Raw genomic sequence first — 144,179 nt, 5'->3', positions numbered from 1 at the left:
ATGCCTACCACATATATGTGAAAGTGTGAGTGTCCTAGAGGCATTTGGGGTCCAATTTTGAAGACACCGAAAAAGTCCGGTGTCGGTCGACCCTAAGGTCTTTTTATGGTTCTTTCTCATTCATGGTTTGGTTTGAGTTTACAAAATAAATCATGCATGTGATGTATGTGCTTATTACAAACCGAATACCCTAATTACTATCACAGACAAATTTCACTAAGATTATTACAATTAAGATCAAGAGTTTGTCTTCAAGCTTTTGAGTTTTCACGTGCCATTGATGATATACTAATATGAACCTGCACATGAACTAGATATTTATTAAATACAAGAGTATTTGTCATTATCAAAACTAGGGCGTGACCTATAAGGTCAACACCTACTATTTCAGCAATTTCTCAATTTAATAACATTAAATAACCCTTTAAAAACCCAAAACTGAGAATCCAAGCCCTTACCTCAACTTAGGAGCATTTCCCAAAAAATCAAGTTTAAGAAACTGATCCGCTAGATGTGTAGAGAATCTTTCCTAGAACATCGTAACGACTTCCGATCGCCGATTCGGGCTGAATCAGAGCTGGATTCTTAGAGAGAAGGGACCGAATTGAATTTATTTTCCAAGAAGCTTCCCCATTCCTTTATATACCCGTGTTTTCCACGTGGACTCGTCGACGAGAAGATAAGACTTGTCAACGAACCACTAAAGAACACTCATTGACAACGCCGTAAGCTCATCGACAAGTTTCAAAACATCACAAACCCTCTCAATTAATCCTCGTTGACGAGACATACATACTCTGCGACAAGGCTCACAAGATCTCTCATCGACGAGAAAATTTGGCTCGTCGATGAGCACCCGCTTATTTTCCCTTTTATAATTTCTTTTTCCATCCTTCCATTTCTCCTTTTTCCTTTCATTATCTTTCTTACTATTTTAAATAATTAAAATTCTCTGAGTCATTACAATATTAATATCATTTGCAAACCATTTACATAACTTCTTGAAACATTTCCTGATCCTATTCAAATACATGCAAAGTATTTAATCACAAGACTACCCAAGGATAGGCATGATTACCCGCCTATACAAGTAGCACCCCTCTGCTCTAATATATTAGGCAACCCAAAGGTCATAATTGAAGCATATCGGGGCACTCACCTTACTCAGTAAGCCCTCAAGTGATAGATTAATCTCATACTCACACAGTTCATAAAAAAGTTTACCAGTGAAGGCCCTTAAGAATAGGGAAATCTACCCACTCATACAAATAGTTTCCCTCTGCCCTAATGCATAATGCAGCCTATGGCTTTCATCTGATACCAATAGTGCACTCGCCTTTATCAGCAAGCCCTCGGGCGAAAAGTTTGTCCCGCCCAAACATAACATGTTCTACTAGCATAAATACTTGATAATACCATAATACATTATTCTGTCTGTCGTTATTCAACCATTCATATCTGTTCATGTTGATAACTTTAGCATTTCACTTTGCATAACCTTTCACATTTTACATCGTTCACATTTCACATTTAATATTCATTTCATTCATATTTTCATTTCATTTAATTTTCATTTCATTCATTCATACTACAACTCCTTTTAGTTGTACATCAGTTAGCCCACAAATATAAGCGTTAAATTTGCTAACACAGCTTCTTTTAGCTATCATTAATTAGTCTACAGCTCCTTTTAGCTGTCATTATATACATGGTTTCATTATCAAACACAAGCAACATAATCCTTATAACATTTCATTATCAAAGCATTTCTTACATAGCTTGCATCTCATACATATAACATATGTTTACACTGCATTACTATCCTCTCGTGCCACACAATTTTGCAGTAAAATTCATACATTACCTGTAAAATAAGTCAACCAACATTTAACGTATATATACTGAAAGTATACCCTCATTTCTTACACAATTATCCTGAAAATATTTTCCACTTTTAATAATTCATTTTCACATATATGTAGCTAAATAAGCAGCCTTAAGCTCAGAAAACATAATTTACATGATTGACATTTTATACCCACATGAAAACATATATACATATATCTATAACATAGTCCATTTTCATATAATTCATGAAAACCTGTTTTAATATATATATTTCCTCTTACCTAAATCCTTAAATTACACCAACAGGTATCCCAAACTGATGCCTGTGGTGCTCATTCGCACCCTGATAGTTTAATTAAATAAATCCCAAATAAGTTACTATTTCTTCATTTTCTCAACTTATAAACCATAAATAGACTTTTAAAAACCCAAAACTGAGAATCCTAACCCTTACCTCAATTGAGGAGCATTTCCCGAAGAGCCTAGTTTAGAAAAATGATTCGCTAGATGTGTAGAGAATCTTCTCAAGAACACTGTAGTGACTTCCGATCGTAGATTTGGGCTGAATCCGGACCAGATTCTTAGAGAGAAGGGAGAGAGACGAGTTTAGAGAGAGAAAGATGAAGGAAAAATGATTTAGTAGAAAAGCTACCTTAAATCCTTATATACTTGTTGTTGTTACGTAAGCTCATCAATGAGAAGACAGGACTCGTCGACGAACCATGAAGAACATTCGTCAACAAGGTCGTGAACTCGTCGACGAGTTTCAGAACATCTCAAACCCTCTCGGTTAATCCTCGTCGACGAGACATGCAAACTTGACGACAAGGCTCAGAAGATCTATCATAGACGAGAAAAATCCTACTCGTCAACGAGCACCTATTTGTTACCCTTTTAAAAAAAATTTTTCCCTTTCCTCTATTTCCCCTTTTTTCCTTTTATTATCTTTTTTATTATTTTAAATAGTTAATTAAAATTCTCTGGGTCGTTACAATGGGTGCGACAAGAAACAAACCTGATTGCACCTAAATAGCTTAAGCATCTTCAGTGACATGAAACTTTCCAGAATCAACCCCAATGCCTCACTCAACAAATTTGCGACACCAAAGATTGTAGCATTGAAAAAAGTTCAGAGTGAAAATCGAAGTGCTGCTCCCGTGGACATAAGCTATTGCCGAACCACGTGAATTTTGTGTGTTCTAGTTGTATTTTTTATTCTTCTTATTATTATTTGATTGCTTCTTGAGTATATTTCATCATTGAGTGATTGCGTTAGTGGTTGTTGATTCGTTCATGTATAATTGTGTGCTTCCGCTGCGTGTATTCGAGTTGAACAAACACCGACATAAAAATCAAAAATCAAAAATCAAAAATAAAAACAACGTGCGGGGCATGTCCCTGGAAGCCATCATCCCAAACCCGAGGAGCATTATTACAAACGCAGCAAAGGTTGATTGGCTTTGTTTTGGGGTCATTGCCACTTTATAATTAAGATGCACTGAGTTCGCGGTTTGTACAAGTGTGAATGCTCCTTGAGACAGAACGGATCAGCTGGTCTTACAGAAAGAAGGAGCTTTATTTAGGAGGGTATGCATTAATGCGTGCATGGTTTGCGTTGCCTATGCGTGTTTGCTCTTTACGCATGTTTCTGTCGTTTCTGTCCGGTTGAATAAGAATTTGGGGCTTAATTAAAGGTTTATTTAGTTATGAGAACAGTTTTCCGTTTACATTTTTCGTTTTTCAAAGAATTACAAAAAATTCAGCTTATTTTTAAGGTTTTTTTTTTTTTTTTCAATATTTGTATTAAAGTGTAAAGCTTATGATTTAATATGTTTATGTTTGAAAAAAAAAATTCTTTTTTTATTTCTAGGTTTCAATATAATTTCAAAAAAAAAGCATGATTTTTAATTCATGTATTTTGTCAAATATTCAAAACATACCTCTAGAGATTAAAAATGGTTTTCTCATTATTCGTAGTATTAGCAACGAAATTGAATTCATGGAATTGAACATTGACCTGGTTTTCAAAATTGTCACTAATAATTTTCTTTTTGTGAAGAAATTGACAGTGTCACTAATACTTTCGTCACTAATTAAAAACCAGTTTTCTCGCTTAAACTTTCGTGGGAAAGTATTAGCGACGTTTTTTTTTTTTTTTTTTTTTTGTGTATGAGTGACGATTCAGAAGCATCACTAATAATAATTTATTAGTGATGGTTCAGAATCGCCACTAATAGTAGACTATTAGTGATGGTTTATTATAACCATCACTAATAAGGGACCAGTAATGACGGTACTCATAAATTGTCACTAATAATAAACTATTAGTGACATTTCTGAACTATCACTAATAGTCTTAACTTTTATTTCCCACAAATTTATTTGACTATTAGTGATGTTTTACGAAAACCGTCACTAATAGTCTACTACTGGCGACGGTTCTTACACATGACGATATGGATCGAAGATGGGAGCAAAACAAAATTTTAGTTTGACAATTGGGCTACAAAATCTTCTCTCCAAGAGCTATTCCGGAATCTATTTCTTTCGGCCTTTCAGAATGAAGTTAGAATGGCTTAGGTTATGAAGATCACCAACAACCTCTATTGGGATCTATCCTTTTCAGACAAGCTGTTAGAGGCAAGTAAGTCAATCAAATGATTAAGTTCTCAAATTATTATATAAAATACATGTTTACATTGGGTTGTTAGACATGCATTTGGGACCTTTCCAGCTCTCAGATTTTCTCAATGGCTAGTCTATACAGCTACCTTTCTTAAATGAATTCACATGCTAAGTCTAGTGTGCCGCTTAAAATATTGTGCAACCCCTTAATTCCTTGGAAGATTGATGTATTCTGCTAGTTAGCTTTTAATAACAAGATTTTTATAGTTGGTAATTTGCAAAAAATAAAAAATAAAAAATGAAAAATAAAAAGATGGTGGATTCTTGGTTCCTTGCGCTATCTTTGTAAAAATGGAAACTAAAGGAGCGGATCATCTATTTTTGCACTGCACCTTCACTAGATTGATTTCAACTAGTGTTTTGAAAAGGATGAATCTTCATTGGGTCATGCCAAAAGAGTTGTCTTTATTATTTTGCACTTGAAATTGTTCCACGATAAAAGGTTTTCTCAAAAGTTTCAAACTCGCAATCTCAATAGCCATTTTGCAGGGAAATTTGGAAGGAAAAAAATAAAAGAATCCTCCGAGAAAAATACTCCAATGTTTTATCGATCTCACACAAATACTTGTCAAATTTGCGTCAATGGAGTCGGTCAAACATTAACCTCAAATCATTAGACTGGGAAGAGTTCACAACTATTGTTGTGGATTTGGGGGGTTGATTATTGTATGCTTTTTTCATTTTTGAAGGCAGCTCCTAGCAGATTTTGCTTTGAGGCTCAAACATACTTGCCCTATGTCCATAGTGCTGGGTTGCAGACTGGCCTTTCTCTGGTTTTTCTGATTTTTGAGTTGTTTATTCCCATAAGCTCAAGTTTCTTGTTTGTTCCTTCTTTTTCTAATGCATTCACTTTAAAAAAAAAAACACACAAAGCAATATTTAGGCCAATTGGAGTCAAATGTTACACTCAATGTACAAGGCTCCTACACTATCAAGGGTCTAGAAAATATAAGGTGTTCACAATTTTACCTCTATATTCGCGGAGACTGTTTTCATGAAGCTCTTACTTTTTAGTCTAATGTAAACCCCTTCCAAGTTCGAACTGTTAGGTCATGACTCGCAGACTCCAAAGTATATAGAAAATGCACTACACGCCTCAAAATTTCTACTCTTTTTGAAAGTCCTTCTGACATGATGGACGTGGAGATTCCAATTTTATAGCCCTAAGTTTTCGGCACCAATTGGTGCAATATGTAGGAAAAGGGTTTGGACGTGAGTCGGGGAGTGCGAGACTAAGCTACGAAGGAATAGGGACGTGAATGACCAGCCAAAACTTGTCGGAGCAGGCGAAGAAGGGAATACGATTGGTGCTCACTTTTCGGTTGCATCATTTTCAATTCTTGGTTAGGAGTCAATTTTTATGTGTTTTATATGAGCTAGTCTGGTTCTCTGGGTTTGAGCGTGTTAGTGAAGTTGTTGACTCTGTCTTCATCCAGAGCAGAAGTGGTATAGTCAATTATATGTCTATCATGTGAGCTTCTCTGGTTCCCTGGGTTGGAGCATGTTAGTGGAGCTGTTGACGCTGTCTTCATCCAGAGCAGGAGTGGTCTACTCGTTTGTTGCTTTTCTTATTTTGGCCTTTATACCGTTTTCTCATCTGTTCATTGTCAAAGAATTGAATTTAATAGATGCTTATCATTCTACACATAATATATGTGTTCATATTTATTTAGGGTTTGAGGTAAAGAAAAAAAGAACCCAATAATGACACTGGTAAATAGAAGTAAATCCCATAGCTTTTAAAAGTAATTCCAAATATTGGTTCAAAGATTTTCCAAGGATGGATTGCATGATAAATTAAAGGCTCTCTAAAGATTCAAAATATGTTATTCTCATAAAAAAATAAAAAATAAAATAAAATAAATAAAAAAACAATTTAATACCTCTTGTGAAATGCGGGTAATGTGGCAGAAGAGATTTGGACGGGAAATGCAGTAGACTACTCCAAATTGAAGGTATTCGAGTGTCCAATCTATGTTCACGTGTTTAGTGAAGAGAGGTCTAAGCTTGACCTGAAGTCTCATCGTTACATCTTCTTGGGATATCTAGAGGGTGTGAAGGGGTATAAGTTGTAGGACCCAGTGGCAAATAAGGTGATGACCAGTAGAGATGTAATCTTTGACGAGAAGGCTATGGTGAAACATACTCAAAAGTTTGATGACCAGAAACAAGAGCCAGAAAGTTAGGACAGTGATGAACATGTTATGCAGGTGGAGTTGGAAGCTCAGGGCAACGAAAATGATCATGGTCTCGTGGTTGCAGGTAGCTCTAACTCGGGAAACCAGCAAGTCGATGATATTCCTATACAGAGATCCGGACGCACTATCAGGCCTCCATCAAGGTATGGTTTTGATAAGTTAGTATCTTTTGCTTTCCTTACTTGTTGCAACTATCTAACTTCTTTTCAAGAGGCAGTGCACAGCAGGAGAAAGATAGACAGATGGGAGTAATGATTGAGGAAATGGAGTCACTACGTAAAAATTAAACTTGGGAGTTGGTGAAGCTTCTAGATGGAAAGAGACTGATTGGGTGTAAATGGGTGTACAGGAAGAAGGAAACAATATCAAAAAAGGAATGTGAGAAGTTCAAAGCATGGTTGGTGGCAAAAGGATACTCACAAAAGAATGGGATAGATTATGAAGAGATCTTTTCTCTAGTGGTCCAACATACTTCTATCAGAATTGTATTGCGATTGGTAGCTCATTACAATCTTCATTTGGAACAAATGGACATGAAAACAACATTTCTTCACAGCGACTTGGAGGAACAAATTTGCATGGTACAGTAGAAGGGATTTGTTGAACGAGGAAAAAAAAAATTTTTTTGCAGGTTGAAGAAACCTCTTTATGGGCTGAAATAGTCTCCAAGAAAATGGTATAAACGGTTTGATTTGTACATTATGAAGATTGGCTACAAACAATGCAACTATGATTGCTGTGTATATATGAATAAACTTGATGATGACTCACTTATTTTCTTGTTACTGTATGTCGATGATATGTTGATAACTGCAAGAGATTTAACTGAGAATCAGTTAAAGGACCTGCTGCATAAGGAATTTAACTTAAAGAATCTTGGTTCAGCTAAGAAAATACTTGGGATGGAGATTCGCTAAGACAGGACTGCAAGGAGATTATGGCTATCTTAGGGTGGTTATGTGCAGAAGGTGTTGGAGAGGTTTAGCATGGCTGATGCAAAACCTCTGTGTACACCTCTAGCGAATCATTTCAAGCTGTCTACTGCATATTGCACAAGTTCAAATGAGGAAATTTGAAACATGTCAAAGGTCCCCTATGCTAGTGTTGTGGGGAGTTTGATGTATGTCATGTATTGACTCTACGAGTCCAATCATATTTTGATAATGACAAATCACTTAGTATTTGATCTGTGCATTTAATTTGTGAAGAGGGCAAATATTAAGCATGCACGGAAAGATAATGAGTCATGGAAGCCATAAAGCAGAGAAGCAGAGCATACACATTTTGGCAAGCTCCATGGAAATCAAAGAGTACAAGAATCAAAATGCAAGCGGCAAAGTTCAAGAACATCTTGGGATGGGGTATTTAAAATTTATGTATTTACATTGTCGTATGATTCAATTTGAGGCTCAACATATACCTCGAATGACTTTAGGTTTCATGCATTTCATAAACATCATTAGGGGGCTTTCATGGATTTAGAAATATTCTTAAAACCTTAGAAAGTTCTTTTATAAAAAAGCCAAGAAAGAAAGTAAAACAAATTTTTAAATTAAAAAAAGAAAAATTGAGAAAAATGGGATTTCGGTAACCTGAACTCAACTTCAGTCGCCTGAAAAATTTCTTCAGTGAAGAATTTCTTCTGGAACCTAAAGATTAAATTCAGTAACCTGAAGAATTAATGGGAAACACAGCAAGTTAGCCGAGGAACTTCGGTCGCCTGAACTTGGGACTTTAGGCTCCTGATCTCGCCACTTCAGGAGCCTAAACCACTCTTCAATCGCCTGACCCTGTATTCGAAGTTAATTTTTCAAAAGTTTAAGGAACTTCGGTCGCCTAGTCTTCAACCTCAGTCACCTGAAGTCGTGGGAAAGTTTAAAATTCATATTTTTATTAATAGAACTCGCAAGCTTTTTCTTTGATCCAACGGTTGCGATCAATCCTAAGGGTAAGACACTATAAATATAAAATATCTAAACCCTAGAACAAGGCTAAGACACACAAGGAGATAAGAACACATCTTATTGAAAAAGAATAGAGAAACTTGAGTTGATTGATATATGATTTCCTGCACTTCATTCTACACATCGTATTTGAGCAAATCAATTCAGAAAATCAGAAGGGAACTCACGTATACATTTTGTATTTCATTCTAGTATTGAGGTTTGATCATTCAAGTTATTATTTTCAAGAACTTCTCATCTCATTACTTGTTATTGAATATCATTAGAGAAATTGATCTTGAATGTGCATATACATATAAATATTTTTTAATAAGATCATTACTTGAGAAAGGTTTTAGCTATTAGTTGAATAGTGTTTGATTCAAGAGTATATCTATTTTTCAAAGAACTTCTCATTCCAAATCTATTATTGAAATAAGCTGTGTGATTGATAGTGAGTATATTTTCACATAGATTATTTGGATAATCTCACTACTTGATTAAGGTTTTGTCATTGATTGAATAGTTTGATTCAAGTGTGTATTCAGTTAAAGGATTCATATTTTAGATATATTAAAACACTTGTATATATATCCTTGGTATTCATAAATATTTATTTTAAAACCGATTGACCTAGGCAATAATTTTTAAATACCCAATTCACCCCCTCCCCCCCCCCCCCCCCTTTCCTTGGGATTGCACCAAAACTAACAAGATGAGAATATTTTTAGGAACAGGATAGATTCTCAAGATTTTTCATATGATGTTTGTCACATAAGATTCTTAGTCAAACTTAAATATAAAATAGTTCTTAACTATTGTTATTAAGGGTAATAAATGACTAGGAATCTTTATATAGATAGTCAATAAGCCCTATGTGTTAGGTATATGAAATGGATTGAGCTAGGCACTGAAGGGAATGTATGGAAATATAGTTAAAATATAAAATTATAAATACAAATTTTGTTTCATTGCATTCTATTGATTCATACCAAATAAAATGTAAAAGAAGTTAGAGTTCTTCCCTCCCTCACCACACACCCAAAAGTAATGCAAGTTAAAACATGAAATTCATGCTCCAAAGGATTACACTAAATCTGCTCACTTAAACAGGTGGATCAGTAGCCGTTTACATCCTCTCCTTACGGGGTGAGGAAAACCTTAGTTCAATTTCCAGACTAAACCAAACTGATCTCACTTACAGGGCTAAGACTCCCCAATTCAATTTTCGAGCTAAACCAAACCGAACTCACTTATGAGGCTGAGACTCTTCAGTTCAATTCCGGGCTTGAACCCAACTGATACATTAAAAAAATATTTTTGTACATATAATATGCTTCTGAAAATACAAGCAAAGATATACATGTTGAAGCTCTAAATACATGCACTCTAATATGATATGAAATATGTTCGGTATAGTAAGTGTGCTATCAAATAATTTTATACAAATAAAATGTGTATGGAAAATGAATATTATTGTTCTCCTAAAAATATTTTTGCTAGTGAAAAATATTTGAAGAATCTGGAGTTTGAGCTTAAGAAACTATTTGTGCAATAAATAAATTTCTCCCAAAAATATTTATCAAAAGAGATAACCGGGAGAAACCAAAACTATAATCTCAAGAAAATGATTTTCAAAGATGAATAATATATGAGAGTGTAAGCATGTACATATAAAAAATAAATGCCCAAAATAAATATACTCTCTTCCAAAATGATTTTGAAATAAGTGAATGGAAAGAGAGTTTGAGAGTTTTGTTTAAAACATTTGCCCCAAAGAAATGATTTTTTACAATAAAAATGATTCGGGAGAACTTTGATTAACAAAGGATTTGAGAGAAAAGTTAAATTAATCAAAGTTGCTAATCAAAGCAAATGAGAGAGTATTTATAGAGTTGGGAAAAATTATAGTCGTTGGGGACACGTTGGGTATTTTGTAAAAAGATTAATTGAGTTTAATTAAAAATAACTCAATTTAACCTTAGTGAAATTCGAGCAATCCGAGAGGTTCAATCGACCATTTTTAAGGTTCGGTTGACCAAATTGCACAGTTCGATTGTCCAAGGTGTTTTTGAATTGAGGTGTTAGTCGACCAAACTTGAGGCGATTTTTAAACCGCCGAGGTTCGATTGACCAAGTCAAGTTCGGTTGACCAGATTTACTCATTCGGTCGACCAGGTCTTTTTATAACTAGGAGTTCGGTCGATCGGGGCATTGAAAAATCCCCATGTTCTAGTTATGTTGACCAGGGCATTGATATTCATTTTAAGATTGGTTGACCAGATGGTCAAACCTTTGACCATGGGGAGGTTCAGTCGACCAAAGGTCTATATGTGTTCAGGTTCGGTTGACTGAACACACTAAAGTTGTGTAATTAAGTCCTATTTTTGAAAATAAATTTCCCCTGATAGAATATGTGAAAATGGGTACTTGCCTAAGTGCAAGTGCAAGGACCTAGGGTCTCTCTAAGGTCTAGGCATTTTAATTTACCCTAAAAAACCTGGCGTCGGTCAACCACCCTAAGATATGTCTACTATTCTGTCTGAGCATAAAGACATATCATACAGGATGTATGCAGTTATTACAGATCAACATATAAAAACATAAATGCATTATACTAATAAAATCAAAATGTCTTCTTCTTAATCTTCTTTTCTTTTTAACCTTCATGGAAAATGTCAAGAGAATGTAAACTTTATGTTCTAGTTGGCATCCATTTTTTGGTATCTTATGTTTGTGCTGAAATGAAAACTTATTCACACACTAAATGCACACATAAGATACTGGTGGTTTATCAGTATCAAAATAGGGATTAGACTCAAAAAACCAACAAAAATATTTTTTTTTTAATTAAAGGAGGGCAGCACCTCCAATTATTTATTGATACCCTCACTTTTGGCGGAGGAATACCATGGTAACATGATAAGCATTGAGAGAAAACAAATAAAAAAGACATTAAAGGCCTCCCAAAAACAACACCAACAACCAACCAAAATAGGACTACAAATCCAAACAAAACTAAACAGATCTAGCAAAAACAAAAATAATAAAATAAACTAAAATCAGAAAATCTAAACCAACCAAACAAAAATCTAGAGGATGAACTACTGACGAAGGGAAGTGAGATCCAACCTATCCATCCAAAGGATATCTTTCAGAGAACATGGTAAAAGATGTTGTTCTTCGTAAATGACATTGTTTCCCATTTTTCCTTCTCTGACGAGAAAATCAGCCACACTATTGCCTTCCCTATATTGATGGATCACCATGAAGTTCACTCCTTCTAGCTCCGCCACAAGGTACTCCCAAAAATCCCAAAGATACCACAAGGTACATCTACCTTTCCAAAACTAATCAACAATAATTCTCGAGTCACTTTCAATAATCACATTAAAATAATGAAGTCGTTTGCATAAACGAATTCCTTCTAGGATTGCTTTTAATTCTGTACTATTGTTCATACCATTGCCAAAATAGCTTGAGAAAGCCACTTTCACCATGTCATGACAGTCCCGAATGATTCCTCCACCTTCTGAAGTACCCGGATTGCCCCTACAGCTCCCATCACAATTAATATTTATCCACCCTGCTGAGGGTTTAACCCACGAGATAATTTTTCCAGGCTTGGCGCAAACTCCCTAATGCTGAATTTGAAATTCTTTCAAAATCGTAATGTCTAATATCTTCAATTTTCAAAAAGAATTAGAGCTCTCAGCTAAAGAACTAACTCAGTATCGAACACTTCTCTACGTTTGATCCGCACTTTGATAAACTTCTTCCATTCTCGTTTTGCATCTTCGATTCCAAAGGCACCACGTAACCAAACACGAAATCAGACCGATTAAAATGCCTTTAATAGATGATTTTTGAGCATAGTGGAACCAATTTGCAATTCTATTTTTCTAGGGAAGGAACCGTTGGAAAGGAATCCCCAACACCACACTAGCCCGACGCCAAACTTCTTACGCCACCTCGCCTAAAGAAAGAATGTGATCAGTATTTTCCTGACTTCTCTGTTCGCAATAATCACAAGCCGAAACCAACGATATTCGTTTTGCCTGAATTCTATCATCTACTACCATACATCTAAACCAGGCTTTCCATAAACAAATTGAGATTCTTCTAGGCAATATAGAATGTCAAAACCACTCATTCCATTCAAAATTATCACTTCTGTTCCTCACTGCCTCCTATGCCATTTTTGTAGAGAAATTTCCGTCAGGGGCAGGCTTCCAAATGAATATATCTAGACCACTTTTACCAGCTAGCACATTATGCAAGATTTCCATTGTTCTGTTAGTCCCAACCAATTCCATTAATAAATCAGAGTTCTAGTTGTTATTCAACCAGAAATCCTTAATACACAGCTTCTTGTTTGAAATATTCTCAATGCGCACCGCTAACGGGCCTGATGTAAGCCACATATCAAACCAAAAAGAAGAATTCCCACCTCTCACCAAAATTTTAACATTATCCATAACTTTTGAAATGGTGGCCATCACTAATTTCCAGAATCAAGAATCATTTGGTTTCCCATTCCTTATTAATAAATGATCATTTCTATAATATTTAACTCTGAAAAAACTTGACCATGGATTGTTAGAAGTGATCATTATGAAGGAAAATTTCGTGAGAAACTATTTTTGGACTTCTTTAAGATCTCTCAAGCCCATACCCCCTTCCGAGGTGCGTTTACAAATTTTCACCCAAGAGAACCAATGAATCTTCCTTTTACCTTTCACCTCTCCCCATAAAAAATTAGCAAGCAGAGAGTTGATGAGAGAAAACGTGACCTGTGAAACATTAATAACCGACATCAAATGTATCGGTATGCTAGACAACACATATCTTAATAAGATCAATCTTCCACCTTGCGAGAGCAACTTAAATTTCCACCCTACAATTTTCTTCCTAATCTTCTCCACAAGAGGCTCCAAGATCCTAGAAGACAATTTTTCAGAAACCAAAAGCACACCCAAATACGTAACTGGGAATTTACCTTCCATGAAACTCATGATTTTCAATAACCCACGTTTCTGAGCAGGAGTAATGTATTTTGAAAGGAATAACGCAAACTTTGTCTTGCTGACTTTTTGACCAGACCACTTCTCATACATCTCTAAAGCGTAAACCAAATTTCTAACAGACATTTTCCTACCATTTGCAAAAATAAGAATATATATCATCCGCATAAAGCAAATGCGAAACCAAAGGGGCCCCAATCAGATGATTAAATTGTCTAATACGACCTGTCTCATAGTTTTTTCTAAGTAACCTTATCAAAACCTCCTCCATTATAATGAAACAAAAATATTTTTTCTTAAGATATATACTATATATGTAGGTAAAGATAACTATATTTAGCATATGTTATTTTATAAATGAGTATTATACTACCCATGCAATGCATATATAGTATATTTTTATTTTATATAATTATTTATTTAATTCCACAAAAAAAAAAAAAGTTCCTTTCAATTAATACCTCAAAACTTTTTTATCATTTGAGCACAAAATAGATTCTTGTTTTTTTTTCCCCTTACGTCATCTTTGTCACACTCATAGTATAGTGTATCAGTGGTAATATTTCTTAAACTAATATAAGGATAATTTTTTTAAAAACAAATTAACAACCATTCATATGGCATATAAATTATAAAATTTTGCAACTATGAATATAGTTTGAGAGGTGTAAATTTTGCATTTAGAAGTTCAGGGGTCATTCATAGTAGATGCGTAGTATAATTAAGGGGGTATAATTGTATTTTTATTCTAATTATTATTTACTTTAATATGAATCTAACAAGAATTCCAAGTACATATTTAGAAGACATGTAATGTACTCAATTCTAATATGTGATGTCTATATTCATAATCTCTATACTTAGTGAATGTAAAGCTCTTGAACCATTTCAACATGATACCATAAGCCTTATATTTCCCAACTCATCAAACATCCACACGGTAATATATGAGTCACATGACCCTTTGAATCTTGCCCCTCTTGTTTTGTACCTAAGAATGAAATGAAATCAAGGAAAATGAAATCAAATTTATTACTTAATTTTAAAATATTGTTTATTTAAATTTTCATTTTATATGTTTCCTATTTTCATTCAAAGTGGAGAAATAAAAAACTACAGTACCATGATATAATGGATAATGGAATCCTGGTATATCCTCTGATATAAAAAGCGTTTGAACTCAGGGAAAGGAAATCAAAGTCATGATGCCCAACACCATCATTTTCCGTATCAATCAATTGAAATGCAATTAAATAGAGAAATAAGTGTTAAAGTTTGATATATATTATTGGCTCACAACCTAAAAATTTAAGCTTCTAACATGGTATCAGAACTCTGGTTACCATGAGGTTCTGGATTCTAGTCTTGTCTCCTGTATTTACTTTGTAGTATTATTTATCATTTATTTGTCTCACCTAGTGTTAAAGCTTCAAATACATTGTTGTCCATAAAGTAAGAGCTTAAACTTTTAGGTAAAGTGGTAGTATAATAATAAGTGCCCAATGGCTTCACAAATTCTCATTCTCACCATCACTATGTCGTCTCTCAAGCAAGCTCTTATTCATCAATCAATTGAAATGTAACGACATAGACAAGTGAAAAATACGTGATGACACACCACCACGGACAGCATCGAATAAGCAATTGACAAACTCAAAACCATAAATCTGCATATGCCATTACTTAAATCAAGCAATGGGATAAGAGGCATCCATAGCAATGCCACAAAGGCCCTTTTTGGCATTAACATCTCTTTGCATTCTTATATAGCCATCCTCACCCCATCCGTAGCCCCAAGAATTCTTCACCAACCAATATTTTGTACCATCATCACTTTTTCCATATCCAACTACAGTCACTGCATGGTTCAATTTGGTTCCACAGCGACCTGTGAACACGCCGCTTGAGTAAAACTGGATGGCATGTCCGCCGGCATCAATGGCGACGGACACTGGTTGTTTGGCCACTGCCTTCACTAGTGCGTTCTCATCGTTGGTGGGCACGTCTTCATAGCCGCTGATCATCGCAGTGCGGGAGGCTGCCTTCTTCGCGTTGCATGTTCCTTCCACTCCCTCGTAGGGGTAATTTGATTCAGTGGTCAGGCCTTGGTTGTGCAATATAAATTCAAATGCATTGTCCATGTAACCACCATTGCAACCTTTGTCTTCGCCGCTGGTGTCACAGTCCAGGAGTTCTTGCTCGGACAGTGAGATTAATTTACCAGTTGTAAGTTGGTTTATCCCTTCCATTGCTGCCACTGCAGAAAATGCCCAGCAGCTTCCTACAATTACCAAAAAAAAAAAAAAAAACATGTTTAGGTATTTAGCATGAATTCGAAAGTTAATTAATTAGTAAAAAAAAAATACGAAAAATTCTGCAATACATAGCTACACTCTATTGGAGAAAATAAATTTTAAAATCAACTGTGATTAAGAAGATGTACATTATTTGTAAGTTCTGAATATACGCATGACTTATTGGTCCAAAAAATACAACCATAATCAGAAAAGCAATTTCAAAAAAGTGCAACTCACAATTCATAATGATTATATGAAGATAGAAAAATATATAAAATGTCAAGATATAGTAGTCGCTCCAAGGTTAAAATTTGAAATTTTCATAGTACAGTCTCAAGCTTGAATAAAAAGAGGGGTGGTATTGTTGAAAGAAATACGGAACTAATTGAAGATGATCAATTACCTAGCCTAATTGATATAACATATATTATATTATATAACATTATATATATAGTTCTAGTAAATGTTATTGAAGGGGTAAGGGTATGTGTTGAGCCTAACCACATTGGCCTTGATCCTTGACTGGGGTAACAACTCCTTTCTCCCTCCAGTCCACACCCAGTGGAACTGCACTAACATTTTCATGCCTAAATGACGTCGTTCCTAACCGAGACAACATCTTATACCCATTACGGGATGCCTGGAATTCCTCATTAGTTTGGTCTGCAAACTCATTCACCCCCAGCTTGTATCCCCAACTCCCATCCCTATTAAAAGCTTCTATGAACCCCACGTTATCTCTGAATATCTTAAAACGCATCTCTCCCTCTGCGCTGTCCGTGTACACTCTTCCATGTCTTCTCATCCACAGCTGATGCCTCTCCTGCATGAAAGCAGCAGCCTCAGGCAGAGGGCGAGACTGCGCTCTGCAAAAAGCCCAAAACCCCAAACTTAACAAGACAGCTTGGAGTAGTACTAGTCTACTATTCCTTTCAGGAGTCATTGCCATTTCTGTATCTTTGTCTATATTTCTGTGCACGATTGTGTTAGACCATGTACATATTTTCATAGTGTAATGCCTTTTTTGATCTCCTCTTTAAATTAAACTGCCTGTGGTGTATGTAAGCGTGTGGGTGGGTGGCAAGTGTGATGATCACTCGTGTCATGCACAAACAGAAGTTTGGTTCCATGGAAGCTTTTTGTGCATTAATTGCATCACACTTGTGTTTTTAACAAAACAAATGTTCCTGGCATTTTGGAAGATGGAGGTTAAGGATTTGTTGATTTTGCTAATTTGGGAGTGGGAGACGAAAGATCCGAGGGTGTCATGGGTATTGGGGTGTGTGCGGGTGCTGTCATTGGGCACCCACTTTCATGAAAAGAAGTCCTAGTGGATGGAACGTACTGCAAGGCTGTTAGCTTTCGGCATAAGTTCATTTGGGAGGTTCATCATATATGTATGCAGGTGCAAAAAGGACTAGTGGTGATGGGAGAGCCCGCAAGTGGCACTCTTGGGGTTCTAATCTTGAAAAAAGATGAGAAGGGTTTCAGGATTTGTGACGGGAATGGAGAGAGAGAGAGAGAGAGAGAGAGAGAGAGAGAGAGAGAGAGAGAGAGAGAGAGAGAGAGTGCGGCAACACTCCATAGCCAAAAACTACTCAAAAACTCTCTTGGATTTGATTTTACTCACAAATATACCTTTTCTATTAGTTCACAGCTAGTCTACCATTAAATGCATATAAGAAAAATGAATATTGTTCTTAATGAAATGAATGACTTTTTCACTCTTCATTCAATTGTGATAAAAAGAAATGACATCTATTTAATAAATTAAGGTTGAAAAAATGAGTTAATTAAGTATAATGTCATGAATGGAGACCTTGATTGTCGAATTGACTGGTCCTGTTGAAGATTAAACTTGAAGACCGGCAGCCCACCTCCATTGAAGACCGGCAGCCCACCGTTGTGGACATTGGAGATTTGCAGGCAACCTACTCCACCTACCAGCCCACCTCTATTGAAGATTTGCACCCACCATTGTTGATTATCTATTTTCTGTAATTGCTATAAATAGGTGAGTGTGTGTGCATTGTAAATGTGGTGTGTTGAGAGTTGAAAGCCAGTGAGTGAGTGAGCGAGAGATTTTGTTGTTTGAATTCCTCTGTATTATTTTTCAGATTGAAATATACTTGTTTGATATTTATCCTCACTGAGTTTCAGTCACATCTAGTGACTGAGTGTTCCTCTCCACCCATCAGTGGTATCAGAGCATCTAGGTACGCCGGAATTCACCAAACAGAGGCTAACAGAGAAGAAATTCAATTCTCTTCTCAGTTTTGAGGTTGCTCCAAATCCCAAATTGAGACTGCCATTGTGCAATTAGACTCGAGACGATTCCAACGGTGGAAACTACGTCTCAAAAGGCCACACAGAGAGTCTACACGCGCTTCCACGCGCCTCCCACGAAGACAGCGCTCTTCCCACGCGCTGCATGCGCCGACGAAGACTCCGGCAGCCGGTGACACGCGCCTCACGCTCCCGCACGCGTCTTCTTCGCCCGATTGGCGAGATCCGACCCGGACAGCGACCCGCAACCCGGCCCAACGACCAGCAACCCGGATCCGTACCCGAGACTTGACCCGCATCCGACCCGCTCCCAGCAACGACACGCGGCACGTCCAGAGAACGCCACGTGGAGTAACGGAAAAATTAACTCTGTTAAGCGGCCGTTAAGTTAAACCGGTTAGTTTAAAAAATTCACCAGAATTTTCCTATAGCCGGTTCGGTGATTTTTAGACCGGTTCTTTGCAAACCAAAACCGGTTCCTAAGGTTTTTCAATCTTCTGAATTTATTGGTGGCATTAGATTTACCAAAATCAGCCTCCATTTCTCTATTTTTTATATATTAAATTCGATGGCTAATGGTACTATCCAATCGGTCATTCCAAAATTGACCCGAGAGAATTATGACAACTGGTCGATTCAAATGAGAGCAGTTTTAGGTTCTCAGGATGTCATGGACATCGTTGAAGATGGGTATAGAGAAAGCCCATCAAAAGAAGTCGAAGCAGCTATGCCCGATGCTCAAAGAACGACTTTGCGAGCCGATCGAAAGAAAGATTGTAAGGCAAAATCCATAATCTACCAAGGCCTTGATGAGGCCACGTTCGAAATCATTGCCTCCGCAAAGACATCTAAAGAAGTCTGGGACTCTCTCCATCGAACACACAAAGGTGCAGATAAAGTAAAAAAGATTCGTCTTCAGACATTGCGAGGTGAGTTTGAATCTCTCAAAATGAAGTCTACTGAATCCATTGCAGACTACTATACACGAGTAATGGTAGTATCAAATCAATTAAGAAGAAATGGAGAAATTCTCAATGACGAGAGAATTTGTGAAAAAATTTTGCGATCTTTAGATCCAAAATATGATTATATAGCTGTGACCCTAGAGGAGACAAAAGACTTGGAAACAATGTCTGTAGAAGAACTTGTGGGCTCACTCCAAGCCCATGAGCAAAAAGTCAATAGAAGAAGTGATGATAAAGCACTGGATCAAGCTCTCCAAACGAAGTTGTCCCTCACTACAGATAGATACGACAAAGGGGGGACGTCACAACAAGGAAGAGGACGAGACCGAGGATCTCGTGGAAGAAATTCTGGAAATTTTAACTCCAGAGAAGGTGGCAGAGGCAGAAGAGGTCCCACTAGAGGAGGACGAAATCAACAGAGCTATGTCCCACAAGGCAGAGGACAAGGAAGAAGAGGAGGATATAATAATCGCTCAAATGTAGACAAAAGAAACATTCAATGCTACAATTGTCACAAGTATGGACACTATAGCAATGAATGTTGGGAGCGACAACAAGAAAAGGTTAGCGAGGAGGTCAACCTTACCGAAACTGATCATGCAGATGGAGAGTCGTTGATGCTGATGGCACACAATTCAACTCCCCAGGACCAAAGCGTTTGGTACCTTGATTCTGGAGCCAGCAATCATATGACTGCAGAAAGAACTTATTCTTTGAACTTAATGAGAAAGTTCAGGGGGAGATCTCTTTCGGCGATAATTCTAAAATCCCAGTCCAAGGGAGAGGAGATGTTTTGATCAAACAGAAGTCTGGAGATCATGCTTACATCTCCAACGTCTACTATGTGCCAGCCATGAAGACTAATATACTTAGTCTCGGACAGCTCGTGGAGAGAGGCTATCGAATTAGCCTTAGTGATAAGCAGATGGTGATAATAGATGCTCGAGGAAAGCTTGTTACTCGAGTTCAAATGGCAAAGAATCGAATGTTTCCGCTCGCCATCCAACATGATACGCCAAGGTGTTTAAGCGTCATCATCAAAGAAAAAGACTGGCTATGGCATCTAAGGTATGGGCATCTAAACTTTGAAAGTTTGAAGCAATTAGGAAGCAAGAAGATGGTGAAGGGCTTACCCAATATTCATCATCCAAATGTGATATGTGAAAGCTGTATTTTGAGCAAGCAACACAGAAACAGCTTTGGAAAGCAAACCGACTGGAGATCAACCATGCCGCTCCAGCTAATACACACTGATGTGTGTGGTCCACTAAGACCGTTTTCAAATGGTCAGAATCGATACTTCCTCAACTTCATCGACGACTACAGCAGGAAAACCTGGGTCTACTTCTTGAAAAGGAAGTCCGAGGTATTCGACAAGTTCAAAGAGTTTAAAACTCTTGTGGAGAAGCAGAGTGGCTTTCGCATCAAGTCACTCCGGTCAGATCAAGGAGGAGAGTACAAAGACGAAGCTTTCCTGGAATTCCTTAGACAACAAGGGATTCAGAAACAGTTCACACCATCATACACTCCCCAGTTGAATGGTGTAGCTGAAAGGAAGAACCGCACAATCCTTAACATGGCCAGAAGCATGTTAAAGGATAAATATGTGCCAAAGAGTTTTTGGGCAGAAGCAGTGTTATGTGCAGTCTATCTGCTCAATAGGTGTCCGACGAAGAGTCTTGATACAAAGACACCATATGAAGCCTGGAGTACTCACAAGCCCAGTGTGAGTCATCTTAGGGTGTTTGGCTCCATAGCCTACGCCAAGATCCCAGAAGCAAGAAGGACAAAGCTGGATGATAAAGGAGAGAAGTGTATCCTTGTAGGATACGGCGATAGCACCATGGGAGATCGACTTTACAATCCCATCAACAAGAAAGTCTTTCACAGTCGGGATGTCATCTTTGAAGAAAATGAATCCTGGAAATGGGACCAGGCTGAATGTTCCAAAGATGCAGAATTGACACTTGAAGGAGAAGAACCTACACAGACAAGAGAAGTGGCTATCGAGCCACAAATTCCTGAGCTGCAGACACCTCCACATGGTTCACCATAGAGGAATGAAGCTCCATCACCAATAGAGCGTGAAATCTCAGACATGAGACCTAGAGGAGCTCAAAATCTAGCCGACCTGTATGAAACTACAAAACCAATTGAAGAGTATGTTACTCTTTACTGTCTATTGTTAACCAGCGACCCGGTTAGCTTTGAGGAAGCTAACGAAGAAGACAAATGGAGAAAAGCGATGGATGAGGAGATTCAATCCATCGAAAAGAACAAAACTTGGGAGTTGACAAATCTCCCGAAGGGCCGCAAAACCATTGGTGTGAAATGGGTCTACAAGACCAAAAAGAACGCTCAAGGAGAAGTTCAGAGATACAAAGCAAGACTTGTCGCCAAAGGCTACAAGCAAAAAGAAGGGATTGATTATGGAGAAATCTTTGCCCCAGTTGCCAGACTTGAAACCATCAGATTACTTATTTCACTTTCAGCACAAAATGGTTGGAAAATTTACCAGCTGGACGTGAAATCAGCATTTCTGAACGGTTTTCTAGAAGAAGAGATTTATATCGATCAACCACCTGGATATGTAAAGAAGGGCAAAGAAGATAGAGTGTACAAGTTGAAGAAAGCACTCTATGGCTTGAAGCAGGCACCTCGTGCGTGGAACATGAGGATTGATGACTACTTCCAGAAGAATGGATTTGAGAAGTGTCCCTACGAGCATGCGCTATATATAAAGAAGGAGACAGATGGAAGCATGCTCATAGCCTGCCTATATGTTGATGATCTGATCTTCACCGGCAACAATCCAGAGATGTTTGCCGCTTTCAAAAGGAGCATGGTCAAAGAATTTGAAATGACAGATATTGGCCAGATGGCTCATTTTCTTGGCATAGAAGTCATGCAAAGCGAGAAAGGAATTTTTATCTCCCAGAGCCACTATGTAAAAGAAGTATTGAAGAAGTTTGGGATGGACAAATGCAATCCAGTGACAACTCCAGTTGAAACAGGATTGGAGTTGAGAAAGAATGAGCAAGGAGATGTTGACCCCACATATTTTAAGAGTCTGGTTGGAAGCTTGAGGTATTTGACGTGCACCAGACCAGATATACTCTACGGAGTTGGACTTGTCAGCAGGTACATGGAGACTCCTGACCAGTCCCACCTGAATGCAGCGAAAAGAATACTCCAATATGTCAAAGGTACCATCACCGATGGTATGTTTTATTCATCAAGAGGTAATTGCAGACTTATTGGCTATTTAGATAGCGATTGGGGAAGAGATCTTGATGAAAGAAAAAGCACAACTGGATTCACATTTTTCATGGGAGATACAGCGTTTACATGGTCTTCAAAGAAGCAACCCATCGTAACGTTGTCATCATGTGAAGCTGAGTATGTTGCTGCCAGCTCGGCTGTTTGTCATGGTATATGGATTAGGAATGTACTGAAGTATCTGGGATTTCTTGAAGGTAACCCCACAGAAGTTTTCATCGACAACCGATCAGCGATTGCACTTGCGAAAAATCCAGTTTACCATGAAAGAAGTAAACATATTGATACTCGGTATCATTTTATCAGGGAGCATGTCAAGAAGAAAGAAGTGGAATTGATATCTTGCAGAACGTATGATCAGATTGCTGACATTTTCACAAAACCACTCAGACATGATATTTTTGCAAGACTGAAGACAATGCTTGGAATGACAAAATTAGGAGAGTCAAGTTTAAGGGGGGATGTTGAAGATTAAACTTGAAGACCGGCAGCCCACCTCCATTGAAGACCGGCAGCCCACCGTTGTGGACATTGGAGATTTGCAGGCAACCTACTCCACCTACCAGCCCACCTCTATTGAAGATTTGCACCCACCATTGTTGATTATCTATTTTCTGTAATTGCTATAAATAGGTGAGTGTGTGTGCATTGTAAATGTGGTGTGTTGAGAGTTGAAAGCCAGTGAGTGAGTGAGCGAGAGATTTTGTTGTTTGAATTCCTCTGTATTATTTTTCAGATTGAAATATACTTGTTTGATATTTATCCTCACTGAGTTTCAGTCACATCTAGTGACTGAGTGTTCCTCTCCACCCATCAGGTCCAACTAGTTCATTTGATTTATCTAAACTCATTGACATTAACATGACAACATAAATATACTATTATTTCAAAAATTTTAAAATATATGAAAAATTTAAACTCTGCCTATGATTTTTCACACACAGTCGGTTCCAAACCCGATTAAAGGAGAAGGGTTACGTTAGGTAGCTGATAGTCAGCGTAAAATTTGTCATATCACTATGATATGAATCCTTACCGAATATATGTTGGGGCGTCCCCTACAAGCGATGCATAACGTTGCACTTGAACCACCCAGGTGTAGCGAAAAGTGGGCGAGGGTGGGCTAGGTCGTCACCCCAAAGCAACGCTCCATGTCAGCATCTGGTTACGGTCTCAAATATGCAAGGGTTCCTGCATCATTTTGGATGTGGGCATGTAAAGACATTAGTTCAGGAAACTAGGATTAGATTAGCAACTTGGAATATAGAGATACTTACAAGTAAAAGCATGAAAATTGGTGGATACAAGGATCAGAAGAAGTTTGGTACACTTGAAAAAGAAAAACATAAAATTGGAGTAGGCATTATTATAAACAAAAACTTAAAAGATAGCGTTGTGGATCTAACAAGAGTAGAGGATAGAATTATAAAAATCAAGATGGTATTAGGACGAGATAATAAATATCATTAGTGCTTATGCTCCTCACGTCGACTTAGTAGAAAATCTTAAGAGACAATTTTGGAAAGATATGGATAGTATTATATGAGACATACCAGGAACTCAGAAAATATTTATAGGAGAAGATCTGAATGGGTACTTTGGAAAAGATAATATAAATTATGAGAGGATACATAAAGGATATGGATATGGAGACAAAAATGAGTCTGGGGAGATGATTTCAGACTGCGCTATGTCATATGATTTTAGTATAATGAATTCTTATTTTAAGAAGAGAGAAGAACACTTAATAACCTTAAAAAGGTGGACAAAATAGAAATCAAATAGATTTTTTTTTAGCTAGGATGGTATATCGTTTATCATGCAAGGATTGTAAAGTTATTCCAAATGAAAGTCTAACCAGACAATATAGAGTCTTAGTGTTAGATATATATATATAAAGTTATTCCAAGTGAAAGTCTAACCAGACAATATAGAGTTTTAGTTTTAGATATATATATATATATATATATATATATATATATATATATATATATATTTAAAAAATGGAAGAAAAATGATAAAATAAGTGAGTGTAAGAGAACTAGATGGTGGAATCTAAAAGGAGAAAATATAATAAAATTTAAAGATAAAATGATCAAAGATAGGGATTGGACCGTAGAGGATGGGATAGATACAAATACTCTTTGAAATAGATTAACTAGCTCTATTAAAAAGATAGCAAAAGAGGTTTTAGGTGAATCAAGGGAAAGATGCTCGAATAGCAAAGAGAGTTGGTGGTGGGATAAAGTGTACAAAAAATTACAAAGACAAAAAGAATTTGATATAAAACGTGACAAAAATTGTAGAAACGGAGATAACTTTGAAAAATATAAGAAGGCAAGAAAAGATGCAAAAAATGTCGTTAGTGAAGTTAAATATAAATCATTTAATAGTTTTTATGATAGATTAGGTACAAAAGAAGGGGAAAGAGATATATTTAAACTTGTTAAAGTTAGAAAAAGGAAGACTAAGGACTAGTGAAATGTAAAGTGTATAAAAAGTGAGGATAATATTGTCTTGGTTAAGGACGAAGACATTAAAGAAAGAAAGTTACTTTAGTAAGTTTATTAATGAAAACCAACTAGAAGACTTAAACTTAGAAATGTCAAATGAGGAAAAGACTAAAAATATGAGATTTATTCGCAAAATTAGATTTAATGAAGTTAAGTTTGCTCTAAAAAAGATTAAAAAAAATGGGAAAACTATGGGACCAGAAAACATCTATTAATTGAGGTATAATCCCAAGAAGGGGGGTGAATTGGGTATTTTTAAAACCTTTAAAGTTAATTACCACTTGATTCTGATTTTTATATTTAACAAATCAATTGCAGGGAGTAAAGACTGATTTAAATTATTATATCAATGAATTCTTTTCGCCCAATTAATTGTTAAGTGTGTGTGAAGTTATTTAACATATACGTGCAAGATAGATACTGAAATGTGTTGCGAAAAATAAAAAGATAAGAGAGGAGAGAAGGCAAACACGATTTTACAAGGTTCAACCAACCCAACCTATGTCCTTGCCTTGAGCAACCCACTCAAGGATTCCATTAATTCCCTGCTCCTTTAACTAAGACGGAGCTTCCCTTACACATCCGCTGCTTATAAGAGGCACATCTTCCTCCTCAACTGGTTCACAACCTGAACAGTGATTACAATATAATATCAAATCTACAAAACAACTGAAGATTTACTTCTAACAAAGCTAGTGAGTACAATTGAAACCTATCACATATACATATGATGAAACTTGAAGTTCAGTATGTATGTAATGATACAATCGTTATATGAATGATATGCTTCAACACATAATTTCCCTTTTTTATCAAATCTCCCAAAATAATGATATAAGTAAAAGGTTTGGAGAAAATTAGGGTTCTAGTTCACTTTGTGAAAATGCACAAATAACAAATGTGAACTTATCAAAAGCTTTGTCTTGAATATTATATCGATTAAAATCAACAAGCTTTCTTTCAAATATTCAATCACAATACAATCTTTGTAATATGCAAATGTATATATATATATATATATATATATAATATGATTTCCAGAGATCAAAAACTGAATATAATGTTTTCTAGAAAATATCCCTCAATAAAATATACAGTTACGAACACTAAGGATATTTAATTAAGTGGTTTTAAGATATCAAACATATAGAGCCTTTAACGGAATACACACTTGATTCAAAAACGTTTAACCAATGACGAAAGTTTTTCTCAAGTATTGATCTTATCAAAATAATCTATAAGTAAGTACACTCAAGATCAATCACTCAGCTTATATTCAATAATAGATTTTGAGATGAAAATTTCTTTGAAAACTAAATATTAACAAGTAAATCAGTTTATATGAAAAACTCTATGAGAATAAATATTAACGTGCAGATCGATTTACCAAACCACAATACCAAAAAGATTACACAATGATTGCTAGATTGTCTTTTGAAAATCGAGATAGCCTTAGCTCAGATTCGATGTAAGAACTTTGAAATCCCAATCTAAAGTTTCAACAGTGTGTTCAAAGTTGGGCTAAACGTGCAATCTTCTCAATTGTATGCCAAAGGTTTGTTCTCTTCTCTTCTCCTTTGGGCACTAGGGTTTGGATGTTCATTATATAGGCACCTTACCCTTAGAATGAATCTTAACCGTTGGATCGAAAATTAACTCGCGTGTTCTCTCATAAAAATTAAATTGTTAGTCTTTCTTGCAGGTTCAGATGATTGATGGTTAGATCCTAGACGACTGAAGTTCCTTAGAGATTCAAAAAATTAACCTGGACAGAAGGTCAGACGACTGAAGTTGGGGTTCAGTCTTTTGAAGTGTCGAGTTCAGACGACTGAAGTCTGAGTTCAGTCTTCTGATGTGCTTCTATCAGGTTCTGTGTTTCACCATAAATTCTTCAGACGACTAAACTTAACCTTCAGTCTTCTAAAGAAATACTTCAAACGACTGAGCGTAACTTCGATCTTCTGAAGTTCAATCTTCAGACGATTGAACGTGCAGTTCAGTCTTCTGAACTGGCAAACTTCTGGATTTTCCCTTTTAATTTGAAAAATTTTCTTTTGCACTCTTTCTTTGCTCTTTTGTAAAATATTTTTCGGAGTTTCAAAAATATGTCTAAGTCCATAAATATCCCCTAATGATGTTCATGAGATGCATAAGTCCTAAGGTCAATCTAGGGTATATGTTGAGCCTCAAATTAAATCATACAAAATATGTAAATACATTTAGTTATAAGTACCCATTCTCATGACTTTCATGAACTTATCGCTTGCATCTTCATTCTTCAAATCTTTTAGTTCCATGGATTGTGCCAAGTTGTGTATGCTTTAATCTTCATGGCTTCCATGACTTGTTATCTTTCTGTGCATGCTAAATATTGTTCATGTTCACTATCTCAATGCACAGATCAAATACCAAATGATTTGTCATTATCAAAACAGGATTAGACTCATAGAGTCAACAATCTCCCCATATATGATGATGACAAATACACGAGCAAAAATATAAATTGGGTTTTCGCCTAATAAGGCTCCCCCTCAAATAATGTATTAAATATTCAACAAATGAAATATGCTCATGCCAAATGAAATATGCTCATGTTCATACACGACTAGTTTTGCCAAACCATATTTTCTATTCTTCTCCCCCTTTACACAATTAGTTTTGCCAACAATTTTTGCTCCTGATTTTTCTCCCCGTTTTGATATCAACAAAAATGCGTATAATAATACATGAGTGGACATAACCTTATGCTCTTCTCCTTGGTTTAGTCTTAAAGTTTTGAACTTAGTCAACCATTAGATTTAAAAAAAATTTACTTCCCCCCCTTGCTAATGCATAAAACTGTGTTGTTGAAAATAAATTGCATTGTGAACATACACAGTGTGGCAAATGGCAAAGATTAAGTGATGATTAACATGTGTAAGTCAATAACCTCTTATCATGATATGAGTTTAATGCCAAATGTTAATTAATGTGATACCGAATGAGAACAAATGAGCTGAATTTTAAATTGTTAACTAATTGTAAAAATTAAGTGACGTTGCTCCCCCTGAATTATTGTTGATTAAGGTGTAATCCCAAGAGGGGAGTGAATTGGGTATTTTAAAAATTCTTTAAAACCTATTACCAATCAATCCCTATATTTAAGTTTAACTAGTCACTTATCAAGTTGGTGTGAAATTATTCAACATACACAAGCAAGCTGGAAATTGAAATACGATACGAAAAATAAAAAAGATAAGGGAAGAGAGAATGCAACCACAATTTTACGAGGTTTGGCCTACTTGGCGTACGTCCTCGCCTTGAGCAACCACTCAAGGATTCACTAACCCTGCTCCTTAAAGTGGGACGGAGCTTCCCTTACAATCCGATGCTTACAAGAGGTACAACTTCCTCCTACTCTACTGCTTACAAGAGATACAGCTCTCTCTTCTCACACCGGTTCATACACCGAACTGTGTATACAATAGAATCTGGAAAATACACTCAAAAACAATGCTTCTAACAAAAGCTAGTGAGTACAATTCAAATTCCTAAAAAATTGACATATGATATAACTTGAAGCTCATGAATGAATGAAAATGATAAAATCATTTTATGTATGATATGCCTCAACACACAAATCCCTTTTTAACCAAAACTTTCAAGTAAAGATAAATTCAAAATGTTTTGGAATAATCTAGGGTTCTTGGTTCACTTTGCAAAAATGCGCACTTATATAATTGAAGTGAACTTGTTAGCAAAAACTTTGTCTTGAATATACACTCAATCAAAATCACAAAGTTTTATTTCAAGTACTTAACTTCAAACCTAAGTATATTAATTTGCAGAAAAATATCCCTTAATTAAAATTATAGTTATAAGTATCAAGGATATTAAATCAAGTTCTAATGTATCTAAAGATAGATCCTTTTAGAAACCACACACTTGAATCAAACCTTTCAATGAGTCACACACCATAAAACAAATAATGATCTTGTTTAAAATAGCTTGGTATATATAAAGATACTTTCAAGATCACTTTTTTAATCAAAACTAGGTTTTTCAATAAGAAGCCCTTTGACAAAATATATGTATATTTGTATGCTCTTGAACCAAAATTTAATCTACCAAGTTAGATAAACTTTCTCAAGTAACGATCTCTTAGAAAATTAATTTTTGTATGAAAGGCACACTCAAGATCAATACTTTTCAATACTAGTCAAGAACAATCAATGAGATGATATGTAAAAATCACAAGAATAATAACTTGAAAAATCAAACCTCAATACTAGATTGAAGTACAGTAGAGTAAACAAGTTCCCTTTAAAAATCTGAATTGATTTGCCCAAGCTTGAAGATATGAGATTGATGTATAGGCAAACGAATAGCACTAAGAGTAGATAATCAACAAACTTGCAACAAGGTGTGTTCTTCTCTTTCTTGTGTGTCTCCCTCCTGTTCTAAGGTTTCGATATTCATAATATATAGTATATTACCCTTAGCATTGATCTCAGCCATTAGATCAATAAGATACCTCGTGTGTCTTTTTAATAAAGAACTTATTTTTAGGCTTTCCCGCGAGTTCAGGCAACCGAACTCGACTTCAGGCTCCTGAAGTGTCAACTTCAGGCGCCTGAGGTTCCAATGTCAGGCGGCCGAGTTACCTCTATCAGGTTCTGTCTTTTCCATTTAATTTTTCTGGCTACCGAACTTAATCTTCAGGCTACCGAAGAAATTTTTCAGGCGCCTGAGGATAACTTCAGGCTACTGAAGTCCCCTCTTTCACACATATTCATTTCCAGTTTAAAATTCTACTTTAATTCTTTGCTTGGGTCTTTTATAAAACAAGTTTTCCATGATTTTAAACACATTTCTAAGCCCATGTAAGTACTCTAATGATGTACATGAAATGCATGAATCCTAAAATCATTCTAAGTTGTATTGAGCCTCAAGATAAATCATACGAAAATGTAGGTACATAAGTTCTAAATACCCATTCCCAAGACATTCTTGAACTTTTCCGCTTGCATCTTGATTCTCATACTCTTTGAGTTCCATGGTAATTTCTAATATGTATCAGCTTTACTTTATGGCGTCCATGACCCGTTATCTTTTTGTGCATGCTTAGTGTAAGTCCTGTTCACAAACTCAATGCACAGATCAAATATCAAGTGATTTGTCATTATCAAAAATTGGATTTGACTCATAGAGTCAACAATTATGTCATCTAATATAATTTTATGCAACCTCTCAACTATACATCAGACCTAATTCATGCCTAATTTGGATAAACCTATCTTCCGCAAGTGGTTTCATGAATATGTCTGTCCATTGTTCATCCGTGCATAAAAACTCAAGTGTCACATCTCCTTTTTGCACATGATCATGAAGAAAATGATGTCTTATTTCTATATGTTTAGTTCGTGAATGTAATATATATAGGATTCTTTGAGATATTTATTGCACTCGTATTATCATATCTTATAGGTATTGTTTCATAACTTAATCCAAAATCCGTCAATTGTTGCTTCATGTATAGTGTTTGAGCACAATAACTTCCTACCCGCTACATATTCAGCCTCAACTATGGAAAGAGCAACTGAATTCTGCTTCTTGGAAAACCAAGAGACTAAAGAATGTCTTAAGAAATGACATGTACCACTCGTGCTCTTCCTATCCATTTTACTACCAGCAAAATCAACATATGAATAGCTAATAATCTCAAAAGATGTATATTTAGGATACCAAAACCCAAGTTTAATGGTTCCTATCAGGTATCTAAGTATTCGTTTGACAGCTAACAAATGTGACTCTTTTGGTGCAGCCTGAAATCTTACTCACAAACATATGCTAAACATTATGTCAGGTCTACAGGCAGTCAAATAAAGTAAGCTACCGATCATTCTATGATAGAGCTTGACATCTACTAGAATACCTTGTTCATCTTTGTCTAATTTCAAGGAAGCGCTCATAAGTGTTTCTAGTATTTTTCCATCTTCCATATTGAACTTTTTGAGCAGATCTCTAATGTACTTTGATTGATTTATAAAGATTCCATGTTTTTTTTATTTGATCTAAAGTCCTAGAAAGAAATTTAGTTCACCCATCATGCTCATCTCAAATTCATTTTGCATAGTGTTTACAAACTCATTACACAAGTCTTTATTTTTAGCTCCAAATATGATATCATCTACGTATACTTGAACTAGGAGCATGTCATCTTTCTTAGACTTTATAAAGAGTGTTGTGTCTATCCTTCCTCCGATAAATCCATTGTCTAGTAGAAAGCTGCTTAATCTCTTATACCAAGCTCTAAGAGCTTGCTTTAATATAAACGTGATCTGGATTCTTATGGTTTTCAAAGCCTGGGGGTTGTTCTACATATACCTCTTCACTTATGTAGCCATTTAAAAATGCACTTTTGACATCCATTTGATATAACTTGAAATCCTTAAAAGCAACATAGGCTAAAAGCATTCAAATGGCTTTCATTCTAGCTACTGGTGCAAAGGTTTCTTCAAAATCTATTCCTTCTTCCTGATTATATCCCTGAGCTACTAGTCTTGCCTTATTTCTAACAACTATCCCATGTTCATCTTTCTTGTTCTTATATATCCATTTTGTTCCAATGATTGTCTTATCCTCAGGTCTAGGAACTAGTGTCCATACTTTGTTTCTCTAAAACTGGTTTAACTCTTCTTGCATGGACAACACTCACGAATCATTCTCAATTGTTTCACTCACATTCTTAGGTTCTTCTTGAGATATAAAGGCAAAATGACTAATCATATTCCTAAGTGAGGATCGTGTGGCTACTCCACATAAAGGTTCACCTATTATTTGATCAATGGGATGATTTTTTATGTACTTCCATTCTCTAGGTGGTTCATTTAATCTCATTTTCAATTTTATTAGTTTTAGCAGATGGTTCCTTAATTTCATTTTTCTTTCCTGAATCATTCAAAATGGATAGTTTTTCAAATTCCTTATTTATCTCAATTTCATCTTCATCTATTCTTTTTTAGAAGGGATTTGACTCATCAAACACTACATGTATGGATTCAATAAAAATTAATGTTCGTTTGTTGTATACTCTATAGGCTTTACTATCTAAGGCATACCCTAGGAGGATACCTTCATCTGATTTCATATCAAACTTTCCTAAATGTTCATTGTCTCTAAGTACAAAACATTTACAGCCAAAGATATGGAAATATGATATGTTTGGTCTATGGCTATTCCATAATTCATACGGAGTCTTATTTAGAGATGGTCTAATCAAAACTCTAGTTAGAACATATTAGGCAGTATTTATTGCCTCAGCCCAGAAGTACTTAGGTAGTTTATGTTCGTTAAATATAGTTCTAGTCATTTCTTGTATAGACCTATTCTTCCTTTCAACTACACCATTTTGCTGTGGTGTTCTAGGAGTCGAAAAATTATAAGCGATTCCTAATGAATTACAGTAGTCTTTCATGCTTTGATTTTTAAATTCTCTACCCCTATCACTTCGGATTTTAGTGATAGTATAACCCTTTTCATTTTGAATTTTCTTACACAGATTTATGAACTGTTCACACGCTTCATCTTTGTGATCTAAAAATAGGACCCATGTATATCTTGAATAATCATCAACTATGACAAATGCGTATGATTTTTCTCCTAAACTCTGAATTGGGTTTGGACTGAATAAATAATCTAAGTGTAGCATTTGAAGTGGCCTAGTAGTAGAGATTTCTTCTTCTTCTTAAAACTCGTTTTTGCTTGTTTTCCTAGTTGGCATGCATCACAAATTTTATCTTTCACAAATTTAGTCTTAGGCAATCCCTTAACTAATTCTTTCTTAACAAGTTTAGATATTAAGTCCATATTTGCGTGTCCTAGTCTCCGATGCCAAATCCAACTAATCTCATTTATAGCAGAAAAACAAGTAACATGTTGAGTGGTAAGGTTATCAAGGCTAGTGATGTATACATTTTCATGACGATCAGCAGTAAATAATATTTTGTTTTCAGATTTGTTCTCTATAGTGCATTTGTCATGTTCAAGTAAAACTTTATAACTTTATCACATAGTTGACTTATACTCAATAGGTTATGTTTTAGTCCATCAACTAACAATACATTATCAATGACCAATGAAGGTTCCTTACCAACTTTACCAACTCCAATGTTTTTACCTTTAGAGTTTTCCCCAAATGTAATGAATCCTTCATCTTTAGCCATGATCAATGCGAATTTAGTTTTATCTCCTGTCATGTGTCGCGAGCATCCGCTATCCATCTACCATTTGTCCTTCGAAGAGGACAATCTCAAGAACATCTACTGGACATAATCAGATAACTACTTTTGGTACTCAGATTTTCATGGGTCCATGGGGGTTAGTGCTAGATTCTCCTTCGACTTTCTAGACTTTCTTAATTTTGACATCTTTATTTTTTAAAGGACAGTCAAATTTTATGTGACCCAACCTTTTACATTTAAAACATGTAGTATTTCTATGATAGTCTTTAGTTGGAATATACGATTTTGACTCTCTTACAAAATATCCCATGTAGAGATGTTTCTGTTTGAAATTCTCCTTCCCATTAAAACTGAGACCTTCCTTCTCTAGGGAATTTATTTGAGCACCTAGGAGCTTTTCAAAATTATTTTGACCTTTAGTAAATTTACAAATAATCTTAATTTTATCTTTCAAATTCTTTTCTAACTTCTCAATTTTCAAATCCTTGTCTTTCATAAGAGATGCATGAGATTCATTTTGATGTTCAACTAACTTTGAAAATTATTTCAATTTTACTTTCAAACCATAATTTTTCTTATTCATTTTCTCAAGCATTTGAAGGGTTTACAAATATTCCTTATGCAATTCATCATACGAAAGCGTGTTATTTTCATTTTTTGAATCACTTGAATAGTAAGATGAAGCAGAGCAAAAGGATTGTACCTCGTGGTCATCATGTGCCATCAAACATAGGTTCGCCATCTCGTTATTACTGGATTCAAATTTCAAACTACTAATATTGTGTGTGTCCCAACCCACTTTTAGAGTCTTCTTCTTCTTCTTCTTAGACACTTTCTTCAGTTGGGGACAATGCAGCTTGATGTGTTCGAATTCTCTACAATTATAACACATGGGAGGATCATCTTTTTGTTTCCTTCTACTCGACTCTCCCTTTTCTACTTTTGAGCCATTGAATTTTCTGGTGTATTTCTTGTTCTTTCTCATGAACTCTTCAAATCTCTTGGTGATAAGTGCCATGTTGTCATCCAATTCCGAGTCGCTTACCTCACTTGAGCAGTGAGATAATGTCTTAAGTGTTGTGGCTTTCTTTGCTTTACTTTACTCATTCTTCCTCTCATTTATTGCAAGTTCATAGGTGATGAGCGGTCCAATTAATTCATCAACCGACATCTCCTTGAGATTTCTCCCTTCTGTTATTGCAGTAGCTTTAACTTCCCAAACTGGAGGTAGTCCCCTAAGTATTTTCTTGATCAACTTATAAGTAGGGTAAGATTTACAAAGAGCATTTAAAGAATTTTTGATGTGTGTGAATTTAGTGTACATGGATTAGATAGATACATCAGCAGTCATTCTAAAGGCTTCATACTCGCCGGTGAGCATATCTATCCTACTATCTTTTACTTTCTTAGTGCATTCATATGTAACTTCTAATTTTTTCAAAATATCTTTAGTAAAGTTACATGTCATTATCCTATTAAATTCATTTACATCTAGTGTACAGAAAAGCAAGTTCATCGCAGCAGCATTTATTTGTACCGTTTTCCGGTCTTCTTCTATATACTCATCTTCAGTTTTAAGTACATTTACCTTATCAATTACTTTCATAGGAACATGATTTCCCTTAGTAACTATTTTCCATACCTTCCAATCTACATTCAACAAGTATATGTTCATCCTACGTTTCCAATAGGTGTAATTTACACCACAGAAAATTGGTGGTCTAGTGGATGAGTGTCCCTCACCGAATGGAGTTACACTTATGTGAGCCATGTGATCTTTTTACAAATGAACAATTAAGTCTATGTAAACCCGCTCTGATACCAGATGTTAATTGAGGTGTAATTCCAAAAGGAGGGATGAATTGGGTATTTTTAAAACCTTTGAAGTTAATTACCACTTAATTCTGATTTTTATATTTAACAAATAAATTGCAGGGAGTAAAGACTGATTTAAATTATTATATCAATGAATACTTTTCTCCCAATTAATTGTTAAGTGCGTGTGAAGTTATTTAACATACACATGCAAGATAGATATTGAAATGCGTTGTGGAAAATAAAAGATAAAGGAAAAGAGAAGGCAAACACGATTTTATGAGATTCAGCCAACCCAACTTATGTCCTCGCCTTGAGCTACCCACTCAAGGATTCCACTAATTCCCTGCTAATTTAACCAGGAAAGAGCTTCCCTTACACATCCGCTGCTTATAAGAGACACAGTTTCCTCCTCAACCTGTTCACAACCTGAACTGTGATTACAATATAATATCAAATCTGCAAAACAACTCAAGATTCACTTCTAACAAAACTAGTGAGTACAATTGAAACCTATCACATATACTTATGATGAAGCTTGAAGTTCAGTATGTATGTAACGATACAATCGTTATATAAATGATATATTTCAACACACAATTTCCCTTTTTATCAAATCTCCCAAAATAATGATATAAGTAAAAGCTTTGGAGAAAATTAGGCTTCTAGTTCACTTTGTGAAAATGCATGAATAACAAATGTGAACTTATCAAAAGCTTTGTCTTGAATATTATATCGATTAAAATCAACAAGCTTTCTTTCATATATTCAATCACAATACGATCTTTGTAAAATGCAAATGTATATATATAATATGATTTCCAAAGAACAAAAACTAAATATAATGTTTTCTAGAAAATGTCCCTCAATAAAATATATAGTTATGAACACCGAGGATATTTAATTAAGTGGTTTTAAAATATCAAACATATAGAGCCTTTAACGGAATACACACTTGATTCAAAAACGTTTAACCAATGACGAAAGCTTTTCTCAAGTATTGATTATATCAAAATAATCTATAAGTAAGTACACTCAAGATCAATCACTCAGCTTATATTCAATAATAGATTTTGAGATGAAAAGTTCTTTGAAAACTAAATATTAACAAATAAATCAATTTACATGAAAAACTTTATGAGAATAAATATTAAAGTGCAAATCGATTTACCAAACCTTAATACCAAAAATATTGCACAATGATTGCTAGATTGTCTTTTGAAAATCGAGATAGCCTTAGCTCAGATTCGATGTAAGAACATTGAAATCCCAATCTAAAGTTTCAACAATGTGTTCAAAGTTGTGCTAAACGTGCAATCTTCTCAATCGTATGCCAAAGGTTTGTTCTCTTCTCTTCTCCTTTGGGCACTAGGGTTTGGATGTTCATTATATAGGTACCTTGCTCTTAGAATGAATCTTAACCGTTGGATCAAAAATTAACTCGCGTGTTCTCTCATAAAAATTAAATTGTTAGTCTTTCTCGCAGGTTCAGATGACTGAGGGTTAGAGCCCAGACGACTGAAGTACCTTAAAGATTCGAAAAATTAACCTGGACACAGGGTCAGACGGCTGAAGTTGGGGTTCAGTCTTTTTAAGTGTCGGGTTCAGACGACTGAAGTCTGAATTCAGTCTTCTGATGTGCTTCTATCAAGTTCTGTGTTTCACTATAAATTCTTCAACTGACTCACCTTAACCTTCAGTCTTCTAAAGAAATACTTCAAATGACTGAGCGTAACTTCGGTCTTCTGAAGTTCAATCTTGAGACGACTGAACGTGCAGTTTGGTCTTCTGAACTGGCAAACTTCTGGATTTTCCCTTTTAATTTGAAAAATTTTCTTTTGCACTCTTTCTTTGCTCTTTTGTAAAATATTTTCCGGGGTTTCAAAAATATGTCTAAGTCCATAAATATCCCCTAATGATGTTCATGAGATGCATGAGTCCTAAAGTTAGTCTAGGGTATATGTTGAGCCTCAAATTAAATCATATAAAATATGTAAATACATTCAGTTCTAAGTACTCATTCCCATGTGTTCTTGAACTTGCCGCTTGCATCTTGATTCTTCAACTCTTTTAATTCCATGGATCATGCCAAATTGTGTATGCTTTAGTCTTCATGGCTTCCATGACTTGTTATATTTCCGTGCATACTAAATATTGTTCATGTTCACAATCTCAATGCACAAATGAAATATCAAGTGATTTGTCATTATCAAAACGGGATTGGACTCATAGAGTCAACAACATCCCAATTGAAGTTTGGAAATGCTTAGGAGATAATAGAATTATATGGTTAACTAATTTATTAATACAATTGTAAAAACTAGGAAAATGTGAGATACAAAAATAAAGGAGATATTCAAAATTGTAATAACTATTGTGGAATTAAACTTATGAGTCATACGATGAAATTATGGGAAAGGGTAGTTAAACAAAGATTAAGGTTAGAAACGAAGGTTTCAGAAAATCAATTTGGTTTTATGTCTAGGAGATCTACCACAGAAGCTATTTATCTTTTAAGAAGATTAATGGAAAAGTTTAGGAAAAAGAAGAGGGATTTGCATATGATATTTATTGACCTTGAGAAAACATTTGATAGGATACCTAAGGAAGTCCTATGATGGGTTTAAAAAAAAAGGGGTGTATGTAGTAGGTATACCGATGTCATTAAGTATATGTACGATGGAGTAATGACTAGTGTAAGGACTATAGATGGAGAAATTAGAGAATTTCCAATCACCATAGTTGTACATCAAGGATCTGCTTTAAGTCCTTATCTTTTTTGCTTTAGTGATGGACCAATTGACTTAGAGTATTCAAAAGGAGGTTTCATGGTGTATGTTATTTGCAGATGATATTGTATTAATTGACAAAACTATGGACAGAGTAGAAGCTGAGTTAGAATAATGGTGAGAAGCTTTGGGCTTTAGGATAAGTAGAAATAAGACAGAATATATGAAATATAATTTTAGTAATGATAGGAGAAATATTGGAGACAAAGATAAACTTGATGATGAATAAATAAATAGCATTTGTAGATTTCGATACCTTGGATCTATTATGCAAGGTGAAGGAGAAATTAAAGACGATGTAATGCATAGTTAAAGTAGGTTGGGTAAAATGGAAAAATACTTCAAGTAAGCTTTGTGATCGTAGAATATTCTTAAAATTGAAAGGAAAGTTTTATAGGATAGCTATAAGACTAGCTATGCTATATATATGGATCAGAATGTTGGGTAACAAAGAAACATAATATCTAAAAAGTAAAAGTTGTCGAGATGAGAATGCTTAGATGGATGAGTGGTATAATATTAAAAGATAAATTAAGGAATGAACATATTTGTGGTAAGTTAACTGTAGCTCTTATAAAAGATAAAATAAAGGAGGGATGACTCAGATGGTATGGACACTTGCAACGCATGCCACATAGTGCACTTGTGAGGAAGAGTGACTTAATTACTGTAGAGGGTAGTAGAAGGGGTAGGGGTAGACTTAAAATAACTTGGGAGGAGATAGTGAGTAAGGATTTAATATCTTTGAATCTATCAAAAGAAATAATCCATGATCGCATAAATTGGCGAAAAATGATTCATATAACCGACCCCACCTATTGGGACTAAGGCATGGTTTTTTTGTTGTTGTTGAAAATTTTAAAATTACTAATAAATCATAAAAGTACCTAGTAATTGTAACACTAACAAACATTTATTGGTCAGATTGAAAATCAGCACACTTTCCAAGTCGGAGTAAATGTCATATATTATTATATAACAAGCCTAATAAAATTAAGAAAGAACGGTAAGTTAATCAACTAACCTAGATAATCGGCTCAATATGCAAGGTTAATCAATTAATATAAATTTGAATTGTGTTTTTATTAATTTATTATTTATATTTTATACATAGGACTAACATTCATTTTATAATTTTAATTTATAAAGTATGAACTTCACATTTTTAATTTATATATCTAGCACTATGTTTGACAAATTATTACAATTTAAAAATATTACACTATATTTTGTTTATTTTTAAGAAGTGTTTACTTATTTAGCTTTGCATAAAATTTTTAAAAGAAACATTTTGGAACATTATAATTTAATTTATTTTTACAATTTGTTAGTATAATTCATTTATTTTTTCCTAAATCTAAAAATAATGATATAATTACGTTGTCATACTTATATCAATTAGTTGACTTGAATCAAAATCCATAGAATTAATCAACTCAAAAATTGATTAGATGCACAATTTATTTACTAGTTCGATTTTTAAATAATTTTATTTAATTACCAAATTTCTCAACTTAATTTATTAAATTGATGTCATTTCCTAATTTATCTTATCACAATTGAATGAGAGGGTAAAAATTAAAAATTCTTTTACTAAGATAAAAAATTATTTTTTCTGCCTAAACTTAACAGTTGACCAATTGTTGACTAACGAAAGATTCATTTTATCCATATAATTAAATCTCAAGGGTCTTTTGTGATTTCTCAAAACATAAGGTCATGTTAATGAGTGTTCTCGTAGCTCTTTGTTCTCTCCAATATTCGAGGTTCACTAGTCCTACGCTAGCATATCTCCCATCCCTTCCAAATCTTCCTTTCTTAAGATTAGCATCAAAGACCATTAAGATAAAAATATCAAACTCTTAACTATTGAAATATTTGTTATAATGCTTGTTAGTTGTTTAATAATAAATCAAACACCTTTTGAAGTGATGGTGATTGTGGATAGATGATATAGCTTAGATGGACTCGTTATTTTAGCTCTCCTAAGAGGTATAAAGGTAATAACCCTATTTCACAAGGGATGTCACATGAAATAAGGAGAGAGAAAATTGTAGAAGCTGTAGATTTCATAGAATGAGAGTATAAGGGAGGGGAAAGAATTTAGATTAGAAGAGAAGAGAAAATAAAGATGGAACAAATTAAATGAGAGAGAGTGAGAGAGAGAGAGAAGGGGGGGGGGGGTAAAAGGCTTTGGAGGTTTATTCTAACGTTGAGTTATTGTATCGACATATTAAATTTGGTCAATTGTTTGTCCTTACAATAATCATTACACGTATTTCTACCATGTTCTAACAAATCTATATTAATTCTACAATTACAAGTATATATTCAAAATATTATATTCTAATAATAGAGTCAAGACATTTCTATACATTAAAGTCATAATCATAAACTATGAGTATTTCTAAGTATTAAAGGCCTAGTTATTGCAATTGAGTCTCATAACATGTTCATTTGTTGTTTACCTTGTTACTTGGTGATTGGACGACCTTTATCCTAACCTAGTAGCAACCTTCATCCTAAGTCATTGGGTAACCTTTGTTTGCTAAATGATTGCTTGTAGATACTTCAAATTTGACAAGAAGATGTTTGCCTCACCACCTAACCAGACGCCAAGCAACTACTATGTGCCTCGCCTATGTGGCCTCCCATTATTATTCTTAAGGTCACATCAGGGTATGTGATTCACATTACTTGCCACGTGCACAAGTGATCATCATAACAAAACAATTATTGTTATAACTGGAGTTTTTTCTCAATTTATCCTTTTTTTTAAGAAAATACATTAAATAATATTTTTCTCCAAAATATAATTTTCAAAATAACTCTAACGTAACCTTACTACTTGGAGTAGTGAGATTTAAGCAAATCTCGTTACTTCAAATAGTAAGATTTGCCACGTATCATTTCGGGAATTATTTTTCTAAAAAAAATATTATTTAATATATATTTTAAAAGAATGATAAATCAAGCAATAAATTCTTATACGTAATAAATAGGAAAATAAATTCTTTTAATATATATTTTTTAAAAATAATAAATCAGAAAATAAATCTTCTGCATAATAAATTCTTCTGCGTGATAAATCGGGAAATAAAACAAAATTTAATTCTTTCTCTTATTATATTTGGAACAATAATTTTTTGAAAAAAAGAAAAATCTTATTTAATTATGTCTATTTTTTTATATTTAATATATTTTTGAAATTTTTTTTTAGTTAAAAGTATTGTTTTGTTTACTAAATTTTTGTTTAGTTAATATAGGAGTGTCATATTTTTTTAAATTTTATATTCCTCAAAATATAAAAAATGTCATCATATAGGGCTTTCTAATCACCAGTAAAATGTAAAAATAAATATCATGAAGACTTTAAAGAAAAAATTAAGGATCTATTTAGCTATGGAAAATATTTTTAATTTTTATTTTTAGTTTAAAAAAATATTTGAAAAATAGCTAATTTTTTATTTTTAGAAATTTGTCTATATTTTGATTCTAACCTCTTACTCTGGAATCAAATCCTGATTCTTGAAAACACAATATTTATTATAATACGACAATTTATATATAATATATATTACAAAAATTTTAAAATTAATATTAATATTATGATATCATTATTAATATTTTATAATATATAATAACATTATAGCATATAAAAATTTATAGAAAGAATTTCTTTCCCAACTTATTACGTAGAAGATTTATTTCCCGATTTATCAATTTTTTAAAAAAATATATTAAAAAATTTATTTCCCTATTTATTACGCAGAAGAATTTATTTTCTGATTTATCATTTTTAAAAAAAATATATATATATATTAAATAATATCTTTTTTAGAAAAATAATTCCCAAATGATACGTGGCAATTCTCGCTATTTAAAATAGCGAGATTTGTTTAAATCTCACTACTCCAAGAAGCGAGATAACGTCAGGATTATTCTGGAAATAATTTTTCTTTTAATTTTTTTTTTTTAAGAATAAATTGGGAAAAAACTCATATCCTTTGTGCACAAAGACAATACAAATATTAGTTAAAAAAAATTTATTATACCATCATATTCAAGTCTGACAGATAAAAAAATGAATTAAAAAAGCCAAAACTATCGAAACATGCAATATAAGCCAAATAGTGCGAGAAGTGAGTTACTACTAGTGATAGTAAAAGGTTGGACTAAAAAATTTAGTTTGAAATGTGACGTGAATAAGGATTTAACTAGCTGTGCTTCAAAATTTTATGGTTAAGTCAGCAAACAGGACAAAAATACCAAATACACTTCACACATCTGTTGTTTGCCTTCATAAATATCTCAGAAACTGGGATGACGCCTCTCTTTGGTTTGGAATTCTGACTAGGACCAAGTATCCATGCTTTTATACAGCACTAGAACTGCCGAGGGAAATTACCCAATTGAGGTCATAATCTCCAGTGCAGCTCATCAAGTAACCCTGATGTAGCTTGAATCAAAGCTCTCATATCAGTATTAAGTTTTAACACAAAAAATGGACCAGTGAATCAAACAATGTTTCAGAATTTAAAATTAGTTGGACCTGAACTGCAGCACATTTAATGACACTGAATGCCTTGAGAAGTGTGCAGCTCTACACGAAAAGAAGAGTTTTTCTTTTTTTTTTCCAAAAATAAAGTGGAGCTGTAAAAAAACTGACTGGTACATCTTAGAGAATATATCATATCGCAATTTCTCCAGTAAGATGCAAAAATTCCGCTGCTCTTAAATTTCACTTCTCCCTTCAAATTCATCAAGTCCCTGCAGCAGTTATGCTGTTATATCTGCCTATCAAGTTGGCAAGAGCTTTTATCAAGGAGACCGGATTAAAAATGATGCCCACTTTGGGATCATGAATTGAATCAACAGTGATCTGCAAAAGTCAGATAAGGTTATTTATCTTTCAATGTGCATCAAATACATAGTTTTTCATCACCCCGTGATGTGAGTGTGGGACTTGGAAGATTGATAAAATTGCAGAAGTACCGGATTGAAAATTGCAAGACACAGTAATAATGCGCATAAGATATGTCGACCACAGCAATCATAAAACACAAAGTAGAGGTGTCCAACAAGGGACCAGATCAACAAAGTCAAATTTAACCACTTTCCCAGCACATCTATTCAGATGTTGAGGTTTATCCTTGTGTAAAGCATCAACGGACAATCTAATTTTCTGTTCTTCTCTGAGAACTGACACCCTGCAAACCCTTTGCTCAGAAGCTTCGGGAACCAATTCCCAATATATGGGCTTTCATCTAATTCTATGGTTGCTGAAGTTATGGAACCTCCTAATATCTGGAAATGTCCTCATTTCTAATCACAAATCTTTTGGGATTCTATTTCCGAGACCCCTCATCCCCAACATGGAAATTGATAACAAAATTTTCAGGGGGCAAGTAAACTGGAAAATTTGTTCTAGACCCTGCTTGGGAATATCTAATACCTAAAGGTCCTTAGATGACTAGAGCCAAAAAGACAGTTTAGTTTAAGCAGCACATTCCAAGGCAAGCTTTTATAGCTCAGTAAATATTCTCAATATGATTTCTACTTTAGAAAGGCTTACGAAATGGGGGATTAAAAACTCCTTTATCTATCTTCTCTGTCAAAAGGACCACATGTTCGGCCAATCATTTGTCCTTATTTTGGTTGGTAAATTTTCTTTCCAAAAGAAAAGGAAAAATATTCACTACTTCTAAAAATAGAGAGGCCTGCATATTGTCATTAGTTAATTGTTTTAAATTTATGTAATCTTTGTAGTCTTAAAAAACAAATGAACACACATTTATTATGTTTCACCATCAAAAGATAATGTCTCTTGCTTGCAATGAAGTTGGTAACTAACTTGCGATTAACAATGGTAAATTTACTTAGCTTATTAGTCATAAATCTATGTTGTTTAAAATTCATGTAAACTATGCCAATTATTTGCATACAAAGATATCCATTAATCCTAATCTTTTTCCTTTCTTTTATGGAGGGTTAGTAAAACCAAAATTTCTCACTTTAATTTAATTTTTTTCTTTGAAAATAAACAAATTACTTATGTATTTCTAGATTTCAAAGTCCTTTTTTTCCACAAATTATCAAATATCATGGACACTAGTGGGTCCATCTTATAAAGGCTAATATTTAGGGGACCCACTAAAAACTTCTATCAATTGCATCACCATATAATAGAAGAGTATGAAATGCAAAAGAAGTCAGGTTTACAGAAAATAGGTGCCCCAGTCTCAATAAGAAAACCACAATTATTGTTAAGACAAAGGAACATTGACATGGACGCCATGTTCTCCTTTTTCTAGGTGAGTGTTCTCTATGTAAACCAAAGACCAACCGCAACAATTATCATAAATGCAGTTATTCCTCTGAAAAAATCAGCAAACAGATGAATACCAAATCACATGCTCTGATCAAACAAGCAGTTAAATTCTTACCACGTGAAAGATTCCTTGGGCAGCCAAGCATTGCACATCTACAGGAATTTGAACATCCTTGGGCACCAAAATGGTATTAATATACTGACTTGGCTGCACAAACAAACTGAACCACAGTAAACAACATGATTCCTTCTTCCTTTTCCCTACTGGACAGTCAAGGAACACATTCCCTACACTTAGAATACACGTAAGACCACAAAAAAAACAAAAAACAAAAAAAAAATTCAAAAACCCCACTGATATTAGAAACAACAATTTCCTGTATGAGGCATAAGCATCAACCATTCTAAAGATATACAATCCTCAACTTATACACAGAGAAGGATCAATAGTGTAGGTCCTACAGAACCAAGCACTTGCAACTGCACCAAAAGATATAGTTGATAAGTACAACTCAAATCCCTCATTGCAAAAAGCAACCCTAGCCTTGCACTTTGACTATGACTTAACCACACCCGGGGCCTCTGCACACGGGCAGATTACTCGGCATACCTCAGTCAGCATTTCCCCACTCCCCCTTCTTCTAGCCTACCTTTGCACCAAAAATCATAGCTAATAGTGAGAGTGCTACTCAAATTCCATATGGTGTATGAAAGTTTTGATATTTATGTCAATCTCGATTTCAATTTTGGAAATTAGCAGTAATTCTTTCACAAAACATTAGAAATTATTAGAAGAAGTAATAATGCAAGATTTAGAACAAAAATATCAATATATATATATATATATATAGCTTGGTGTACAAAGCTCCTGCGTATGCAGGGTACATGGAAGGGGTGGACCCCAGAACTAAAATATTGTATAAATAAAATAAATCAAGGACAAGTATGTGGTGTATAAGGTGCAATTACTATAGTACAATAATCATAGTCAATTAATAAAACTTAAATCCATAAATCAATTAAACATCAAGGCAAAAGACACTGACTTTCCCTTAGTTTGCACAAAAGACACAGACTTGAGGTTTCAAATATCTCACACGCCCATTTCCTAAGATTTAACAAAAAGATGCAAACTCCCTAAGCTTAGACAGGGATCCAAGTATCCCAAAAATCAAATATCCAATGAAGTCCATTATATTTTAGAAATATTAGGGGAGGTCGGTGTCTTTTTGCCAAACCTCAAAAGTCCATGGATTTTTAAAGCTTCAAGGAAGGACCGTGTCTTTTTGCAAACTTTGGAAAAGTTCAATGTCTTTTGCCTAAAATATTATTTATTATACAAATATACATAATTTAGACATAAATGGTAAAATTAAATGTTGTAGGTGATATCTAAGTTTAATTTTTATATAATTTTAAAAATCCAAAAGCTATCCATATCCTTATTGTAATAATCTTTAGTTTCAACAAAAAGAAAATAAATTAAGGGAGAAATTTCAATTTTAGGTTTTAAATCTCAAATTTGAATTTCAAGGAAATATTCTAGTTAAAATTTTGAAAAATTTTGCTAAAATGCAAAATTTTGAGTATCCAATAAATTTTGAGTGATTATGAAATTCTGGTGAAAAAAATTTTGTAAGATGGATATTATCTGCCATTTCAATTTCAAGGATGGTAGCAAGTAGAAAGTTCGATGGAAATCATCGAAATTTAAGACCATGCCAGCCTCGGCCGCACGGGCAAATTTTTGGGCTACACCTTGATCAATGAATAGCTTTTGTGAAATAATTTCCAAAGGGTACATAATCTCCCATCCAAAAGGGGTATATAAGTTTTTTTAAAAAATAAATTCACAAATACGAATCCAAGGCAAAAGATCTAAAAAACACTCTAAAAGAACTAGAAGACATGATTGTGACCGTTCAAATTCTTTTCATTCGAACATATGAAACTATCTTCTGCTCTTTCCTAATATACAACCAATTTAAACCAACACTTTTTTTTTTTTTTTTTTTTTTTCCATAGTGAGATTAGGAAAATAAGTTGACATATGCCCAAAGTGTTTGACCGTGTCCAAGATGTGTCAGAAAATAAGAACTCTTTTTTTCTTATTCAGAAGATGTGTAGGTGCGTGCCCTGGTGTCACGGGCTAAGCTTGTTCAGGGCATTATGCTTGTCTATGACCGCTTATCTCGTGTGTTTGGGATGGGTTTCCATCATGTAAATACTAGTGTAGAGTTATTTTCCAGTATTTATTTCATTGTAAGCCAAATAAGGCAGTATGACTCCTCGGTCACTTTGATGTTTCCTAGTGCCAGAGTGAGAATGGCCCAGAAAGCTCTTTAGGGGAGGGTGAGTGTTCATCAGTCATTGTAAAACTCACTAGCAATTGTCAACGTGCTTAGCCTACTTGCCTCCCTCGCTAAGTACAACATGTCAACGGAGGATTTGTTAATGAATTACATTTGCTTCAATATTTACTGCTTGGTTGCCACGGCTTTCATGAATTGATTATTATTTCCGCTGCTATCTGATTGAATGTTAATGAAAGTGCTTCGTGAATGAATGTTGGTAAACAATAGGCTGGCTAGTTAAGCAAGAGTGCTTTAGCTAGCGCCGCACGGCCCTTCACAACGGTGTGAAAAAGGCGGACCGTGACATTTGGTATCAGAGCCAAGTCGGTGACACTTGATGAGAGCCCAAGGTTGAGTTGCTACGTGAATTCGATTGCCTTCGTTGTTGGATTTGGGAAGCTTTGGTAAGTGACCATGGCCCCAAACAATGCTGAGAGGATTAGCGTGCTGGAAGCACAAGTTGAGGAAACAACCAACACTATGGCCGCGAAGGTGGCCCAAATGAGAGAACTTGTTGATGAAGTGATGGGATCACAAAAACATCAACCAGGTTTACTGGGCGACTTGTCAGAGGACTTTCGCCACACTGTGGAAACTTTGCAAGCCCGGATGGCAGATCTGGATGCAAAGGTAAATGTGATGGTTCTTGCTATGGGGAACTCCAACACTCCGGGAGTTAGCAAGACCAAGGTGCCAGAACCCAGGACGTATGGGGGTGCCCGAGATGCCAAGGAGTTAAAGAACTTCTTGTTTGATGTGGAGCAGTACTTTCGCGTTGTGAGGATGGCCTCAGAACAGGCAAAGGTGGATACTGCAACCATGTACTTGGTTGGTGATGCCAAACTGTGGTGGCGTACCAAGTACAGAGAAATTGAAAATGGAAACTGTGTAATTAATAGTTGGGCAGACTTGAGGAGAGAGCTCAAGGCCCAATTCTTTCCTAAGAACGTTGAGTATAATGCAAGGAGAAAACTGAGAGATCTCAAGCATACGGGATCAATTAGTGAATATGTGAAACAATTTTCTACTTTAATGTTGGATATTCGGGATATGTCGGAGAAGGACAAGTTGTTCTATTTTCTTGAGGGGATGAAACCATGGGCAAGAACTGAACTTCATAAATAAAGGGTTCAAGACTTGTCAACTGCACAAGCAGCTGCAGAACGCTTGACAGACTACGCTGGGGATGAGACCGCTTCGTCCAAACGGTTTGGCGGAGAGGGAAACAGTGGAAAGTCTTTCAAGAATGGCAAACCCAAAAGTAGGGGACCCGATTCTAAATCATCAACCTCATAGGATGCTTCGTCGTCTCAAGGGTTCAACACACCTAATGGAAAGGGGAAGAGTAAAATTGAGTGTTTCTTGTGTCGAGGTCCTCATAGAGTTTTTGAGTGCCCTCACAAAGCATCACTTAATGCGTTACAGGCTTCTATTGCAGAACAGGTCGTGGAAGACGATGGGGAAGAGGATGATGCCCCAAGGGTGGGTTCAATGCGGTTGGTGAACGCATTGGAAAAACAGGCAAAAACACCGAAAGTTACACAAGCAAGAGGGTTAATGTTTGTGGACTTGAGGATAAATGGGAAGAGTACTCGCGCTATAGTGGATACGGGAGCTACTCATAATTTTGTTTCGCAGTTGGAAGCAGAAAGACTCAACTTATCCTTAGAGAAGGATACAGGACGCATGAAAGCAGTTAACTCTGTAGCCCAGCCTACTCTGGGAGTAGCCAAACAAGTGGCTATAAAGCTTGGACAGTGGGAAGGTCATGCGAATTTCACAACAGTGCCATTGGATGACTATCTAGTCATTCTAGGAATGGAGTTCCTAATGGGGACGAGGGCAGTGCTGATGCCTTCGGCTGGTTCCCTGTGTCTAATGGGAGATCATTCGTGCATGGTGCAAGTCGTTGCAATGAAAGGAGACAACGGGAAGTCCCTTTTAGCCATACAACTCAATGAAGGATTGGGTCAGGGTGAGCAAACACGTCTAGCCACGGTGGTGGTAGACAAAGAAGTAGGCCAAGAGCTGGAGCCTACGACCATCCAAGCGGTGTTGGATGAGGATAAGGAGGTGTTGCCGGATAAGCTGCCTCACAATTTGCCTTCACGACGGACTGTGGAGCAAGAGATCGAGTTGTTATCAGGAGTGAAACCACTTGCTAAAGGGCCATGTCGGATTGCGCCTCTTGAGATAGTAGAGTTGGGGAAGCAACTTGATGAAGTGGAAGCGGGATGTGTTCACCCTTCCAAAACACCGTTGGGAGTATCGGTGTTGTTTCAGAGGAAACATGAAGAGCATCTACGGAAGGTGTTCGACAAGCTGAATGAAAACAGTCTGAATGTGAAGAAGGAGAATTTCTCTTTCGCTCGGCGGAGCAACAAATTCCTTGGTCAAGTCGTTGAACAAGGTCGTATCCGGAAGGGTATGGAGAAGGTAAGGATGATTCAAGAACGGAAGATCCCCACGACAGTGAAGGAGTTGCGTTCCTTTCTTGGCCTTACTGGATACTACAGGAAGTTCGTTAAGGGGTATTCGCGGAGAATGACTCCAAGGACAGGACTACTGGGGAGGTATTATTAGCCGCACACGCGGGATGATGTGGTTGATTATACCAAAACTTGTCTCACTTGCCAACAAGACAAGGGGGAGCAGAAGAAGTATGGTACTTTCATGGCCGCACCAAAGTACTGTTCAGCAGAGGGGACGACACAATTGTTCCTTGTGACTATTGTGAGATATTGGGGAGTTCCCCAAGTTATTATTTGTGACCAAGATTTAATGTTCACTGACAACTTCTTAACAGAGTTTTTCAGGATATTCAGGTCACACCTTGACATCTCTTCGAGTTATCATCGACAGACAGACAAACAGATGAAGAGATTCAGAGAGCAACTAGATGAGTACTTGCGCCATTGTGTCAATGACAATCAGAAGAATGGCATGCAACTACTTGATGTGGCTCCGTTCTGTGGCAACGCCCAAAGGCGCTCAACAACCAACAAGAGCCCTTTTGAGCTTGTTACAGGCCAGCTGCGGCTGTTACCTCACACAGCGGGCGAGCCGCACAGTTGAAAGAGTCCCAGGGCGTACATCTTCACCAGCGAAGGGAGAAAGAATGCAGAGTTTGACCAAGCCTATCTGGAGAAAGCTTCTAAGCAGATGAAGAAGTGGGTAGATCAGGAGAGAAAACCGCAATTTCATGTCAATTGCCTCAAGCCATTCAACGCAAACACCAACGACCTGAGCAGAAGTCAGTCAAACAGCGCAGAGTTGAAGACAGTGCAACCTGACAAACATAATGTTGAAGAGATCCTTGCAAACAGAAAGTTCCTATCCTCAAGGAAGAAGCGACAGAAGTTCCTAGTGAAGTGAAAGTGCCTTGATGATAAAGAAATCAGCTGGATTTCTGCGGAAGATTTGAAGCCATTCGTGGACAAAGTTGAAGTGTACCTATCGCCAAAAGTCTACGAGGACGTCAACCGCATAAGTGGGGGAGAATGTCACGGGCTAAGCTTGTTCAAGGCATTATGCTTGCCTATAACCACTTATCTCGTGTGTTTGGGATGGGTTTCCATCATGTAAATACTAGTGTAGAGTTATTTTCCAGTATTTATTTCATTGTAAGCCAAATAAGGCAGTATAACTCCTCGGTCACTTTGATGTTTCCTAGTGTCAGAGTGAGAATGGCCCAGAAAGCTCTTTAGAGGAGGGTGAGTGTTCATCAGTCATTGTAAAACTCACTAGCAATTGTCAACGTGCTTAGCCTACTCGCCTCCCTCGCTAAGTACAACATGTCAACGGAGGATTTGTTAATGAATTACGTTTGCTTCAATATTTACTGCTTGGTTGCCACGGCTTTCATGAATTGATTATTATTTCCGCTGCTATCTAATTGAATGTTAATGAAAGTGCTTCGTGGATGAATGTTGGTAAACAATAGCCTGGCTAGTTAAGCAAGAGTGCTTTAGCTAGCGCCGCACGGCCCTTCACAACGGTGTGAAAAAGGCGGACCGTGACACCTGACATGTCAGAGAAGTTCTGGTGTTTGACACAAACACCCAAGGTCTTTTGAAGTATTTTTGCTTCATAGCCTCTGGGACAGATTGTGTTGGGCCATACTATGAAGTTTCTTATCAATAGTTTTAACTCACACAAGTTTTAGCCTCAGCTTTGCTTCCCTTCATTATTCCAGCCTACACTACATCAAATGGACTTACCAAAAATTAAATAAAACTTCAAGTGGACTACTTATTACAAGCTGCTGAGTTTCAATTTATATTTGAAGTACTAAAAATATGCCTATTGATCATTAATTGAATTGATTTGGTCAAGCCTCTTGAACATTAAATATTCTCCAATGCACCTATTTTATAAATAGAATTTGCCTACATTTTAAAAAAAGAGTTTCTTAAGAAAAAATCTCATATTCATTAGATTCAAGTTGCCTTTAAAATTCTAATAATTAAATTTACCAACAAATTACATTAAACACAGCATCGACATAATGAATTCACCTTGTAAATCTTTAACTAAAGCTGCATCAAATCACTTACAAGGTTCATAAGACACTTTTGACGTTCTCCATGTGTTCGATTTAGAGCATCAGTAATGGCAGTTACAAAGCAAGAAGCAGAGAAGCCACCAGTCTCTCGATCATGTGAACCATTCAACAAAAGCACCTATCAATGGAAAGAATCAAATCATGCTTAAACTATACACATTGATAACAGTACAATAATTTCATATATTGCATTTTAAATGATCCAAGGAGTAATGTATTAAAAGAAAAAAAAAATGATACAGGGATTGAAACAGCAAGCAAACTTCACCATCCAAACCAAGACATAAAAAATTCCACACATCTGACACAGCTAACCATAGTAAACATAATTGTTCCATGAGAATACCTTGGGACAGCATCTTGAAGAGATAATCTCCCCAATGCCAAGTAATACCTAAATTGAAGCATAATCAGTTAAAAAAACAAAAATTAAAAAAATTTTTCATGTTTCCAATAAACTTGCAACTTTGGGTCAATAGACTTGTCTTAAAATAAGAACAATATCTAAGAAATAATTACTAGCAAAAGTGATCAAAACAAGATAAGCAGACCTATCAAATAGACTTATTCAAATTTAGATTGCTGTAAGATATAAGATTTTATAATTTCCAATAGGAATAGCACATAATTATATGCAAGCTTGGAATCTAGCTTTATAAATGATGATGATTGCTCAGGAGTGCATTTAATTCCAGTCTGACTTCAGCCAGTTTTAAGTCCTCGTGAAACCACTTAGCTTAACAGATCAAAGAAATCCCAAGGTTCAATGAGCTATAACTTTACAGGTAACAGGTCTTGTCACCAGCCTTTTGTGCACGCAGGTCATAGTGTTTTAACTGTGCTTTTTTGTGCATTTTCCATCACTATCTTGTGTAAGTTGGCTTATTAAGATATTGCAAAAGCAGTGAAGGCCATCATCGGATAATATAACAAGACAATGTGCTAAAGAATGGTCAAGGATACTACCAGTGATGGGCAGATGGAAGTAAATAGGGATCCCATAGCATATACAATGCAGTCAACATTGCTCAACTGCTCCAAGACAGCAGGGTTTGCTGCAGGGAAGACCTATTCAAGAGAGAACTGAAATTACCAAGAATGGCATATATGAGGAATCACACACACAGATCAACATACATTAGCTCCAAATCCATGGAATCAAAGAATCTCACTTGTTTAAGAAATGGGGAGGCACATTGATTCATTCTTTTTTTTTTTTTTTAATACAATGTTTATAAAAAGTTAAGATCCAGTTGTTGAATTAGTTGAAAATAATAATAATTTGCAACGTCTCACAGCAAGGCTTCACAATAAGGGCCAAAACGAAAGCATCACAATCAAAGTACTGAACTTCAACAAAATGATGAAAATCTGGGAAGGCAAGGAATAACATTTTTCAAATTCTGTAAATTTCATCAAGATATATAATCTAATGGCAAGGACTACTGCTTACACCTACTATTTATGTAAACATTTGCCCACCAATTGATGTCAAGCCATTCCCTATCAATAATTTGCACCATTAGGAATGTCCAAGACAATCCCTTCTACAAGGTAACAGTATCCAAAATTGCTCCATATGAAATTGAATAGACCTTGGTTTTACTACTTCATACAGACACAATTGTGCTTCATACATATTCTATATCATTACAAGGAAAGAAACTGATAGACTTGAGAAACGCACCCATTTTCATAGAATGTATATATCCTGAAAGTGGAATGTGTTCCCTGGAAGTCAAAATTTAATCTGTATTGCATGCTCTTAAAGTCCTCAAAAATTTAAATCATAATTCAGGGATAGTTCTGTGCCCTTGACCTTCATGTGTTTGGCTGAAAATCCATGTAATTAACGATTAGAGCATTTAGAAAGTCTATGCACTCCCAAAGCTTTTCTATATTAGACTATCACGGAACAGAGAAGTATCCAACAATGTGCTATATCCAACAATGTGCTATATGAGGTGACTCACGTGAGTAGAGTTCAGATAGACTAGGTGGCAACTGTATGACACCAACTAAAACTGAAATATTTTCCAATAATAAACTTCACACAATAGCAGTACCAGAACTGCTACTTTAAAAAACATCATATTTTCATGCTGATTACAGACTCTCAAACACATACGAATGCACCTATAACAGAATATTGGGAATATTAGGATAAAATATCAAGATAATTGTACCCAGGAAGAATAAATGAGATAAGCTTCATAGTTTTTATCAATAAAGATTGCTTTAAGAATAAATTAGAAAATAACAAAAAGAAACATAAGATACAAATTTACCTCATGTAGCAAATTTCTCCCTTCACTTGACATGTAGAATACCCTCTTTATTCTTGAAGGAAGAGCACGAATAGAAGAGCTACCCTGCCCAAATAATATCAGCACTTCGATTAACGTACACTAAAAAACTGCCATATAACTTTAAAATATGAATTGAAGAATATTTGCTAAGAGTCGATAAAATCGTGTTCCCTAACAGTTTTATGCTCTCTCTCTCTCTCTCTCTCTCTCTCTCTCCTTCTCTTAAATAACAAGATTTAGAACATGGGTTCCAGTCCTTTGAGCATCATACAAGCGATTCATTGAACAATTTCAATCAAAATCCATTATGGTAGCACTAGGTTCACAAAGCACATAATTTTTCAGTGCTGCAAATGATATACATCCCAACCCTTGTTCGCTCTTTTGTACCTATCCTCGCATGTATAAAAATACATGTGCATATATTCGAACACTGAAATTCTTGTTACTCTCCTATTACACTGGAATTTGAGTGGGAAATTAAATGAATAAGTTCATTTAAAATGAATGGGGGAAAAAAATTAACCAAGAAAAAGTAAAGTTCTCAATAAGAAACACATGGAAACTCAGGCCTCACTATTACAGAAACCATGCCAACAAACCTTATTAACAGGTTCCATGGAATCGCTATTTGGGTGAGATATTTCATTCTGACCACGTATAATAGTTCCATCCTGAACACAACAAAGAACACATAAATACAATCCTGTAAATACTTCTTAACCTCATTGTTAACTTCAATTTGACATTATCTGAATGAGAGTCACAGCATTATCATCAGCTGGGTTAATCATAAGCAAAGACAACACAGTAAAAAATTAAATAAATTCTACTTTGCAACCAATGGACCATGGAGCATGCACCTTACTTCAAGCCATCCTTCTTTCTATCTCCATATACACCTCTGGAAGTCATAATAGTTAGGAACTTATCTCTCCAGTCAAAATCCAGAGGGTTATGGAATTCAAACCTTGTGTGAAGCTTTATGGTCCAGGGGACTCGTCTCTACTCACAGCATTTTCACTTGCAGTAACATATACATCAAGGGCTTGTAATAATAAGTGGATGGAGATGTCTTCAATGTCAACAGAGGTTTTGTTTTCTAATAGAACCAATTTAATCATCTCTGTCTATAGAATAAGTATTGCTTCAACATAGAAATATGTCCTTCCCTACAAGATCACGCCCAGTTTGAGACTGAGCCCAAGCCCAGGTTGCAAAAAGGATTGTCCCCACTCAGGTTACACATCATATAGGCCCAGGAAATTTAGGACTTTAAGTTTACTCAGGATGTTATTGCATTATTTATTTATTTTATTTTAAGGAATTATGGGGGTTTGTAGCCTATACTAACCTTTTGTAATTGAGAGGTTTTCATTGTAGAGTTGAGTTAAAATTGCGGTTTAGGATTTCATAACAATGTATGAGAACCTCAGTTCTAGATCAATTCATAACAAAGGTCTTACATTTCGATTTCGACTCAAATTTCAAAGCTCTGAAAGTACGGAAATTTCTATGCAAATTTCAATTTCAATTTGAAAAAATAATGAAAAGCAAAAGTAAAGCATGGAATTCTTTGTGAAACTTTAGAAATGGTTAACAGGCATAATAATATAAGTTTTAGGACTAATACATTGCAAATTAAATACATTTATGTTGTGTATAAGGTGGAAAAGTTGTAATATAGTATGTGTAACAAACATATTTGTAAAATAATATACATTAAACATATTCAATTATTACAAATGAAATTCATAAATCATTTAAATATTATTTATTATACATATAATTATAATTTAGACATGTTGCTGTAAGTTTATTTTTTCATATAATTTCAAAAGAACTCGTAACAATCATTTATTTCGATAAAAACAAATAAAATAAATTAAGAGATAACTTTCACCCACTCCTAAATCTCTCATTTGAATTCTAAGGAAATTTCATTGTATGGTTAAAGTTTCGACAAGTTTCACTAAAATATCAAGATTTCGATAAATTTTGGATGATTCACTGACATTTCGATGGAAATTATGCACGATGGAAATCGACTACCAATTCGATTTCGAGGGTGACAGAAACCGGAAATTTCGACAATTTCGTGAAAATTTAAGACCATATTCAAAACAAAGTATGTTTTCTTTTGATCGCCTTTAGCTCCCATCATTGGCACATCGTTATTATCATAACTTGACGATAATCCATGCAATTCATTGAGTAGTCATGGACCAAGCACAAAGATTCCCTCAAACAGAGTTTACTTCAATCATAGCGACATAGCCTCATCCCTCCTTGAATCAAGCCACAAGAGTTCAATTAAAGTCCCTCCATCAAGCCCCACAAACAAGTATCAGTAGCACCTAATGTTGTCTAGGGTCATCTCAGTTTTCAATTTCTCATATTCTTTTTTTTTTTTTTTTTTTTTTTATTCTGGTACTAAATTTCAATCTAGTTTTCTTTTTCTTTTATTTGATTCCATTCCAAGTGTTCTCCATACTCATCTAGAGTCCAAATTATCTAAATTAGTTGCTTTCTTAGTGTTCTCCGGACTCATTTAAAGTCTAAATTATCTAAATTAATTGGTTATCTTTTAGTTCAAAAGAGAAAGATATGAATGAGCCTAAACTTCGTAAATATTTGATTAACATAAAAAATAAAGTGTTATTTTGATAGATAAATCGCATCAAAGTTGGACGAATTTCTTTGTGGATGTGTAGAATTTGGATAGAAATTCAAGGGTTTCCATTTATGGAAATCTTGACTGGAATTTTAAGTAATTTCGATTCTGGTTTCGATTTAAAGAAATATCAAAATCTTATAATAAATTATGAAAATTATGACTGAAACTTTGGGAAATATTAAAATAGATGATTTTGAATAATTTAGAAACAACATAAAAATCCTCAAAATTTTTTGAATTTTCAAAATTTCAATCTCTGCACCCTAATTTTTGGCCAAAATTCCAACATTTCATGAATTTCCGCCAAAACTTTTAAGAATGCCCTAAATTTTGGTCAATATTTTGCAAAAATGGAAATTGAAACCCAATTTCCACCTCCAAAACCCAAAATTTCAACCAAAATTTTGGAAAACTTTGTGAAATTTGTGAAATTTGAGACTATGGTGGACATTCATATGACTTCAATCGTGTGTGGTATATGTGTCACACACACATCCATAAAAAGGTCATTACGTCTTCTTTTGAATAAGTTTGGTGTGGCAACAAAAGGTGGAGAGTAGTGTGGTATGCTTTGTCCAACATTGCTAGTGGAATAACTTAGCATGAAGACAAAATTGCTGCAAATTTCATATTTCACATAAAAGTCGAGGCCATATTGGATGATCTGTGTGAAAGCCTTCTAACAATGAACATCAAAGAGTCAATAGTCATGATTCACTGAGTTCAAGAAGGGTAATCATCTGCTAATCAGGTATCGTTCATGGAATAGGAGGGGGTCTAACACCTTCCATCGAATAACCAAACTCCTGAATCCTCCTTTAGTTACACATAGTCACATACCAAGACTACCGGTTCCTAACCTAGGGTTAGCTTTGAGACTAAAAAACCAGTAGATATTTAGGTGATCTAACCACCTAGGGAATATGAGGTTAGTTGCAACTCCATGGAACATTTTTTTGAAAACCTAAAATCTTTTTTTTTTTTTTAAATAATCAATCGCAATCGCTTAGTCGCCATTTAGGTTGATGCGGCCCCAATCCAGGACATGTTGGTAGGCATAATCAAATTAATATGGTGAAAACTGCATTCAAATTGCTACAATGATTATGTTTATCAAAGACCATCCTACGATATTGTATCTCACTTTTACCAAAACCTCTATGGCGCCTTTACCATAACAAGAAGTGGATAAGTAGGAACGCCCAATTTATTATTTAAGCAAATCGTTACATGGGAGTAAAGTTGATTACTCGGCAATAGAAATGCATTACTTGTCACTTGTGCTTAACACTTAGAAGCTTCAGCACTATCTTCTAGTTCAAAGGCTACCTTTTGGGGCAAAATATGATCCAATAAAGTATCTCCTTATTATGCTAATTCTTTCCAAAAAAAAAAAAACCAAATGGATTTTACTAATTGACTAGTATGATATCAACACTGCCCCCCTCCCCCCCCCCCCAAAGATCTATCAGATCTCAAACTCTTGCAAACCTCTTGGTTCAATTTCCATCTCAACATGGCAAGGTTATATTAGACAACATCCGCGAGTACTATCCCTAGTCATTGCAATCAAAAGTCAAGAGTGAAACATGTACTATGAAGGCTCTTTAACAACCATATGAGAAGGAACTAGGATAGAGTTTATACCACAAGGTTAATAGGGTGCCTCCTCAAAGTGGGGTTAAGAACCTCTCGCCCTAACTCTGGGTCAAGAAATCATCTCCTTAGAGTCGAACAGATATTCAACGTCCTTGGCTCTGGGTCAAGAGGTATCCTCCTTGGGAATGACACAAGGGTCCTCCTCCTGAACAAAACTTAATCGCATGATAGAGACTCCAAATGTAGCTCGAGAAAATTTCTCCTAGATCTAGGTTTGAGATCATATCTCCCTAGCATCTACACAAGGTGCTCTTTCTATCCAAAAAGTCACAAGATAACTTTGATGACATCGAGATATACATGTTCAAAACTAGGCCAAGACCTAACCCCAACATAATGGGTGGAGATTGTATCTCCCCAATGCTTGGTCAAAGCAAGATCTCCCTAGCCTACATATGCGTTTGTAAGAAGTTCAATCTCCTTGGAAATGATACAAGGATCGTCCTCCTCAAAAATCTTAATCACGCAACAATGACTCCAAATGTAGGTCGAGAGAATGTCTCCCTAGGGCTAGGATGAGATCTCATCTTCCTGACATCAGGTCAAGGGTTGTTTTCACTATTGCAAAGTCACAAAATTATTCTAATATTATTGAATAAATATATATTTCATAACTAGGTGAAGACCTAACATCTCATGCATTGGGTGGAGATTGTATCTCCCTAGATCAAAGTTCAATCTCCCTAGACAACACATGTTTGTAAGAAGTATAATTTATTTCTAGTTTTTTTGAGATTTCCATTACTTGTCAAACAAATACATGAAGAGCACATAAGAAAATGGAGGCATGTATAGAAAGAAAATATACATCAGCGTATATCACAAAGTGGTGGTCTCATAGACCCAAGATATTGCTCACTATTTGGAGTCATGTTAGCCATCTTTTAATTCAGCTTCTCTAGCTTGGCCTTCATCAACTTCGTCTTAATGATCAGTTTGCCCAACTCTGCGCAAGGCTCACAGGATGAGATAGCATTGCTAGCTTGCTTTAGGTAAAAATCAAACATCTCCATTTTAAACCCAAACATCTATGGAACTCTATTATCTAAACCACAATAGCCTACTGATGCATAAACATATAACTCCAAGGACTGCATGACATGTGGAAATGAGATGCTTACCTATAAAGTCATAAAGGTGTTCCAAATAATTGCATGCTGCCATGCACTATAAAGTTGTGAAGCTTCATAAAAGCCTCCTGACACGCCAAAAAATTCCTAAGACCATGAAGCTCATTACTCCTATAGACGTGTTTTTTTTTCTGCGAGGGGGGGGGGGGGGAGGAGAAGAGAAGGGGATGATGCTATTGGGAGAATCCATGGGGGACAAGTTAATAGGAGTCTTGTGTGTGGAAGAACAAGGAGCTTCAAATGGACCATTATAATATGGACATATCCTAGGGAATTGGTCAAGTGGTTAAGAATCTAGAAACTAAGTAACATAGCCAAATGGCAATAAGGTCAGATTAGTTGAGGTACATAATTCGGTTGTTGGAGAGGAATCATATAGAAAGATGATCCCATTATCATTCTCTCCCTCCTTATTCCTTCCATTATTATGGTCATCCTTGCTACCACGATTCTCGTTAACATTGAGAAAGACCCCACCAACTTCTCTCTGAAGATCCAGCATAAGCATCAGCTCCGTTATCTAGAAGATCCCACTCTAACACACTCCCATTTTCTCTAATAAAGTCTCTCTTTAACAAAAATATCAATTTGCCCCAAATATTTCTCTTCAAGACAATTTAGCCTCAAAAGGGCAAACATTTTCCTAGGTGAACCTAATTCCACCACGTGCTATTATCAATGTATAAGTTGAATTGCTCTAGCAAGTCATGATGTTTCGCCACATTTCCATGTCTCTATTCGATAGACTATTCAATTGAGCGCTTAAGCGAATGGCTTCAAGCACCTTTGCTCGTCTCAATCTCTCCTTGTGGATGTATTCTTAGCAATATGCTGCACCTGATTTTCTAACAAATATATGTAATTCCTGGCATATCAAACTTAGTGGTGAAGAGCGGAAGCACCCCTCTAGACCGTGCCATATTGGCATCCTGTATTCTTTTTCCCCTCCACTCAAAGAGAATCGCTCAAGATTCTATGATCTTGCCAAATTTCTTTACCTAGAGTTGTGGAAAACAGCCATAGTTACAGACCAATAATTGTCTCATGTTGCAGTGAACGTGAAACCTTCCCTGCACGGCCTCTCTAGGCTAAAATCTCCTTGCTGGGCCTCTCTCATATGCAGAATCATTTTCATTGATTCTGCCAACTTTTTTGTGCAGTAGCTTTCACATGTGCTATCTCCATGAATGTCGCAGATCCTGCAACTCGAAATGATGAAACTCAGGGAAGTCCAATATCTATCATGATTTATTCTCACACAAAAAAAGGGAGGTGTTTTTTGCATCCGAAACAAAAAAGAAAAATGCAAAAGAATATTTGAAAAAAGATGGAAGATCTATAGCAGGAATGACCTATTATGATTTTTCTAAAGCAAATAAAATAAAATTTCCTACAAACCAATCCTTCTATAATTTTCCAAAAATTAAAAAATAAATAAATTAAAAAAATAAACTATGTGATACATGCTCTCCATTTTTTATATAAAAGAAAATTTTGATTTTTCCCACAGTACAGAGCACTCATGATTTTTCAAAGAAAAAAAATGGTTAGCATCTTGTAATGTCAATCCTTTTGGAAGCGAGTCCCCACAAGCACCAGCCTTATGAGAGTAGAAACTTACGCAAGAGGAGTCCCCATGCAGACAAGCCCAGCAAAAATCAAGGGAGTCGACCCCCAATAAGAGCAAGTCCTCACAAAGACAAGCCTTGCAGGAATCAAGAGAATCAAACCCCTCCAAAAGTGGAGTCCTCATGCAATGAATCCCAGGGGGAATTGAGCAAGTCAACCCCCCGCAAAAACAAAGTCCTCACATAGAAAACCTCGCGGGAATCAAGGGGGTCAAACCCTAGAAATAGTGAAGTCTTCATGCGACAAGTCCCACGTGAATCAAGGGAGTAGACCCCAAAAAGTGGAGTCCCTGTAGACAAACCCCAGGAGAGTAGATCCCCCACAAGCAGCCAAATCTCCGCATGGACAAGCTCTACTAGGAGTAGACCCCCTAGAAAAGCAAAATCCCCATATGGACTGTAACTCCCCATTGAGGACAAGCCCATGGGAGTTCACCCTTGCAAGTGCAGAGTCAAAAACAAATATATTTCAAATATCCCACAAATATTCTTATTCTAAGCGACAGAACCAAAAATATTCAATCCTGCTTAACTTTCCTTAAGCAAAACAAAAATAATAATTTTTTTCCTTTTTAAAAATAAAAATTATAAAATCAACATCAGAAAATATTCTCTATAAATAAAGACTTCATAGAAGATAATGTGTTATATTCAAGAAAATAACATTAGATTCCATATTAGTGAATAAATCCAAAAAAAATTTAATTCCACAATAGAAAATTTACATTAGAAGGATTAGACTTCTGAGCCATCTTACCAATTGGTTAACAAACTATTTAAAAAAAACAAAAAACAAAAACAAAAAAAGTCAGCTCCTCCTGCAAGTCAACCCCTTGTGCAAACAAGCCTCACAGGAGTCAACCAACAGAAATATGCTTCACAACAGTGGAGTCCACACAAAACCCCTTGTGCAAACATGAGTTTACTTTGCACATTTAAAACATCCCATTTACTAAATTTCGATACATGTCCGTGCAAGGGGCTAAATGTAAATGCATAAACTTACTGCTATGCCTTAGATGAAATTGATTATCAGCATCAACTTTGCATGTTCACAATTTTAAATTAATAATTAATTGAATAATGTTAGCATTCTTGCAAAAGGTTAAAATTAGCAGTGCGCATCAGGATTGGCCCTAGAGACATAAGGCGGGATCCCTATGAATCATTCTAGGATGCTCTCGAGAGTCCTGGCTTGGCTCAAACCAAGGTTTGCTGAAGGGGGTCCATACCCTTTAGCCTTTTCCTAGGCTGCTCAAGCATCTGCCATGTATCATTTTCATGATGCATGTTTCCTTTTACTTTCTCTCACTTTAACTGTATGTGATGGTCAAATTTGCTCAATAATTTGTCATTTTTGCATCAATTGAGATGTGACATTGTAAGCAGAAGTTGTGAATCTTTTCTGCATTGATTTGTTCATATGTACATCCCAATATATAATACGATTACCTATTCTGAACAAGGAAATAGTTCCCATACTAAATAATATCAAATCCCCCATATTTACCCACTTTCCTAATTTGTGGATTATTTACAATGATACTTGGGATTGGGATTTTACCCCCTCAAGTTGGATCATAAATATTAATCATCTCCAACATACTAATGAGATCATCAAAGTTCTGTCGTCCCAACCCTTTAGTGAAGATATCTACAGTTTGTTCCTTGGTAGCTACATAAGTCATATAGATAATTCCTTCTTCAATTTTCTCTTTGATGAAGTGTCTTTCTACTTCCACATGTTTAGTCCTGTCATGTTGAACTAGATTGAGAGAGATGCTGACAGCTACCTTATTGTCACTATAGAGTTTGATAGGAAAGTTCACCGGGACTTGTAATTCTTCCAAGAGTTTTTGTAACCACAGTCCTTCACATATCCCTTGAGCGGCTGCCCTGAATTTAGCTTCAGCACTAGTACGAGCCACCACATTCTGTTTTTTGCTTCTCTAAGTTACCAGATTTCCCCAGATGAATGTACAATAACCTGTGGTGGACCTTCTATCTTCCACTGATCCTGCCCAATCTGCATCTGTAAAAATCTCTACTTCCTTACTTTCAAATTTCTTAAAGAAGAGTCCTCTTCCTAGGGATCCCTTGAGATATCTAAGGATCTTGTACACAACATCTAAGTGGGCTTCTTTTGGTGAATGCATGTGTTGACTTACTACACTAACTGCAAATGCAATATCTGGTCTAGTATGTGATAGGCAGATCAGCTTGCCAACCAATCTCTGATACCTTTCCATTTCCACTGGTTTTCCAGAGTCTTCAACCCTCTTTACTACTTCCATCGGGGTTTCGCTGGGTTTGCATCCCAACATGTCAGTTTCAATTAGGAAATCAATAACATACTTTCGCTGAAAAACACTAATTCCCTTTTTCGTTCTCCCCACTTCCATGCCCAAAAAATACCGCATTTGTCCCAAATCTTTAACTTCAAATTCAGCTGCCAGAACTTTCTTCAGTCTCTCCATCTCTACAGTATCATCACCAGTAAGGATTACATCATCAACATACACTATTAGAATTGTTCTCTTACCTCTTTCAGACTGTTGGAAGAACAATGTATGGTCTGATTGTCCTTGCCAATAACCTTGATTCTTTAGTACTTTTCGAAATCTGTCGAACCATGCTCTGGGAGATTGTTTGAGGCCATACAAGGACTTCTGGAGTTTACACACTCTGTTTTCTTCACCTTTCCCACTGAATCGTGGTGGTATAGTCATGTATACTTCCTCTTCTAATTCTCCATTTAAAAAAGCATTTTTAATATCAAGTTGTTGTAGTGGTCAATCTAAGTTGGCTGCCAAGGACAAGAGAACCCGAACCGTATTTAAGTTTGCCACTGGTGCAAATGTCTCCATATAGTCAATGTCGTAAGTCTGTGTAAAACCTTTTGCAACAAGTCTGGCTTTATATCTTTCAATTGTTCCATCAGATTTATATTTCACTGTGAAGACCCATTTACAACTCACTGGCTTCTTCCCTTTCGGTAGATTTGTCAACTCCCAAGTTCCATTTTTTTCTAGGGCTCGCATTTCTTCCATGACTGCCTCTCTCCATTTAGGTATTTCTAAAGCATTCTGAATGTTCTTTGGCATTTTCATCCTATCAAGGTTAGAGACAAACGCATGATATCCTATAGACAAGCTTTTATAAGACATGTATTTAGACCAAGGGTATTGAGTACATGACCTGGTTTGTTTTCTGATTGCAATAGGTAAATTGATATCATCAAATATAGGATTATCAGAAGAAGACTCAATTACTAGATCGTGATTGGGCATGGGCTCATGATTATTCGGAGCCATCACCAATTCCAACGCTCTTGGTGCCTTAGGTATGAGATTCTCCCTAGCCTTTGGTTTCGGCTTTCTTAAGTAAACAAGTATGTCTGCGCTGTTTTGCTCTCCTGTATCTCCCACTGAGGTTAAGTGTTTTGTTGTGTTTGGCAGGTCAGGAAGTAATGCAATGGAAGACTTGATAGATGGGTCAGGGAATGAAACAATAGGAGGGAATGAAGGGATAGGAGGCTCAATAGGTGGTACTGGTTCAGATGACGCAGATTCAGTAGTAAAGAGGTCAAAGAACCGATCTTCACTCCATTTCTCCCCCTAAGGAGAGTGCTTTGGGAAATAAGGAGTGGTTTTAAAGAAAGTTACATCAAGACTAACAAACATTCGTTTTGAGACTGGATCATAACATTTATAGCCTTTCTGGGTAAGAGAATAGCCAAGGAAGACACATTTAATGGCATGAGGATCCAATTTATCGTGATGGTGTGCATGAACGTGAACAAAAGCAATACAACCAAAGATTTTCAATGGGAGACTGGAGGGGAGTCGAGAGGTAGGAAAGTGTTCCTAGAATTTCTGAAGAGGGGTGACAAAGGAAAGTGCTCGACTCGGCATTCGATTAATGAGATGTGTGGCCGTTAAGATTGCATCGCCCCAAAAATAATGTTTCATATTGGTAGTAAACATTAATGCCCGAGCTACTTCAAGTATATGTCTATTTTTTCGTTCAACAACCCCATTTTGTTAAGGGGCATCCACATAAGAACTCTAATGAACAATCCCATGTTTTTGAAGAAAAGTTCCCAGAATAGTATTAAAATATTCCGTACTGTTATCAGCACGTAAAATTTGAATATGAGTCTGGAACTGTGCATGAATCATGGAATGAAAACTGATAAAAATGGAGCAGACTTCAGTTTTGTCTTTCAGTAAGTAGACCCAACAAAGACGAGTATGGTCATCAATAAAAGTAACGAACCATTTTGTATTGGTACGATTGAGGGAATGTGAGGGACCCCACACATCGCTGTGAAACATAGTAAATGGGCGAGATGGTTTGTATATGGATGATGGGAAAGAAGTACGACGATGTCTTGCAAGCTCACACACTTCACATTGAAACTCAGAAGACATTTTATTTGAACAAATAGAAGGAAACAAACGTTTCAAAGATTGGAAATTGGGATGACCCATTCTTGAATTCCATAACAAAAGTTCACTATTTTTAGAAATAGATGCAGAATCACAAATTGCAGTATTACATAGTTCACTCAAGCTTGCCTCCTCAAATTAGTTGAGACCCTCATACGCTTTAACAGTGCCAATCGTCTTCCCCGATGATAGGTCCTGAAAAACACAATGAGAGGAAACAAATTTAGCAGAACAATTTGAGTCTTTTGTTAACTGACTGATAGATAACAGGTTGCAAGATAACTTGGGAACATGAAGGACAGATTGTAAAGTTATAGAATCAGATATGCAAATACTTCCTTTCCCAGCAACTGGTGAGAGAGAGCCATCTGCAATTTTTACTCTCAAATTCCCAACATATGGTGAGTAGGATGACAAACATTGATAAGACCCAGTCATATGATCAGATGCACCCGAGTCAATTATCCATGGAGATTTGTAACAGGATGTAGTATTTAAAGCTGACAAATAATTACCTCGGTGAGCCAAGGAACCAAAGGAAGACCGACCCGATGTTTGAATTGACGAAATCATTTTATACAGCTGATCCAACTGTTCAAGACTGAATGCACTACTTGAAGAGGTATTGGTGTTTTCTCCTTGTAATCTTTCAGTTGACCCATCAGTGCTGGCCCACGATTTTTTTGGTTTTGTCTTGGCTTCCAATCTTCCGGTTTTCCATGAATCTCTTAGCAAGTATTTCTTAAATGATCTGTTTTTCAGCAACATTCGCACCATAATTTACCTCTTTGTGGTCGTTGACTAGGTCCCCTTGGGCCTTTTGATACAAGGACCGAAACATAAGGCCCATTAGTGTGCCCATCTATTTTTTGGGCGGACACGGGTACGGGGAGATCCAGCCCAACACGATCATTTTGGGGCCTCAACATCACACGCCTCCTGTTCTCCTCCCTCCTAACCTCTGCGAAGACCTCTCGGGTTGAAGGAAGAGGTCGCCGACCAGGGATCTGTCCTCTCACGTCGTCAAGCTCTCGGTTCAGTCCGACAAGGAACTCGAAGACCCTTTCGTTTTCAAGCCTCCTTCGGTATTGTGTACTGTCGCTGGAGCACTCCCACTCCTCGTCGATGCTCAAGTCGAGTTCCTGCCAAAGATGGGTCATCTCCATGAAATACTCAATAATGCCTCTCTCACCTTGCCTCATCTGCCACAATCGGGTCTTGATTTCGAAGATTTGCAAGTAACTCTCGACGTCAAAGTATGTCTCATGAACAGCTTCCCAGACATCCTTCGCCGTTGGCAAGAACAGGTAAACTTTTCCGATTGATGGCTGCATCGAGTTGACGAGCCAAGCTATAACCATGGAGTTTTCGGACCTCCATTTTTGCAAGGCTACAACGTCAGTAGGGTCTAGTTTCCTCCGTTCACCGGTAAGATAACCTAGCTTCCCTTTTCCCTTAATCACCAATTTTATGGATTGAGCCCACTCACGGAAATTTTTTCCGTTAAATTTTTCCAATGAGAGTGGAAAAGTTGTGTTATCTAGCCCATTCAAACCCCCAACAAATGTGGCCTCTGAGTCACCGTCGATATTTGCAGAAGAGGTCGACGCTCTGCTGTTGACGGTGCCGCTAGCCATAGTTAGCTAAGGTTGAGAAACCCTAACTCTGATACCATGTAAGCAGAAGTTGTGAATCTTTTCTGCATTGATTTGTTCATATGTACATCCCAATATATAATACGATTACCTATTCTGAACAAGGAAATAGTTCCCATACTAAATAATATCAAATCCCCCATATTTACCCACTTTCCTAATTTGTGGATTATTTACAATGATACTTGGGATTGGGATTTTAACAGACGTGTCATTATGTTATTGGAGGATCACATCTTACCCCAATCATTCTAATCATTCTTCAATAGGGACCTTTTTAATACTAACGCAATTAAGCCCTCTCTTTCTCTCTATCTATCTCTCTCTCTCTCTCTCTCTCTCTCTCTCTCTCTCTCTCTCACTCACTCTTAACCACACTCCCCCCCCCCCCCACTCCACGCTTTGGATTCTCACTATTCAAGGGTTACCTTCAGCAACCAGAATAAGCACAATACTACATGCTTTTTTGGAAATATTAGTTTCAAATTTACTAGAAGAATCCTCTTATTTTCAATAAACTTTCTAATATGTATATAAGAAATTCAATATATGAAATCCCCAAAGCCTACAAAATGACATCCTCACCCCACTCAACACTTGTGGCTTCAACTCTCACCTCAAACATGAAGCAGAACAGAGTATGCTACCAGGGCACAAACTAGTGATGGAGAAAATACAATACAGCATTTTTTCTTGAGCTCTATATCATTTTGTAGAATCAAGACTGTACTAATACAGCAGAGAAATGTTATTGAATCTTGTTCTAGCAACAATAACATTTTGCCCCACGTTAAGAGATAGTAGCTCGGGTCCTCGTAAGGGAAACCTCAATAAATTCCTGAACATATTCCTTTTCTCAAATGCTTCCATCGTTTTTACAATCTATAAGCCTAATACAGTTAAAAGTAGATCACAAGCAACCGAACACAAGGTTCTTTAGTCTTGTTATTCAAAGGGACCCACTTCTTTGTTTGAAAGAACTAAATTCTAATAATCATTTTTCAAATAAATTTATCAATTTTCTAGGATCTGGTCACAACCACCAAATAGCCCCCCACAAGGTTGGTTGTTTGGCCATATTGTCTTTAAATATGCTAACTGGAACACAAGTGCATCTGCACATGTACTAATGTGACTGTTCGCATGCATGCATGTTTGTGTGCATTAAAAAAACTCATGAATTAGACACAGGCTATTTTCCTTCATCTTCTTCTTCTTCTACAGATGTACAGGATATGAAGTTTTGACTAAACTGACATGCCTGGGGATACACTACATTGGTCACAACAGTAGGAATGAAAATTACAAGTTTAAGAAACAAGACAGCATGGGTAAACTTATACAGGAAACTTAGTCAACATGGTGTCGGCAGCCATCCACTAATCCCTTTGGGGTAAGATCATGTTATTCTGAGTAACGTACAGATAAGAAAAGGAAGAGTTATATAAATATAAGAATTACAGGATCGGTTACATATAATATGAACAGTACAAAAAGTGGGAAGGGTTTATAAATTTTAAAAGTATACGTTCTTAAATCATGTATACCGTTAATCAAAAGATGACAACCAAACTTAAGAGAAGCAAACACTAATAATTCAACAAGAAAAAAGAAAAGAAAAACATAAAAGACATGCACCATTTTAGAATATCAAACCATATTCATCATTTCATGGACCATCAACACAGGTTCTATGATAATTCATAAACAAAAAGGGATCCTCAATATCATTTATAAATGAATAATAAATCAAAATTAGTGAGATCAAACAAAATTAGTGAGATCAAAATAAAGAGTGGTAATCATACCAATAATTCACATCCCAATGTAAGCCTGTCATTGGTCGAAATAACCGGGAGGACCAAACTTTCCAGTGGAATATCTGAAACACGTGAAAACAAAAATATTGCAGCATCTAATGACTGAAAGAATATGCGAGCCCCTGCAAAGAAAAAATTCCCAATGCTGCAAACAGGAAGTAAATCAGCTTAGATAGCAGAAGCAATAAAAGGAGAACATAACCTAGGTAGAAAATAAAAATAGGAAGCACATAATGGGGTGAAATCAACAAAGAAAAGATTGACAGCACAACAATCAAAACCATGAATCTAAAACACAAGATTGCATTTAAACTGAAGATCATAACAAAACCAATGGACTGATTAAGTGGAGCAAGGAATGGTCACAAAAAATTAGGGAAACCAAGAATTCAAACTGTCTTATGCATAAACAAGAATGCAGCCCTCACACAACAATGAGTTCTCACACAGATAACGGCAACTCTGCTAAGTGTGTGTTTGTGTGTGTGTGTGTGTGTGTGTATGTGTGTTATAAACAAAGAAATTTATTACCAGAAAAAAAAAAGGAAAAAAGGATACAACAAGGAGGATTTGGCATTCTGCAATCAAATATAAAAGCAAAAAAGAACGAAGAAGTATACTCAACAACGTTTCAAGGCTAATGCATCAAAGCTTTCTGATCTGAAATATAATTAACTAACTTATATTAAGAGTGAACTTGGTGAATTGTAGGAGTGACACATGGCATCTTCTTATTGATTTTTTTCCTGTCCCGAGTGGGTTTGGGGCAAAACTGTGCGTTATTGTCTCCTTTACCAGTGGGCAATGCTTTTTTGGGTTCTTTATCGTGTAAGGCAAGCCTCTGTCCCTCTCTCAGTTGCTTGTTTTGCATCTTTCTTCCCTGCTGCATCTATTCTCTCTCTTTTCCTTTATTTATTTTTTTTTTTTTGTTCATGCCAGAGTAGATGGAGGCCAACTGGTGATTCAAGAATGTGTATTTTTTATTGCTAGATCTCTAAATATTTCCTGGAAAGCGGCTAAAAGTTCTTTTAGTTTCTTTTAACAAGGTTCCTATATTCTTTGGATGATGAATTAAGTACTTGCCAAAATTAACTATAAGAAAGATTACATACCAATCTACTTTCAGTATGAGGGACCAATTACGCCACTTAAGTTTTGTTTAAAAATAATAATATACAATGAATCTACTTTTAGTATAAGGGACCAATTACCACATTTAAGTTTTGTTAAAAAAAATAATATATAATGAAAATTTTGAAAGATTGTATTCAACCCCCTTACCCTTAACAAGTACACCCTCAACCTCTCTATTTGTCTTGACTCTTGAATTTAGAAGCAGGTGGTTCTCTATCCACAGACGCAAGAATGGCTGATAGTATGTTGCTTCTATTTCATCCATTTTGTATTCATTAAAAATTAACTAAATACTTATCATATTGTTATTGGAAAAAACTGTGATTCTGTTATTGTCACTCCATCTCTCCCCATCCCTGCAAATTTTTCATTATAAATCCTCATTTCACCTCTGTTTTGACTAGATAATCCATGAAAAATTCATAAATATTCCCAGAACAATTACAGGAAAAAAATACAGCAACCTCTAACTTGACGTAAAGAAAATAAAACAAAAAGTACATGCCTGCCATTACTAAAACAAAATGATTCATTAGACCGCCGGAGGATCTGCAGGGAAAAAGGGAGAAAAATAGCATATCAATGTTTTAGTCTAAGCATCATCAAATGAGCACTTAACAAAAACCAGTCACGAGGACTTCTTATCTCCTAAAAAAAAAAAAAAAATATGCATGCGAACAAAAATTTGTAATGGAAAAAAAGAAAAAGGTAGTATTAATAAGCTTACATATACACACTAAAGCCCAAACTGTAATAAGATACACATATTCAGAAATATATATATATATATATATATATATATATATATATATACACACTAAAGCCCAAATTGTAATAAGATACACATATTCAGAAATATATATATATATGACAAGCTTTGACAAAAATCACAAGAAGCAAATACCTACCCTGTTTGGAAGACAATACAATTAAGGTTTTGACAGGATGGTTAAGGACCAACAAAATAAGAGAGAGCCCTTTTGTTCATTTTGGTTTATAGGAATTGTGAAAGTGAATGAGTGGGAGTGTGTGCTTTCCAAAACCCGGAATATATTAAAAATGTAGAAAAAAGATTTTAGACAAACCCAGTATAATGACGTGCTTACTCTTTTGAATTCTAAGATCAAAGAAAAATTCAGTGGACCCTTCTTTGTCGAGATTAAACAGTGGGGGGGGGGGGGGAGGAAACATTCTGCAGAAAGAATGAAATGACTACACATATTCTTTAGGATCTATAAAAGAAACAAATACAAAAAACAAAACAAAGGGACTGTTCAAGCAAGGCACCGGAATTTTATTTTATTTTATTTAGAAAATGGCCTATGCAATAATACCAATAGTTGTCATGTATGGCTATTGCAGACATTATGCAATGGGTAATGGATATTGTTTCCATGTTTGAATTAGCAAACTTATAAAAGCAATATAAATTCACATGTTTGACCCCAAAACCAAATTATAAAATAACATTTTAAAAAGATATTCACCAAAGGTTAATCAGTCTATATATAATACATGGTACAAGTATCCTTGCAAAGTTGGATTGGTTTCTTAGTTGCTAACATGCTATTGACTAAAGAAACCTGGCATTTGTTACTTCTTTATGACTTCTTTTTTTTTCCTTTATGTTTTTTTTTTTTTTTCTTTTTCTTATTTTTAATCTAAAAAGAAGAGATTCTATTAAGGAGAACAACAAGTACAACCAGGAGCATAACAAATCCTCCTTGCATGTTAAAATACAATCAAAAATATCAAAAAATAAAAAACAAAATTAAAATGACAGTCAGTTAATCACACTGTAAATATGAAAAAGAAACTCCTTTGATGCATCCTGCTGCAAAAGTCGACAAGGAGAGTAGATATTGAATGTTACCCCAAAGCATAATCGAAGACATCTCCTTTCCCATAAAAGTCTGAGCATTCAGCTCCAATTAAATCCCCCAAAAAACTGCAAAAATGCCCACTTCCAACACGCCAAGCCATCTTTCCCCTCTGAAGGGCCAAAACATGAAAATGATATAGCCAAAAAATCCTCCATCAAACCACTCAACTCTTCAAAGAAGACAAAATGATTATCCCACACCCTACTGAAAAGAAACAATGAAGGAACAGGTGAGAAAAAGATTCTGAACTCTCAAAACAAAGAGAACAAACACCCGGAGATAAAACCTTAAAAGGCCTCATACTCTACAATAGATATGTTAACTTTATTAAGAACAACCAACCAAATAAAAACTTTATTCTTTGAAGGGGACTTTAGCCTTTCAGATAGAACTATGAAGTGGGAAAGACATGCTTTCATTAAATGCTCAAAAAAAGACTTACAAGAGTACTCCCCTAAAGAATCAAGAATCCAAGAATGATAGTCGCTCCTATCAGAAAGAAGACTATCCCCAAACAAACTCAATAAGGAAGCGAGCTGAGCTCCAACAACTCCGTATCATTAAGAGCCTTAAGAAAATGGGAATCCCAAGAGAGTCCTTCCCCATTTGAAATAAAGAATAAAAATATAGATTCATTGTGCAAAGAGGACAGTCCATACAAACGAGGAAAAGAGGAATACTATCAAGCCAAGCCTGAGTGTGGGTAATACACCCACATAGAGAAAATAAAGTACCCTTCCACCCATCCAATCTCTTAGACACCTTCTCCACCACAAGATCCCAAACCAAACATCCTAGGATTACCAACTAGAGGCACACCTAAATAAACCAGATGCAATTCCAGAATACCACTCCTAACTTAAAAAAACTCCAAAGATATAAAGATATTCAATTAATAAAACCGATCCCATTCTTCCCCAAATTTGTTTTTGAACCAAAGGCCCTCTCAAACAATTGCAAAAATGGTAACCACATTTAAAAGATGCTCAATCTTCCACAACACCCTCACTCCCCACCCCAATCCCTCTCACAAGTCTCTACAGCCTTGTAAACCAATCTACTCAAAACATCTACCAAAAAATGAACAAAAAAACGATAAAGAGGATCTCCTTGCCTAAACCCCTCAAAGCCCTAAACCAAGATGTTAGCTCTCCATTAGTAATGTATTTTTTTTACATATTTCTTGAGTATAAATGTATTTTTCAAATTCAAAAAATCATAAAAATTGAAAAAATAACCACAAAAAGAATAAGAGATTTTAAGGGATGATTAAGAATATATAGTAATAATCTCTTTTCTTTCACTTCCTTCGGACCTAGGGTTTTGATGGCGGCGCCCGCCAGCCCTCTAGTGGATCCTCCACCAATGGGGCCTCTTTCTAAAGGTGGTTCAGTACTTTTGTCGTATGCCCATGTAGTATCACGGTCTCATGCTATCAACCCGTCGTCTTCCTCTTTCAAACTAGCCATGAGATATCTTGTTGATGTAGATGAAGATATTGGATTCATTTTCTCTAAGGCTGAGATGAACAAAGCGGCAGAAGATTTCCGGTTTGCGTTAGTTTTGAAATTTTTGCGCTTTAGGCCATCCATTGACATTATCCGTTTGAATGTCATCAAGTCTTGAGGCCTTTCAGAGATCCCTTCTGTTAGTTTCATGGATGATTTTCACATACTGGTTCAAATGAATAATGAACGAGATTTTCTTCATGGATGGTCACGTGAAGGAAGAATTTTAGCTGGGTTCCCGTTTCGTCTTTTTCGATGGACAAAGGATTTCAATTTGAAGCAGGAACTATCCTTGGCCCCTCAATGGTTATTTCTCCCTGGTCTTCCGATGTACATGTACAAACCTGATTGTTTACACATTCTAACCACGCGGTTTGGTCGATATCTGGGAACTGACAATGCTACACTTAACCGAACTAAGGCTACTGGTGCGAGAATGTGCATGGAGGTGGATTTATTGGCAGATTAGGTGGATGCTTTCTTGATTGTTGTTTTCTCAAATCAGAAAATTTGGCAGGAAGTAAGGTACGAAAAGCAAGGATTTTATTGTGAGATGTGTCATAGACAAGGGCATTCTAAGGTGTACGCCAAATGGGTGAAAGGAAACATAAATTTGGGGATAGACGTAAGGATACGAAAAATGCTAGACAAGAAAAGCAACAAGAAGTTTGGCGTGTGAAGCATTTGGATAAAAGGAAAGAAGTTCAGAGAGAATTGATAGATCCATGCATTGTTGAAGAACCTTTAGAGGTGGATCATGTTCAAGAGGGTGCCATGACATCACAAATTTTGCCAGTGGTTGAGACAGTTTCGCAAAGTGAGATAAAAGAGGGGGAGTTTGTACCTGAAGAACCGAGGCCTGAAGTGGAGATTTTGCCAATGAACATAAAACAGTATGAAATTGAGCAGAGGGAGGAGATTGTTGAACCAGTCTTGGGTGCTCCCGATGCTGATATTTTGATAGTGGAAGATATTATAGTAGTGCATGATCAGTTGATGACATCTTGTAACATGGTCTCAGAAATCTAGGAACATGAGTGTACAATCATGCCCAGGTATGTTCTACATAATTGTGAATTGAATAGGGAGATGGAGAAAAATACTTTGGAGAAAATCCCATTAGAAAAAGGCTATTGTTCAGATGATGATTTACATGTTCCTCTTGTTAAGTTGAAGGGTATTAATGGGCAAAGTGAGAAGAAGTCTCAACGGGTTATTACTTGTCCAAAGAAACTTGATTTATGATTAATACAATTCTAGTGTGGAACGTGCGGGGTTTAGGCACGTCTAAAAGCCGTTTACAAAAGTTAATGAAGAAATTTCAGCCTTCTATTTTGGTTCTTTCAGAGCCATTTTCTAATGAAAGTTTGATGTTGCAATGGGCTGGCTTTCTAAATTTTCTAAATTTTTGTGTGAATGCATCAGTGGGGGGTAAGCTTTGGATGTTTAGGGAAGAGGAAGTGCACTTTGAGTTACAACATATGTTTGATCAAGTTATTTCGGGTATTTTTAGTTCTGTGGACCAGAATTTCTTGGCTTCATTTGTTTATGCTAAATGACATCTTGGAATGATTTGGAGTTTGTAAAGAGGGATGATTTCCCTTGGTTAGTGGCGGGAGATTTTAATATCATCCGTTCAGATTTGGAACGTATTGGTGGTCATACGAGGCCGTTATCGGCTATGGAGGAATTTAATACTTGCTTGGATAACTGTGGTCTTATGGATTTGGTTGTTCTGGCAGCAACATGTCTTGGTGTAATGGTCACAGTGGACATTCTCGGAGTTGGGCAAAATTGGATAGGGTCCTCTATAATTCGACCCTTCTCCAATATTTGCCAAATATTTATTTTGAGTATGGAAATAGGAGAACTTCAAATCATAACCCATTGATTATTCGATTTCATAGAGATCTGCATCGGTATGGACCTTCTCCCTTCAGGTATCAAAATATGTGGAGCACTCATCAGTATTTTAAGTCTTGCATGGAGGAAGCCTGGAGGGAGAAATTCCTTGGCACGGGTTTAGTTAGACATGCTACTAAATTGAAACATACGAAAGTTGGAATCCGAAACTGGAACCAGTAGGTATTTGGACATGTGCATTAAAACATCAGAAAACTAGAGGAAAGTATGGAGGTTCTAGAGGCTCAGCTTCAGGAAGGGTATTCACCAGAAATTGAAGAAGATTTCTTCCTTTCTAAACTCGAGTTGGAAGCATGGGAAAAAAGGGAGGAGATTCGCATTTCTCAGCAAGCCAAAAAGAAGTGGTTGGAGGCGGGGGGATAATAATACAAAGTTCTTTCATGCATTTGTGAAACAAAAGGGGAAGAAGGCTATGATTCATTCATTGAAGCTTTCGAATGGAGAAGTGTTGAATTCTATGGAGGCTGTTCATGAGAGAGTCGTAAGGTATTTTCAAACTTTCTTAATAGGTGCAGGACCCAGTTGAACAGCTTACCTTGATGATATTATATCTCCTATGGTTTCTGAAGAGAAGAATATTGCTCTATGTCGTGCACCGTCCGAGGTGGAGGTAAGGGATGCTATTCTTTCTATCCCGAGAAATAGTAGCCCAGGTCCAAATGGTTTTGGTTCAGCTTTTTGCCATGATCATTGGGATATTGTAAAAGAAGAGGTAATCGATGCAGTTAGAGATTTTTTTGCTGGGTCTCCTCTTCCTAGATTTTATTCAGCATCTTACATTGTTCTAATCCCAAAAGTTCAGAATCCTCAGAGTTTTGACAAGTTCAGGCCTATTAGTCTTTGTAGAGTTATCTACAAAATTTTTTCATAAATTATTGTTGCAAGGATGACAGGTTTATCGTCTTCATTAAATTCTCCGGAGCAGGGAGCTTTCATTCCTGGTTGAAGTATATTTGAAAATATTACATTGGCACAAGAAATGGTTCATTCATTGCATAAAAAGTCTAATGGTGGTAATGTAATGATCAAAGTTGACACGGCTAAGGCATATGATAGGGTCGATTGGGATTTTTTAAACTTGGTTCTGAAAAGCTTTTGTTTCTCTCAGAGATTCTGTGGTTTAGTGGCGGAATGTATTTCCTCTCCTTGGTTCTCCATTATGATGAATGGCACTTATAAAAGTTTCTTTAAACCTTCTCAAGGGCTTCGCCAAGGAGACCCTCTATCTCCTTATCTGTTTATTATTTTGCAGGAAGTTCTTTCTCAGCTTCTAAAGAAAAATTTTATAGAGAATAAGATAGGAGCTTGCTATCATCCTCGTGGGGCGCCTTTGGTATCTCACCTACTCTATGCGGATAACATTCTTATTTTTGCTAATGGTAAGAGAAGTTCCATTCGAATGCTTATCAAGACTCTTAAGAATTATGAGGATTGGTCTAGTCAAATGATAAATAAAGACAAGTCAAGTATTTTTTTGTCAAAGAGAATTGCTTATGCTTGGAAGCGATTATGCTCGGAACCGATCCTTGTTAAGGATGACTGGCTTTGCAGAAGGAGGGTTCCCTGCTACATACTTGGGCGTTCCTTTGGTATCAGATCGTCTTACAGCCCGTATTTTAGAGCCTCTAGTTGCTAAATTGAGGAAAAAGATAGTGGGTTGAAAATTTAAGCTTTTATCTCAAGGGAACCGCTTAACTTTAATTAAGCATGTATTATCATCAATGGCGGTTCATCAATTGGCGGTAATTGACATTCCTAATATTGTCTTCACAAAGATAAATTCTCTGTTACCGAATTTTTTTGGAGTGGAGTAAATGATAAAAGGAAAAGGAAATAGTGTTCCTGGCCTAATATATGTAAGCCTGTTTGTGAGGGTGGTTTGGGTATTAGAGATTTTGAGGAAGTAAAAAAATCATTGCGTATGAAGTTTGTGTGGAGATTGTTAACTATGGATAATATGTGAACTCAATTCTTTAAAGCCAAGTATTTGAATAATAGATAACACTTGAGAGAAATGAAGCTAGATAAAGGAACTAGATTTTTGGAGATCGATTGCACGTGTGATACCTGAAGTATTAGAGCATGTTCATGTTCAAATTAAAGAAGGGTCGACCTCTTTCTGGTTTGATCGATGGTTAGCCTCTGGTCCCCTTTGTGCTAAGGTTTAGGAAATCAGAAACCATAAGCTATGAACACGAGATTGTTGGGATAGAGATGGGTGGAATGTTGATTTATTAGTGGATCTATTGGGTGAAATAGGCTGAGGAAGTAATGAACTCTGCTATTTCTTGCAAGGAGGGTCTAGATACAGTAATTTGGGAACCTTCAACAGATGGAAAATTTACCACGACAAGTGCTTGGGAAATTATAAGGGAGCGTAAAAAGGAATTCTTAGTCTCAAAATGGATCCGGCATCCTATGTTGCCAAAATGGGTGTCAATCTGTATGTGGAAGTCTTAGTTTGCTTGTCATCCGGTTGATACTCGTATTCAACAAGTAGGTGTTCAGATGGCCTCTCGATGTGATTGTTGTTCAAATGCCAAGATTGAATCTCTAGACCATGTGTTTTGCACGGGATCTTTTGCTCAGGAGGTATGCAAACAAGCAGCAGTGGCGTTGGGTGTTAGTTATATGGCAACGAATACATGGAAAGCCAGAATTAATTTTTGGTTTAGTTGTGCAAGACGGGCCTCGCAATTAGGCATTTTGGTAGGTCTCATACCTAGTCTCATCATTTGGAGACTTTGGACTCGTCGATGTAGAGCTAGGATGGAATCAATTCATGATTCGGTGAGAACTGTGTGGCTTGATGTTAAATATTAGATGCAATCCATTTCAGACAAGTTAACTAAATGTGCAGCTGCTTCTTGCATGGATATTATAGTCATTCGTGCTTTGGATATTTAAGTAAAAAATGTGAGGGTTCGTCTTCCTCGTGTAGTCAGATGGTGTAAACCTGAGATAGGTTGGGTTAAATTGAATGTGGATGGAAGCTATAGAGGTAACCCAGGTAATTGTGGTGGTGGAGGCGTAATAAGAGATGAAAGAGGATTATTTAAAGCAGCTTTTTCCTCATTACTGGGTTATGGAACCAATAATATGGCTGAATTGAAAGCGATTATTATAGGGATTAATCTGTGCAAAGATCTTAGATTTGATCAAGTGGAGATTGCTTGTGACTCTACTTTGTTGGTTCAGTAGATTAATTCTGGGAAGTGTTCGGCTTGGAACTTATGGGAATTGTGGGATGAGCTTGTGCTAGCATTGAGAGGCATACATTACAAAGTGGAACGTGTTTATAGAAAGGCAAATCAAAGTGCGGATTTCTTTGCCAAGCACGGTGAATCTGATATATCTCGATCATATAGTTGTCAGGATGATCTTCCACAACAAGTCAGCGGAAGATTCGATTGGATTTGTTGGGATTTCCTTCCTTACGCTCGTGATGCTTTGTGCTAATAGTTGTGAAGGTTGCCATGGATGGTTTATTTCTCGAGATCTTCCGGAGTTTTGTTTGTTTTCCACTTATAGTTGTATAGTTTTTATTTATTTGTCTGGTTGTTGGTCATTGGTTTATTGGCTTTGAATAAGTTGGTTAATTCAAAAAAAAAAAAATTATTGTTCATCATGATTTGTAAAGTCAGAGATGGAGGAGAGAAGAAAATAAGAACAAAGAAAGAGAAAGGAGGATGCAGAAATTTCCTGGAGCCTTATGTTCAGCTCCATGTCTGCCCTCTATATATATTGATAATAAAAAACTTGAAAGACAAAAATACCCCTACTTACGGTTACACCACATAATTACTAAAATAGCTCATCTCTTCAACCACTCCCCTTTAAGCTGCAATAGTATATATATCACCAAACCTTAGCTTGTGTATGTAACCAGTAGACTTGGAAGGCTTAAACACGTCTTTTTTGAAAACATTGCTAACTGATCCAGAAATTTCACAATTGGCTTCTTACAATCTTTTTCATCACAACATCCCCCACAAAATGACAGTCAACTTTAATGTGTTTGACCTCTCATAATGGTTGCTAGCAATATAAATGGCAGCTTGATAATCACAAAAAAATATCGATGGGCTTCTTAACAAAGAATTCCATCTCTCACATAAGAGACTTCAACCACGTAAGCTCACTCATTGTATGAGCCATAGCTCGGTATTCTGCTTCAACATAAACCTAACTACAGCAGTTTGTTTCGTGCTACACCAAGTAAGAAGATTACCTCTCACAAATGTGCATTATCCAATGTACATCTTCAATCATCACCAAGCCAAGCCGATCTGCATCAAAGTATCCCATGATCTCATAGTTTCTATCACATTCATATATTAAAATCCTTTGAGATACCTTAAAATCCTACAAGAAATGTCTCCATGTGGTTGTTTGGGATTTTCCATAACCAGATCCACCACCTTCACAACAACATATATGTTAGGCCTAGTCATAGTAAAGTAGATCAACTTGCCAATCAACTACCTATATGAACGTTTGTCTTCAAAGGTCAGCCCAAAATCCCTAGACAGCTTCACATTGGGATCCATAGGAGTATCAACTAGTTTAGCTCCCAACATACCAGTCCCACTTAGCAAGTCCAAGGTATATTTTTGCTAAGATAGATTCAAAATTTTCTTACACAATACAATATTAACACCAAGAAAGTAATGCAAAGTACCCAAGTCCTCAATTTGAAATTTTTCTTGAAGCCACTACTTGACCTCCACAATCTCGCTTTGGTTATTTCCAGTGATGATGATGTCATTAACATACACTACTAGAAGCACCACACTTGTCTTGTTTTGGCGAACAACAACCAAATGATCAGCGTAGCACCGAATAAAACTAAATGCCGAGACCACCTCAATAAATTTGTCAAACCAAGCCAGAGAAGACTGCTTAAGACCATAAATGGACCTTACCATCCTCCCCCTAAGCAACATCTAGAAGGTTGCTCTATGCATACATCTTCCTACAAATATCTATACAAGAATTCACGCCTGATTGGTATAAGGGTAATTCAAAATTAACTACCAACAAGATGAATACACGATCAAAATTTGTCTAGCAACAAAAGGTCTTAAAATAATCAATGCCATATGTTTGAAAGTAGCCCTAGGAACCAGTCAAGCACTAAGTCATTCAATAGAGCCATTAGGAAGATATTTGACTATGTAGACCCAACGACACCTAACCAACTCCTTACTAGGAGGAAGATCCACAAAATCCAATGTCCCCCAAGTGGTCCAGGCATCCATTTCTACATCCATTACATGCTTCCTCCTATAGTTAGCAAGTGGTTCAATATACGAGGAAGGGATAGAGACAAAGGACATTGACAAGGCAAAAGGACGCATAGGACTAGAAAGGGGGTGAACTGAAACAAAATAAGCAATAGTATAATCAATTATTGGTTATTGAGTTCATGTTTTGCTACCTTTCTTGTGTGCAATTTGCAAATCCAATTCATGGTAAGATGGATCTCCAAAACTCGAAGTTGAAATAGGGAAGGGCAAAGGAAGCGGTTGGATGGTAGCAACGATGTCTATGCCTACTTTTCATCATTCATAAATTCTCAATTGTTTCTTTGGGTCAATAACTAATGGAGGAAAGGTTTTCTCTAGAAGGATAAGGGTAGGAACAAGAAGATCAATGCATCAGTGGGAGCCAAAATCATTGATGGACTCAAATTATATCCATCCCATGAGGACCCAACACTACAGAAATAAGGTATCCCATCAAAAAAGGTGCCATCTGCACTAACATATTTCCTGTGGTTGTGGAGATCATAACATCTATATACTTTCAGAGTTCTTGAGAAGCTAAAAAAGGGCACATTTAGTAGCACAAGGAGAGAACTTGTCCTAACCCATATGTGGAACACGAATAAAACAAGTGCATTAAGAAAAATACATGTTGTAAGCAGCCCAAGGGGATTTATGAACATGCATATAAAAGAGTAGAGACCATGCTACGTCAGTAAATGTATATTTTTCTATTCAACTACTCCATCCTAAGGAGTATGTACACATGTTATTTTATGAATAACTCCTTTGGCCAAGCAAAAAGATTGAAGCTCATTTTGAATAAATTCAAGTGCATTATCGAATCAAAAAATTTGAATACTAATTCCAAGCTAAGTTTTATTTCCTCATAAAACTAAGTAAATACATTAAGAAATTCATACGTGTCTTTTAACAAATAAATCCAGACCATTTGCAAAAAAATAATAATAATAAAAATAATTTTAAAAAGCCATCCACAAAAGACAAAAAATATTAATGACCAATCAAATTCTTGACTATACATGGGCCCTAAATATTTGAAGAAATAAGCTATGATTACTATGAGACTCAATACTAGACGGAAAAGATGTCCTAGTAACCTATCCTAATTGACACTCAGAACACTCCAAACAAGAAATAGAATTGAACAAAGGAAAAACTTGTAGCATTTTTTGAAGTGATGGATGACCCAAACAAGCATGCCACATCCAAAGAAAAACATGGATAGAAATTGAAGAAGTCGTATGACAAGAACTGGATCTATCACCAGATTCACCACCACTATCAAAATAGTATAGAGCATCCTTCTCAAGCCCTCCACCAAACCTTTTCTTTGTCCAAAGATCCTGAATGACAAAATAAGAAGAAAAGGAGGTCACATAACAATTATGAGATTTAGTTAATTGACTAGCTAATAAGAGGTTCAAGGGAAATTTAGGCACATGTAACACAAAAGAAAGAGGAACGGAAGGAAATGAAAGAATACTGCCACAACCACAGACCGATGCAACCAAACCACCAGCCTACTTGGAGTATAAAGTAGTGGCTATTATGAATTGAAATAAATAAGCACTGCCTATCATATGAGAGGAGGCACCAGAGTTAAAACCCATGGTGAAAAGGATGAAGAAGCAGGAAGCCTCTCGTACCAAGGTCACAGTAGCAATAGATGATGAAGATTGGGTTTGAAGTTGTTGAACCATGCAGAAAACATGATATGAGGATCATAATTTCATTTGAGGGATTTCGTGTGCCAGTTGGGTAAGATATGTCCAATGACTGTGATGGGCACTGGTCATAATGGTGGGCTTGTAGGCAACTCTTGCATTGGCCAATAAAAATCAAGTCTGCTTTTCAGATTGCCCCATTATATAAGCTTTTAGACTTTTGTATTGTGAGTACAAAATTTAAGAGTTTCGATTGAATGGAGTTGTACACTGATGAAAAGAAAAGTTCCATAGTCAATTAGATTAATATTGAGAACAGCATATGAAATTTCAAAGTTTTGCTCATTTATGTCCAAATCTCATAAGGGCTTAAACCTGATTTCTTTTATTTTTATCTTATTATTAAGAAAATGAAATGAAAAATTTTCTGGCACTGCAAGTCGCTTGGTTCTTGAGGAAAAAAATAAAAGAGAAAAAAAATTTCAAAAGGCTTGTTATTTTCCTTATTCATCAAATTTTGATTTTCTCAAACAGTGTTGCCATGGGAAAAAATACAGTCAGATGCTTAAACAGTTCAATTATCAAATAGGTATGAATGATTAGTGTTTAGTTTCAGATGTTGGTCTCTGATCCAGTTCAGTGTTGAGAACTGAATGCTTAGTTTTCCCAAAAGCCCCCAAAGAGGCGTACTTGAGTAACATAAGTCAAAAACAAAGAAATTAATCTCCTTTAATCTCCAGAGCCTAACTGTTTCCATTAAACAAGCAGAAAAAATTGAGTTAAAATGGACACCAAGTATCCAGATGATAATTAACAGATACATGTCACATTTGTTAAGATGAAAACTAAAGCATGCTGCCACTAATCCAAAATATCGAAATAAACTGAGTTAGATTGAGGCCAGTACGTGAGTAAAATAAAATCACACAAGGCTTTTCAATTATACTGCGTAATGATACAGTTCTATGAGCATGAGCTGGAACTTGAAATCCTAAGGACCCGCTTAGTTGTGAATTTTCCCATTTTAGTTTTCCAGAGAATAACCCAAAAAAAAAAAAGTATGCTAATTTTTCATTTTTACAACATTTGTATGCAAAATGAAAAACAATAAAAAGTTTACGCACTATCTACTTGTGGAAATAGTTATACTTTTCATTTCTAACTTTTTTCAAATATAATTACAAAAATGCCACCTTTTTCATTCTCTAATTTTGGGTAGAAAAATTGGAAAACATTTTTTTTTATAATTTCTAGATTTCTGATTTCTTATTCCATATTCGGGAACATGAAATTTGAATCTAGGATTTGGATTTGGATTTATGTGGATTATGACAAAATGTAACATAAAATTGAATTGAGTTTCTTCCAAATCTACACAAATCCAAAACTCAAGCCCCAAAATCCAGGATTCAAATACTGCCTTATTTAATTTTTGGAAAACTATAAAACAAGTATTTTTTATAATTATTCCAAAATTTAGAAATAAAAATGAAAATTTGTTTTTGCACAACTAAACAAACTCTTTATTTTCTACCTTTTAATATGAATCTTAAAAAATTAAAAGATAAGCTGGAATTCTTATAATTCTTTGGAAACTAAAATTGGAAAATGAAAAATGTTCTCCCCAGCATAATATTTTCTCAGATGTGTAAAATTACAGAATGGTCCATTTACAAAATTGTGAGACAGACTGAGTTTTAGATTGAGGTCTCAAACAAAAGCTGTGAGAAAAATAACCAATTACAATTCAAACATACCCACCATTTTCGAAAAACATTGGTAAAAACGCAATTCCATGAGCAAGGCTGAAATTTTGTCAAAGTCAGAACAAGAAATACCTAAGCTTTTCAGATTTAAATGATGAACTCAAATAATGAAGTGGAACATTCAAGAAGTCAAATTTTAGCATAATGTATCAAAAGAGAAGATTTTTGTAATTTTCACAGGTATTAAACTAGTCTGCTCCCAATCAAAAAAATATGTTAGCACAGCCACAAAAAAAAGATAGAAAAGATAGATTCCAAATACTAAAAAAACTAAGACTACATGCTTCAATGTGTTTATGCAAGAGAGCAAAGGTCGAAACTCGAAACCAATTCAGAGCATCTTCAAAAGTTTCTAATTGAAAAAAATAATAAATAAAAAAAACTGCAAGTTCAGAACCATGGTGAAGGTCAATGCAGGAGCGATTTCACCCCCCCCCCCCCCCTTTTGATAGTGAAAGAAGACTTCATTAATAGAGAAAGAATTTACAAAAGGGAGGACAAGACATCTCCGGAGAAAAATATGGGATAAACCAGAAATAAAATAGTAAGTAGCAAAGAGAAAAGAAGCATCAAGCCATCAAGTTCCTCTGATCTCTTTGTAAATCTGGAAAACTAGCACCCCCTGAAAATTTCAAACCCAACATACCACAAAGAGGCCATATACTGAATCTTCTCCCAAACCAGTACCCAATTTAATTTTTTCCAAGAAAGATCAATGCATTACACATTTACACTCCAACCATAATCCCAACAAGACTGCAAATATGCCACATTTATACAGTGCTGCCCTATCCTTCTTCCAAAACCTGCGAAAGGAGTAGCTAACAAGTCTCCCCCCACCCCCCCTGGTGGCAGAAAAAGGACAGACACAACCCTCACCCGTAATACTGAATAGCTTATTCTATACCCTCCAAGGAAATTCGCAGTGCAAAAGAAGATGAGAAGCTGTCTCAGAGTTCCTATAACAGAGAACAAGTACGTCTGGAAGCCTTCAGAGGTCTTCTAACATGCAACAAGTTACTAGCATTGATTTTATTAAGCACAACCAAGCAAGTAAAAGCCTTAATCTTTTGGGGAGCTTTGGCCTTGCAAATAATATAATAGAGAGGAAATGAAGAACTGGATTTAAAAGAATGATTTGCAAGAATACATCCCCAACTGATCCAAAGTCCAAGAATGAACATCCCTCTCTGAAGAAAGGTTACAATTATTCAATGAGGGCAACAAGGATAACAACTCCACCATCTCCCTATTATTAAGAGGTTGCCTGAAATGGAGATTCCAAGAAACCAAAGGACAGCCCAAATCACCAGAAAAGAAAGAAATGACTATATTCTGTAATGAGCTCAATCAAAAGAGATGAGGGAAAGATGCAGAGAAAGAAACATTCCCCAGCCATTGGTCTTTACCAAAAAAAAAATCTGAGAACATCTCCCCCCACCCCCCCCCCCCCCCCCCCCCCCCCCCCCCGCAAAAAAAAAAAAAATTAGTGCAATGAGTGAATAAAGGATAAATCTGATAAATAGATCTCCACAGACTACCCAAAGAACAGCTTAAACTAGCATTGGTATCCCAACCATACATCCAAACCAAACTTACTTCTTACTCTATGCCAAAGGGAAGATCTACTAGGGGGAAGCACCATAACCATTTAACTAAAAAAGTGGTGTTTTCAGACACCAACTTACCAAGACCCAATCCAGCACCCCCCGCCCCCCCTTTCCCTCTTTAGACCTAGAAACCTCTTTCCAACTCACTAAGCGGTCCCTATGACCCCCCATACCAAACCACAAGAAATCTCTCATAATTCTCTCAAGCTTGTTAGCAAGCCCCATTGAAATCCTAAAAATAGACAATAAATATGATGGAATGCTAGAAGACAATCATGAATTAGAGTGATTCTACCCCCAGGAAGAAATAAAGCCCCCTTCCAACCATCTAATCTCTGTTACCCTTTCAACTACCGGATTCCATAAATCCACAACTCTAGGATTTCCACCCAAAGGAACCCCTAAGTAAGTCAAAGGCCAATCCAATAAACCACACCCCCTGTTAGTAGCCCACTCACTAACGCACTCAATAGGCAGACTCATTGCTGCTAAAACCACTCTTCCCTGTATTAATTTTAAGCTTAGACACCCTCTCGAAGATTTGGAGAAGACACGACATTCTCCTAAAAGAAGGTCCATAATCATCTAGAAAGAAAATGGTGACATCAACGAACTAAAGATGAGAAACCATCACTCCCTCTCTCCCCACTTCTAACCTTCTCACCAACCCCCTCTCCACAGCCCTATCCACCATCCTATTCAATGCACCAGCTAATAGGATAAAAAAGAAAAGAGGGGGGGGGGGGGGGGGATAAAGGGTTTCCTTGTCTAAAGCCCCTCAAAGCACTAAACCAAGGTTTGGGTTCACCAATCACCAAAAACCCTGCACACATACGCCAATGCTCACCAAAACCCTTTCTCACAAAAACTTTATTTCCTATAAATATCCTCCACCACCTCAATTCACAACCAAAACAAAACTATTCAACTCCCCCCCCCCCCCCCCCCCTCCCTCAAAAAAAAGAATGCACTTTTAGCACTACAGATAGTATTGTCAAGCACCGCATTCAACCTATTAGATAAAGCTTTAGTGTTATTCTTATACACACTAGAGACGAAACTAGTAGGTCTAAAATCCTCCAACCTGATAGATTTGGATCCCTTAGGCACCAAAGCTATAAATTAGAAATTAATGCTCGCGCTCAAAATCTATTCCCATGAAAATTGGTAAAGAATTTCAACAAGTCACTCTTAATAACCTCCCAATAATCCTGGAAGAAAGCAATAGTAAAACCACCCAGGCCTGAGGCCTTATCCCTTTCCTTCCCAAAAGCCATCCCCCTCACTTCCTCCTCATCGAGAAGTCTCTCTAACCAGCACATATTTTTATCGATTATAGGATTCCACTCTAAAACCCTTTATCATCAGTCTACATAGTCCTCCTACAAACACAAATTAAGAAAGAAATTAGTAAAATAGTGGATGCACTCTGATAATCATCATTAATGACTCTCCCACCCCCCACATCTAGCTCCCCAATCATGTTTTTACTCTTTTCCCTATTAGCTAGCTAGTGAAAGAAAGAATTACAATCACTATTTTTAACCCTTCTTTTTATAAGGAAACTTCATTGAAGAGGCATCAAAGGGATGCTAGCCCATGGTACAGTAAGTCAAGCACCCTGAAGGGTGTCACACAGATCAAGGATTACATTATAATCATTAACAACAGTCCCACTATGCCAGCTATTGACCACAGTAAACCAGTGTTCTTTGCTGTTTTGAATTGCTGAGGTTGAATTTTTAAACACTCGCCCATTACTCTCTTTTCAAAAGCACTAGAGTTCCCCTCCCATAGAGTTAGCGATAACCCACGTTTGACCAATCAAATTCAGTGCCATCTTCCAGAGATTCCTTGTCCAAGTGCAAGGAGGATGTGCCCAACAAATTCCGAGTCAGCCATGCAAAGGGGACATATTTTGGCAACTGACAAACCCCTTCTTTGCAAATTATTTATAGTCAAAATCTTATCATAGGCTGCCTTCCATGCAATGAAGTCAACTTTTGTGGGGGCTGTTGTCTTCCAAATCTAAGTCTAAGGGAAATAAAAGTTGTTTAACTCCAAAGGGTAGAGCTTCCTGTAGAAGGATCTAACAATGAACGCCCCCTCTCATCTAAGGCCCAGGAGGCTGTAAAGGAAGCTGTAAAAGTCCATAAGCTAGTTGAGCTCCCAATCTTCCTCATTTCTAAGGAAGCAGATGTTCCAAAAGAGCCCCTGACTGATGTTTGAAGGTGTTGACTAACGCAGGCATCTTTATTACAGGCCAAATTGTAGGCGGTTGGAAATAGAACACTAAGAGCTTCTTGATCATGCCATGAGTCATGCCAAAAATAAATGTTGTCCCCACTCCTCGCTTCGAATCTTATACAAGAAGCGGAACTCCCAATGAAATTCCACACCCCTACACCATTTGGTCCTCTGTTAGCCTGGGAAATTTAATCATGATGTTCAAGCCCATATTTCATGGCAATGATTCCCTGCCAAAGGTGGTCTTCTCAATCATGAATCTCCAATTCTCCATAACCATTTCCCTAATAGGGTTTTATTAAAAATGTGGAGGGACTTCAAACCCAAGCCTCCTAAATGAAAGGGTTGTTTCACCATGCCTAGGGCGACAAACAAGCCGAGTCGAGCTAAGCTTCACATGTTCAGGCTCGGCTCAGAAAAAGAATAGCTCAGCTCAAGCTCAGGCTCGAGCTCGGTACAATTTGAGCTCCAAATATTAAGCTTTAGCTCATCTTGAAAAAATAATCACAGGCTCGAGCTCAACTTGGTTTAAAACAAGCTAACAAATCAAGCCTAGGGACTTAAGTTCTAAACTTTTAAAGGCCCTACCTTGGTCATTTGTCCAGCTGGGCTTAAACTGAAATATTGAAGCCCATTAATAAACAGGCCCAAATACAACTCAAACTACACAAAAATAACCCACAATAAAAAGGCCCACAACTGTAAGAAAATAGTAAGCAAGCATGCATTAAAGCTGGCCCGCAGCCATGGGAGAGGTGGAGTAAATGGGTAGCGGGCAAGAGCTTTTATAATCTGTTGAGGAGGTAAATAAGTTGTGGATTTCTGACGTGGGACAAACCTGAAAAGCATGTAGGCACAGGCGTGCGGCTCTCTGCCTCTCTCCCCATGCTTTCTCTTTCTCCCCACTTCAACTCCATATCCCACATCACAGGATTGAAAATATTCCTGGGTGAAGCCTCTTCTATATTAGCCATTAAGCCTCCTATGTTTCACATTTATTTAATTAATTAATAAATAAACTACTTAATAAATAAACTAATAATTATTAGTTTTTTGAGTTTATTTTGTTGACTTATGTTAAGCAGTATTTAATGAACTCAAATAATAAAATAAAATATTTTAAGAATTAATATAAAATCAAGCTCATTACCAAGCCTAACCGAGTTACTAACAAGCCCAAACAAGCTAAGCCGGACTATGTTCAAGCTCCGCTCATTTATTAAACGAGCCTAAAAGTTGAGCTCAGGAATGGCTTATTTAAATAATAAATGAGCCTAAACAAACTCTTATCGAGCTGAGCTCCCGAGCCGAGCTCTCGAGCTACTTATGAGAGGCTTGGTTCGTTTGCAGCCCTAACCATGCCCCATTTGACAAAGTAAAATTTGAATTCCACCCCAAAGCTTCCCGAAAGAAACCTCCTTTGAATTCCTTCAAGTCGCTTGGCAACTGAAGTCGATAGGTAAAGGAGAGACATGAAGTAAATGGGTAGACTTGTCAAGGTGCTTTTAATGAGAGTGAGTCTACCACCTTTTGATAAGAAATTCCTCTTCCATCAAGCCAGCCTTTTTTTCAAAATTTTCAATGATGAGATCCCACACTCCTTTACCTTCAAATTTTGAGCCAAGAGGTAGCCCAAGGTAGTTAATATAGAAAGTACCCACTTTGCAGCCTAGAAGACCAGCAAGGAGAGGCCTATCTACATTTTCTCCAACCAGAATGATTTCACTTCTTCCAAGGTTAACTTTCAAACCTGAAATTGCCTCAAACCCTGCCAAGATACATCTCAGATTCATAACGTGGAGAGGGTCATCCTCACAAAAAATTATAGTGTCATCTACAGACAAGAGATGTGTGACCTCCATGGACCTATCGTAACTACCAACTCTAAGGCCTTTGAGCAGCCCATCTCCAATAGCTTTTATCAATATGAGGCTCAACACCTCCAACACCATGATGAACAAAAAGGGGGATAGAGGGTCCCCTCATCTCATTCCTTTGGAGGGGCAAAGAAATCAGTGGAATGTCCGTTGATTAACAGTGAGAAGCTTGGTGCGTTGATGCAATGAGCAAACACCAATGCTCCCCAAAACCCATTTTCCTAAAGCATAGAGAAGGAAGTTCCAATTGGCGTGATTGAAAGCTTTCTCCATGTCAAGTTTGCACACCACCCTGTTTTTCTTTTCCCTCCGATAAGTATCCACTACCTCGTTAGCTATTAGGGTTGCATCCATGATTTTTCTTCCCGCCACAAAGATGTGTTGATATTGCCCGATAGCTTCCCAAGTGACTTTTTTAAGCCTCATAGCAAGGACTTTAGCAAGGATCTTATAGATACTCCCCACCAAGCTAATTGGAAGAAAGTCCTTAATGTTGGTTGTCTCGGATTTATTCGGGATCAGGGTAAGGAAAGTAACATTGATGCTACTTACAAATCTACCTGATCTAAAGAATTCTTCAAAAGTGTTAACAAAGTCCTACTTAAGCCCACCCTAATTTGACTGTCTTTAACCTATTTGATTTTGATCTTGTCCCTCCAACTCATTATTTCCTAAAATATCACCCCTTTTAACTCATTTTTAAGAGAAACTCTACTTGCCTCCTTGCTTTCCAAGAGATTAATCTCCTCCTTCCTATCCAAGGAAGCCAACTTGCCTAGAAGGCTAGATTTTCTAATTCTAAAGTCGCCGAACACTTCCTTATTCCAAACTTTCAATTTCTCCTTCAAACGTTTCAATTTCCTCATGCATTTGAACCCTTCCCAACTCCTCTCCATTTCCTCTTCCCAATAATCCCTAACCAAAGGCTTAAAAGTCACATGGTCCAACCACATATTCCTAACCCTAAAAGGGGTAAGACCCCACAACACCCTACTAGATTCCAATAAAATAGGGAAATGATCAGAAGTAGTCCTTGGGAGAACACTTTGGGAAAGATTAGGAAATTCATCCTCCCAACAACTACAAAACAAAAATCTATCTAGTGTGCTAGCCACCACTCTAGTCCCTCCTATAGACCTAGTAAAAGATGCATTCCCCAAGGGGAGGTCTCTCAATCCATAGTCCCTGATTTTCAAATCAAAATTCTACATACTAACAGTAACTCTTACCACCCCCCACCCCCACCCCCACCCTTCTTCTCTTTGGAGAACCTCATCACATTAGAATCACCAACCATGATCCACCTAAGGGAGCGAAAACTGAAAACATAATAGAGTTATTCCCAAAAAGAGCTCCTAAGAGTTGGTCTAGAAGACCCATACACTCGGAAGTGATTAAATTTGTTTCATATTTTTGCTAGAGATTGTCATTTGAGGAACATTTCTTTGTCTAATGCTCAGTTTACTTCATTTATCATAGGAAATAAGCAAGTTGCTTTTTAGTTTCCTTTTTAGTACAGAGTGGGAGGATACTTTTCCAAACTTAGTTCAGGAGATCAATGTAAGACCAGTTTTTCACCATTTTCCATTTGTGTTAGAATCAAACCATGTGAAATGGGATCCTAGTGCATTTCATTTTGAAACTATGTGATTGACTTCTCATGATTTTCATTGGTTAGCAACTGAGTGGTGAGGTAAGGTTAAGGATCAAGGCTGCACAGCTTATGCTTTTGTGCTTGATTCAGAGAATATGCATTTCTATAAAGGTTGATCTTCTGAGGAGAATGTTTTTAGGCCAATGATTGAGGATGAAACAGAAGTCCTATTTCTGAGGAGCAGAGTTGTTGGCTACAAAGGCTATTTTTTTTTTAAAGAGCAAGTAAAGGAAGTGGTGTTTGGTGTGAAGGGTAAAAAGCTCCAGGTCCAAATGGTTCTTGATAGAAGAGAATATGTTATGTTAGTAATTAGGTGGTGTGATGGGGACATTTTTGTCCTTCATGTCTTTTTTATTATAAATATATAAGAGGGCAGACCTGGAGCTGTACAAATGCTCCAGGAAACTGTCCACGCGCCTTTTCTCTTTCTTCCCTTTTTCTCTACTTCTTTTTTCCGTCTCTAAACCTGATGGCTGTATTTTCTTCATTGCATCTTCAATTATTTCAGATTTGCAACAGTTTTATTATGGCTTACTTTCATCATTGTCGGGATATTGTGAAAGAAGATCTTCTAAAGTCATAGGTAAGAGCATTAATTCTACTTTCATTACTTTTGTGCCTGAGAACTAAGAAGGGACCCAAGCAAGAGATTATAGAGCAATTAGTTTGGTAACCAAAGCTATAAGGTGAGGTTTTATCTAAGAGACTGAATTTTGTGTTAGGTTCTACCATTTCTTCTTCCTAGGCGGCATTTGTTGGAGGAAGGTACATCTTTAGATATTGCATTAGTCGTAAATAAAGTTGTAGAGGATGTAAGAAGGGATGGGGAAGGGATTGTTTTAAATTTAGACTTTGAGAGGGCTTATGATTTTGGGGATTTTGGATATGGTTTTTTGTAAAAAGGATTTTGAGGAGAGATAGAAGAAGTGAATTAAACGTTGTATTTTCTCCCCTCTTTCAGCGTCTGCTAATGGTCTACCTAAAGCTTTGCTCTCAGCATCAAGGGGTCCATGTCAAGAGAGGAGGACATAGCATCAAAAATACAAAAAGAATAAATACTACCTCAACAGAAGATTAATGGGGAAAACTGCAAAACTCTCCAATTCCTCTACAGGTTACTCATGGACATTCTAAAGAAACCATTAGCTTAACACCAAAGTGAAACAAGAAAGACCACCCGTAACCAGACAAGCATGAGTATTAGAGCCCAAGAATTTGGCATTAAATTCCAAGTGAAAACACCAAAGTACCACAAAAACAGCACACTTCCAAACAGCCCTCCTCTCCTTACTCCTGAAACCCTTTAACCAAAGAAGCATAAATTCTCCAAAGAAGAACAGAACCAATGAAATTCACTAGTTCCAAATACCCCAGGAATAGGAACAATAAAAAAACAAACAAGCAAGTCTTCCCATCTGATAGCAAGGGACACACAAATTAAGAGATCATGCTTTATTTGGATTTCTCCTCTAGAGCAAATCATTAATATTGATTCTATAAAAGCATTTGTTTAAGAGAGAATTTGTTCCCTAGATAAATGAATCCAAGACAAACAGAAGGGCACTAGGACACGAGTCAAATGAGTGAAGAAAGATCTGCTGAAGAAAACCAATGCACTCAACAGTGAATGGGCTCTCTCTCTCAAAAAATTCCCGAAAATGAAAATCCCATGAATCCATGCATCCCTGTGTATGGATTAAATCATAAGTAGGCAAATTACAGAGATTAGAAAAGATCAGGAAAAGTTCAAATTAAAGGATCATTCCAAATCCAATGACCCTTCCAAAAATGAACTCCCTCCACACTTCCAACTTCATATCTCACATTTTGTTGGGGCATGAGGGCGGAGAGTAGGGATAAGAATCAGATTCTGAAGAGAATCACCATAACCATTTCTCCACTACAGGGATGATTGCAGGCTCAAATTAACAGATACGATTGAAAATATGAAATCAGAGATTATTAAACATGCAAGACTAGAATAGTGGAAAACAAGGAGAATAAGAATACTCATCTTCAATGAGAATATTGAAAAGCACACAGACTATAATTGATAAAATAATAGATGGTGAATTACCAAGAATCATAACAATTAAAAGTCAAATACTTGCAAGCTTAGTATACCTGATTCTGAAAATAAGCCAGGAATGCTCGAATTGTTTCCCTATAGGATTTTGATACACCTTTCCATAGGTAATGTTCTCCTTCCACAATATCATACCTATCAATTTCTCGAAGCAGATGCTAATACTCAACAATATGACCAAAGTATTACCAAGCAACTAAATGACAGAAATTCACAATATAATAAGTAATAATCAGTGGTTCAATTAAGCCAACAGTAAAATAAAATAAAATGTCAATGGGACTTTCATAATATATAAGTATATAACCAATCAACATGAAAATCATGAGATTCTAAAGCACTGCAACTTTCACAGATCAGTTCTGCATTATTTTTAAAACTTCTAAGATCTAGCTTAAGATAAAGGTCGCAAATAGAAGCACAAGATGTAAATAACTGTATGCATTCCAAAAACAATTGGGGGATATTTTTTATAGAAAAAGAAATTTATTGAGAACAAGAGAAAAGAAATACACCCAGAAAAAGGACAAGCAGTCTACAAATCAAAACAAACCCAGACATCAAGAAAGAGAAGAAACCTTTTATCCATACTAGTTCAAAAAACACCTTCTCAACCACTTGCCATCATAATTTCTAGAAATTTTCAAATTGGAAAATATTCATTGCTCCAGTTTAATAATTTTCTACCGAGTTTAATCATTACTTTGGTTAGATTACCACTTTACCTAAAAGCTTAAGCTATTAGACTGTGGGCAAACAATGTATATCAAGCTTTAATACTCCACCGCACATGCAGCCTGATAGCACGTGGAGAAATAGACACACGATAATTCGATAAAAAATACCCACTACAGGGAATACAATAATTTTTTAAACACAATGTAATAAACACAAGCAACAAGATTAGAACCCAAGACCTCCTAGTAACCAGCTTTGATACCATGTTAGATTACCACTTAACCTAAAAGCTTAAGCTGTCAAGTTGTGGGCTAACAATGTATATCAAGCTTTAACAACTTTGACGCAAAAACTAGTGAAGTTTGACAGTTGGAGGATATTAAATGCTCCAGTTTAAAAATTTTCTACCAACTTATATCATTACTTTGATGCAAAAACTAGTTTGGTTTGACAGCCAGGAAAATCATATATTATTCCCAAAGTGAACTTGAAATGAATATTGGTTAAAGCTAAGGCAGTCATTTTATATGATAGGACTCACTTCCTTAGTACCCATAAACCATGTCTTTAGATAACACTTAACTCTGTATGCAATGTTTGCATGATTGAGTTTGGGAAAGTATTAGAAGCAAACTAGACCTATTGCAATATAATATATCCAGCCTGGGTTCCTCAATCACTTGTTCAAACCTTTACTACTACCCTAGGTAGGAAAAACCATCTTTATTGATTTGCATTATTAGACATGTATTGGTTTTGCAACCTTGTGCAAGTAACATTATTGAAAGCGAATTACCCTAAAGCCAAGATCAAGATGTCAACTTGATAAGATAAGAATGGAGTCACTACCAAACATAGGTCCAAAGTGGGATTAGTCACCCCAGCATCATAAACAATTCATCTATATAAGAGGAAAATATTTTTTTCTTTTTTTAAAAAAAAAATTCAGGGAAAAGTAGAAAACCATAAAGCCTAGTTAAGGAGATAGAAATAGCGAGAATGATGGGCATCCCAGCTCATCCAATTAAAAAATATCCGCTGCATTCGCATTCATTACCTTAAGTTTTGACTTTTTTAGCTCTACAAAATTTCTAAAATAGTCAACAAACTGCTTCAATTTTCCAAATCAAAAGCCAATTAGACAGTACAGCAGCCATTACGTCATTTCTAGTACAAATGACAAGACAATACGCACTAACAAGCACAAGCCATGACTCCAAAGAAAGTGAAAGATTAAGAGGCCTTTCATTTGCATTTATTTCCAATAAATAGAGACTGAGTCAGATTAGTTCACTATTTTGTGAGTTGGACAAATTTAAAGTGTGTTTGGAACACATCTGATTTATACCTGATCTCTCTTATTCAGTCAGACTAGAAATTTTATCTGAAAGGGAATCAGATGCAGATTTGCACATCTTTCCAACGCATCTTTCTTCTTTTCCATCTCCTATCCCCTTCCTCTCCCCATTTACACCCCACTCTAGGCAAGGAGCCATCCACCACCCCTACTCTTTTGCTACAGGTGGCATCCATCAAAAAGTGATTACATGTTTTTGGATCCCATAGACACAGAGGCTATAGAGCACAGTGACAGAGCACCCAATTCCATGGATGGTCATTTCACACCCTATTCTTTCCTATCACCGACCTTCTAACCTTTTCTCATTCAAGCATGACACACATATCACCAAAAGATTCCACACTACACCATTAAAACACACTCCAGCACTTTTGCATCTCAAACTTGTGCAAGAATCCATCCCAGAGCATTTTGATCCGTACTTTTCTATGGATTCCTTCTTTATCAGTTATATTTGCTTGATTTACAAATGATCTTGGGCTATTAAACGATTCCCATGCAAAATAATTTTCTATCTGCATTTTTCTCTGGAATTTTTTCAGATCCATCATGCATGATCTGGTTTTGACCTTTAGTTTGATCTACAATTTGATATGTAATTGTATTGTTTGCTTACAAAATCAATCCAATTCCAGCATGCAATGTAATGCATTTCTTTGTGATTTGTTATTTTTTAGTGACTTTTTTTGTTCTCTGCTATTTTTACATTAATTTTATTTTTTGGGATAAGTCAATATCTGAAGTATTTAATTGAGAAATTGTTATTTTCTTTATATTTTCTTTTGACTTCTAGATTTTAGAAAATATGTATATTCTGATGTTTACCAAATGTTCAATCAAACTCTAATCCAATTCAATAATTCAGAACTTGATTCAAATCTCACAACTTAACATCTAATTTAAAGATAAAAAAAAAAATGCTGATAGCAACAAAATTAACAAATTTTAAAAAAAATTAAAAAAAAAACAAAAAAACAAAACAAAACAATGGAAACAACAGATGCATTATTCCAGCAGCAAGCTTAAAATAGGGTTTTTGAGACTTGGACCTACGAACAGATATAGGAAATACGCAGAATCCCAAGGATGAAATTTTTCTTCGTCAAGTACAAAGTGAAATCTCAATCCTTATTCACCTGCTAAAGAATTTTTCAACTTGTTCTAAAATCAAATAAAAGACAAACTGATCACATTGGTGCTGGAAATGGAAAAGAATGCTTCAAAACTTCATTAGGGAAACCAAGTGCAATGGAAGAAATGTTATTTTATTAGAAAAAAGACAACTTTCTTTGACTTCCTTTTCTAAACCAAATTTTTGTGTTTGAGGAATTTTTGTTAACAAGTACCCTGGAAAAGCCGCAAAGAAGAGAAAATTTATCATCCAACAGATTTAATTTGGTGAGATGATGGCAGAGGATTGATCAGGGAGTTCTATTTTGATGTTGAGTTCAAGCACTGTTCACTGTGCCGTGGCACAACTACTGCTCATGAGTCCTGTTGCAGTAGCATTCATGAGGGTATTTTGGGATTATTTTTATTTTATCATGGATCCTATCTTATGGGTATTTGAGTCAGTATTTTCAAATATTTCTGGAATTTTCTTTTTTAATTGTGTCTGGCTGATTCTGTATGCTCAAGATTGGTTTAGCTTGGACGGTCGATATTTATTATTGTTAAGCTACCAAGAGGCGAGCATATATAAGCTTCGTACAATTTTTTTCCCTGGAATTGATGAATAAACAATTGTCTACATTTGTCGCAAAGCCAGTTATTTTTATTTTACCATGGATCATAACTTAAGGGTATTTTGAGTCATTATTTTCAAATATTTCTGGAGTTTTCTTTTTTAATCTTGTGTAGCCAATTATGTATGCTCAAGATTGGTTTAGCTTGAACGGTCAATTAATTGTTTCCAAACTAGGCTTGAATCCTTAATTATTTAGTCTTAATTCCAAACATTCCCCAATTTCTTTCACAAATCCTAACCCTAAATCAAATACCCAAATTTTCCTTTAGTTGTCCAGCATCAATTTGATATAAGAAAGTGTCCGCCATCATGTTTTCACATCATGAGAAGTCCTGCATGTCTACAACAATGTGTTGCAAGAACTTAATGGTGCACCACCAAGAAAAGTGCTTCACAATAGGGAAAAGCAGAAACTTACAATTTTTTTCTTTAATAACAAAAGCAGTGTTTTAGGGAAGAAGAGAAAGAATTACAGAATTAAAAGAGGACAAGAAGTCTTCAAGAGTAAATAAATAAATAACAAGAAAGAAAATGCAACTAGTTTATAAAAAAATAAAAATAAAAATAAAAACCCTTTTCTAGCCCTTTTCATTACAATTAATAGACCACTTCAAAGTTCAAATTGGCTACCATTGAGTCTATGACCATCACCTCCCTTGTGTCAGAGGCCCACATTGAAGGCCTGTCAGAAGTTTCTATCTTTGAAGATGATGGTATAAGCAAAGAAGCAGCTTAAATCAACACACCCATTCTGCTCATGGAATTCATTTAATAAGGACAAGAAGTCTTCAAGAGTAAATAAATAAATAACAAGAAAGAAAATGCAACTAGTTTAAAAAAAAAAAAAAATCCTTTTCTAGTCCTTTTCTTCACAATTAATAGACCATTTCAAAGTTCAAATTGGCTACTATTGAGTCTATGACCATCACCTCCCTTGCGTGATGCATCAGAGGCCCATATTGAAGGCCTGTAAGGAGTTTTTATCTTTGAAGATGATGGTATAAGCAAAGAAGCAGCTTAAATCAACACACCCATTTTGTTCATGGAATTCATTTAATAATAGACTATCATGGTTGGCAAACTAGCTATCAAAATGACTATCTTTATCTGACACGTAACTCCTTTTCATCATTAGTGATCCCTGACTAGCTTTTTCTCCAACCATTCCTCATATCATTCAGGCCCTCAAGAGTTAAAACTTCCATCTTAATCTCTCTTTAAAGCTTCCATCATTATTCAGCCAAGGGTTTCAGCTTCCTGGAAAAAGCTCTTTGTCAAGATGTTACATACTTATTAAGAATCTTGCACTCAGATCATTACATGCAGTATCAAAGTAAATGCCAACTAGCAGTGTAAGAAATGCAGCCACCAGAAACTGTGGATTCAATTAAGGCACTCAACAAGGTATGCATAGGTTAAAGGTTAACCTCTCCTCAATCAATCGAAGATGGTGAGCCCCATTTGATCTGCTGCACATCACCTAGCAAGCTGCTTGGATCATGACACATAAAGGCTCACAAGAGTGCAAAATTTCTGTCGGTTAGAATCTGCACTACCCTAAGACAACCAAAACAGGCCTTGAAATAACCAGAAATTGTGCTGAACTACACAGTTCAGTCTACCAGTCCTCAAGGGCAGTCAACCAGCTACCAAAGAAATGTCCCCCCACCCACCCGAAATTTTTTATGCACAATAATTGAAATTAACATAAATAACATCCAGTCTAGGATTTTAGCTTGGTGGAGAGCTCTTGTGGAGATGTAACACGCTTATTTGAGATCTTGCTCTTGGATAGGTACAAAGACCAGCCAAGCTAAATTTCTTCAATCAATTATCAGATGAGTACAATTGTCTTGCTATCTAACAATATCATTTTTTTTCAAACCTTAACTAGCTTTTAGCAGTAAAAATAATAAGAAACAAAAATAAAAAATGGTCAGGACTGAAGTGTCTAGGGTGGAGAGCAGGAAGCAGAAGCAGGAATGGAAATGATAGGAGCATCTAGTATGAATTGAACAAAAACACTTTGAGGACAATTATCTAAAAGAGAATAAAATATTACGATTCCACAAATTTCTTAGGCTTAAACAGTTCAATTCATACATAAACAAAATAAATTGAAAACCAAGATTCACCATCTCTAATTGACAATATCAGGAAAAGGTTTGCAGAAGGAACAATAAAATGTAAGCACATATGTGAGATGCATAATGGTGACAATGAGCATAAAGTGTAACTGGGTATGTGTTGAACTAAGAATGCTTAAAGCATTAAGCACTTGCAATGCATTCCACAATACACCCAAACATCTGCAACTCTCATTAATTCTGTTGATGATGCTAACAATTTCATAACATATTTTATACAATTGGAAATAGGCATTACTGTAGCAAGATCTGCTATAGTACCATTCTAGCTTGGCTTGCTGCGGATCAATGGACAAACGATGACCAAGCAATCTTCGGACAGCAAGAGCCTCAGAGGTACTTTGGTCAGACAATCTCAAACACCTTGACCGTATGTCTCCAACAGCTGGACCACCTGAAACATACAACGCATCTTCCAATTCATCTTAGGGAAATAAATTTTATCTTTACCTGATCGATAGCTTGGCAATTTGAACATACAACAAAGTTAATGAAACCTTCATGAAGATGGCACAAATTAACAAGCTTGATTTGGAAACTTTACCACATACTGTTCTATTTAGTCATTTTAGGAAATAGTTGTTTCCACTTAATTTCTTGGGTCATACAAAATCCATAGCACTATTGGTGTAAAATGGCACAAACTATGAAATGAATGAATCTAACAACAAAATCATGCTTATTTCTTTTCGTCAAAGGGGGATCTCTTTCTTGGGATTTCCATATTTTATAGGAAGCTCAATGAAAGAGAGTTTGATGAACTCATGCCCATGCTTAAGGTTCTGGAGTCTTTTGTTCCTTCAAATAGGGGTGATAAAGGGGTTTGGGACGGGGACTCTTCAGATATTTTCCTACTGAATCCTTTTTCTTTCCCCTCCTTAAAACTCCTTTCTCCAATCATTTTTCTTGGAGCCACATCATTTGGCGGGCTAGGGTTCCTTTTAAGATCCAAACATTCATTTGGATTGTGTCTCTCAATAGGCTTGATATGCATGACCTATTACAGTGCAGAAGACCCTATAACACCCTCAGTCACAATATGTGCTCCAGGTTCCATAAGTCCAATGAAACAAGCACACACCTTTTCCTTCATTGCTGGGTGCCTAACTATCTTTAAAATGCTCTCTCTTTTGTATTGGTGCAGCTTGGGTAGCTCCACCAGTCATAGGGGGATTTCCTGCAAATGAGCTATTGGGAGATTTCCTAGAAGTGAGATATTGAAGTTATAGCAAAACCAAAAGTGTAAGAGCTTTAAGGAGATGAGCAGTTTTTCCTACCTTATAGACCCTTTGGAACAAGAGGAATTCTAGAACCTTCAAGGATCATACACCTTCTTATTTGTTATGGGGAAGATTTTGTGTTTCTTGCTTGTTTTTGAGCTCATTTTTTTGGAGTTTTTTTTTTGGGGGGGGGGTGGAGAGAGATGTCACTGCCTGACCTGCAAAGGGATTGAAGGGCAGCTCTTTTGTAATTATTTATAAGTTTTCTTTAGCTCCTTTGGAGGACATCTATGATGCATGACAAGAAGCAAGACCTTGGGAAGATCCAAGTTGGAAGAATTGGATTGATAATTGTTGGGTTAAGTTAGTAGTTTATTATGTGTTTAGTATTAATTAGTATATGATTAGTAATGTTTGGTATCATTTCTATTTTTTGCTTTTTGTTTTCATTTGTGCACGGTGAAGAAACAAATATAAACTCTTTTTATTTTTAGCTCTTTGTGAAAAAAACTGAAAATCAGATTTCATGATTTTTAATTGTTTTGGGAACTTTCAATAATCCAAAATTAACTTTTTTTGTATTAATCATTCACTTTATATATAATTTTTTAATTAAAATTAAAATTAAATGATTATATAAATTTAAAATATAATTAAAATAAAAATGTCCATAAATTTTCAAAAAAAAAAATAATACATAATAAAAGTCATTTACAAAATATTTTTACTATTATTCAATTGCCATGTACAATAAGATTGTCCTTGTAAAGTGAATTTTGAAATATAATAATTCAGTAAAATAAATATAATAACTTTATTTTTATTTAGTATTTTAAATTTGTATTATTTCGTACTTTTATCATTTTAGTCATAGTTTTTAAATTGTTATCTAATTTAAGGACAAAAATAAGCATTGGTTTAATCAAGTTTTTGATTTGTTTTAATTTTAGAGATATTAACCAAACAAGTTGCTAATTTTCTATTTTTAGTTTCTGTTTCTGGTTTTTAGTTTTAGTTTTTGGTTTTCATTTTCATAATTTTTAACAGTTATACCAAACGGCTTCTAAACTTTTAGTATTTTATCAATAATTTAAAAAAAAAAACAATTCGCGCATATTCTTTCTCAAATTAAAAAAATAATAATAATTAATTTAAAAATGATAATAATTTTTTTTTATAACAAAAGAAATTTATTGACAGATTAAGAATGTACAAACAGGAGAATAAGACATCTCCTTTCCACACTCTGGGTTACCCCAGAAAAAGTAGAAAGGAAAAAACAGAAAGTACAAAAAACAATCCAGAATTATCAGCACGCCCTAACAAATCAACAAGGAATGCCAATTGTGCTGAATATCCGAAAAAAACACCCCCTTGAAGTCCCCATTACCCACACACCAAAGAGAAGTCAAATAGTGAATCTTCTCCTAAACCAACAAAAATGACAGCTTCTTCCGTGAGAAAATATGTGTGTTTCATTCCATTCACAGGCCCCAAAATACTGCAAGGAAAGCACATTTCATAACCTTTACCTTCCCTTTTCCTACCAAAACCGACCAAATGATTTGCCAAAAACTCCCCACTCTCTGAACAAACCCAACATTCTCCAAAATAATTAAATAAATTGTTTCAAACCCTCCAGGAAAAATCACAATGCGTGAAAAGATGCAGACGAGTTTCTAAGCAGTTAAAACAAAGCAAGCATACATCCAGAGAGACAGCCCTCAAAGGTCTCCTAATTTGAAACAAGTTGTTGGTATTGATCCTTTCTTTTTTTTTTTTTGATAAACAAAGAATTGTATTAAAAGAGAGAAGAATGGATATCAGAAAATTAGAAATAGAAAGGAAAGAAAAAAGAAAAAGACAGGCAATAAGAAATCCTTCCTTTAAATCAATAGAAACTAGTTACAAAGAATGCAACCTAAACAGAAGACCGAACTCAGTGTAACAGGGCCAGCCAATCCCGCTGCAAGTCTTACAGAGAAACATGATGAAAAAAAACCATTTGCTGACACCCACAGTGACACAAGATATACCACTCTAGTCCAAAGCAAATTGTTAGCAGTAGCCACACTTTTGAATATTCTAGCATTCCTTTCCAACCAAACACACCGAATAATAGCCATAATGTTGCAACTTGCAACACCATAGAGCTTTCCGATCCTTTCCTTTTCCAAAACCCCTAAAAGTAATGGTATAAAAGGCCCTCAAAGTGTATGGGCAGACCCAATTTTCACTGAATATACCAAGTAAGTTACTCGAAATAGCCTATGAGAAAGGGCAATGAAGAAAGAGCTGTGAAAAAGTCTATTCACTCCTCCTACAAATGACACAAATCCCAGGGGATAAGGACTTATCAGGTATTTTCTTCCGAAGCAAATCTTTGGTATTAATTCTTTCAAGTATCGCAGTCCAAATAAAAGCTTTATTTTTTAGGGAGCTTTAGCTTTCCAAATCAAAGAATACAAAGCAAAAGGATCCACTGTAGAATCACAGTCAAGTAGGTGAAAAAAGATTTATAAGAGAATTCCCGAGAAGGATCTAAACTCCAAAGTCCAAACCCTATTATCAGTCCTCAAATGAACATGAAAAGAATCGAGCAACCCGGTCAAAAGAACCATCTCATTTAGATTTCTCCCAAATTGAAGTTCCAAGAATGCCCATCTTCTTGCAAAAGAAGAAAATTAGAAATCCGGGTGTCATGAAGATTCGATAATCGAAAAAGACAAGGGAAAATACTAGCCAAAGGCATCTCCCTGACCCAATGATCCTCCCAAAGGGGAATAAGCTCCCCATTACCCACTGTATAATGGACTTTACGAAGAAATAATCAAAAATCTGAGATACAAACTTCGAAAAACTTGAATAACTAGTGTTAATTCCCACTTTAGCATCCCACCCATTTTGCAGCATTCCAAATTTACCGTGAATTACATTATGTCAAAGAGATTTAGGTTCTAAGGAAAATCACCATAACCATTTCCCCACCAAAGAGATGTTTTTGGACACCAAGTTACCAAGACTCAAGCCTCCCCACCTTTTAGGCCTATAAACAGTCTTCCAACCTACAATATGATCTTTACTACCCTCTCCTCCACTTGACCATAAGAAATCCAGCATTAATTTCTCAAGCCTCCATGCCAATCTCATAGGGAATCTAAAAAATAATGGTTATACAAAGGGATGGAAGATAGACAAGCGTGGATAAGGGTAATACGACCCCTTAAGGTGAAGAATGCTTCTTTACACCCATCCAATCTCCTTGCCACTCTCTCAAAAGCAAGGTCTCAGAAAGAGTCCGCATTGGGATTACCACCTAGGGGAACATCTAAATAAGCAATAGGCCAAGTCAAAACAGCACAACCAGCTAGCCTAGTAAAAGAATCCACATTAATACCTACACCCACTAGAGTCTAGACTGAGTCATAGAAAAATTACTTTTCAGCTCGGACTTCTCAAAAACCTATACAATAGTCAACAAATTAGAGAAGCAACTTATGTTATTTGATAAGAAAATAATAGTATTATTTGCAAACTGAAGATGAGAAATGATGCATTTCTCATGATCTACCTTAATCCCCACCACCAACCCTCTATCTACGCCTCTCTTAATCATCCTACTCAAGACATCATCCACGATAGTAAAGAGAAAGCAAGAAAGAGGATCTCCCTATCTTGGACCCCTAGACCCACGAAACTAAGAATTGGCCTTGCTGTTTACTAAAACAAAAAAGACCATAGAAGATAGGCACCTTCTAATCCATCTCCTCCACCTCAAGCCAAAACCTTTTCTATTCAAAATATATCCAAGAAGCTCTAGCTCACCCTATCATAAGCTTTCTCAAAATCCAATTTCAACAAAGGACCCCTCTTATTCCTACGAACAGCATCTTCAGCCACCTCATTAGCTATCAAGGAAAAATCTAAGATCTATTTACTACCTATAAAAGCACTTTGGCTAGGAGGTATAGTGCCTCCAGAACAATAGCCGACCTCTTAGATAACACCTTAGTCAAAATCTTATAGACACTAGATACCAAGCTAATAGGTCTAAAGTCCTTGACTCTAAGCGCACCATCTTTTCTAAGGACCAAGGTAATAAAAGTGGAATTCAAACTCCTCCCTACCACTCCATTGTCAAAGAATTCAAGAAAAACTTTGCGGGCTCCCTTTAAGGTCTCCCAACTATCCTAAAAGAAAGCCATAGTAAACCATCTGGCTTAAGAGCCTTTTCTCTATCCATCTCAAAATTCATGCTTTTAATCTCCTCTTCCTCAAAAGGTCTCTCTACCGAAGCAGCTTTCTAGTTGATATAGGATGCCAATCCAGCCCCTCAATCATAATTCTACCCTCATCCTTCTCTAAAAAGGGATTCTTGTAAAATTCAGTAATCAAGCCAGCAATACAGTCAAGATCCCTAATAACCTCTCCCCTATCATTCTAAAGTTCTTTAATAAAGTTCCTTCTTCTTTTTCGCCACCCATGGAAAATCCTAAAATGACAATCCCCATTCCTAACCCAATTCATTCTAAGTTTCTGTCTCCAACTCATCTATTCTCTAAAAACAACTTGTTCAAACTCATTAGACAATTGGACTCATCTACCAACAAAGTCCTCAGAAAAAGGTTCCTCCTTAGCTAATCTATCAGTCGCACCAAATTCCTAAAGAATTTTTTTTTTTTCCAAATCAAACATCACTAAATGTCTCCATATTCCAGTTTTTTAACTTCTCTTTCACATATCTCAATCTTTACACAACAAAAACCTTCCCAACCTTCCATGTGCACAACCCACCAATCCTAACCAAGCTCTGAAAACCCAAATGAGTCAACCACATGTTTTCAAATCTAAACGGAGTAGAGCCACACTTAACAGAATTAGATTCAAGAACTAAAGGACAATGATCAGAAATCACTCTATGGAGTACTCTTGAGTAGAGGTGGGAAAAGTATCTTCCTAGTCAATGGTAAATAGAAACCTATAAAACCTAGTAGCCATTGTCCTATTGCCATATGAAAACTAAGTAAACCGGGCATTTGAAAGTGGAATATCCCTCAAATCACACACTCCCTAATCAAAGTATCCAAACCCCTCATGCTTAAGGAGATTATGGAACCTCCCAATTTCTCATTAATGGGCCTAATAACATTAAAGTCACTACCTAAAAAACACCAATGAGGGGAACACATTCTAAAAATTGCAGCTAATTCATCCCAAAACACCACTGACCCTTACCTTTGACATCTAAATGAACAAAAGCAAAAAAAAGAACCAATGAGAATATCCAATTTGCTTGCAAATCTGGTGTCCCAAATTATCACAATATACCCGGAAGAACTTGTGGATGCTATGTAGAGCCAATCTTTGAATCTCGAATCTAGAGTCCCAAATGCTCCTAACAAGAAAACCGCCTACCACCTCTAACTTAAACTCTTGAAGCAAAACTAGGTCTAGGGCTACCTTAACAAAGATATCCTTAATCTGACAACTTTTACTAGGGCAGCCCAGACCCCTAAGATTCCAACTCAAAATCTTCATTCTACCACCTTACTGCCCCTAACCCTCCATAGTTAACCCTTCCCCCCTCCATAGTTAATGTTAGAGGCTAATTTTGCAGTTCTTTATCCTCTCATAGCTTATAGGGGAGAAAACAACCTTAACAGTCTGGCCTAAAGGATTAACTAGAGAGCAACCCAATCTGTGTATAAGCTCTTATGGGTCCCAGCTGTCCCTCTCATCTTCCAATGGATCAAGGGTTAATGTCTCTCCTACAGCACCTAATTCCCTTTGGCAAGAAAGGTAATTCACGATTAGGTCAGCCATAGGCATAGGCAGGATACCTTTGCCAAAATTAAACAACTCATTCCAAGCTTCAGAATTTATAGGCCTAGAATTAGGATTAGTCACAGGATGGAACAAAGACTGGGAATAGAAAGAATTATACATATAAATGCTAGCAGTCAAAGCTTCCTCATCAAAAAGATTCCTCGAACCTATAGAAAAGCTTGAAAAAACCTCACCAGATTGCTCAGAATAGACAGACCTGTTATAATTCCCTACCTCCATCTAAAAGCCTCTTGCTTCGGATTTTCATTTTGATCTTCATCCAAACTTTTTTTAGATCCTCAGCAGCCTCTGAATTTTCCGCATCTTTTAGCTGAGATGAAATCAGACAAACATCCTCATGTTCCCAAATCTGTTCTAGTAGCAAGTTGTTATCATCTTTATACCAATCTTCCAATTCAACATCAAAATAGGGAAGACTGCATCTTTGTGTATTAGACTTTGATTTCTTCACGTCAAATTCCCTGCCCATCTCCATGCTTGAAGTTCCTGTATCTTCCACAAGTTTCTCTAACAATCTAGCCTTCTTTGTAAAATCTTCCTTATTTGCATGAATTGAATATTCTTCTGAAACCTTGATAACTTCACTTGTGGTCTGATGGAAAGAGGGACGAACAATAGATTTCTCTCTCATGTCGTACTTTCAGAGATTCCTCCGATTCTTCCCGTAATTCTTCCATACTAGTTGGGAACTTGGGATGCATCATGCATGGAGCCACCTCCGCAGGTTTCTCCTCCCTCCTTGATCTCTCAAGCATCTCCGACTCTCTATTTGATCTCTCTGGCAGATTCAGCACCCACGTGATTTTGTCTCCGTCTCACCAAAAGGCAGTAAACTCAGGCCCCCATCATTCAGAGAAGCCCCCTCAGAGGATCCTAAGGTTTAGTTAAGTTGGGTTTCTCTCTTTCCACCTAGATTACACCTGCTAAGCCAGCCCATTTTTTCTTCCTCATGCCTATCAGATATATAGGCTTTAGAGTAAGTCCTCCAGGCCCAAAATTTGTAATTTTTTTTTTTTTTTTTCCACTTCAATTACCTTCAGCCTAGCTTTCAAAGCAACAGCCCTAGGAGGAAATATTTTAAAATTTGAAAACCCAAACTTTTCAAAGTCAACAATTTCCTGTGAAATGAGCAACCTTAGGAGGAAATATTTAAAAAATTTAAACAGCTTCAGGCCTAGATACTGCCCAAAAATCTCTCCCTGCCAAATCCACACTTTTCAAACTCAATGACTTTCCTGTGAAACCAACAACCTTACAATGAAATCTTTTAAATTTTGAAACAGATTTGGGCTTAGATACTGCCCAAAATCTCTCTCTCCCAAATCCACACTTTCCAAACTCAATGACTTTCACTGCTGAATTTTCCAACTGGAATCACCATAATTCCTCCATCTCCGACAATAGAAACTCCATCCTTCGCAACCCCTGCATAACTAGGCTCATTGGGGAGCCCATTATACAAAAGGCTCTCACTTCTCTATATCCTGGGAACCACAATTCTACACAAAATCCCCAGTATTTTCCGTGCATTTTGTTGTAATATGCCTTCATCTTCTTTCAGTGATTAGCAGAAAATCCACCACCCTCAAGCCTCCTTTCCGTCTGGAATTCTCAAAGCGAATCTTCCCCCACAATACAGTAGTTTATCGATAACAATCATAAGTTAAAATTTGTTTGACACCAAGCGAATGATCAAAGAACCTTCCGGGTTTCTAGTTGTTTTCACCCATGGATAAATGGAATTTTCTGTCCAAAATTAACAGAATTGTTGTTGAATCCATTTAACTTCATTTAGCAATAGGCAATGAGATTCTTTGTTCCCAAGATTTCTCCAGTATTCTAAGAACCCACTCAAAGGAAAATAGCTTCTTATCTATCTTGACTGAGGAAGACATAGCAGAAAACTTCAAGTAGACTGTTTTTTCCTTTCTTTTCTTTTTTTTTCAAATCTGTTGTTTCTCCTTTCCCTTCTTTTCAACTTTCCTTTTGTTTCTTTTCTTCTACAAATTGAAGGATTAAGCCATAATCAACTAGATGGCAAGCCTTTACCGAAGATCTTCAACTTCCATATCCACTAGCAAACATATTCGTGTTGATCCTATTTAACACAACCAACCAAAGAAAAGCTTTGATTTTAGGTGGGATGTTAGCCTTCCAAATAGTTTTATAGAGAGGAAAAGAAAAAACAGTACTAGTCAAGAACTCACAAAAAGATTTACAGGAATAAGACCCTAAGGGATCCAAGTACCAAGATCGGCTATCAGCTTCCAAAGAGACCCAACAATATTCAAAATGACTTGACAAAGAGGATAAATCTTCTGTTTCCCTATCATTCAAGGACCGGCAAAAGTGAAAACCCATAAAGGTAAAGTACCACCTGGCTCTACAATAAAAGAAGAAATGGATCCATCCTGTCCTAAGCTCAAACAAAATAGACAAGGAAAAGAGGTGGACAAAACAACATTTCCCAACCCAAGGTCTCTCCAAAATTGGATATTGCAACCCCAACTTAGAAAAAATTAAGTGTGGGGAATAAAGAGAGGATAAATCTGAGAAATAGCTTTCTACAGACTTTCCAAAGAACATCTAGGACCCAAATTAGTATCCCACCCATTCTGTTCAAGTCCAAACTTGTCTATAACAACTTTACCCCCACAAGAATCCTCTAACAGGAACTGCCAAAGCCATTTGGCCAAGACATCCATGTTTTTAGAAGCTAAATTTCCATGACCCAAACCACCCTTCCATTTAGACCTACAGACCACCTTCCACCTCACCAAATGGTCCCTAACATTCCCCCCCCCCCCCCCCCTTCCCCCCCATGAACAAAGGAAATCTCTCATAATTCTCTCAAAATTGAACGAAACCCCCATAGGAATTTTGAAAATAGATAGAAAATACAGCAGGATACTAGAGAGATAATCCAAAATGAGAGTAATCCTACCTCCTAGACAAATACTAGCACCTTTCCACCCATATAAACGCATAGACAATCTATTGACAGCTGGATCACATAAATTTGCAAATCTAGGGTTAGCCCCCAAAGGAAACCCAAATAGGGGAGCAGCCAAGCCAATGCAACACATCCTACCTCTGAGGATAACTCCCTAATGCACTCCATTGGCATATTAATAGCCACAATACCACTCTTCCCCATATTAATCTTAAGCCCCGATGCCCTTTCAAAAATATGGAAAAGCCCCAAAATATTCAAAAAAGTTGGCTTATGGCCAGAAAAAGATAGTGTCGTTAGAAAACTGAAAGTGCGAAACCATTACTTCCTCCCTCCCCACTCCTAGACCTTTCACTAAACCTCTATCCACAGCCCTATCAACCATCCTACTCAAGGCATCCACCACTAAAAAGAACAAAAATGGGGAGAGTTGGTCCCCTTGTCTAATCCCCCTCATAGCCCTAAACCAAGATTTAGCTTACCGTTCACCAACACCAAAGCAATGCCACCGAATACAAGGCAGTTTCAGTCCTCCTTTGCTATGTATCATTAATATGATGGTAGCTGCAAATGCCACCATCATATTGCACACAGAGAGCATCAGAAACACGAAATCAACATTAGCTTCTTGGAGAGGGATTGCTTGAAATCTTGCATCCAAAACAACAACATTAGGATGAAAAGGAAGGAGATGACTAAGGTCAAAGACAAGGCAAGGGAGAGGACGTTGGAGAGGGTGAATGTTGGTGATTTTAGTTAATAAATTGAGTAGTTGGATTGAGTTAGTAAACCCATTTGAACCCTTTTAATTAATGGATCAAAGTGGGGGACCAATTAAGAGCCATTTAAATAAAAGTGCTCACCCTTACCCATTTATTTAAGATGCGAGTATGGGTGGGTAATGGATATGGGAACCAAAGAGGAACAAGTTTGGCATATTCATTTCTTTCTTGGAAATTAACTCAAGCCAAATGGAGATCTATTTAAAAAAGATTTTGTCTCCAATGGTACTGCTGCCAAGGAGCTTGACTGAAGGATTATGCCTAACATCAAACTAAAGGCCAATGAAGGGGTGACCTCTATTTGATCTGTGGCAATCCCATTTCCCACTCTGGTTGCACCATCGCCACCTATCAAAATGATTAAGTCACAGAAACGGCTCCAAGAGGTTAGATCTTGCCCTTGCAGCGACTAGGATATCATCATCTCAATTTGGACCAACTCTTTGCCGAGTGAAGGATAGAGGGATCTCTTGGAGAAGACGATTGCGATGTGCTCGTCCACTCACATGGTGGAATAGGAAGTGGGGAGTGGCAAACAGCTGTTCAGCAACTTTTCAAATTTATATTAAAAGAAAAGGAGGGAGGATGGAGGTGGGGCATCTCTAGGTCCAAGCTGCTTAAGAACTTCAAAGGGTGAATGAGCCAAGTCTTTAGACTACAAGTTCAAATCCCTTTAATCTTTTCTCTAAAGACAAGGGCCCTTCAGCCTGCAATAGCCTAAAATCATGATTTAAGCCCAAGATGTCCCCATCCCTATAGCTGAAGAACCTAAATGCCCAACAAGCCCTAATTTGAGAGTCGCCCTAAGCCAACAACTCTCTAAGCACATATTCTTTTGATGACCAAAGAATCAAGATTGGGATAGTAGAAAGTAACAAGGATAACACTTATCACTTGGCCTACCAAAAAAATTTAACAGATCCTTCATCATCAACTCAATGAAATATCGTAAAGTTCAAGTAAGGATAGTGTCAACATGTGCGGACCATGGATTCGATGCCTCATCAAGAATGGTGATCTAAAAATGATTTTTATGGGCTTTATTTGCTCTTTTAGGATCCATGGGGTCATCACTAACCTTTATTTACATTAGATGTAGTTAGATCCCATAATTACTACCAATTAATTGGTCTCTAAGCTAACCAAGGTCCAAGGAATCGATAGTCATGGTCTACAACACTATAGCTAAGTTCGAGACTACGGTTATGCAAGGGGAAGGTACTAGCGTCCCCTATACACCCGTCACACAAATGGTGCCATCATAATTTTGGAATTTTCAAACAAAAATCACTCATGGTCATTGGTTCTTCATTTTAAACATAGGTTACCTTCCATTAATTTTGGTCCACCCTATGACCAATTGGTTTTCCGGTCAAGTACATAGAGCTTTCATCACTTCTAGAATCCAAAGATGATGTTATCACACCATTTTTAGGTTCTGTTGTTGGATTGATTAATTAAGAGTTTTCAATGTTAAACAATTTGTAATGAGGATAAATTACGTAATGAAGAGAAATCTACCACATAAGGCAAGAAAACATGAACTAGGGTACCAAAAAAATGTAATGCAATCTACAATCAAAGCAAACATCCAAATAAACCAAAGTTACGTAAAAGAAGATGCACTAACAAAGAAAGATGGCACTATAACCCCGTAAACAAGGAAATAAGATTAGATGCAATACTTTTTTTTTTATAAAAAAAGAAGATTATCATTAATAGATAAAGAATTTACAAGAGGGAGACTGAGATATCTCTCGAGACAAACTGAGACACTACAAGACTAAATAAAAAAAATTTTAAAATACCAAAGAAAAAAAGATATTATTAAGACATCGTGTTCCTCTAATCTCTTTGACACTCTTGGAAGCTTGTCTCTTTAAAAAATTCATAACCGACACACCACAGAGAGGCCAAGAACTTAACTTTTTCCCAAACCAGCATCTAGTTTAATTTTTTCTTAGAAAATATCCAAGTATTACGTTCCATCCATAAACCCCATAATACTGAGAAAAAGCCACACATCCATAAAGTTGCCCTATCCTTTCTTCTACCAAAGCCTACGAAGGATATTTCTAAATAGTTTTCCACTAAGGGAGGACAAACCCAGCTTTCTCCCATAAAACCAAAAAGCATATTCCATATACTCCAAGCAAATTCACATTGCAAAAGAAGGTGAGAAGCTGTCTCAAAGTTCTTGCAATAGAGCACACATACATTGGGAAAGAGAGCCTTCATACATCTCCTAATTTGCAACAAGTCATTAGTATTTATCTTATTAAGCACAACCAGCCAAGTTAAAGCCTTTATTTTAGGGGGAACCTTAGCCTTCCAAATAGTAGAGTATAGCGGGAAAGAAGAGTTGGAACAAATCAAAAATTCAAAAAAAAAGATTTGCAAGAAAACACTCCTAACAGCTCCAAAGACCAAGAACAAATATCCTTCCCCAAAGAAAGGTTACTCCCACTCAATAAAGATGACAATTCCAACATCTCCCTATTGTCGAGAGGTCTCCTAAAATGAAGATTCTAGGAAACCAAAGGACTCCTCAAGTCACCAACAAAAAATAGAAATGTCTTTATTTTGCTCATAACTTAGATGAAAGAGATGAGGGAAAGAAGTGGAAAATGGTGCATTTCCCACCTAATCTAGAAAAAGAAATTAAGGAAATTCAAATCTTAAACCTATTTGGAAAGATTTTATCTTCCTAAATTAAGAAATAAATACAAATAAGAGTAACAACTTTATGTACAAAAGGAACCCTTTTTGATTTTTCCACTTTTTCTAATTTCGGTGAATACTTTTAACTTGGAAACTCTAATATCAAAAGCAAGCCCTAGAGTCCCTAAAAACCCTAGCAAACAACCAAAAAAATTTCCTTGAATTTTTATGAAATTTTAATGATTTATTTATTGGCAAACAACAACAACCAAGCCTTAAGTCCCACTAGGTGAGGTCGGCTACATGAATCATTTTCCGCCAAATTATTTGATCATGGGCAATTTCCTCCGATAAATTCAGAGTTATTAAATCCTTACTCACTAACTCATTCCAAGTTATTTTAGGTCCTACGCCTCCCCTTTCTACTGCCCCTCACAGTAACTAATTCACTCTTCCTCATAGGCGCACTATGTGACCTACATTGTAAGTGCCCAAACCATCTGAGTTGTCCCTCCCTTATCTTATCTTCTATAGGAGCTATACCTAACTTACCAAAAATATGTTTATTTCTTAATTTATCTTTTAATGTTATACCACTCATCCATCTCAGTAAAAATGGAAAATAATAAATGAATGTTCTAATAAAATACTAATTAAATAAAATTCTACTTAATAATAGATAAGTTTTTTTTTTTTGTTTTCTGATTTTTAAATTTTTTTATTTACTGTGAGTGAAATATTATAACAATGAAGCTAGTGATGGTGATGGTAGTAGTAGTGGTAATAATAATAGTATTTTATTTTTATTTTTTTAAAGCGCTAAAAATATAAAAAATAAACAATAGATTTTTTCTCATTTTTAAATTTTTCTCAGAGTTTTTAATGAATTTAGAGCTAATTTTAACTAGTTAAAAGGAAACAGAAAAAATAAAAAAATAATAATAAATTTTAAAAATGGAAAAACAGCACGCATCAGCCCAAGCACATGGGGGTTGAACCCCTCTCATCTTCAACCTCCAAGCTGCACATGCCCAGCCAACAACCTGTAACTCCCCTCACTGCTGAGCACACACTGCCCAGTGCCTCATCATCGCCAACTGTTGCCCCATCACCCAATGATGCTGCTGGCGGCCAGGTGAGCTACCTCTGGTTCTTCTCCGTGTAAGTTGCGGCTGTACAGGGCCACTACACTCCTGTACTAGCGGCTTGCAAGTCTCCAGCAACCATAGACCACCGACAGCAGCCATTGGTTGCTGTAAAACATCCATGAATGGCTGTTTCCTTTTGCCCTTTTTTGGTTTGTCTCTTTATCCCTCCTCTTCCTCTGTTTATCCATGCATGGCAGCTGGGTAGCCATGTCAGACCATTGTAGCAACTCTTGCTGCCGGATTGATTGACTTTCCAGCAATAGCTTACTTTCTCTTCCCTCTCTATGCATGGTTAGCATTGAAAGTTGGTGCAGTCATGGCTGCTGGTCATGTAGTCACTGGATGTCCTCCGCCCAGAACTAAACAGGCACATTACCCCCTATGTGATCAGCTAGGTTGTAGATTGCATGTCTTTTATGTCGATGGGTATTTGTGAATGGCTATGGAGATTGTGAGGATGGGAATCATGGGATTACATGATGGTGGATGATGATAATGGAGATGGTGATGAAATTGTTACATAGACCATCATGATTCTAAACATATAAGGCATAAAACCATAAACCCACTCAAAAGCACAAAGAACACTACTCATTTGTGGCAGTCTCATCCTAGGAAAAATATGAACTAGAACAAAGGAATGAAGTTTGAACCAAAGAAAACAAGAGTCAAGTTACAAAGCATATACTAGAATATAGGTGAAAAGACAAACCTTGATTCCTTCTTCTAAAGTCCTTCCAAGAACTCCCAAGAAAACCAAGATTACCAAGCTTCCAAGCTCTCCCTTTTAATATGCTATATCCCAACTCTTGAATCTCAACAAGTTCTCCTTCAAACTCTTAAGATATGAACGTGTGTATCCAATTCCCTACCCTTGAACGTATGCTCCTCTTCTCCCCAATGTATGTCTCAACGTGTATTACCCCTCCTCTTCTCCATGTGTGTGTCTTTGGACCCCTAGCTTCCTTTCTATAAAGCAGAGGGAGCTAGGGCGTTGCCCTATTTGTCCCCTTTCCAAAAACACCCTTAAAGTTCAAGGAATCTCCTTTCCTGGTCCAAAAAGGATGTTTGGAAACTCTTTTCCTTTATTCTTAATGAAGAATGGTATCTAAATCAAGGATATCCTCCTATTTTAATAATAAGAGTGTGTAAGGACTCACAAATGTGAAATTGAAACTTGAATCTCGACCGACCTCCCAAATACACTTTCTAAAACTCAAGAAGAGATTGAGGCCCTCTATTTAGTTGCTCTTGGTTCATCTTTTGCTCTCTATTTGTTTAATTTCCAAAGAATTAATTGAAATTTTGGCTAAACTGACACTAGACAAAATAGGGTGTCAACAGAAAAAAAAAAAAAAAAAAAAAACCTCATAAGATAGTCTGGGTCAGGATTTCTCTCCGAATCAGGAATTATCCGGATCAATGATAAAACTACTTTGGATTGAAGTCCTACTGTCATCCAATCACCAGGCTTAAGAAATTGCAGGGTTTGGACAGTGCAGTGAACATTTAAGGAGCAGATCTTAAAATTGGGCTCTGCATTAAACCAAGCTGACCAGTAAGGCTATTGGAGTTCTTCCTTTTATGACTTTGAAGCATGATTTTCAATATCAGTAATTTGGCTGAAATTTCAACTGAATTTTAGATTTAAAGAGCATTTGAAACGAAATCAGGTCTCAATGAGGAGCAAAATTATTCAGAGTCATCCATTTAATATTTTGCAAAGTCCCATTTATATTTTCCATTATTTATAATACGTTTCCAGTGTTCTATAAATCAAAACCAAAATTCCAATTGAAACTAATTCCATAAATTGAGAGAAATTTCCATGGAAATCTCGAACCTTTAGTCCTTGATTTTTGAAGAAAAAGCTTTCAGTCCCTTCAAGCAAATAGAGAGGACCTGAGCAGAAGAAGGCAAATTATGTCTCAAGAAGAACCATGAATAACGATAAGAAAAGAAAAACAAACAGGGAGCTGAAAAGGCTAGATTTTTCTGTTAATCACGAAAGAAAGGTAGAAATCTAATGCTCTAAGGAGGTTGGGCAGAGCAGCGGTTCCTACTTGAAACCATGGAGATACACTTATTAGAATACCACTTTTCCTAAAAGCCTAGGCTATTAGGTTGTGGGCCAAAAATGTATATCAAGCTTTAACATTCCCCGCATATGCAGCCCAACAGCACATGGAGTGGTAAATGAACGAAAAATAACACCTCTTATAAGGAATATAAAAATTTTTAAACATCACATAATAAATGCAAACCTATACTAGAACCCAAGACCTCCTGGTAACCAGCTTTGATACCATGTTAGAATACCACTTTACCTAAAAGCTTAAGCTGTTATGTTGTGGGCCAACAATGCATATCAAGCTTTAACAAATGTCAGAGGCGCTAAAAGAATCAGAATAAGAGGTCTGTTGTGGAATGCTTTCTGAGAGACTGTGACTTGCTGGTTGTGTTGTAGGAAACTAAATTGGAGGCTATTGACATGAGATTTCTTTTTTGCAAAAATAGAGAGAGAGAGAGAGAGAGAGAGAGAGAGAGAGAGATTTCATCGAGGAAAAGGATAAGATATCTTAATAGAAGTAACATGACTTGCTGGTTGCGTTGTAGGAAACTAAATTGGAGGCTATTGACATGAGATTTCTTTTTTGCAAAAATATAGAGAGAGAGAGAGAGAGAGAGAGAGAGAGAGAGAGAGATTTCATCGAGGAAAACAAAAAGGAACAAAGGAAAAGGAAAATGAAAACCAAATTCACATCAATAAAGCCATTCAATCACGCTAGAAACCCACAAAAACAATCAACCATGCAAGAGATCCACAGAAACAAGTCCCCCCAATAAAGCAGCCAACAGAAAAAGCCAAAAGAAAAGCCAAAATATGGATTCTATCCGGAAGCATTGATAAAGCCAAACCCCTTCCATTGAAAGTCATGCATTCCTTTCCAAACAAATCCCCTACAGAACAGCGAACGCACATTCCCACAACCTACTAGTAGCCTTAATCTTGCCAAAGAGTCTAAAAGTAGTCAAAAAATCCTACAAACCCCAAGCTCAAAACATAAGTCACACAAACCCAAAGATCATGTCTTATTGGGCCTCCTAATCTGCAGCAAATTGTTGGTGTTAACTCTATTTAGCAGTACTAACCGAATAAATGTCTTTATCAGAAGGAACTTTTGCCTTCCGAATGCTACGATTAAAAGAAAAAGACAAAAAGTACAAAGAAAAGGGATAAAGAGAAAACAAAGTCACATCAATAAAGCCTATCAATCACACTAGAAATCCAAAAAACAAGTCACCCCTCCCCCTTAAAGAGGCCAGCAGAAAAAGCCCAAAGAGAAATCTGGATTCTTTCCAGGAGCAATGATAAAGCCAAACCCCTTCCATTGAAAATTTCACAATCCTCTCCAACCAAATTCCTCACAGAACAGCTAACGCACATCATTGAGACCTACTAGCATCCTTAATCTAGCCAAAGCCTCTAAAAGAAGTTGGCATAAAATCCTACAAACCCTGAGCAACTGTAGATTACACACACACACAGATGTTTATCAAAACTCTCAAAAAAAGACATAGATAACACACATCCAGTGATAATGTCTTATGGAGCCTGCAACTCCGCATCAAATCCTGGGTGTTAATTCTATTGAGCACTACAAACCAAATAAATATCTAAAGGAACTTTCACCTTCCAAATACTACAATGAAAAGGAAAATAACATAAGAATAAACAAAGCTATCAAAAAATATTTACAAGGAAAGATCCCCAAGGCATCCAAAACCAAACCCCAAACTTTGCCTCCTACCACAAGGGCAACAAATATAAAACAGAGTAAGCAAAGAAAAATCTCCCCAACTTCTCTATCTTTTAGATTCCTACAAAAAAGGAAATCCAGAAAACAGATACAGTTAGCATTAAAAGAAGAAAAAGAAGCATTATGAATCATGGAGAGATGAAAGGCACAAGGAAAAACATAAGATAGAGAAACCATCACCCAATTTATACTAGGTGGAAAAATGTGTGTATGTGTGTACAACTGTACATGTGTGTGTGTGTGGAATGAACCTCCAAAGGATCTCACAAGCATTTCTGATTCCCTTGCAAGAATCCAATCCGTTCTTAATCGCTTCATCCCAAAGCAAGCTAACCTCCAAGATAAACCACTATAACCATTTACCCATCTGAGTTGTGCTTTTGGACACCAACTTACCAAGATCCATACCCCCCTCAGCTTAGAACAACAAACAACCTTCCAACTGACCAAATAACCCTTCTTCTCCATGACTCCTGACTAAAGGAAAGCTTGTATAATCTTCTCAATCTTACCTACAACCCCAGAAAGAAATTCTAAAAAAATAAATAAAATAAAAGTAAAAATATTAGAAGTAGCAAGACAAGCATGAATAAGAGTAATATGACACCCCCCCCCCCCCCGGGGGGATCCATTAAGATGCTCAGACAGCACAACCAGCTAAAAGGCCAGTGCTAAGAGTAAAGACCCATCCAAACTCATATTAATAGCATGAATACCACATTTACCCATATTAATTTTTAAGCAAACCGCCCTCTCAGAAATATGTAGGATAGCAAGAACATTCGTGAACCCATAAGATAGGAGAAATTTAGTATAACTGCAAATAGACGCAACAATCCTCTTGTTCCCCAAAACACTCCCCTTCACAAAACCTCTATCCACAGTCCTAGAACATCAACAGCAGGCATAAACAGAATCAAAACTGGTCATAAACCTCCTCAAAATCCTGAATCTTTTTTTTTTTTTTTTTCCTTTTGATTGTCTAAAGGATTTCTCATCATCCATGTATATTCTATAACCTTAGAAAAAAAAATATTTCTATCAAAAATTTTTCCTCGTTTGTTTTTTCTTGATCTTCAATACTATTTGTATATATTTTCATGTCAAATGCTGCTTAAGAGAGAGAGTTAATACAACAGAAAATTGTTTATCTTCTCAACTTCTTTTCCCTCACAAAATCCTTGATCCAAACAGGGGGTCTTAAGTTTACATATTGTTGATTAGAAGATACATTTGAACACCCTAACTCTCTCTCAACACTTTTTGAGAATATCTTTCATCTTTTCTTGTTTTGAAGAGAGGAGAATGCATGAAAAATCATAAAAAGTAGAAGTAAAATGAGATTAAATTCCATGGAAAGTAGGTACCAAATGCCCAATGCAGAAGTTGACTCCAGTAACAAGTGTAGTAAAATTGCAGAAACTCATTGGAAGTTGCATTTTTCCATCAACGCTATGCAAATTGACAATTCATTTGAGAAGTTTACGCTGAACTTGTTCCCACAAAGACAAAATAAGGACTCCAAGGTCTGTCTCAGATATTGCTCTCATGCAATTTCACCAGTCTAACCTGTTTCTTTCATCCCCCACTTGCGTTCCTTTTCACAGCACTAGAGGGTGACACAAGCATTTTTAAAATTTTTGACAGAGAGGGCACAGAAGATGGCAAAAGTTGAATTTTGGGCATTAAAAGTATTTAGAAACAAAGTCAACATGGAAGAAAAAACGAGATGCGAAAATGCCTTTTTACTAAATATAACTCCATGGGTTAAAGGTGTCCTCTCATGACAAAGATTAGATAAAAGAAATAAATATAAAGAAAGATGAGCCCATGTAATTTACAAAACTTACCAAGCACCCGAACAATCTCAGCTGTACTTCCGCCATCATCAGAAACAGGGAGAACATGTGCAACACAAGTTGTTAAATTTTTAAGCTCTTCCACGACACCATTAAAGGCAGTTCCACCTGTAGCAGCATTTAAAAAAAAAAAAAAGGCAAAGCTTTAAGCAATAGCCATATTTAATCACTCAAACCAGCAATTAAAAAGGTAAATATCATTGCATTTCTTGAGATACTGTAATAGAATCAAATAATGGAATACAATCTAAATAAAAGGTCTGCTTTTCAAACTAACCAAGAGAAATCACTGGAAAGAGTTATCTACTCTTTTCGTAGGTTGATTCATTTCATTGTCAAATTTAAGTTTAATATTATCACATTCAAGTTTGACGCCAACAAGCTGAAAGCTAATCATAATGTTCATAACTTTTAGGATATTGAATGAGGATGTGCAAATGCAAAATTTATTAAGCATCTCTGACCCTAACAGCACTAGGATCTTGAATGAGATTGTGCAAATGGAAAATATTACTAAGCATCTCTACTCTTACAGCACTATTTCTACAACATGGGATCACAGCAAAAGGTCTGTTATTTCTTCAAAAGATATTCTGAGGTAAATTTTCCTTAGGAAAAAAAAAAGAGACGAAGTAAGTTATAGAGATATACTTCAGAAAAATTTTCCTGTCAGAGGAAATGAAGCTCAACAAGAAACAAATTCAATCACTATCAGCTCTAAACCTTCCAGAACAACTTCCCAGGCAGGTATCAGTCATCTCCTTCTATGCATTCTGTACCTTCTACTTACAATTTAATGATGAGCTACCATTCAACAAAACATAGGTCCCAAAATAAGTCAGAATGGTGAGAACTGATTCATATAGCGGGGCCAGACAGTACAAACAGGCCTTTTGTTAGGTATAATTTAGTTTCATCCCACTTGTTTCAACAAAGTGGTCAACCATTATATTAGTTCAATTCTTTTATTATACTTCATTCATGACAATAAGCTTAAAGGAATTTGAAGTATGCTTGTTGTGTTTTTCCACCTTAAAATAAATAAATAATAATTCAAATAAATAAATAAATAAAAGAATGCTGCAATCTTGAGCTAAACAGATAAAGATTTTCAGATAGATGAAGTCCTAAGATGGTCATCAGTTTTTTAGGTTCATAAGCACTTAAAATGATTATATTTTGTTGGTAGCACATCCTTATTTTTCTCTAGAAAAAGAAGCAATCACTAAAGGCACCATGGGGGCGAAACCCAACTAAAAAAATTCAGAAAAAGAATCATCAGAATCAATGGGAATGTGAACATCAGCAGGTTGATGCCCACTAAACTGAAAATTGAGAATCATAATATATTTTGTAATAAATCAATTTTCAGCAAAGATGGAAAATGTCTTCGAATTCCTAGAAATGAAGAAAATGTCTCCTCCCTCGAAAGTGATGTACGTGTGTGCACCCACAAAAGAGTGGTCTGCAGGAGGGGGAATTTCCAAAAGAAAAGAAACCCATCACTAACTTGAAAGGGCCAGTTCAAAGTTCAGTGAATAAGATTATTTTCAGGCAACTCTAAGCTATGGAACATTTAGGGGTTGTCAAAGCCTCTTGAATGATTTTATTCATAGAGAATATTTCTTTACTTATACACACTTTCAGGTATGCAACAAAGAGAAAGGCTCACTATTGTATTGATTGGCTACTCAAAAGGGACTTTGGCTCTTTCTTCACCATGGTAGCTACAGTATAGACACTTGTAGCTCAACTAAATCCTCAAGAGATCTGTCCGGAACTTAACTACCCACTTTTAAGATAAATTTAACTTATCAAGAATAGAAGACTTCAAGCACTGTCTACAGCTGTTGCCACAATCTCTCCAACTCTCTTAGATGGGGATGAGAATGCTACATTGTGTGCCTAAATTCTAAAGTCTTTTCTCGATATTGTGCCCTTTCACTCCTTAACTTGTTATAGTTAAAGCATTTTCTCAGTTCCTATTCATAGTTGTTCTCAGCATCAATGGCCACAACAAAAGAACAATCCCTCCACCATTGCAATATGTTGCTCTAAATTCATATTCATAACCTCTTTGTTTTATAACATTCTTCTTCTAAACCATTTTGAGTGTGCTAGGGTCTAATTGGGTGTTTGCCTCCTACTTAAGTAAACATCGAAGCATAGGATAGGATAAAAATTGAATATCTATTACTAAACCTTGAAGCATATGAGTCCACAACAGCCACCGTCAACCACTAGTTCCTGCATATACTACACTGCCCCGCTAATAATTTAAGTACCTTCTACATACAAATGTAAATTCCGAAAAAAAGAAGGGAGAAACATATAACATAAACATAAACATAAACGTAACCGTAAAGAGAAATGGAACATCCAAATTCAGAGCAGGAAAGAACGGGAATTAAAAAGGACGAAATCAGAGAATGAAATGAAATTGAATGAGAGAAAAATGGCAGACCTGAGAAAACGAGCAAAGAAGGCTTCTTAGCGTTAGGGCTAGGGTTGGTAGAGGAGTTGGAGTGTAAGGATGACATGGGGAGGGATCTGAGAGGAGCTTGAGAAGGAAGTTGTGAAGTCGTGAAGCACAGAGCCTTAAATGGCGGGGGACCCAACCAACCGTCCGCCATATTCCCGCGAACAATCCCAATCGCCCCCCACCCCTCGCCCCCCTCGCCCCTCCCCCGGGGTACTATAATTGCTGTAGTATAATCGCTATCCACACCCAAAAAAAAAAATACAGTAGAAAATGTAATCATTGAGTATTTTTGCTGCCAAAAATATCGATCTAACCTCTGGCGAGCTTTTCGAACCCAATCACCTGAAAAGAATAAAAATACAAGCGGCTTGGAGGACTTGAGGGACTAAGTAAGGGATGGGCTTTAAAAGTTTTTATGTAACAGTAAAGTGTGTTAGGATGAAATACCTTAACCTCTTCTCCAAATCCTTATTTATAATGACGGAAGTTGACCCAATAGTGTAATGTCATTTATTGGCGAATTATGGTGCGGGCGTGAATCGCTTTGGTTCTTACCTCATTGGCATGAATCGCTCTACTTATTATAAGGCAGACATCAATTTTTCCGATCGGCCTGCTGACTTGGGCGATAACTACCCTCATAATGCTGCGCTCTGGTCTCTTATAGGTAGGTGATATATTTGGAGTAAATCAATTGCGCCCTCCCTCCCCCCTTAGATTTGAATTTTTGAAGTTAGCTTCCAAAGTTCAAAAGTTGTTGTTTTTTTTTTGTCGAGCAGCTTTTCTTGAGGCATTTTGGGCTGCTTGTGGCTTAATGAGTCGTACTCTTCTTTTTTGCCGTTTCTAACCTAATGAGTTGTGCTCATATTTTGGGTTATTTCTAGGCCTCACAAGTGTTGCTCGTCAGTTGGGTCAATTCTTCTTTACCCAATAAGTTGTGCTTATTTTTTGGGCAGTCTTCTAGCCTCACCAGCGTTACTTGCCAGTTAGGCTAATTCTTCTTTGCCTAATGAGTTATGCTCATTTTTTGGGCAGTCTTTTGGCCTCACGAGCATTGTTCGTCAGTTGGGCTGGTTCTTCCTTGCCTAATGAGCAATGCTCATTTTTGGGGCATTGCTTATCAATTATGCCGATTCTTCTTTACCTAATGAGTTATGCTCATTTTTTGGGCAGTCTTATGGCCTCACAAGCGATGCTCATCAATTGGGCCGATTCTTCCTTGCCTAATGAGATGTGCTCATTTTTTGGACTATATCTTCAGCAACATTTTAGTAATTTATGATGTCGGAATGGTTGTTCAATTCGACAGGTTCTTGCAGTTTTGAATTCATTAGGTTTAAAGATGTGAGTTCTATCAGTTAGTATTCGAAATCGGTTCGGGCTAGATTTGTTTCAAAGGGTTTGGACATGTATGCACCAAGTGTTTGATCATTTGCGGCAAAGGGAACTGCAGGTGAGCATGCAATATTATAGATTTTGCAGACTATTCTTGTAGAGACCCGAATAATTATAATAATTAAATAATAAAAGAAATGAGAGAAAAGGAATTTTAAAAGGGGTTTCAGCAGGGTCTCGTCGACAAGTGCAGAGTGTTCATCGACGAGCAAACCTCTTGGACTCATCGACAAGGACACGTGTCTCGTCGACGGGAAATTACTGAGAGGGCTGTTTTAAGGGCCTAAAACTCATCGACGAGGAGCAAGTATTCGTTGACGAACTCTCTTCATGGACTCGTTGTCGAGGTGACGTGTCTCGTCGATGAATTTGAATTTTATAAATATACCAACTTCGGATTTTCTACGAGAAAATTTTCAGGAAACCCTCCCTCTTTCTCTCCTATGTCTCTCTCACCTTCTCTCTTCTATTCCGACTTCGTTCTTTGCTGGATCAACGATCTGAAGCTATCACATTACTCCTACGAAGATTCTCTTCAAGTTTGTTGAAGTAAATCATTGGTTAAGCCAATTTGGGCACCATCCCAAAATCTAGGTAAGTTGATTATTTTTATATTATATAAGGTATTTGGTATTTCTGGATTGAGGAAAGTGTAGTAGATGGAATATACTGAAGTTTTGTTTAGGAAAATATAAATTTCAGGGTGTTGAGCTGGGAACACCACAGGTGCAGTTTTTTGGTATTTTGTGGGCTTCTCAGTAAGTCAGGTAAAGAGATAAATTAAGTCAGTGTTTTCATGAAATTATTTACTATTATACAACATTTAATTTCAAAAAAATATGTATGATTTAGAACTATGTTTGGGGAATACTGTTATTGAATAAGGAAACTATTTAATAACATGTTTTATATGGAAATATGATTTCAGAATTAATTACAAGTTTATTAGGTTATGTACATCTATGTGGCATGAGTACAGTATTTTCATGAAAATTATGCTATGTTGGAATATTATGATTTCTCCAAGATAAGCATGTTATAGCAGTTTTCATGAAACCCATAAAAATAGTACAGGAACTATGGTTTTTACAAATATTATATTGAGCAATGCAAAATTTTCATGTACACGTATGTTATGATAAGTCGGCGTAAATGTCGTGATTTACAAGTTACAATATGCAAGAATTTCATGTACAAGTATGTTATGATAAGCCGGCATAAATGTCGTGATTATGCAAGTTATGTTAAGATTCGAGAAAATAATATCATGTCATGTTTTACCCTGAAATATGAAATTACTATATTCAATATCATGAATTGTATTATATGTTATCAGAACCTAGATAGCTTACTTTAATTTCACGAAGCACGGTACCGTAGTTATATGTTTATGATTATGAATATGTTAGTACTACCACACATCTTATGTAGAGTGTGGGAGATGGCAGTCGATGTGGTTTTATGGGAGTGTCGTAGTTCCCCTAGTAGTCCGACACAGGTGGAACAAGCCCATCGTACTTACACATACCTATGTTTGACTTAGCATGGCCGGCTAGCCATTGCTAAGTCCAGCCTTCGGGCTGCACAACCCTGTCATGTAGGGGGGAAGACATAACGATAGCTAACTAACTATCTATCTTAGGTAATAATTCAAATATGATATGATTATATAAGATGATTTTTCAGTTCAGAAATTTAGTACGATATGCTATGTTATGATAAATCATGATATATTCAAATATGATTCAACTATTATACGAGTTACGAATTATGTACTGTTTATATGTATATCACGAAAAATACTAATGTTGCCACACATTGATATTAATTTGTCATTCTTACTAAGAGGTGTCTCACTCCAGCATTACAAACATTTTAGAAAATCCAACTAAGAGGGCGAATAAAGCCCTGCAGTAGTAGAAGAGGATTGGACTACCCTATTTGTAGGGTAAATGGATAAGCTAGGGTTAGATGGATTTTTGGGTTGAGACACTAGGAGCACTTTTTGGTCTTAATTTTGTGGATGATTGTTTGTATATGTATATGACAAATTTAATAGAACTTTGGTATGGTTTCTGGTATTTATGGCGTGTATATGATTTAATGTTTCCTGCCACTTAGGTATCAAAGTTTTATAACAGATATATCTCTAGTATCCATAGGTCTAGGTTGACCATGACTATCGCGATGTCTCGGAGCGCGTGTGCCCTGCAGTCGGCGAAATAAAAATTATGTGGTTTTAATTTTTGGGAAAAAATGGGAATGGTAGAGTCACCACTAACCTTTTAGTGTGGTTAGAACACTAGATTGCTACCCAATTAAGGGTAGATTCAATCTGCATTACCAAAACTGGGATCGAGAGTTCAGTTACGTGAGGGGAACGTACGAGCACCCTTACGTAATTATGAAATTATCCCTAAGTAAATTTAAAAAGTTTTTTATGTTACTCCTTTTGTGAATTTACAAAATATACAAGCAAAGAAATTAATCACAAAAATATATATAATATATATTCCCTCAGACCTAAAGGTACGCGAAGCCCGAAAGCTTGTACCCCTTTTTAAAATCATAGGGATATACATATGAAAATACTTAATAAAATAATACGAAAATACTATAAATACTAAATATTGTAATAAAATATAAACATAGAAAATAAAAATTATATATATATATATATATATGATAATAATAATAATGCTAATAAATGGTAAGGATAATAATAATAATAATAATAATAATAATAATAATAATAATAATAATAATAATAATAAATACAATAATAATAATAATAGGTATAATAATAATAATAATAATAATAATAATAATAATAATATTAACAGTAATAAGATAAATACAATACTGATAATAATAATAAATAATATAAATAGTAATGATAATATAATGACCATATTATAAATAATAGTATTACAAATAATATACATATTTTATAACACTTACCTTAAAACAAATACACGCATATATGAACAATTAATTAAGGAAACAAATCAAATTAAGAATTAAAACATGAAAACTGATGAAAGGGTAAGACAATGATACACTTATGGAAATAGATTACATTCTAAAATGTGTATAATCACCGAAATTAGTGTACAACCCCTAAAAAAAACTTAAATCCTGCAAGAAAAGCATGAACATCATATTATCACATTAAAAATAACAATATTATTTAACATACACTAGTATATACAATAAAAATTTAAACCTAAATGAATGTTATGACAAAAAAAACAAACCCTGTAAAAAAAAATTGACGTCAAATATATATATATATATATATATATATATATATATATATATAAACTGAATAAATATTTTTACAAAAAGAAGAAAAATCTGTGAAGTTGCCGCTGGAGTTGGGAGGTCATGGAGTGGGGCTGTGGTTCTGTGAGGAACCGACAGCTATTGTAGCGAGGGTCGTGGGAACACGGTTGTAATGGGTTGCCAGAGTTGGTGCTGTATTGTGACGGTGATGATTGGAGGTGTCGTGGAGGTGTCACCGGCGACGTGCTTGTTGGGCTTGGCTAGGTGGTGGTTGACAGAGATGCTCGGGAGGACGACGGAGCTGCAGCCAAGGGACTACTGCGAGGAAGAGAAGGGCGACGAAGCTGTGGGTAGGGTGGAGAGTTGCTGGTGCAACGTGAGGAGAGAGTCGTGAGAGAGAAGAGAGAGTGGCCGGAGATGGGGTTGGAGGCTGTAGTGTTAGAGGGGAGATGGGAGAATGAGGGTTGGAGGGTTAAGGAAGGTGGCTGGGCGAGGAGGTCATGAGGGAGAGACCCGTGAAGCAGTTAGGTCTTTTTGTTTTGGCTCTCCCCCCACCCACCCTAGGCTGTGCGTGTGTAGCCTACTTATAGGCTTCTTTCCTAAACCCTAAAAGGAGAGCCTTTTTTCTTTCTTTATTTTTGTTTCACACTTTTTGTAATAATAATAATAATAATAATAATCCCTTTGTTATATTTAGCTTGGAAAATAATAGGGTGTCTACAGTTGCCCCTCTTTGTAGACTTTGTTGCTTTAATGTAACGATAGGAACTTTCTTACGTTTTTTGTAGCAACAAGTCTGCAAAGATAAAAGACACTTATTTTAGTTAAACCAAACAACTACCTATGGCTTTCAGGTTAATCAAGAGTTGTTTATTTTCGCCAGCCAGGGATGATTTGCACTGAATGTAAGAATCCAGACCGAGGTACATAGGGATAACTTGCACTGAATGTAAGAATCCAAGCGGTGATATGTAGGCTTGACTTGCACTGAATGTAAGTGTTGGAATTGGTGTGATCCCAAGAGGGGAGGTGAATTGGGTTTTAAAACATTTTTCACTAATTTAAACAATTACGCAGATTCACCACATATCATATCTCATTCAATATTAAATGCATGTATGTAAAACGATTAAGTTATTGGTTCATGCATACACGTGTATCTCATTCAATATAAATGTGTGCATGCAACTAAATATAACAGTAATCAAATAGACATACACATACTGAATTTAGAGTGCAGTAATTTAAATGAGATAAGGAGAGAGAGAGACATAAGATTTGTTATCGAGGTTCGGCCAAAACCAGCCTACGTTCCTACCTTGGGCATACCCTCTAAGGATTTCACTAAACCTTCTCACTTAACCGGGCAGAGGAAAAATCTTTTACATCATCTCCTTACAGAGCAAGGAAACCCCAGCTCAATTACTAGGCTGAGCTGAACTAGTCTCACTTACGGAGCTGAGACTCCCCAGTTCAATTTTTGGGCTGAACCAAACCGATCTCACTTATAGGGATGAGACTCCTCAGTTCAATTAATGGGCTGAACCCAACCAATACATTAAAGCCATTTTTGTACATGAAAATGCTTCTAAAAAATACAAGCAGAAATGTACACAATAAAACTCAATACATGCACTCTAATATGATATGAGTTATGCTCAATAGAGTAAAGGTGTCTTTCAAACACATTTGAACCCTAATAACAACATTCTCCCAAAAACATATTTCAATACAAAGTAGGAGAACCTAGGGTTTTAAATTTTTAAATGATTCTTGCAAGATAAATATTTTCTATGAAAGCATGAATGCAAGAAGTAAATGCCCAAATAAAATGTATGCTCTCTTTGAAAAGATTTTCTAAGAAATAATAAAGAGAGATTTGGAGAGTAAAATATTTGCTCCAATGAATGAGTTTTTGCAATAAAAATGTTTTTAGGGGAACTTTGATTAGGATAAAATTAGAGAGAAAAGTTGGCTAATCAAAGTTATTAATCTTGGCTTATGAAGGGGTATATATAGACTCAGGGAAATTTTTGACCGATGGAGACATACTTGGTATTATGAAAAAGATTAATTAAAAAATTAATGACTTTTAAGCCCTTAAAAAGTTCTAACCCGAGAAGTTTTGGGTGGCTGAACTTTAGTTCAGTCGCCCGAATAGACTTAGCTAACAAAGCCATTTTAAAGAGTTCGGTCACCCGAGTCTAGGTTCGGTAGGCTGAACAAACGTCTGAAACATTTGGCACGCGGTTTGGGTGCCGGGCTCAAAGTTTGGTTAACCAAACTAACCAATTCGGTCGCCCAAGCCCATTTTGAACGTAATCATTTGGGCGTATGGGTTGTTGAAAAGGAACCTAACATAGGTTCGGGTGCCCGAGAGAGATACGCTCAAAAGTGATTCAGGTGCCCAAACACCAAGTCAACATGCTGACTTGTTTGATCGCTCGAGCAGTTTTACATTGCTTGGGTTCGGTCGCCCGAACCCTCTCAACATTTTCAATTAAGTTTTTAGCCAATTCAATTCCCAGATATAATAAGTGATGTTGGGGACTTTTTTAGTGCATATGTCTTGGGACCTAAGGTCTTTTCAAGTACGCCCAAAAACTTGGCGTCAGTCGACCGAAGGGTGCCCTAAGGTCATTTGGTCCCTATGGTCAATCTACGACATTTCTGAGCATTCAAAACATATCATGCAAATGCATGCAATATTATAGACCAGAATAAAAAATAAATGCATTACAAATGAGATAAACAAATGTCTTCTTCTTCCTTTCGCTCTTTAAGCTTCTATGGAATGCGCTAGAATGATGATAAACTTGAAGTTCCTCCTATATTCCACTTTCCCCACACATAAGTAACACGTGTGTTTGTCAGCATCAACATAGAGATTGGACTTAAAAAGCCAATAGTAAGAATCCAAGCCGAGGCAGATATGAGGATCCGAGCCACACTACACAATGATGGCTTGCTACGAATGTAAGAATTTGAGTCGTAGCAAATACGATGATCCGAACCATAAGACACAATAATGGCTTACTTCAAATGTAAGAATCCGAGTCATAATGGATACGATGATCCAAGCCACACGACACAATGATGGCTTGCTTCAAATGTAAGAATCTGAACCGTAGTGGATACGATGATCCGAGCCATAAGACACAATAATGGCTTGCTGCGAATGTAAGAATCTGAGCGGTAGCAGATATGATGATCTGAGCCACACGGCACAATGATGGCTTGCTTCGAATATAAGAATCTGAACCGTAGTGGATACGATGATCCGAGCCATGAGACATAATGATGACTTGGTTCAAATGTAAGAATCTGAGTTATAGTGGATACGATGATCCGAGCTAGAAGACACAATGATGGTTTGCTTCGAATGTAAGAATATGAGCCATAGCGGATATGATGATCCGAACCATAAGACACAATGACGGCTTGCTTCGAATGTAAGAATCCGAACCATAGCAGATACGATGATCTAAACCACATGACACAATGATGGCTTACTTCGAATGTAAGAATTCGAGTCGTAGTGGATACGACGATCCGAGCCTTAAGACATAATGATGGCTTCTTACGAATGTAAGAATCTGATTCATAGCGGATACGATGATCCAAGCCACAAGAAAAAATGATGGCTTGCTGCGAATGTAAGAATCTGAGCCGTAGTGGATACAATGATCCAAGCCATACGACACAATAATGGCTTGCTACGAATGTAAGAATCCGAGCCATAGCAGATACGATGATCCGAGCCACACGACACAATGATGGCTTGCTTCAAATGTAAGAATCTGAGCCTTAGCGGATAAGATGATCTGAGCCACACGACACAATGATGGCTTGCTTCGAATGTAAGAATCTAAGCCGTAGTAGATAAGATGATCCAAGCCATAAGACGCAATAATGATTTGCTGTGAATGTAAGAATCTGAACTATAGCGGATATGATGATCCGAGCCTGACGACATAATGATGCTTTACTTCGAATGTAAGAATCTGAATCATAGCGAATACGATGATCCGAGCCACAAGCCACAATAATGGCTTGCTGCAAATGTAAGAATCCGAGCCATAGCAGATACGATGATCTGAGCCACACAACACAATGATGGCTTGCTTCAGATGTAAAAATCTGAGTCATAGCGAATACGATGATCCGAGTCATAAGACACAATAATGGCATGCTGCGAATGTAAGAATCTGAGTCGTAGCAGATACGATGATCCGAGCCATATAACTGAATGATGGCTTGCTTCGATTGTAAGAATCCGAGCCATAGCGGATACGATGATTCAAGCCACACAAAACAATGATGGCTTGCTGTGAATATAAGAATCTGAGCCGTAGCAAATATGATAATCCGAGCCACTTCAAGTAGTAATAAGGTGTGAAACCAAAGTTTGGAAAATGGTTACTCTATTGGGGAAATGCACTTGGGTGTAGGGTCTTGATTTCAATGAATGAATCCACTTGTCCTTGGGATCTGCTGCCCCAATTTCAAAATAAATCAATGTGTGTTTGGGGTCAACTGCCCCAGTTTCCAAGTAAATCAATGTATGCCTGGGGTCAGCTGCCCCAGTTTCAAATATTAGCACAACGGGAATTGCTCAGTCAAGGATGTCAAATGATTATGCAAAAGCTTATTCAACAAGACAAGTGTGAAGGGTGCTCTATGCTGTATGTATGCATATTGCTAACTCGTGATGCCAGAATGAAGTGATATGTTGCTATTTGTATGCATGTTGCTAACTTGTGATGCTAGAATGCAGTGATATGCAGCTACATGTATGCATGTTGCTAACTTGTGATGCTAGAATGCAGTGATATGCTACTATTTGTATGCATGTTACTAACTTGTGATGCTAGAATGCAAGGGTATGTTGTTATATGTATGTATATTGCATGATATGACATGTATGCATTTTATTTATTTATTTATTTTTAATGTAATGCATGAAATGTATGATAATGCATGAACTTCGTTTTTCCAATGTGCCTATAATCAACAACTCAATCTCTAATCTTGGCTATGTCGTCTTTGAATTGGTTCCCCTGAAAATTAACCCGAAACCTGCCCTAATTGAATTTATCTGCCACTGATCTTGACCCTATTGTTAGATTCTTCTTGAACAGGTAGATCTCTAAAGCCCAACTTGACATTTTCCCTAGTTAGATTATTCTATGACTGATTCTACCTACACCGTACATTCCCAACTAGGACCTTCTCTACAAGAAGCCTACTAGTGATTCCGAAACTTTTCGACTATCCGTCCTTTTTTCAAGCTTAGAAGAGTAAGAAGGTTTTTTTTTTTATATAATACATGATGACATGCCAATTTCCCAACGAGCTCGTAACAAACCAAATTCTGATCTTGGCCATATTTTTGAATTCCCATCTGACATAGATGTCCTTAAATGTGTTCCTCTGAAACTTGGCATGACACCTATCTCAGTAGATGCATTTGTAGCCGATCCTGTCCATCTTACATTTTCTCCACAAGGACGTTATTTGGATTGCATCCTTAATATTTTAAAATTTCTTTGACATTTAAAAAAATAAGCATGCAATCAGATAACTCAATCTCAATAGGAATATGGATGGAATGCATGAACTTGCTTGTCTTTGCTTGATTTTTTGTGCTTGCTGAATAGAAGACAAATTTTTCTAGTACTTTGATACTAATGTAACTTAGAGAATCATATCAATGGGCAACCCCCCCCCCCCTTTTTTTTGTTTTGGCCTCATAACCATAACTCGTCCATTGTATCACCACTTAGAGATTCTTTCTTACTTATTTCAAGCTTATTTCAAACTCCCTTTCTTGAATTATAACTAGTGTCTCATTAAGTAGTTTGATCAATATTCCAATCTCAAGGTGGACTTTAAAACATGGGACCAAATGTAAGTTAAGGATTCAGGTTTCAATAAGAACAAGGAAACTAAGGCTTAAAAATCCCTCCCCATAATAAAAGTTCCGCCCCAGTTTGTGTGCAGTTTTCACAAAGTATTGACCAAACTTGTCATTTGAACAAGTTGCCTACATACCTTTTCAGGATTAGGTCACCATTACGTAGTTCAGACTCAACATTGACTCTGACAAATCATTTGAGACAACAACGTATACCAATCTAGTCAGGACTTTTATTTGGACTGTAATGTAGGCTAAGGGTATGGGTTAAAGAAAAAAAGAGTTAAATAAGGCTCAAAATCATCGATTTTATCAAGGGAAATTTGGTCAAAGCTCACATATATAGTATGTCCCTTATTTCTTTCTTTCCTTTTTTTTTTTTTTTTAATTTTTTCATCATTTTCTTCTTCTTCTTTTACTGCAATTTTTGCTTTTTCCTTTTATAAATGAATCTTTATTTCATTTTCATTTGAACTTCATTTGGGACTGATCTTTTTAAAACTGCCCTAGTGTGGGGTGTGATCATTTAACGGGTTAATCAAGAAATGAGTTTTTCAGACTCAAAAGGACTTATAAGGGATTTCTTCTTTGACTTTCTTTTGGGTAGCAGAAAAATGGTCTGCCATCCTTTTGGTAATGATTATTGTCTCAAATAACTTGCTAAACGCTAGGGAACCCAAACTCCGATTAAATTTCTGGTGAACTGACTTTTAAGAAAAAGCTGGTTTAACATTTAGGCTCAACTTGGTTAACAACTGGTAAATCATTGTTTGGTTCTTTATAGGAAAAATGGTCGACGAAAGATAGTCACCCTTCATTTGATCAGAATATAATCATTATACTCTTAAGACACCAATCATAATTTACAAGACAAAGACAAGAGACTTTGTTCGTCGATTTCATCTAGAAAATGCATGATAGGCTTGATAAGTCATTTCCGTCTACTTCTCCTACAACTCTTCATCATTTTAAAATCCTCACCCAATAAGACTCTTTGACAACATCTTGAAGTGGAGTTCTTACTAAACTCCGACTTAGAGGCTTTTCCTTTATTTTTTATTTTTTTTTTTTGATTTTTTTTTTTGCTCCATTGAACAGATTCCCAAAACCAACTATTGGCTCCAAGTCCTTTGTACTGACAAAACAATTTCCTATGTCACTTTACACAAAATGCAAGCAAAAATAGGCAAAATTTGGCATAGGGTGATGATCTAAGGAGGATAGGATGAGATGAGACTGAAAGGCATTCTTATTTCATTTAATTTCAAAATGATTTAAATGAAAAGCATGGATGCATTCCTCTTGTTATTACCCTTAGGTGATCATGCACATCATTTTTGTATCACGTGAGCTTACTTCTAAAGTTGAATACCCATGAATCCTTTAACCCGATGACATTTGTGACATTTCAACTTTGATCTGGCAACGAGTTCCCATGATTTTAACCTTTCGCCTAGAATAGAGAAATCATTTTTTTTCTACTCAATGATAGAATCTCGTATCTCAATTCTACCACCTTGGCCCATGGTTTTACAAACAATTGGAGTGTGATTATTGACCCATTGAAGATGACTATGCATGCATGGATATGAAAATACGCATGAATTGCATGAATATGTTATGCAATGGGTGTTTATGCATGAGTGTAACTAATGCAAAAATATGTGCAAATAGAAATATGAACATGCATGCAGCCTATCGTGCATAACTATACATGAAATTATGCATAAATGCATGAGTGCAATGCAACCTAAATAACCACTTTCGCCGGAATTCTAGAAAATCCATATCAACTAATGAAAGGCTTCAAAATTAAATCGACCCCTGATGGACATTTATTTTCCTTTGATGACTCCAAAAATTTGACCTTATCTTCCGAGTATTCAATTCCTTCCCCAATCGTTCCTTTCCCTGGTGATGGAGTCAGGCCCGGGTTTATTCAAAAAGGACCTGGGCTTGATTTTTGTGTGAAAAGAATTGGGTCTTAGTTGTTTTAAAGATGGGTTCAAGCCCATGTTTGTTTAAAAAGAATTAGGCTTGGATTTTCAAGTAGTGGGGCCGAAGCCCACTTTTGAAATCTAGGTTTGGCTTTTTGAAAATCAGGTCTAGGCCAAGTTGTTTGATTAGGAAAAGGTTGGGCTTAGGTTTGTTTTAAAAAGAGTTGGGTCCGAGTTATTTGAAAAGGATTAGACCTACCCATTTTTAAAACGATTGGTACTTTATTCTTGAAAGAGTAGGCCTGAGTCTCGCTGTTGGGCTTCGGGGGTCCAAGGTATGGGCCAAATCTCAATTTTCATCTTTGGGTATAGGGTATCCTTGGTGGTTAAAATCTGAATCTTCCATTATCAAATTGAACTTTCCAAGAATATCGGATAAGTAATATGGATGCCTAATATGGATGCAAAATGCATGACATAACACAAAGTATTTCAAAACATACATACAAAAGATTGTATGTGGAGAATGATGTGGCTCCTGTCCCGACCCGGGGTAGGTTTGTATATACGGGTTCTTCAGGGCTCTATCCTAGGTAAGAGATTATGGACAGTTATGTGTGGCTAAGCTCCAACCCTATTGACAATAGGTTCCCAATCTGACCCTCATTCTTACCCAAAAGGGGTTTAGATAAAGTTCAAACTGAGTAGAATGGTTCGCGGGTCCTATCAAGCTTAAGTTATGAAGGGACAAACACTATTACACCCCTATTTGACCCTAACAGGTAAAGTCCAGGTACAAAGCATGTGGGACTGTGTGAATCCTAGTTTAGCCTAATCCCGCTACCCTCACCTTTATTACATGCTTATTCAAACAAGATATTCACAAGTAATTATATGTTTATTTAATAACAAAGGAAATAAAATATTCACAATTAATCACATGTTTATTCAAACAACAAAGGAAATAAAGTGTTTGCAATCAATTACACGCTTATTCAAAATATGGAAACAAGATATTTACAATTAACATGCTTATTCTAAAAATTTGGAAACAAAATATTTGCAATTTATAAAAAGATTTGGAAACAAAAATATTTGTAGTTAAAATTTGGAAACAAAATATGTACAAAAAAAATTTGGAAATAAAATATTTGCAATTAAAATTTGCTTATCTAAAAAATTTGGAAATAAAATATTTGCAATTACTATGCTTATCTAAAAAATTTGAAAAGAAAATATTTGCAATTAATATGCTTTATTTAAAAATTTTGGAAATAAAATATTAGCAATTACTATGCTTATTTAAAAATAATTCGAAATAAAATATTTATAATTAATATTCTTATCTAAAAAATTTGGAAAGAAAATATTTGCAATAAAAAAAATTGGAAATAAAATATTTGCAATTACTATGCTTTATTTAAAAAATTTTGGTAAGAAAATATTTACAATTAATGTTCACAAAATAAGGAGCAACTAAAAGATTTATTAAATTTGAATTTGGGATAATTTCTAATTATTACTGGCTCGACTCTCTACAACGTCCCCAGCGAAGTTGCTAAGTTGTTGCGACGTCCCGGAGCACGTGTGCCCCGGGGTCGGTGAAATAAAAATTATGTGATTTTAATTTTCGGGAAAAGATGAGAATGGTGGAGTCGCCACTAACCTTTTAATGTGATTAGAACACTAGATTACTAGTCAATTAAGGGTAAATTCAGTTTACGTTACCAAAACTGAGATCAGGAGTTCGGTTATGCAAAAGGAAGGTACGAGCACCCCCTATGCGTTCGTTCTTACGAACGGTACCTAATTAATTATGAAATTATTCCTAAGTAAATTTAAAAAGTCTTTTATGTTACTCCTTTTGTGAATTTACAAAATATACGAGCAAATAAATTAATAACAAAGATATACATATTATATATTTCCTCAGAACTAAAGGTACATGAAGCCCGAAAGCTCGTACCCCTTTTTGAAATCATAGTGATATACATACAAAAATACTTAATAAAATAATACAAAAATACTATAAATACTAAATATTGTAATAAAATATAAATATAGAAAATATATATATATGATAATAATAATAATGATAATGCTAATAAACGGTAAGGATAATAATAATAATAATAATAATAATAATAATAATAATAATAATAATAATAATAATAATAATAATAATAATGATAAATACAATAGTGATAATAATAATAATAAATAATAACAATCGTAATGATAATACAATGACCATATTATAAATAATAGTATTACAGATAATATACATATTTTATAAGACATACCTTAAAACAAATACACACATATATGAACAATTAATTAAGGAAACAAATCAAATTTAGAATTAAAACATGAAAATTGATGAAAGGGTAAGACAATGATACACTCATGGAAATAAATTACACTCTAAAATGTGTATAATCACCAAAATTAGTGTACAAACCCTAAAAAAAAAACTTAAACCCTGCAAGAAAAGCATGAATATCATATTATCACATTAAAAATAACAATATTATTTAACGTACACTAGTATATACAATAAAAATTTAAACCTAAATGAATATTATGACAAAAAAAAAAAAAAAACCTTGCAAAAAAAAAAAAATAAATTGACGTCAGAGAGAGGAGAGAGTGGTCAGAGATGGGGTTGTGCAAGGCTGTAGTGTTAGAGGGGAGATGGGAGAATGAGGGTTGGAGGGTTAGGGATGGTGGCTAGGCAAGGAGGCCGTGAGGGAGAGACCCGTGAAGCAGCTAGGTCTTTTTTTTGTTTTGTTTGGCTCTCCCCCCTAGGTTGTGTGTGTGTAGCCTACTTATAGGCTTCTTTCCTAAACCCTAAAAGGAAAGCCTTTTTTCTTTCTTTATTTTTGTTTTACACTTTTTGTAATAATAATAATAATAATAGTAATGTAATAATAATAATATTTAAAAATAATAATAATAATAATAATAATAATAATAATAATTATAGTAAAGTAATAATAAAATAGAAATAATAAGAATGATATAAATAATAAAAATAATAATAGTAAAGTAATAATAATGACAATAAAAGTAATAATAATAATAATGATGATGATAAAAAAATAGTAATAATAATAATAATATAGTAACCCCTTTGTTACATTTGGTTCAGGCAAAAATAGGGTGTCTACAATGACTATGACAATTTAGTTGTAAATTATGTATGTTATTATGTGAAAAAAAAAATGGTAAAATAGACAGGTCGTTACAATTTTCGTGTCGTCTGTGTCATCTATGGGGTCTATAAACTCAAATTATTCGATTGTATTTCAGTTGATCTGTGAGTTCCATGTTGGATTTTTTTGGACATGGGGTTGTAAGTGTAGTGGCAAATTGAAGTTTAAGATTAAGATCTATGAGATGTCTATCATTGACGACAATGATTTTGTTACTGTTTGTTTTGATTATAGTGTGGATTGTTCAGCTGATTGGGCTCCAAGTGTTCGACAGAATGTCAAGGAGCTTGGTTTTACTGTTTGGGGTTTTGCTGATTGCAAATGCTACAATTGTGCAATTTGAGTGTGCGTTACAATTTCAACTCAAATTTTCAATTGCAATTTCAAATTCACCATTCAGAGCACTGTTCAGCGCACATGAATGTGCAAGATTCATTATTGCTGACCCCATGGTGCATTTAGTCAACCCATTGGAATTTCAAAGTTTGGCTTTGTTTATTTGACTAGCAGTGCAGCTGTCATGATCCCACTATGCATTTGGTGCATAGGTCATTGTTCAATCAATTAAATAACTTAAACATCCTATTAATTATTATTAGCCATTAAGGCGAAGCTCTTCAAGCGTTGAAACTGTGGCATCTATTTGTTTAATTTCTTTTTTAGAATTATTATTGTATGATGGAGAAAAAATCATACCTTGAGAAATTGTAGTCAAATTCGTATTAGATCATGAATTTCCCAATATCGCAAGCTGGGTCCCGGTTATTCTTCCGTCAATTTTCTTACTTGGCTTCTTTAACGCGAGCAAAGCACCATTGACATGCTTGAACATAATAAACTCGTACCCTTTTACTTTTCCTGATGTCCTTGCCAAGGATCCCGATGGCTTCTTCGAGGTCACCGTAGGTGGAGAAGAGATTGCGAAGGTTCTTGATGGTAATGTCTCATCCAAGGCCATGAATGAAGAGTTTGCGTTGGGTAGGGTCCTGATTGGTGATGGATCGGATGGCGTCGAGTACTTCTAGGTGTCAAACGGCCACATTTCGGATGATCTCAATCGTGCCAATGCATCAACCTTCAATTATTTGATGTAGTCATGATCAAGGATTGAAAGAGAAAACCTCTCAAGAAGTTTCCACAAGCGGCGCCAACTATTGCAATCGAAAATTGAACAATCTTCATGAATCAATCCTTGATCACGACCACCTAAAAAGAGACAAATAAAAGTGGCTTGGAGGACTCGGGGTGTACTTCGGGAGACCTCTTCGATGCCTAAGTAAGGGATGGGTTTTAAAGATTTTTATGCAACAGTAAAGTATGTTAGGATGAGATACCTTAGCCTCTTCTCCAAATCCCTATTTATAGTGACGAAGGTTGACCTAAGGGTGTAATGTCATTTATTGGTGAGTTATGGTGCGGGCATGAATCGGTTTGGTTCTTACCTCGTTGGCGTGAATCGCTCTGCTTATTATAAGGCGGGCATCAATTGCTCCAGTCGGGCGACTAACTTGGGCAGTAATTGCCCTCATAATGCTACGCTCTAGTCTTTTCTAGGTAGGTGATATATTTGGGGTATATCTAGTACAATGAAAGTTTATACAGTCAATTGCAGATAATTTTTTTTAATTATTGATCTTTTGAGTTGCACACGATAAAATATTTGTTTTCTTTCTTCAAAGTAGCCTCTATAAGGCCTCCATAGCCTATAAGATATGCTTAAGGCCACATATTTAGTCACTGAATTTCTTGAAATTGTAAATTAAGTACAAAATGGTGGCTAAACTTCAATTCTATATTGTCAATAAAAGTTAATTATTTCTGATTTCTAAATTTTAAGCTACATTTGATTCACAATGTTTATTCTTATAAATAAATTAGTTATAATAGATTTTTAGAAATAAATTAGTTGTAACAAATTAATTACAATTATTATATAAAAAAATTATGTTACTATGAAATAAATGACAATGTAAAAACATTTTATAAGTTTATAATAAGAAATATATATGGAATAATCATTTTCAAATTCCATTACGAGTTAGAATACCTATTTCTTTCTTATTACATGTTTAATGAAATAATTATAAATATACAAGAAATAACTATTCCCTAAATTCCTAAATTTTAAACTATATTCCATTTTTTCCCCAAGAAATAGCTATTCATTGAACCAAATGAGCCATTAGTGCATGTTAAGACCAACATGAGGAAAGCTAGCCTCTCATCCCAATTAGCCTCCTTCAAATGCCTAAGCCACCCTTTAATGTTATTTGAAGAAGGAACAATAGAATGACAAATTTGTCTATACACTCGACAAATAAAGTAACACTAGTTCTATCTAAACTTAGAACCCAAATCCTAACTTGAAAAGGGAAATTGCTCATCCCATTGCTCTTGTCATTATACATATTTTGAACTCTTGAAGCACCTCCTCACATGTTGTTATGTCATTCATACTACAATAGTGATATGGTTTCAGTGAGAATATCATATACTTATGCTAACCCTAGGAGAAAATTCCTTAGCTATAGAAACTATAGAGTGTTATCAATTTCATTCATTAATTCATTTTTTCCCTTTTGAAGTAGTTTTGAGTTTCATCAATACAAATGTTTTCCCCTTTCATTTGCTAACAAATATTTGGTTTGATCTTTGTTTTGTAGTTTGGTAATTTATGTGGCTAGCTACTTCACATGGTGTCATGTGTCCTTGGATGAGCTAATGATGTAGTTCTTGCCTTGGTTTGAAATGTTTAGAGGCTTAAGAAGAAAGTGATAGTTGAGAAGGTTAAAGTGAAGATTATAGGTGTGCTCACGGCATTGTGTGTGTTAATGTTATTTGAAATGTCTTTTCTTTTCTTTTTTTTATGAAGCATGTAGCAAAGTTTGGGAGTTTAAGAATGGTGTCCTAGCATATATAGCATATCGATCATGTAAAAGAATTTTCTATTTCGTAATTGTAGGCATTGTGATGACAATATAATGTCTTTGTGGTGGTAATAATGCCCCTATTAAATGTTAACCAAAAAAAAAAAAAAATTTAAGTTAACTTGATGCAAGATGTGAGTCAATGGTGGCAATGAAAATCTTGTTTAATTAAGTTCAATTTTATTTGTTCTTTGCACAATTTGCATTCAAGTATACATAAATGTAACTCTATGAATATGATGTGCCTCTATTTGTTTTATTTGTCTAAAATCATGAATTCTACATTACACAATTAGAGTTCAAGTATAGAATCATGAGTTATGGAATTTGTAACTTGTCGAGTTAAGGTTTGACTTCAAGTAATCACGGTGTGTTATGTGGTAATATTATGTGCAACTATTTGTAGCAAAATTTAGGGGTTTGGAGGATAGATGATAATGCAATGGAATGAGCCTATTTTTCTTTTCTTTTTGGTAATTAATTTGTAAGGGGAAGAGAGTTTGTTTATATGTTGAAATTGAAAGAAATCCCACTTCCAAAACTATCTTTGTTTTGAATTTATGAATAATATTAAAATTGTGATTTGTCCTTGTGGCCAATTAATTGGACAAAGAAAATCTTAGCTCGAGGTTTTAGGATCAAGTACTTGTCAAAAATGATTAAAAAAATGAATTTATCCTCGTTGTTGACTAATTAGTATAAAAAAGAATATAGGAAATTGTGAGAATAGCTAAGAAATAGGAAAAAGAAGCAAGGAGAATTTGGGGAGAAATGCAAAAATAATGGCACTTTGATATATTTCCTCCTCCCCATCCAAATATATCTCTTGAAAATCCCCATCAAAACAAGTGCAAACCATATATAAGGGCTAACTTATATTTCATCACATTGCTAACTTAGAGGTTGTTTGGTGAAAAAGAAGATTAAAATAAAATAGAAACTAAAAACCAAAAATCAAAAACCTTCTTGGTTAATAATAAGAAAAAAACTTGACTGAACAAATACTCATTTTTGTCCTTCAATCAAACAATAATTTTTAAAAATATGTTTGAAATAATAAAAGTTCAAAATAATATAAATTAAAATTATTGTAATAAAAAAATTTTATAATTATTTTACTTAATTATTATATTTTAGAATTTAGTTTATAAGAACAATCTTATCGTACATGACAGATGAAAATAAATTAAAATATTTTCAAATGGATTTTAATATTTTGTAATTTTTTTTGTAAAAATTATGGATATTTTATTCTAATCATTGTAGACACCTCAATTTTAACTAGGCCTTTCTCAGGAGACCCTTCGTAATAAAAAAAAAGTCGACTGTGTATCTCAGGAATTAGAGGATCCATGTTGAAAAATCTGATTGAGTCCTGAGTCTTTAAAATTGAGTCCCTTTAATTTTAAAATTAAGTCCTTTTAATTTTGAAATTAAATCCCTTTAATTTTGAAATTGAGTTCTTTTAATTTTTAAATTGAGTCCTTTTATTTATTAAATTGTGTAATTTAATTTTAAAATTGAGTTCTTTTAATTTTAAAATTAAGGTCTTTTAATTTTAAATTAAGTCTTTTAATTTTAAAATTGAGTTCTATTGACTTTTTGAGTCCAAACCCTATTTTGATTATGACAAACAACATCTCACTTGTGTACTTAGTAAATACATAGGTTTATAATTCTGGAAGCACAAGTGAAGGATGCAATGTAGGATTTATATCCCAAAGGATATGTCCCACATGAATGATGTGGGTCCCACATATAGGGAATGTATCCCATATGATAAGGATATAAATTAATGGTTGTATGGGTTAAATAAAAGGTTAGCTTATTTAATATGAGAAATTAATGATGGAAGTATGAAGAGATTCCTATACATAAATATTATAGATATATATATTAGCTACTATTATGGGTGTAGCTATAAGGGCATAGGAAGAAAGGAATTGTCCTCTCTCTGCCACTACTTCTCTAATCATCAGGAGATCCCATAGATCTGGTGAATGAAGGAAAGAGAAAGAGGAGAAGTGGGAGAAACGATTTATTCGGATTCTGCGGGTGTTCTTCTCGATAGATTCGATATGGCTGATTCCGGTATGTAAAGTTTACAGTTTATGATTTATTTATTTTCTGCATAAAGTAATTGATATGAAGTTCATGATACTTGAAGATCTTTGAATGCAATATATTTATGAAAGTTTTCTTATATGCAAAATGGAAGCCGTAATTGCATTTGAAGCTCGCACCAATCGGTGTATTTCATAGGAATCAGGAGAGCAAGCTTGAAGACTTTATTTATTTTTGGGTTGTAATAATTAATTAGGTTTAATTGTGCATGTATCTCATGATTTAATTTGAAACTCATATTTGACCTTAGACTGACCTTAGGCACTCTATATTTCATGAAAAATCATTTTACAAATGTGTAAAAATTATTTCAAGTGCAAAAATCTTTTTTTGAAATGAAAAACTCCAAAGCAAGCTTTTCAAACACCTCTTCATGTTTTTTTCTGTCACATTGATGAGCCTTTTTCTCTATCAACAACTCTTTATCTTAAAAAGTGTTTAACATGAAAGTTATGAAATTTTCTCTTAGTCTTTTGTTGAAATCAAGTAAGTTCAATTTGGAGTTATATAGTAAAAGTTATGTGCAAACTATTGAAGGGAGACAGAATCGATCCAGCTCCACACCAGCGGCAGCCTCACGACGCAGCTCCCAACCTCCCATGGCCACGATAGCAACAACAATCGCGAGGCAGAATATACACGCCACAAGGGGGACTGAGACAAATCTTTCTCTCTCTCTCTCTCTCTCTCTCTCTCTCTCTCTCTCTCTCTCTCTCTACCTTTCATGCAGGGCAGCAGTCATACGACTTCATGGCACAGCCGCACCGTAAAATCTTGACACCATTGTCGCCACCGTCACGCCAACCTTCGGCCACACGCAGCAACTCAGCAACTCTGTCATCGTCCTTGCCGTCACCGTCACTGCCTCACTCTTGCTATCGTCGTCACTGCCACACCAGCTCCTGCTCCCGATGAGATCCCCTTGCACACACACTCACAACACAACACAACACACACCCTCGCACCACTCACACTGGAATACGCCCCTACACACACACTCACTCGCATACAATACGCACATAGGGAACACACACAAACACTCACAGTAGAACACACACCAAAGCACACACTTTTACACACACCAACACACACATTTTTACACACAGCAGAACGCACACCAACACACACCAAAACACACACTATCCTCATGTTTATATTTAGGTGTTCTCATTGCTTATTATTATTATTATTATTATTATTATTATTATTATTATTATTATATTTGGGTGATATTGTGGTTTATTATTATTTTTATTATGTATATATTTAGGTAATATGGTGATATATATTATTTCATATTATTTTTATTATTATGGTTTATTAGGTTATAAGGTTGTTATGCATATATAATTTAGGTATATTAGGGTTTATTATATTGTTTCTATTATCATATATATGATATAATTCATTATTTTTTATTGTACGTAATATAATGGTTTACTATGTAATATTGTATTATTATCATGTTAACTGTTTAGGATTGTACATCGAATTTGATTTGATTTATTACTATAAGTCTAGAATTACCATACTCATTATATATATATTAGTAATAACTTGAATAGGCCTCCCTAAGTTCATTATTTGCT

At 35.9% G+C, this 144,179-nt stretch overlaps 2 protein-coding genes across 8 annotated transcripts; both read right to left on the bottom strand.

Annotated features, from left to right (window-relative positions):
• Window positions 1-15,386: 15,386 nt before the first annotated feature.
• On the bottom strand, window positions 15,387-21,346 carry LOC131144486 (ervatamin-B-like). Its single transcript, XM_058093169.1, has 3 exons — window positions 21,322-21,346; window positions 16,497-16,898; window positions 15,387-15,979 (listed from the first exon to the last, which is right to left on the bottom strand). The coding sequence occupies exons 1-3, from the start codon at window positions 21,344-21,346 to the stop codon at window positions 15,387-15,389; spliced, it is 1,020 nt and encodes a 339-aa protein (XP_057949152.1).
• A 20,701-nt stretch (window positions 21,347-42,047) lies between these two features.
• LOC131143702 (uncharacterized protein YNL011C) lies at window positions 42,048-122,032 on the bottom strand. Of its 7 annotated transcripts, none has more exons than XR_009133659.1 (14): window positions 121,773-121,982; window positions 119,300-119,416; window positions 99,279-99,411; window positions 93,124-93,220; window positions 70,082-70,125; window positions 68,431-68,587; window positions 54,025-54,096; window positions 53,402-53,485; window positions 52,080-52,181; window positions 51,460-51,507; window positions 51,106-51,231; window positions 44,311-44,416; window positions 42,417-42,746; window positions 42,048-42,314 (listed from the first exon to the last, which is right to left on the bottom strand). XR_009133659.1 is itself a non-coding variant. In XM_058091956.1 (13 exons), exons 1-13 carry the CDS (start codon window positions 121,939-121,941, stop codon window positions 42,627-42,629), a joined length of 1,362 nt encoding a protein of 453 aa, XP_057947939.1. In that variant the 5' UTR covers window positions 121,942-122,032; the 3' UTR covers window positions 42,048-42,626. The 7 variants fall into 7 exon arrangements, 2 of the variants coding, with proteins under 2 accessions (XP_057947939.1, XP_057947940.1); XR_009133656.1 differs by having other exon boundaries at window positions 42,048-42,323; window positions 44,311-44,403; XR_009133655.1 differs by having other exon boundaries at window positions 44,311-44,403.
• Window positions 122,033-144,179: the final 22,147 nt, after the last annotated feature.

The sequence above is a fragment of the Malania oleifera genome, chromosome 12 (genome assembly GCF_029873635.1).
Source record: "Malania oleifera isolate guangnan ecotype guangnan chromosome 12, ASM2987363v1, whole genome shotgun sequence".
NCBI lineage: Eukaryota > Viridiplantae > Streptophyta > Magnoliopsida > Santalales > Ximeniaceae > Malania > Malania oleifera.
This window is presented reverse-complemented; position numbering and strand designations above follow the sequence as displayed.

Coding starts and splice junctions, on each gene's coding strand:
- LOC131143702 (XM_058091956.1), bottom strand. CDS start 121,941: ATGGCGGACGGTTGGTTGGGTCCCCCGCCATTTAAGGCTCTGTGCTTC. Junction 70,126..93,123: donor TGGCTTATTTTCAGAATCAG/GTATACTAAGCT, acceptor TTTTCCCTGCAG/ATCCTCCGGCGGTCTAATGA. Junction 51,508..52,079: donor CTTCCATCTGCCCATCACTG/GTAGTATCCTTG, acceptor GCTTCAATTTAG/GTATTACTTGGCATTGGGGA.
- LOC131144486 (XM_058093169.1), bottom strand. CDS start 21,346: ATGTCTGAGATTTCACGCTCTATTG. Junction 16,899..21,321: donor TGAGATTTCACGCTCTATTG/GTGATGGAGCTT, acceptor TACTACTCCAAG/CTGTCTTGTTAAGTTTGGGG. Junction 15,980..16,496: donor CAAGGATCAAGGCCAATGTG/GTTAGGCTCAAC, acceptor TGGTAATTGTAG/GAAGCTGCTGGGCATTTTCT.